Source organism: Neolamprologus multifasciatus, chromosome 14, assembly GCF_963576455.1.
Source record: "Neolamprologus multifasciatus chromosome 14, fNeoMul1.2, whole genome shotgun sequence".
NCBI lineage: Eukaryota > Metazoa > Chordata > Actinopteri > Cichliformes > Cichlidae > Neolamprologus > Neolamprologus multifasciatus.
The window spans coordinates 25,385,428-25,529,606 of record NC_140452.1 but is presented as its reverse complement, the minus strand read 5'-3'; the positions used below and the strand labels follow the sequence as shown (position 1 = coordinate 25,529,606).

At 41.1% G+C, this 144,179-nt stretch overlaps 2 protein-coding genes across 10 annotated transcripts in view; both read right to left on the bottom strand.

The window, feature by feature from the left end:
- Positions 1-2,933, bottom strand: part of gramd1bb (GRAM domain containing 1Bb) — a 122,102-nt gene extending 119,169 nt beyond the window's left edge. For 3 of the 9 annotated variants that reach the window (XM_085130680.1, XM_085130678.1, XM_085130682.1), the window contains exon 1: positions 2,553-2,932. The gene's annotated coding sequence lies outside the window, so the exon portion shown is untranslated. Of the gene's footprint in view, positions 1-2,552 lie in introns of all 9 variants that reach the window. The other 6 variants (XM_085130679.1, XM_085130683.1, XM_085130681.1 and 3 more) reach the window with 4 other exon arrangements.
- Positions 2,934-34,402: 31,469 nt separating this feature from the next.
- clmpb (CXADR like membrane protein b) lies at positions 34,403-117,096 on the bottom strand. Its single transcript, XM_085184342.1, has 7 exons — positions 116,539-117,096; positions 61,384-61,535; positions 54,553-54,757; positions 51,491-51,658; positions 43,738-43,860; positions 42,685-42,826; positions 34,403-40,306 (listed from the first exon to the last, which is right to left on the bottom strand). Exons 1-7 carry the CDS (start codon positions 116,585-116,587, stop codon positions 39,970-39,972), a joined length of 1,176 nt encoding a protein of 391 aa, XP_085040468.1. The 5' UTR covers positions 116,588-117,096; the 3' UTR covers positions 34,403-39,969.
- Between the last annotated feature and the right edge of the window lie 27,083 nt (positions 117,097-144,179).

Here is a 144,179-nt window from a genome sequence, read left to right as displayed (position 1 = left end):
TCGTAGTGCTGCTGTATTATGACAAAGTAAAGTGCAATACAGTAGTTACAGTAATAACTGCAGTTGCTTATAGTTAGCACTGCTGCCTCAAAGCAAGAGGGGTCTTGGGTTCAAACCCAGGTTTGGTCCGTTTGAGTAGCGTCTGCAGGTTTTTCTCCTGCTGGTGGAAAAAGAAGCCCAGGTAATAATACCTTGTCAGCCCTGGACACACAGTGTTTTAGAAAACAAATGACTAAATATAATTAAAATATAACACCTGCTTTGGCACATGTATTATTTTAGCATTATGGGCTCAGCAGGACAGTAGTCTGCATGACAAAAAACACTCAATCCAGAGCAAAAGGTCAAATTCAAAGCGTAACCGTGAACCTCTGCTTTTCATCTGACCACATACTGTGCTTTCATAAAGTAACTGGTTTTCATTGCAGTGACTGCAGTTCCCCTGCTTTGTGATGTTTGTCGGACAGACGGGAAGCCGATGTGTTTTTAATCTAGAGCTAATAGTGTGAGTTTCAGTATGGGCACTAGAGAGCACGAGAGTGACTCTGGGAATCCAATGGGAAGCAGTCCAACATCAATCTTCATTCTGAGTCAGTCAGTGAATGCTAAAAATAAACACATTAAGCTGACATTGACAAAATGCCACAGTTTGAACTATGAACCTGGATGTGCCTCCTATACAAAGAAGAAAGCACATAATGTTGAGACCAAGCAGAGAAATCCGATGGTCAACTGTTTGGGTGACAGAGCGATAATATGCTGTGGCAACTAATAGAGATGAGAGGGAAGGATAAGCAAAATCACAGAAGTTCCAAGTTACAGCTTTGTACAGTCTTACAGGTGAGGTAATTAAATGGAATCGAACATCTGGTTTGCCATGTCTGCTAAATATTTAATTAGCTGAAAGTATAGTATTTCAAGTGGGTAAGCATGCAGAGGGTCTTGGCGCTGTTTGACTTTGCTGGGGCTATTCTTATCTGTGTATGTCAGTGAACACAACTATGATAAAGGCTAGCACCGGGTGCAGTACTTGTTCACAAGTACTGCACCCGGTGCAGTCTATATTGGTGGTAAAATTCTGCTCAATAAAAATGGATGAAAATTGATTAAGTTGATACTTTAATTTGTTTTCAGAATGCAGAATCTGCTTTTGTTTTTATGGTCGAGATTTAATTTTTGTCGAATCAGCTGTGATTACAAATACATAAAATGTGAGTTTCTTTCTCATTTCTAGCTCTTCATATATTTTTGTTGACTGTCTTCACATTCCAGCAAATACTTATGCGGTGTGCAAGTTTATCCTGCTATTAATTACTATCAGCAATTTATCAGCATCTGCTCTGAACACTAACACTGTGATGACATCAGGTACAAGGCAGGAGACAGTCTGGTCTGTGTCTGGTTGTGTTTGTGCATTTGTGACAGCAAGGACAGCTGAAAGTGAATGTGAGTGAGTTATTACACAGACCAAGCTCGCGTATTCAGCCATTGTTTCTGATGCAAACTTCCCCACATTGAAAAATCGCAGATTTTCAATAGATATTACAAGACTGTCATCTATTTTTCTAAGGAAATTAAACAATACATTCCCAACGGTGTTAGCTGCTTGAGAGAAGCTAGCACATTGTGTAGAGAGTATTGGTTTATAAGAAAGGCTGGCAACTGGCCAGCAACTAAGTAAGTGAGTTTGGTGTTAATCCTGAGTCGCAGGGATTTATAATTACAGGAGAAAAATGTGAATAAGATCAAAATGTACAATCTTCAAATGTACTATAGAAACTGCTCTTTGCTGCGTGGCACAGAATGCATATGAACATTTATTGCATGGCTGAATATCTTTTTTTGCAGTGAATAAATTAATACACTCTGTGTTTGTATAGCTTTTGTTGTACTCTACGACACATTTATCAGGTGTGTTTTGTTGTCCCTACAATCAAAAGCACACAGATAACGAAAACTCTTTCAGGTTCGTATCACAGTTAGTGCTAAACCTTGCAAATAATAGTGTCTATAATCTGAAACACAACACCTGCTTCTGTTGCAGTGTGTGCCATCATGATTTATAAGTCTGCACAGAAGAACAGCAGCATCAGTTTAATCTATAAAGGGTAGCTGGTTGAATGGTTGAAAAAGTCCAGGTGGTTGCAGAGTCAGGAAAAAAAGGTGCTGGCACCAGGTCACAGCCCGTCTGCTGTCAACAAACTTGCTCTGGACCTCAGCTTAATCTTAATCTAATATATACAAGTCAGCTAGAGAGAAAGGAGAAACAAAACTAATTAAAAGCTCCACTATTTGAACCTTGTGAAATAACTTCACTCTGATAAGGTGCTGATGTGGTGGTGATTGAGCCACAGTACTTCCTGTCCTCTCATTCCCTTTGGCACTGCCCGTGAACTAACATTTCAGGCACACTTGCATGCACATTGAGCTGTCATTTTCATTTTGCACATTCATTCAAACACATTCAAAGCAAACAGTGCAGCTGAACACAAGTACGAGCATGCAGCTTTAGCAAAAAAAAAAGAAAGAAAGAAAAAAAAGAGCTGACATACGTTGCCTCAGTGAGTGATGTGAGGACTCATTCCTGGGTGAGAGTCAGAGATCAGTCTGCCAGAGCCATCTGTCAAGCAGGCTGGGTACAAAGGAAGTAGGAGCAAGTGTCCCTCTCCCTCCTTCCTGTGCGTCTCTCTTGCTTCACAACAAAGTCCTGTGTTGCGTTGGAGAAGAGAGCTGCACTCCACGAGCCGGGGAATCCTCTGTCAGACTAAAGCCAATTTAAAGCAGTTTAAATCCCAGATGAGAAGATGGAGCGATGCACCTCCCTCTTCTTCAGGAAACACGACTTGCTACTGCACAGCTCAAAACCCCCTCTCTCGGTTTCTTCGGTCTCCTTCTCCGCTCTCTTTCTCTCCCCTTCCTGATCCTGCTCCACTTGTACGTTTGCTCGCTCTCTCTCACTCTGGCATGCATTTTTATCCACTGTGGCTCAAGCCCCCACAGGCACGCACACACACACTGCACTCTCCACACAAACATATGCAAATAACAGAGATAAACAAACACACCAAGAAAAGAAAAAAAAAAAAGAAAAACCCCTGTCAGCTTCTTTAGAGTATTTGTCTTCAATGTAACTGGTTACTTCCTGCTGTTATGCAATCGAACGCGTGCTCCTGTGTTTTATTCGTGCTATCGACATGTTCTGAAACATAGCACAATATGACGATAAACAGGGGCTCCTTGGACTATGAAAAATACAAGGTTGGCGTGTTTGCTGGATTAAATGGGATTATACTCAGGCTTTGATTTGTGGGTGAGAAAAGCTCACATGTTCAACTACGGGCAACGTGTGTGAAGGGATCTAGACTGAACCGAGCATGTTTTTTCCTAATTTAAAAAACTAATATGAAGTGAATGTGGACGAATGAACTTGGAAAAGCTGTTTTCCCACCATCACATAAAAAAGAGCTAAACTGTATGCGTGTCCCTGTTCACATAAACCTATCGTAAGCCTGATCCGATGCTCTCTAGAGATGTTCTATTTTGAGCGTTCAGTCGTAACGCACAACAGAAGAAAGAGGACAGCAAAGCGCTATTATGAGAATCTCCCCTAAAACTACCCTTCCCCCAACACCACCACCACCACTTCTGCCACCACCTCCCCATCTCCCTCCCTCTATGCTGAAAATCTCCATGTTTTAAGGGGATAGCAGCAGGAGGGAAGGAGGAACATAGTTTTCGGAGAGATATAAATAGTGCTGGAGTGACCTGATCCATTAGCGCTTTGGTGGAGAAAGGTCCAGGCGGTTAAACACAGTGGCAGCTTGTAATAACAAGCGGGCTTGGAAACTGATCAGATCAATTTAGAAGGATATTTTAACACATGCTGTAAAAAATGTCTCTGAGTAAACTGATTTATTGTGAGTGAATATACAGACGAGACATAAGAGTGAGCGAAGGCTTGATGAGCACATATTTTGATGGTGTGTCAGTCAAGTCCACGAGCATTTACAGATTATTCTAGTAAATATTGAATTCGAACCTTCCCTAGCACACAAACAGAACGATTTGAATCGAGTCTTTAGATGTTTCTCTGTTTCACCTTTTCTTACTGAGGCTTGAACCCAGTGTTTGTGTTGGCAGATAAGAAAAGAGCAACTGTGTCAACCAGTATGTTAAAGGTGGCCGACAGATATTCCGTTACCTGTTTGATTTTATGAATGTAATGAAGCAAATGTTCTCTCTGTGAAGGGCATGTGTTTTATCTACAAAGAAACACACAACATTTGCATTCGTGTCCACGTTTGCTCGCATACACTGTCTGCAAACGAATACACAAATATCTGCCCTTGACCAGGTGACTCGAGAATATACCGAGGCTATCTTGAAAATAAAATGTAGATTGAGAGAATTCAGCTATTTTAACAAAAAAAGAGAAAACAAACAAACCCCAAAACCCAATAAACCTACTTTATATGGAGATGAGTTTGTTCCAATAGATGAAAAAGCAAAAGGAAAGTAAGCATGACAGCTCTAATCTGTAGATTAACTCAAGGTTTAAAAAGTATGCACAGTGATGGAAATCGCCAGCCTGCGGTCTTTCTGCCAAAAGTGAGTTGGAGCCATGTAAGGATCAAAAGCCAAACTTAACGTTCTTAAGTTTGGAGGATATTTTAACTGCGTTTAACACTATCCCTGAAAAAGGTACATTTTCTTTCCAGTAATTTGTGTTTTCATTTCATGCAATAGTATTAAAAATCTAACTTTAATAGATATATGTAAATATATTCACAGAACAAAAATGTTGTGGGAGGTCTTGAATAATTGGGGATTGATGAGTCACTGCTAAGTTAGAAAAACACTGTTATCTGATCAGAAACCACACAGAAAAGCAGGTTTCAGATCATACTGCAGTACGGTGCATTATCTGAACAACTTACTGGGGATTATATGAATTCTTTGACTCTGTAAGCTAATTTTGCTGGTAAATGTTTGCCATAGTATCCTAATAATCAGTGGATTCATTTTTTAAATGTGTGCTACACTGATCATTACTTAAATACTTGATGCTCTTTGTTTTGGTGTGCAATGTAATTTAAACCACGGATAAAAATGACAATAATAATTTTAGATGTTTCAGTTAAATTCAGTTCAAAGCACCGTACTCATAAATGTGAAACAAATACAGTGATATGTCCATAGTAAAGAAACAAAAAAACCCCAATTTTTCCCAATTTTTCATTCTACTTTTTGGCATACCAGTGAAATGAAAAGCAGTAAAATGTCCTTGCTTTGACGAGTGCAATCACTGAGCGTGCTCAAAAACCTAGAATCAGTATCAGATGTCAGTATAAGATCAGTAACTTTTCTTACACTGACAACTCTAACATTAACATTGAATTGCTACAAATTGCTTCCCCTGCAATGTTAGAATAGATCAATGCAAACTTGTGTTGCATGAAGGTCACACTGACAGGCACAATACCTGTTAATCTTTTTCTTACACAGGAACAACAATCTGCTGCTTTACCCTGATTATACCAATAATCAGGGGTTGCCTAAAACCCTTCTCTAGAGATCTCACATTGGTTTAGAAGTAACTACATCTGACAGCACTGTGCCATTGTGACTATGAAACAAATGTCATTTTGACCTAGAACATTTATGTGATGTGATGATAGACATGCTCTGTGATAGCAAAGGACACCTACATCTTGACTGAAATTTTTCATTTCTGTCAGTTCATTAAAAAAACAAACATTTTTCTCCACTGTGTGATTGGAATAATAGAGCACATTAAAACTTGTTTTCTAATATTTTAAAGATTGGTTTCTACACGACATTTTATTTTTGTTAGTATCACCAACATCCTCAGTTACTGTTGTAATGTCTGTTAATTTCTTGGAGCCCGGTGTTGTTCATTTGCAAATACAAACTTTTTTTTAAAGTTTGTTCACTGCATAACACTGTAAAAGCTGTTTGTTCTCCATGCATTTTAATGTATAATCTCAGCAACTACCATATTCAATTTTTTTTATTTTTAGAAAATGCATAAAAGATCTTTTCATTTTGCAACATGAATTAGATCCAATCCAATGATCCTGTGTGTTTATCTTTTTGTATATTTCTCAGTACAGGATATAGTGCCATTAAAAGGTCCCCATAAACTGAACCCATGTGAACCCATAAACTGTTATTGTGACTTTCCATTAAACTTTCCACAGTTTAATCTCTGTAAAGGAAATTTACAGAAAACAAACAAACAAAAAATCATTCTACATTCTAAAAATGTGGAAAGACTGTAAACATGTAGTGAACTGCTGGACTGTGGCTCAAGATGATCACTACCACCAACATCAGCAAACTCAGCGCTCATTCTAAATTGGGTAGTAAGGTAAACTTTTCACTGGGAAATTTTTTAAGATAAGATAAGATAAGCTTTATTAGTCCCGCGCGTGGGAAATTTGCTACTGTGTTATTTGTTGTTTGTCACTGTGTTATTACCATGAACATGGGCTTCATCCTCTGTTCTGGTTAAAAGTACATGCACACCAACGGCCATGTTGCCTTGTGTGCTTGAACTATGCAGATACCCAGAATTTGGGGCTGTAACTATCTCTGAATTCATAGAAAGTAACTTTGTCCACAGTACCTCTAAAAAACTGTAGTAATATCAAAATGGTCTATTCTAGCAGATGTTTTTATGTTGCATTTGGATGAATTTTCAGTGCTTCTAGCTAGTGTCAATTACGATTGTGCTTTTTTTTTTTGCTTATATTTGTAACTTGCCATACTTAATGATTGTTGTTGTTGTCAACAAAGCAAGGCTTGCATTCAACACCCTGCGACCCATCTGGAACTCCAAAGCCTTATCTCAGCACAGCAAGATCTGCATCTTCAACAGCAATGTGAAAGCAGTCCTTCTGTATGGGTCCGAGACGTGGCGGGTGACCAAGACCACTACCAGCAAGATACAGATTTTCATCAACAAGTGCTTGCGACACATCCTCAACATCAGATGGCCCGAGAAGATCTCAAACACAGGCCTGTGGAAGAGAACCAGCCAGAACCCGGTTGGTCAAGACATCAAGAAGAGAAAATGGGGCTGGATAGGCCACACACTTCGAAAACCACTCGACATCGTCGCAAGGCAAGCACTGGACTGGAACCCACAAGGGAAAAGGAAAGTGGGGAGACCCAAACAGACGTGGAGAAGATCTGTCGAGAGCGAAGTGAAGGCCGCCGGAATGACGTGGACCCAGCTGAAGAGAGCAGCCCAGAACAGAGTCCGTTGGCGTGGTGTTGTTGCGGATCTATGCGCCCCCAGGAGTCAACAGGAAAACTGATTGATACTTAATGATTTTTGCAATCATTATAAAGTAAGATGACTACTTCATAAAACTTATGAACTTATAATATGACTAAATAATTTTATTAATTAATTATTTTTTTTTTTACAATCAATGACCTCGTTAAGTTTTTTTTTTCTGTTCCAGGTGCAGTGCATTATTTTTCTGTCAGCCAAATTTTTTGAAACTTAAAAGAAAATTCTTGTCATAACCAAAAAAAAAAAAAAAAAAGAAGAATCATGGTGGAGTGTCATCCTTAAAAGCACCTATAATAATAATAAGATACTGTAAAAAGCCTTTTTGATCAATTTCTGTGAATAAACCAAATTGCAGTAGCTCACTTCATGCTCTAATTATGAATAATAGGTATAAAATTGTAATCAGCATAATTGTACAAGTCAGAAGCAATCGATTATTCCAAGCCTCATGATGATCCAAAATGAGATGCAACGACAGATACCCTACTGAAGGCTGATTTGTGCATTGGTCTTCAGTGATTGTTGCCTGCTGTTTATAATTGAGGACTGTGCACTAAAAGTAACATTGGTTAATATTTTATACAGTATTTTGAAATCAAATTACAGCTTGTAGTGTGAAGCTAGTTACAAGTACTTGATTGGCTGAAATTGTTACCCAAGCCTTATTAAAGGCTTAGGTAACAATTTTCTCAGCTTCTTTTAGGTCATCGATTTTTTCTTCAAATGCTTGGCACAAAATTAAAAGTCTTGATAAAATGCAGACTTTCTATTCATGTAAATGTGCCAGTGTTTCTCTGGGCTAATTCAGATCTGGCTGACCTCTCTCTCTAGTTTCATTCTCCTCAGTTCAACAACACGGTAATTGAAAGGTTCAAGCACTGGAGAGTGCTCAACATAACCTTTCTCTCTCTCCAGAGCAATGAAAGAGGCAAGCAATAGTCAGAGTATAATTACAGGAAGATTAAACTCATAGCGCAGGGGAATAGTTATTATATGGTTTGCAACTGTCTTTGCTGTTCTCCATCAGTTAAAAAACAGCACTGTACCGTACATTTGGGGAGGATTAGTAAAATTGGTTTTAATGCACACTGTACGTGCACTGAGGATAAAATTATATGTTTAGTTTTGACAAGGCACCTGCACGAAGGTGCTGCACAGTGTTATATGGTATTTGGTGTCAATACAGGTATAATCAGCAGAAAAAATGGTGCCGGTTCTTCTTGGGCAGATGAATAGTGCTTGATTACAAAGGAGATAATATCAGGCTTAAGTATGTGAGCGAAATGCTAGATATTGTTGGAGAAAAAGGAAAGGGGAAGCAGGATGCCTTTAAAGAGAAGATGCGCTTGTATGTGGGAGTCAGTATATATATATATATATATATATAGTAAATTAAATTTGGTGGTCTAAAATAGGTGGTTTATGAAATGCAAACTGTATAGAAGCTAATAGCCTTTACATGCTAATGTAAGGTTGTTATTATTCCGTGGTACCATGGTAAATGCTAAATGGCCTGCATTTGTATAGCGCTTTTCTAGTCCCTAAGGACCCCAAAGCGCTTCACACTACATTCAGTCATTCACCCATTCACACACACATTCACACACTGGCGATGGCAAGCTACATTGTAACCACAGCTGCCCTGGGGTGCACTGAAAGAGGCGAGGCTGCCGGACACTGGCGCCACCGGGCCCTCTGACCACCACCAGTAGGCAAACATGGGGTTAGTATCTTGCCCAAGGATATTTGGCATGCAGCCAGGAGGCAGCCTGGGATCGCCATATCGACCATAACATTGGTCCTTCAGTTATTTGTCAATCTCTCCATCATTTAAGAAAACAGCATGTTCATCTTAAATGCCTTGGAATTGCAGAGCATTAGCTCGAGGGCCGGGTTTTTTGATTAGACTGAGAAATACAAAGACCTGAAAAGAAAATCAATAGTACAACACTATTATACGTCCTTTAAACATTAGGACAAAGCCATCAGCTAGTCTGAGCCAGGAAGTGAACGTTGTTTAGTCATCAAATCCTGTAAAATACAGCTGCTGCCTGATTAAAAGACTTGGCTGTAATATTGCCCAGTATGGAATTTTTTTTTCTCAACAGTAGTGCGCGTGCACACATATTCTGAACCACATGATTAGATTATATCCATAGCAGTATTTTCATTTTTAGTTTTGTGGTATAACAGCCACACTGCTGCAAGGAGAGCGAGACATACGTCAATATTTTATAAGCTTCTGGACTGCGTTGTTATCTTGATTCAGAGGATTGCAATGCGAATAGGACTTCAAACTGCATGAGCGTTCTATTCTCATAAGCCGTTGCTGAAAGCATGGGCTCATTAAATGCACGCTTTCTTTAGCACTGTCTGCTTCACACATAGCATTGATAAATGGTCTGAAGCTTGCAAATACCACTCTGGACATACAGTTAAATATGATGCTCTCTCTTCAAATATGTTTTTTTTTTTTTTTTTTTTTTTTTTTTTAAATCATGATTTTTCATGCTCATTAATAATCCATAAAAAAAGATGGCCTGTCCACGTCTGTCCCCTGAGAGTGCTGGTGAAAAGTAACTTCCATGCTTAATTCACACACTCTATTTAACCTTTGCTGCTCTGTGAAGTAGTCTGTGTGTGTATGTGTATCACCATGGTTGTGCTCCTGATGCACCAGCAGACATGTCAGAGATTTGTTTGGATCCACACAGGGAGTGCAACATTACTCTTTGGCCCGTGGCTGCAGCATCATTTGACTTCTCTGGCAGTTCTGACATAATATATTTTGAGGAAAAATCTCAAGGCTGGTTGGTAAATAATTCAAGCCTTTTCCATTTATGATGAAAATTTGACAGATTTTAACTCTCCGGGGGTGCCCGCCATAAATAATTCCTTAGTATCAGCGAGGAAGAGAAATGCTATTGTGCCACCATGTGGACAGTAATCTACACCACATTTATGTAAGAATGGAAAATGTATGTTTGCTTCACTTCATGTATGAGCGTAAACTGATTTTCCAAACAATTCTTCAGGAATTATTCTACTCTTTAAATTCATTCATTTACATTAATGTGCAACATTCCCACCGAAGTGCAGGCATTTATTCTGTATTTTATTTTTCAGGCTAGATTTTGAAATATGTGTCTAGAATACAAAGTAATAGTATGCTTACCTGAAGTCTTTAAATGACATACAGGGTGCTCAATCTCAAAAAGGAAAAAAAAAAAATGTAAAGTTGTTTGTTAAAGACCAAAAAATTGCTCAATTTCATCAGTAAGCCATCAATATGTAATTTAAGACTAATGACAATAGCTTATAAGTGTGGGAGTACCATGGACATAATTCTGACATGGGGAATTCTCATCTGAGAAAAGAGATAAAGATAAAAAATGTTGTGATTATGTGACAAAGTGGGTGAGAAGACCATTTGTCCATATTCTTAGTTAACATTCTTGTTTTGATTTAACCATATTTCACATGTAATCTGCAATAGGCAAACATCTACTATCCCGGGTTTGTTTATGTTTTGCACTTTTACAGATTATATAATATAACATCTTGGTTTAAATCAATCCCTACAAGTTTGTTAAGTTAACATGTTATTTATTTCAACTGTTAATTTGCATTGTTTAGAACTTACCTTACCTACCTGTCTTCCAGAAACAAAAGGAGGAAATGTAGTTTTACTTCCTGCTTTATAGCTTCTGGGTTCATCTGAGGTCACAGGAAGAGACCAAGTGCAGAATGGGAAGAACTCTTATAATTTAATAAAGTTGATTTTAGAGGGTTTATGAAGAAGTAGATTTATTGTTATAATGTGTATTGATTACACCAGAGTTCATGTTGCCAGTAAAGAGGAGTAGTAGAGACTTGAATATAGTCATGTTCATCGTATCTACCTACTGATTGGAATAGTCCAGAGGAGAAATTGTTTGATTAAGTGGACTATTTAAGCAGAAGAACTCAGGTGTTTCAAAAAAGGTTTCGGGTCAGTGTAGCTGTGTGCAGTTTGACCTTAATTTCTGTTGATTTAAGTTCAGTTATGTTTATTTGAACTGAGTTAATTATAGAGTTGAGTTTCTTATTTGTTTCTTTGTAAATATTGTTTCGGTCACAAAATGGTGAATAAATCACTTGCTACACTGGACAGCATCAGTCTCCTGCACTTCTTTGACCGCATAAGTCGAGTCTTACCACATTTGGTGGCAGCAGCAGTGGGATTCCAGGCCAATTAAGGAGTGGAGAAGATGTCTACCCGAGCAAAGAGGGGACTTGTTCCAGAATGTGAAGCAGATGATTTACAAGATGGCAGTGACCAACAAGGGGCAATAAGTGGCCATATTGCTGGACAAGAGAATGTGGCTGAATTGTCCAAACTTTTGCAAAATCTGATGCAACAGCAGGCTGAACGCGACTCTAAACTGGAGCAAGAGCACAAGCGCCAGGAGGATAGATGGAGGCAAATCCGGCATCAGTTTGCCCAGCTTCAACAGCAGGTGCAGCATGGCAATCTAGAGCATCAGTTACTTGAAGTACAAGCATCAACATCGGCTTCTTCGAGGGCACCTACTCCAGAACCACCTGTCAGCACACAAGAATCAAATAGGCTTGACTTGGAACCGGTACATCAACGCAGTGAGGCACAGCTTTCAACATTGGTGAGACATTCAGGCTGGAAGGGGCCAAAAATGCAACCTTACAATGAAGGTGAGGACATTGAACATTATTTAATCACCTTTGAAAGAATTGCTCATGCTTGCCAGTGGCCGCGAGATGAGTGGGCTCTTCACCTAGCACCACTGCTAGCTGGTAAAGCACGTTCCGCCTATGTAGCCATGGATATTGATGACACTATGGATTATGCAAAAGTAAAGTGTGCTGTCTTGCAGAAGTACGAAATAAGTGTTGACACCTATCGAATGAGGTTTCGTTCTAGTACCTTTGGAGCAGAGGAAACACCAAGGGAGCTGCAGGTTCGCCTAAAGGAGTTGTACATCAAGTGGATGAATCCTGAAACAAAGACAAAGGATCAAATCGGAGATGCCATCATCATGGAACAGTTTCTCAAGGTTCTGAATCCTGATCTTCGGACGTGGGTTAAGGAACGTAACCCAAAGACTTCCAAGGAAGCAGCAGAACTGGTTGAAGCTTTCTTAGCAGCTCGTCGACCATCAAAAGTTTTCACACCAGTTAAGTCAAATTCCAACATGCCATTGAACATGTTAGGTGGTGGCCCTGACTTGAAAGTTAAGCACACAAGACAGAACTGGTATAACTCAGATCCTGCCAGATCTGAGACAAAAAATAGAACCAATAAAGCATGTCATTTGTGTGGTCAAATAGGTCATCTTAAAGCTCAGTGTACAAAGATGTCTGTTAGTAAAAATTACATGTGTTCTGCTAGACAAACTAAAGTCAGTGAGAATCACAAAAATGAAATTGAATGTCAGCAACGTGAGCCATCAATTGGGGTATTTGTTGAAGACAAACCCTGTGTAGCTCTGTTAGATTCAGGAAGTAATCGCTCTCTGGTTAGACAAGACAGTCTTCCTAGGGATGTGATCTTTTCAGGAGCAACAGTGGATGTGTGCTGTATTCATGGTGATAAGGTATCATACCCAGTTGCTGAAGTTGCACTTGAAGTAGAAGGCCAGTGTTACACTCTTTCAGTGGGAGTGCTGCAAACTTTGCCTTACCAAGTGGTGTTGGGCCGTGATCTCCCAATACTCACAGAGCTAATAGCCAAGTATTCCTGTCAGACTGAAACCATTGAAAGTTTGTTAGCAGTCACAAGGTCAAAAGCTAAGGAGCAACAGGTTAATGCTTCGGGTTGGGATGACTTGCCTTTCGCAAATGAGGATGCACCATTGGACGAGTCTAGCACTCGTTCTAAACCAAAAAAGAGCAAGAGACAGAGAAGACATGAAAAGGTGAAGGGAACAAGAGTAGCTGAACACATTTTAGATCCTTTAAAGACTGAGTCTCTCCCCAGCGCTAGTCAGGTTGCTAGGCTTCAGAAAGAGGATCTAACACTTAAACCATTGTTCTCTAAATGTGTTCCAGAGTCAACTACAGTTGAGGGAAGGCAGGAAGTGTTTGTGGTTAAGGGAGATTTGTTGCAACGCCGTAGCAAGATTGGTGACCAGTTGGTGATCCCCCAGAGTTTGAGATCTACCATTTTGAAAATGAGTCATTCCATTCCCTGGGCAGGACATCTGGGGCAATCTAAAACATTTTCTAGAATGATTCCCAGATTTTACTGGCCCCAACAGTTCAGTGATACGGTACAATACTGTAAAGCTTGCCCACAGTGCCAGTTAACAGCTCCAGGCAGGAAAGCAGATAGAGCTCCACTTATCAGTATGCCCATCATTGATACACCCTTTTCACGCATTGCCATGGACATTGTTGGCCCACTAGAACAGAGTAAAGCAGGTCATAAGTACATACTTGTAGTTTGTGACTATGCCACAAAATATCCTGAAGCCTTCCCCCTGAAGAAAATAAAGGCTCGTCAGATTGTTAACTGCCTGATTCAGTTGTTTTCCAGAGTAGGTATCCCAAAAGAAATCATCACAGATCAGGGGACCAATTTCACTTCTAAGATGCTCAAAGAAGTATACAGTTTGTTAGGGATCCAGGGTGTCAAGACCAGTCCCTATCACCCACAGACCGATGGCCTTGTGGAGCGATTTAACAAGACCTTAAAATCAATGCTCAGGAAATTTGTGAATGAAACAGGGTCAGATTGGGACCAATGGCTCCCATTTTTGTTATTTGCCTACCGAGAGGTTCCACAAAGTTCTACTGGGTTTTCACCATTCCAGCTACTTTATGGGCATCCTGTCAGAGGTCCAATGGATGTTCTGAAAGAAGCTTGGGAGGGTTCGATGTCAGAGCAGAGGTTTAGTGAACTCTCATATGTCCTCAAAATGAGGGACAAGCTCGAACATTTCCAAGAGCTTGCTAATAACAATCTGGCCCATGCGCAACAGCAGCAGAAACAAAGATATGATAAAGTGTCAAGAAGAAGAGTCTTCCGTGAGGGACAGAAAGTTCTTCTACTGTTGCCAACTTCTGAGAGCAGTCTTCTTGCAAAGTGGCAGGGGCCATATGAAATCACAAAGAAGACAGGCCCAGTCACATATGAGCTTCATTTACCAGACCGTCGAAAGAATCATCAAGTGTTCCACGTCAATCTTTTGAAAGAGTGGACTGACCAGCCACGGGACTCAACATCCATGTGGGCATGTACAGTTGTGGATGAGGAAGAACCTCAGGAGCAGTACTTCCCTTCTTCAGCTGTCAAAATTGTGTTTCCAGACTTAGACCATTTGCCTTTGGAAAGACGTCAGGAGGTGCAATCACTTATGACTAAAGAACTCTTCAGTCTAAAGCCAGGTCGTACACACCTCAGTGAACACAAAATCACTTTGCATTCTCCAGACCAACGGCCAATTAGAGATACCACTTGCCGTATCCCAGCTAAGCTATTGCCTGAGTTGAAAAGTGAGCTGGAGGAGATGCTGGCTGCAGGAATCATTGAGCCATCACACAGTGAGTGGTGTAGCCCTGTTGTGCTTGTACCAAAGAAAGATGATCCTAAGCTTAGATTCTGTGTAAACTTTTCTAAGTTAAATTCTGTGTCTGCTTTTGATCCTTATCCAATGCCGAGGGTTGATGAACTAATTGATCGTTTGGGAAATGCTAAATTTCTGACTACCCTTGACCTCTGTAAAGGTTACTGGCAGGTTCCCTTGACAGACTCATCTAAGGACTTAACAACATTCAGAGTGCCAAGTGGACTGTTTAGATTCACAGTGATGCCCTTTGGTTTGCATGGAGCACCAGCTACATTCCAAAGGTTGGTGGATCGAGTGTTGAAGGGTGCAGAACAATATGCAGCTGCATACATTGATGACATTGTTGTTTATAGTGGTACATGGGAAGATCATCTGAAACATGTTGCTGATGTGTTTCGACGTATCACAAATGCTGGACTTGTCATAAATGCCAAGAAATGTCACATTGCCAAGCCCGAGGTGCAGTACCTGGGTTATGTAATAGGGGGTGGAGGCATTCGCCCTCAGGTTGGAAAAGTGGATGCAGTTGCTGCAGCACTCTTGCCAAACACAAAGAAAAGGTTGAGATCATTTTTGGGATTAGTGGGTTGGTACCGTCGACTAATTCCAAATTTTTCATCAAGAGCAGCTTTATTGACTGACATGACAAGAAAATCTAGTCCTACAAAGGTCAGGTGGACGAAAGATGCTGAGAATGCATTTAATGATTTGAAAGACTGTTTGTGTCAGAAACCTGTTTTGCAGTGTCCAGATTTTAACCTTCCCTTCACAGTACAAACAGATGCCTCTGAGGTGGGTCTGGGAGCTGTTTTACTGCAAGGAGAGGAAGGGCAGCAGTTGCCTGTTCAGTACATCAGTCGAAAACTTTTTCCAAGGGAAGTGAGGTATTCGACCATTGAAAAGGAGGCATTGGCAATTAAATGGGCTCTAGACACCTTACGATATTATCTCGTTGGGAAAGAGTTTGTTCTTGAGACTGATCATCGTGCTTTGCAATGGATTCATAATATGAAAGACACTAATGCCAGGATAACAAGATGGTATTTATCTCTCCAGCCTTTTCGTTTCCAGGTCCAGTATAGACCCGGACATAAGAATGTCATTGCTGATTTCCTGTCCCATGACTCAGAGGAGTAACGGTCTTAAGGGGGGGGGAGTGTGACAAAGTGGGTGAGAAGACCATTTGTCCATATTCTTAGTTAACATTCTTGTTTTGATTTAACCATATTTCACATGTAATCTGCAATAGGCAAACATCTACTATCCCGGGTTTGTTTATGTTTTGCACTTTTACAGATTATATAATATAACATCTTGGTTTAAATCAATCCCTACAAGTTTGTTAAGTTAACATGTTATTTATTTCAACTGTTAATTTGCATTGTTTAGAACTTACCTTACCTACCTGTCTTCCAGAAACAAAAGGAGGAAATGTAGTTTTACTTCCTGCTTTATAGCTTCTGGGTTCATCTGAGGTCACAGGAAGAGACCAAGTGCAGAATGGGAAGAACTCTTATAATTTAATAAAGTTGATTTTAGAGGGTTTATGAAGAAGTAGATTTATTGTTATAATGTGTATTGATTACACCAGAGTTCATGTTGCCAGTAAAGAGGAGTAGTAGAGACTTGAATATAGTCATGTTCATCGTATCTACCTACTGATTGGAATAGTCCAGAGGAGAAATTGTTTGATTAAGTGGACTATTTAAGCAGAAGAACTCAGGTGTTTCAAAAAAGGTTTCGGGTCAGTGTAGCTGTGTGCAGTTTGACCTTAATTTCTGTTGATTTAAGTTCAGTTATGTTTATTTGAACTGAGTTAATTATAGAGTTGAGTTTCTTATTTGTTTCTTTGTAAATATTGTTTCGGTCACAAAATGGTGAATAAATCACTTGCTACACTGGACAGCATCAGTCTCCTGCACTTCTTTGACCGCATAAGTCGAGTCTTACCACAGATTATTAAAGGCAATCAACCCTCACTAATATATCTCTGAGGTTCTTGGTATGTTTGTTTTCACTGGGAGGATGTTTAAATTTAAAAATGGGATTTCTTGTATAACCAAATTTGTAAAAGCAGGACTGGACATTATATAAGTTCCCTTAAATTCAAAGATATAGAAATGATTCCTCCCTCTAAAAGAGACGGCAATGAGTGTTATTCCACTGCTGTTTAAAATCAATCAATCAATCAATCAATCAATCAATCAATAGGATTTAATACTCATCAGACTGCCAGGTCAGGATGTTATGTCTAGGTGGGACGTTGTGATATGGAGAAATATCAATTCAGTTTTATCCAGAATATTATGATATATATATATATATACACAATAGGGGTGGGTTTTTATAATCGATTTATCGATTAAAATCGATTCTGGCTTGGATAACGTAAAATCGATTCATTAAAATCCTGAATCGATTTTTTTAATAAAAATTTATTTTGCCTGAAATGCCAGAATCTCTGGTGAAGTCTCACAAAATTTCAACAACCACCAAACAGCTAAGACAGTAAATGAGAGCAGGAACACGGATTCTGCACAAAGACTTAAACACACAGCGCGACCCGCGGATCAGAATCAGTTAGATGTCGCCTTTCTCACGGTCGGGGCTGAAAGCCGACAGCTCGCTGATTCTGATCTGTCGGCGGCTCCGCGCTTTGTGTTCACGCCCTTTATGCGCTGATTCTAAAGCTGTTAGTTTGATGTCTCTCCAAACAATATTGACCGAACCAGCAGCAAAAGAAGATCCAAACTACGCTTCACATAAACATCGTCATGTATTCACTCTGACTTTTACTGTGTTGCTTCGACCACGTTGCACATCTCTCTCTCTCTCTCTCTCCCCCTCTCTATCTCTGTACTGTTTTCTGCATTATTCGCTTGCTTGTTACGCACAAGTCTACCTTTGTTTACAGCGCTTTCGGCCGACTTTTTTTTCTTTCCGTTTTATATACTTCCGAAAAGAAAACCTAATTTCTGCCGTTCAATACTGAACAAATTTAAACTTTTTAAAATTATACAAAATGCAAAACGCTTAGCCGTGTCTCTAATAAAACCCCTGCAACTTCAGAGGTAATGTTCATGTGTTGATTAATGGATTTGTTTTGTTTTTGATGTACTGCAGAACATTTTTATAAAATCCGATGCCAGGAAAATCACCTTCATGTTTTTCTATGTTTTAACTTCAGCTACTTTGACACAAAGGCATCTGCTGTGATGCTCACACCTTTGATAAAGTCTTGCGTGTGTCAGCTTCCTTTTTATAGATACAAAAATATGTAAATGTACTGATCTGAATTATAATATTTCTGACTGTCAAAATTTCCCAGATTCAAATCGAAGTGAATCGAATTAAATCGAATTAAATCGAATCGTGGATCGAATCGATTCTGGACCTTGTGAATCGGAATTGAATCGATTCTAGAAATCAGTGACGATACCCAGCCCTAATACACAATATGCTTTAAAACACCTGTAACTTTACTTTGCAGCCTCACAGATTTCCTGCTTCTTGGAAAATCATATCAAATTCCAATTTCATCAAACCTGGATAAATAGTTTAGTATGAGGTATGAATTTCAGCACCTACCCCTGTTTGGGTTATTTTCGCCTAATGTCAGGCGTCAAAATGTATTTAAGTCATTTCATTTAGAGCTGATCTAGCAGCATATCATGGAAACTAGAGTAAACCACTATTTTAAGCATCATTATATGTTCCACTGACCCACTGACCCACTCAGTTTGACTACAATTATTTTTAAAGCATTCTGGCTAAAGTAGTAGATCTGGTTGGAGACATCGAATGTACCATATAACAAGTTTATAAGAGATGCATATATTACAAATCAACTACAACATGTTGGAGCTTTGTCAAAATGTAAGGTTTGGGAATTTAAATGCACTTACAAGCATGTATTTAAGAAACCATGTATATAGGTTGAAAAGAGGTGTTTTTTAGGTCATTTTATTTTACTTATAAAATTTTGACCCCTGAAATATTTTGTTATAGAGAAGATTGTGTTGACACCTTAGTGCTTCTTCAAGAAATAAGACACTTGTAATAAGACACCTGGAGATTAATTATGTGTAAAATAATTACAGTTTACATATCTCTACAACCATTTAGATACTTGCTAACAGTGCAGATTTACATCCTTTCAATACGCTCCCTAATTACACCTGATCAAAGATTTTGCTGGTGCATAATGATTCAGGCTCTTAAGTCAGAGGAAAAGAAATTCGTTTGGAGGTCCTCACTGAGCCATTACCCTGGGGACTCAGCCCGCTTTATGAAAGGCCTGCACAGACTAGAGATAGGAAGGTGGAGACTAAATCATTTTTGCTGCATTGTCTCATTAGCTCGGGCCCTTGGGTAAACTACTCTCTCTAGTGATGCTCTTGAAGTAAGATAGGCACAAAAATATATCCTGTACTGCAATACAAAGTAAAAACATGACATTGCTCATCTACATCTTTTTCATTTATGTACTTATATGAAATATTTCTCAAAAATACATTTCAAAACCACTAGTTTAAGCTTACATCAAATAAGGATCCCAGCACAAAGTGCAGCTGGCTGTTAAAAGCTTTCAAGGTTTTCTTACACTCTAACTTTTGTACTGGAAAACTGAGTCTAAGTTTGACTTATTGCAATAAACACAAAAATGGCAGTAACAGTTTCTGCCGGTTGATTATTGTCGATTGTTCAATTATCACATTAACAGTTTTCCAATGAGGGTAATTTAGCCAGCTGTTAAGGAACCAGGACACATGGATGAGAAGTGGGCTACTGAAACAAGAAGGCACAAGTGGGCAAGAGATGAGAACAAGGGGCTGTTGGAATGCTACTCTGCAAGTAAGCCCGCCCACAGGGGTGAGAGGGGAATTTTTTATATATCCTTAGTTTTCTACATTTAACTAAATAACCACCATTGTAAACTGTTCCAACACTGACATTCCTGGTTCCACTGAACAACATGGAAAAAAGCTAACATAAAGCTTTTAACTGTCGGTCACTTGCTGAATTTGTTGGACTACTGAGACATATATAACACACACCCAAGTGCACAGGAATATATCCCTGTGACAGCAAGGCATTTATCTAGTCGTCACTATGACATATGGCAAAACATTAATGTGGCTAAACTTGAGCCTTGTGAGCCAATAAACAGCTCAGTTTTATAATCTCTCTGGCTGCAGTTTGTTAACAGGTCTGCCAATTCAACACCAAAAGAATGCACTGAATGTGAGCAGGATTATAGCTTTTGTTGTTTGGATTATCTGAATCTAATTACCTTGCAGAGGAGCTTAACTGACTCTGCATCCTCCTGGCCTGATTGCTTTGCTGCATCCGAATGCTGTGGAAATTGATCATTTATGAACAGATAAATTATGAGCAGATCTAGCTAAAATCGATATTATATAATGGAATTTACTTTCTAATATAAAAAAGTAAATCTACATTTGGGTCCACATTATTGTGAAACAACAATAAACAGTTTGTGCAAAAACATAACATAAGAGACAGAAAGTTCAACAAAGCCTTTTCACACTTTCTGCATGCAACACGGAGACACTCTTACTGATTATAAGCTTACAACACTTTTATTTTTAGACTTTCCAGCTGAAAGCACTTTACAGTCTTACAGCAATATCTGAAGACTTACATCTCACCTAAACTCCATTAGAGTCCAACTGATATAAGACTGATATTGATCTGATATTGATTGCCCTCTGGTAGTCAACAATATCAACACTCATAACTCATAACAATGTTTCTTGGTTCTCTTCTTTTACATTTGAAAATGTTTTATTTATTGGTGGTTATAAAAATTATACTGATATGTTGGCCAAGAGCTAATATTGGCTGATATGTGGAGCTCTATTCTCAATAAAAAGATGTCTGTATATAAATATGAAGAATCTGTAGGGAAGAGTTTTGGTTCCATAAGTTTCTGTTTTGTATTCATCTGTTTTATTTCTGTAGATCAATCACAACTGGACATGCTTTATTTGCCCACAGATAATTTTGAAAGAATCAGCTGCTGTCTGCTGACAGTTGAAAATGTGTATGTATTTTCAACATTTACTGTGCAGCCGCGACACATACATCGATTCTTTATATTCTCATTTAATCTTTATGGTCATCAGCAATAGTTCTCGAGGCTTTCAAAGTTTTTCTTTGGCAAGTGGCTGCTTTTTCGCTCATTTTCACACCAATCCTTGTACCTGACCACCTTCAGACATTTCTTTTTGCTGCTTAAACAACTTAACACTGACCTGTCTCCACTGACCAGGCTCCAAACCTGTGTAGGACTAAGCAGCCTGTCACAAAAACACATAATTTGTTCCCATTTTTTTTTAGTTGAATCTATGAAAAATCTCAAAGATGATACAGTTTGACAGGCATAAAATAGTATATTTTTTTTTACACCAAAAAAGGTGAATCACAAAGCGCTAAAAACTTGTGCAAATGTGTGCATGCTTCATGCTGTGCTTAAAAACATCTGAGGAAACTAGACAAGTAGAGGACAAAAGAAGTACCGTGCCTAAAAAAATTATCTGCAGTCAATGAAAAGTATCTGAATGTCATGTCCTTAAGAAAAAATCCAGCAAAGAGCTGACACAGGAGAGATACATCTGCTTCAGTGGAACAGTATAAGTCATGGTGTAGGATTCTTGACAGACAACAGAACAAAAGGGAGACAACATCCAAAAAAGAGCTTTGAATGTCCTTCAATAAGTCAGAGAACTACTTAAAGAACCTACAAGAAAGCTTTCCTAAGAGAATTCAGGCTGTATTGAAGAATGAAGGCAGGTATATCAAACACTGAATTGTACAACCTCTGTTTTTGCCATATACGCTGTATTTCCATGTATATTTGCATGTTTCAATAAATTGCGGCATCTAATTTTTTCTTAGCAAAATATAAAGAAAGTGGCTCAAGAATATCTTGAATATCTTGAAAGAATATCTTGTGGGAAAAAATAAAAAGTAAAAAAACCCAGTCATCTTGGAGGTCTTGGATAGTCTATTTACAATAAACCCCCCAAATATTGGCTTTTGCCTCCAGAGGGGTAAGTCAGCACAATCAGACTGCATCTCATCTATTCAGTGCCTGTGTTTGTGTAGGACACTAAAGACTTAGAGTCTAAAAGCGCATGTTTGGGACAATTAAACATTTTACGAGGTACCTGCCTGGGTAAGCAGATGGCAACCTTTAGGCGATAAACACTATGCGAGCAGATACAAAGATCTGCAGCTAACACACAAAGGATAAAGGTTAGACAGAAAGGCGCTAAAACTTAGTCTAACACTATCACTAGGAATTACACATCTGATCATTAAACGGTTGAAACAAAGGAAAAAGAGGCCTATAGCAGACTGGTTTAATAATATTACTTTTTGCAGAAGACATGGCTCCTGTTGAACATATATTTATACTGCATTACACACATTTTACTCTGGCATTGGAATTTTCTGCACTCCCCCTTAGCTCCTTCATCCATAATGACTCTTACAATACTCTTTCACTGTTAATTCACACTCATAAGCTTTAACACAGGGTTTAGAGAGAAACCTACATCCAACAGCCACATTTTATTTCTTGCATTTCATTTCATGCTCCTGAGAATCCAACATCATAGATTAGCAGTATGAAATACAGCATATGAAGGACCTAATATGTTGCAGGAGTGAGAATTACCAGATGGACTGCCTGCCAGTTTTTAAGTTTATGTTCTTACTGCAAATGAACATCTATCTATCTATGGACCGTGGGATAGTGCTGCTTGTAACCATATTTTTGTCCAAAAAACATTTTTAATGAAAATAATCCAGCAGCGTTACTCTCTTTCCATTGTAAAGAATCAGTCATTTAATAGTGTTGCTTGCTAAAATAGACCAAAATCCGAAACCCAGTTTCTTAACCCCAGATTTAAAATGCACAGTTTTATGACTTTGATGTTAGATGTGTTTGCGGATTATTGGAGGGAGATACTTCATAAAACTTGGCTGGGATAAAAGAAAAGATCAATTGCTTGACCAAAGCTGGGTTCTGCCTCATTTACCAGACACAGCTGTGACTAAATCCACATTATTAACGTTACACATACACCAGCATCCATGTAGGCCAGTGTTGCAGAGAGTGCAATGGGATCAGTCACAGAGCTCAAACACAAGACTTTAAACCCCTCAGTCCCCTGCAACACACAAAGACATTTGTAGACGTAGAGAACATGCATGCATTTAAGAATAGAGCTCACAGTATTTACTTTTCCATATGTACTTAATACTTACATGTATTTACTTGGGCCAGGTTTCTTCAGCACACCAGACAGAACACACTCATTATAATAAGCATAAATAACCTACATTGATCTTGTCTGATGCAACCTGTTCATCACTTCAGCTCATCCTAATCCACTGCCAGAAGCACAAAAATGAAAGCAATAAAAACTCTGAATGAGGTGCAACGTGCTTAATCAAAGAGGTGCTGACATTAATGAAAACACAAGTCAGCTCGACAAATATTCCAGATAAATATGTGGATCTCGGACAGAATTTAATAGTGTATATCCTGAGCTTTGTCTGTGAAGGTTCTCAGTCATCCAGGTCATCATAGTCTAAGGAGCTTGGAAAGAAAAGTTTCTGGACTTCTTTAAGTTGCTTGAAGACGTTTCACCTCTCATCCGAGAAGCTTCTTCAGTTCTAAGGTCAAATGGTAGAGAGTCCCAGATTTAAACTAGAGATGGCACGATACCACTTTTTTATGTCCGATACCGATACCGATATCATAAATTTGGATATCTGCCGATACCGATATGAATCCGATGTAGTGTGTTTTTTAATCAATAAAACGTTTTTTTTAATATCTTGCTGCATTTTGTATAAGTTTATACTCAAGTTTAAATAAATAACAAAACTAAAGCTATTCTGTTATACCTGTATGTAAAAAATACAACAAAATATTTCATAGTTCAGCAATACTGATCAATCTAATAAACTTAAACCTGCTCCATCCTCCCTATTCTGGTATTTTAAAGAGTACTTAGCAGAAATATCAAGCAACCTAACTAATAGGGTTACAAACTCCCAGCAAAAAAAAAAAAATAGGGAACCACCCCCCCCCCCACCCTCCAGCTCATGATGCTTAATCGATGTAATCAAATTTAATTTGATGCAGGGGGAAAAATGCACAGAAAGAAATTATTTTTCAAGAATAATTAAATAGATTCAACATCTTTCTTCAACAGAATTGCAGACTGCACAGATGGTACCTTCCCAAAGGAAAAAGTACTATAGCTTACTAGGGTATATTAGACTTAACAGTTACTATATACAGTAATGGACTTCTATATATTTTACATCAGATTAAAACTTTGGGTGTAAGAGTCAGATAATTATTTATTAAAAGCTAGATATTTTAAATGAGAACAAGAAAGAAAAGTATGTCTTTGTGCCCCCTTTTCCCTGTTCATGCCCTATCGGCCCCCCTGGCTAAACTTTGCTAGATCCGCCCCTGCACAGTCAGCTACGTAGAAAAAGATCCTGGTCTAGAAAGTAATATTAAATAAATTCTAACAACAGCTTATCAAGCTTAATAGTGCTGCAGTTGTTCAGCCGCTGGTTTCCTCTTTCTGGTGAGAAGTGGGCCAAAAACTAAGAAGAGAGACGGACTCTCGACAGAAAAGCCGATCAGCTGATCATTAAGCAGTTTCACGATTGAAGTAGCAGCAGCAGCAGGAGAGAGAGAGAGAGAGAGAGAGAGAGGCAGTCGCTCCATATATCTGTTGTTAAGCTTAAGGTGGGAATGCTTTACAAACATTCAGAGATGAACTTACACACTTGCTTTACTTCTCTCTGGGAAAACTTCCTCGGAGATGAAATGCTGGTTTGCTAGCAAGGCTACAAATACACACAGCGGCTCTATCACGTGACGCATACTGCTGCGACGTGCTACGGTTATGAGCCGAGTTACGCCGTGTAGCAAGCTTTGTGAGGTGCTTTTTTGATATTTAATGGATCGGATTACATTTTTTATTTCTCGCCGATATCCGATCCAGTAATTTGGGTCAGTATCGGACCGATACCGATACGTAATATCGGATCGGTCCATCTCTAATTTAAACCCTGTGGGAGTATCCCCCCAAAGAGGGACAAAAGGACACCCTGATGATCCTCTACCTAATCACATGAGCCAAGGCGTGAAAACGGGTGTGGGTCACAATCAGCCAGGGTTTCGGGTGAGCTCAATGTGAAATCTAGCCCCACCGTATCCCCCTAGCCCTGTTGGAGAGACCAAACAGCCACTTCACAAGCGCATTGCACAACATAGACGAGCCACCTCCATGGGACAAGACTCAGCAGTCCATCTGCATCTAAAGGACAAAGTTCACTCTTTCGGGGATGCCAATGTTCACATCTTGGACAGAGAAGAGAGGTGGTTTGAAAGAGGAGTAAAAGAGGCCATTTATTTCCACTGTGAGCGACCATCTTTGAACAGAGGCGGTGGCTTACGACAGCAACTGTCTGCCATCTATAATCCAGTTTTGAGATCCCTTCCCAGATACCTTAACACCCACTCGCACCCTGGGCCATCTGACCTCAGGAAATCACATGATAGGGTGGGGCTAGATTTCACATTGAGCTCACCCGAAACCCTGGCTGATTGTGACCCACACCTGTTTTCACGCCTTGGTTTATGTGATTAGGTAGAGGATCATCAAGGGGTCCTTTTGTCCCTCTTTGGGGGGATACTCCCACGGAGTTTAAATCTGGGACTCTCCACCATTTGACCCAAGAACTGAAGAAGCTTCTCGGATGAGAGGTGAAACGTCTTCAAGCAAATTAAAGAAGCCCAGACAATTTTCTTTCCAAGCTCCTTAGACTTCCTGAGCTTTCCCTCTCTGCCCTTATTATCTCAAATATGTGTATGATGACATCAGGGTTGGCACCAGTGGCTTTTAATTTTACTCAATAGCACCAATTTGGTGAAGTAAAAGAAGCATCATCATTTAGCTTAGTATCATTTAGCAGTTGCACCAGCCTAGGAGAAGTGTTATGAGACAGTCCTTCTTTAGGAGCAATTTAAGGGGCTAGCAGTAAAGTTTCTGCAGATTGAATCTGTACAGTATGCCCTAAAAGGGTAACAGGGGGCTAAAGGGATTTTTTTTCAATCACACACAAAAAAAGTTGCATTCACAGAAACTTATATAACATGAGTTTTGTCACATTGCCACATTATCAGATGATATGTGAATGCCACAAACTCATTTGCAAGCACTGCAAGAAATAATTCAGTGATGAATGTCACAGATTTATAACTTGCTCATAGCAAAAAACAGCAGCAGTGTAGCTGTAATTGTCTGGACAGCAGTGACATTTTTATAGCGTTATGCTGCCACAGAGACAGCCAGAGGGGCTGGCACCACGATTATATAAAACCTCAAATTACATCCTCCTGAGACAAGCTCGGGCACCTGGCAAGTGACAAGTGTGCACCATTCAGCAGAGCTCACAGTGTCCTTCAGCTCGTAATTTCACAGTAAACTATTTTTACCCATTCTTCTTCTGAAAGGAAGGTTAACCATTATGGTGCAGACAATCGACATATTTGTGTGAAATTTGTAGCAGTGAAATAAACAATTTCCAGCTAATAAAAAGTCTTTTAAGTGTGATCAGCAGTGTCACAGTTAATGGGGCAGTAAGGATGATGATCAGTAATTGTTTTGAGCAGAAAAGACAGTGCTGTAATGCTTCCAGCAATGGTCAAAGTGAGACATAATAAAAGATATATATATCTATATATATATATAGATATATATATCCCCATGGTATCAAGGTCCCTATGTGATAAAAGCAACATCATTAAAGCGGCCCCTTAGGCCAGAAAGTACTTTTGTAAATTTCAACCCACAGTGAGGGTATGTCATAAGAAATTTGGCATATTTCACACTTTTGGTTTAATCTCATCCCTGTGCAGAGCAGCTCTTTCAGACCAGAAGCTAGCGTTAGATGCCACATCATTAGACAGATGCCCTTAGTGCTTCAACACCATCACTGAGCTGTGTAATGTGGCTCTGACATTGTTGGCACACATCACTTCTACCCAGAGATTCACTAGATAGATTTACAACATCGGTGGGGCTGATTACTGTTCAAGAGAGGAAGAGGTGGATGCCTAATCACCCTACCACTGTGGCTGCCAACAGCCAGTTTTCATATTAAACAAAGCCCAAATTAGTTCCTAATTGTCCCAGGTGACTGCTCCCAAAGTGACAGACAGAGATGTCTACAGTTCTGCAGTAATATCTCACACACCCGACTCTGTTGTAACATCTTGAAACAGTCAGGTTTATTAAACTTTAAAGCTCAAGATTCATTAAACTTTCCATCATCTGGATGTAGAATCACACTATGAATACGAAACTCACTGTGAATAAAAAAAAATTGTGTCTCAGCTCCCAAATGTAACTGACTTTTTCAACTCATGTTGGCATGAATAAAATGTGCACACAAGGAATGAAGAACCCAATATAAGATTTTAAGATTCTGCATGGTAAAACACTGCAAAAAACCTCCAGCTTTACTTCACTAACAAGAATAACTCACCAGAGACAGGAGAAGCGACTCGTCAACAAAGGAGTCCTGAACGTAGCTACAGGGAGTGGATATTTCAGCATTTATTTAGGTTTTAGCCTTTTGATTGCCGTACATGCACATGCTCATTGTTTCTCATGCAAAATGAGAAACAGTACATCTGACAAGATACAACAATTTGTATATTTGCTAATTGTACATTTCACATTTGGATGTGCACGTGTGCATTTAAATGTACATCTATACAGCTAAAGGTTAAAGAGGAAAAGGTATTACCTTTATTCAATAAAACAGCGTACTTTAAATGTTAGCAAATTCAGGCACAGAACTCTGAGGCTGCTCATCATTAAAGTAATATCAATTTGCTTATGAATATTCTTCAATTGCATTTACTTACTGAAAATATCCTGAGCTTCCGAGATGCTTATGCTAACTAGCTAGCTGATAGGCTAGCTGTGCTATTTTCTACTCCTCAGGTAACTAAGTTAAGCTAAGTTATCCTGGCTCAACAGTGTGTCACCCATAATCTGTGACATTCAGAAACCAAAACAGTGATTTGCACTCACAACTGTTTCTTCTGACTGAAACATCTTGAATAACTTAATGGTATCCATGCAAGATAGGGCTTTTCAAAAAGCTTCTTCTCTGCTGCCTCTCCTAGTCTTAGCTGTAGGAGAAGATGCCCAATATCCACAGAAAATGTGTGTGCTGTTATTGTTGTTCAAAGAGCAGCTAGACCACAGTTCACTGATAGTGATAAATAGTGTGTACTATCTGAACTGTAGACCAGCCACAGTATCCCACATTAACTTGAAGTAGGAGAAGCCTGCAGAGTCAGGCAAAAATCCCCTAGAGGTCTCTGTTTATGTGGACATTATTTCACACACAGCTTCAATAGTGAGCTGTTATTTTCTCTATAAAATAATCATTCCTTACTGTTTCTCTCTCTATGTACAGTGGGGCAAAAAAGTATTTAGTCAGCCACCGATTGTGCAAGTTCCCCCACTTAAAATGATGACAGAGGTCAGTAATTTGCACCAGAGGTACACTTCAACTGTGAGAGACAGAATGTGAAAAAAAAAAATCCATGAATTCACATGGTAGGATTTGTAAAGAATTTATTCGTAAATCAGGGTGGAAAATAAGTATTTGGTCAATAACAAAAATACAGCTCAATACTTTGTAACATAACCTTTGTTGGCAATAACAGAGGTCAAACGTTTACTATAGGTCTTTACCAGGTTTGCACACACAGTAGCTGGTATTTTGGCCCATTCCTCCATGCAGATCTTCTCAAGAGCAGTGATGTTTTGGGGCTGTCGCCGAGCAACACGGATTTTCAACTCCCGCCACAGATTTTCTATGGGGTTGAGGTCTGGAGACTGGCTAGGCCACTCCAGGACTTTCAAATGCTTCTTACGGAGCCACTCCTTTGTTGCCCGGGCGGTGTGTTTTGGATCATTGTCATGTTGGAAGACCCAGCCTCGTTTCATCTTCAAAGTTCTCACTGATGGAAGGAGGTTTTGGCTCAAAATCTCACGATACTTGGCCCCATTCATTCTGTCCTTAACACGGATCAGTCGTCCTGTCCCCTTGGCAGAAAAACAGCCCCATAGCATGATGTTTCCACCCCCATGCTTCACAGTAGGTATGGTGTTCTTGGGATGCAACTCAGTATTCTTCTTCCTCCAAACACGACGAGTTGAGTTTATACCAAAAAGTTCTACTTTGGTTTCATCTGACCACATGACATTCTCCCAATCCTCTGCTGTATCATCCATGTGCTCTCTGGCAAACTTCAGACGGGCCTGGACATGCACTGGCTTCAGCAGCGGAACACGTCTGGCACTGCGGGATTTGATTCCCTGCCGTTGTAGTGTGTTACTGATGGTGACCTTTGTTACTTTGGTCCCAGCTCTCTGCAGGTCATTCACCAGGTCCCCCCGTGTGGTTCTGGGATCTTTGCTCACCGTTCTCATGATCATTTTGACCCCACGGGATGAGATCTTGCGTGGAGCCCCAGATCGAGGGAGATTATCAGTGGTCTTGTATGTCTTCCATTTTCTGATGATTGCTCCCACAGTTGATTTTTTCACACCAAGCTGCTTGCCTATTGTAGATTCACTCTTCCCAGTCTGGTGCAGGTCTACAATTCTTTTCCTGGTGTCCTTCGAAAGCTCTTTGGTCTTGGCCATGGCGGAGTTTGGAGTCTGACTGGTTGAGGCTGTGGACAGGTGTCTTTTATACAGATGATGAGGTCAAACAGGTGCCATTCATACAGGTAACGAGTGGGGGGCAGAAAAGCTTCTTACAGAAGACGTTACAGGTCTGTGAGAGCCAGGGATTTTCCTTGTTTGAGGTGACCAAATACTTATTTTCCACCCTGATTTACGAATAAATTCTTTACAAATCCTACCATGTGAATTCATGGATTTTTTTTTCACATTCTGTCTCTCACAGTTGAAGTGTACCTCTGGTGCAAATTACTGACCTCTGTCATCATTTTAAGTGGGGGAACTTGCACAATCGGTGGCTGACTAAATACTTTTTTGCCCCACTGTATATTAAAAATGGGATGTGTAAAGACGATATCCAGAAGGACAGTGGAATCCATAATTTAAACACTATTGTTTTTCTATTTATTTAACAGAACTCCATAAAGCATTTAGCATATTAGCTAAATAAAACAAAGGCCTACACCTGTAAGCTAGTCCTAGAGCACACAGTGCACTTTTTGTGTCATTTATTTTTCACTTCTAAATAACCACCTGCATCATTTCCTACAGTTGTAGAGGATTTGGATGAATCTTCTATAATAGCTATGTTTGAGTCATTGTGCTCATTGTGAATTTTGTATATATAAATAAATGTTTCCAGTGCAGTCTGCAACCAAATGCTAGGTTACATCAGATTTAGCAAAACATGTATTTGTTGTTGTTTTTTTTAAAAAAAAAGGATTCTGAAAAAAAAAAAAATAGTCCAAGAGTAGAAGAAAAATGTGTTTACTATCACAGACTGAACTTGATGGTAAAGTCCACAGCTGTGTGGTTGTTTTTGGCAAGAGGACGGGGACAGTTAGATGTGCTAATAGCTATAACAATAAAATTCTAGTTTACTAAATTCATATCGATCCATATTGTTTTGTGTTTTAAGTCTCATGTTTTCATTATTAAATAACTATCAAGTATTTCATATCATATTTGGGCTGTCAGTGTTAGTTTGCTATTGCACAGTTTACCCTCACAAATGCATACTTTTTCCATAATTCTGAGTGTTTTTTAATGTAGAATGATGGCCAGATATAGTAACACTATTAACCTCACTATCTGAACTGATGGCAGCACTATAATTAGTACAGTTGTCAAAGAGTTAAATATAGTTGAGATGTGGGGCACAGTGCAATATTCATTATCCAGAAATGATCTGTGTAAAGACTCCTGCTATGTGATAAGTCCATACAATGTATTGCTATTAGTGTTGTGGTAAAATACTTATAATAATAATATTTCAGGATTAGCAAATACATGGACGCGTCTTAAAAGGGAAGACTTGAGCATATCCCACCTTTTCAAAACAAGAGTCTACACCCCTTCTTATTAATTTCTATATGCCTGTGTGTTTGTCTTTGTACACATGTCAAGTGCCACCAGAGGCTTTAAGAAGAGCCTCATGTATACAATACCTGCATGAGACCCAGTGACATTATTACTTGGATGCTTTCTCCAAGGGCATATTGAACAACAGCACAAGCAGCTATATAATCTGCTAAGTCTGCTTTCTTTTTGACAAACAGGCTTAATGATGTGTGGTGTGTATTCTAGAAGTTACCTGCCGCTCTGCATTTAGTTTTTTAATTTTCATTTGAGATTTCTGATTATCGACTGATGCCTAATAGTGTGCCACTTAGGATTTCAGTCATCTCATTAAGAGCCTCTCTGCTTCACAGATAGTGAGAGCTATCACCAGTCAACACCAGGGGGTGCAATTATATTAGTGTCTTCAGTTCAGGATGCCTCGTGCAGCAGTCTGTGGCTTACTTTGCAGATTACAGAGGGCCACCGAGGGCAAAATATGAATCTTTATTAATTAAACTATAATGCCTGCTCAGAGCCAAAAGATTTCTTATCTGTGTGATGACACATTAGATCATTTTAGTATTTATTTGGGTTAATTAGTGTATCTGTGCTATTTCATTATTGTGACACATCATGTTAATAGATGATCTGAAGAAACCAGTAGTGTGCATCTATCGATCTATCTATAGCCCACTGAAATCTCTTTTTTATGAGGCATGGTTTTTGCAAACACATGCCTCATAATGTGATTAATGTTTTTTATAAGTCACTGTGAGTCTAATCCACTCTTTCAGGCAGTTCATTAACTTAACTCCAGGTTTGCTTTTGTTGTTGTTGTAAAATAATGCCACTTATCATATCACTTATTCTTTCAGCTACCTAATTGTCTATTCATTTAAATTTGCTTGCATACCGAAGTGCTTACCAATACCATGTCTGAAAAGTAAATTAATTTCAGTGCTTCACATCAGCGCCTAACTATTTAATGCTTGCTTGATTAATGCGCACAATTTGTTTTTACTGAATATTAATATTTTTACAATATTAGCCCACCGTACAGCTACTGCCGTTATTTAACAAAAATAGCAGAGACATGCATGCGTGATATGTGAACACATTTGTAATACGCAAATCTGGAAATTTCCCAGTGTGTGCCTAAATGTCACTGATGTTGCGTACGCATACATTGATAAGTTTGTGCATGTGTGTGGGTGGGCATGGCAGTGCGATGGGTTTATGATGGTGTCGTCACACATGGCTAATCATGTGGAACAATGGGCACGGAGGCATGGAACAGGGGGTGGAGAAATGTGATCTGGCCTCGAAAATGTGATCCTGTTTAATATGGATGCTGTGTTTTGAAAAGATGTAAATTTAGCAAGCACTCTGCAGCCAACTACTTAACAAGCAGATGTCAGGGAACACATTGGTAATTGTATTATCCCTCACAGTTTGCTCCTCTGCCTTTATCAGTGTTTTCCTCCACATATGGGACTATGCATTTTTGAAGCAGAGGCAAAGTCACCCCAATCTCCTTAACCAGAGAAGACGCATGCACTCTATCTTGGCAGCTGGACAGATTGTCAACATAAGAAGAACTTTTCAGAGGGAAGAGATGAATGTCAGTCAATAAGTGGCTGACAGGTCGATAGATATATCGCTGACCTTGTTGTCAGTGGCTTGAGTGTCACGTTGAGAGGCAGAAGAACAGCAGACGGTTGAGGAGGAAGCAGAAGAAGGAGCCCTCTAACAAACGCTGCCTCCTAAGCAGACGAGAGGTTCACATTTGGATGGGCTTAGTTAGTACAGAATGTAATGGCTGTTTTTAATATACAGAACTATAACAGTAAATTTATGTTTAAAAAACTGACTATGGTGTTCTGAACTGTAGTGAACCAATAATTCCAGGGCAAGTTGTTCTGCCAGTCCATATACTGTACAGCAATGGTCCCCAACCTTTTTTGCGCCTAGAACCGGTTTATGTTCGACAATATTTTCACAGACCGGCCTTTAAGGTGTTGCAGATAAATACAACAAAATAAAACCAGTACCACTACCAAAAAAAAAAGAAGATTTATTCATAACACACGGGAAAATACCCAGGAAAACTGAATTAACGATAAAAACTGATAAAAACCCTGAAAACCATAAATTTCACACCCAAGCCTCAACTCTCGTGGCCCGGTATCAAATGACTCACGGACCGGTACTGGTCCGTGGCCCAGGGATTGGGGACCACTGCTGTACAGTACACAGGACCTAAGAGTAAAGGTTTAACACAATAACTATTTTACAAAGCTACACTATATGAAGCTTTACAAAATGGTTCACACTCTTCAGCATTTACCTTTTTTTTTTTTTCAAAAACCATGCACTGTTAACATTCATGTTTGCTTTTGTTTTCCCCTTCAGCGTTTTATTATTTCCTGCAAGTAGGTCATGAATGAAATGTTGCTGTCAGCTGTCAAATTCCAGTCCCATCAGCCAAATCATACAAAATGACGATTGTGTGAGTACATATTTACAGTACCTTACTCAGTAAAGAACATCAAGCAAGTTTATATTCCACATTAATTCTTGACATGTCTGAAAAAACAAAATGTGAAAAATATGAGGGCAGAGAGTGAAAAAAATCGTCTAAAGAGCAGTGAAAGGGCTGTGAAAGTATTTACCTTTTTCCTTTCTTTTTCCCCCACACTTACATTTTTCAGATCATTAGCAAATTTGAATATTAGACAAAGATAACTTGGGGAAAAACAAAATGCAGTTTGAAAATTGTTTTATTTGTTAAGAGAAAAAAAAGCTATCCAAACCTACCAGGTTCTATATAAAAATAATATTTGACATTTGAAAGGGTTATAAAGCCATTTCTAGGGCTTTGGCAAATTAAAAATCATTGCAAATTACTGCAAATCCTTGATTGCAGTTCTTGCCACCAATGGTGGCACACCCAGTTATTAGGTTTAGGGGGAAATTACTTTTTCACATAGGGCAAGTCTAGATAGTTTTTGTTTTCTTAACAAATAAAAACATAATTTGAAAACTGCATTTTGTATTTATCCAGGTTATCTTTGTCTAATATTAAGTTAATGATCATTTGTTAATGATCTGAAACATTTAAACTGAATAAATGCACAAAAAAGTAAGAAATTAAGAAGGGGGCAAAAACTTATTCCACAACACCCTGGCACACATATGAACAAGAAGAAGCTATAAACATGTAATTTTGTATGCAAAAAACAAACAAATTAAAAAAAAAATACAGTAAAAAAGTAAAACCTAATTTACGATCCAAATCAAGATGCCAGACGACAATATAAGTTGTCATTGAATATTTTATTTGCAAATGAAAGAGTAATAACTCAGAGATCGTAAAAATATACATTTTTTTGACTCGTGATATTTACATGGATTGTTTTCATCGAACGAAGAAACCAAAAAATCGTATACTGTTTTACAAAACCAAGAAGACGCCACATTAGAAAAACAAATGAGAGTAAAGAAAACAAAGGTGTCTTACATTTCCCTTTAGTAACGCCGTGATGAGCGTGTCTCCCCTTGACACTGAAACAATGGAGCCAAGAGAAACAGCCAACCACTCAGATCCCACACAGGCCGATGATGAGCTTGGCGCACAAAATAGTGTGAAATACAAGGATTTGGAAAAAAAATAAAAATCAAATAAAAAAACAAACTAAGGAAGATAACAAAATAAAGCTTCATAAAATTTTTATGTGGATATATTTACAAGTTTTGATTTGTATTTTTTTTTTTTAAACCGATTACAGTTATGTTACATCAAAGCAAAGCATTCCCAATCATCTGCTCATTTCCTATATAACATGCAGGTATCTTTGCTTTCTTTCCCTCTTGAAGTTGAATTAAGCCCCATCAGTCTCCTTTTGGAAAAAAGTATTAATACATCACATTCCCTTATGCTGACATACAAGGCCAAACCACAAAGTCCGAGCATCACTTTGCCCTGCTCAACAACTTTAATCAGAACACAACTGACATTTAATTCAAACATAAAACAATGTGGCTACATGAGAGTCATACTCCTATCATATAATGCAAGATAACCATTACTGATTTTACTGCACCTTTGAGTGATGATAATAAGACAGTATATAGTACTGATGGATACTGTACTAAGGGATGATAGTGGATGTGCTGCTGACACTGACTTGTTTTAAGACTTTCCTCCTCCTCTCTGCTGAACTGACATTGAAGCGCCTTAAAATTCATTTGTTGGAAAGAGCACAAGTTTGCCGGGCCACTAAGCTGCACACATGAGAGGAGAGATGCAACGCGAGGGCTCATAAACTGGGGAATCTGCCACCTGAGACTTGCAGATGCTGGAAAGCAAATCAAAAAGCTTGGAGGAATTTAACAGCTGGAAGACTCGCATCCCATCCTCCACCTCCACTGCTACTTTCATCAGTGGTGGAGGGAATTTCAATGACAAGAGCCTACATTCCTGGCTCAGTATCAATCCTGTTACACCACTCCTAATTCCCAGGACTACACTCGCAGATTCCTAAAAAAAAGGCATATGCCATCCAGATTGTTAAGATGCATAGCAGTGTCTGTCTTTCTAAGTGCAAGTGTGTGTGTGTTTTGTTACACTAGCTGCTTTTGTATGTGTGCATGTGTGTGTGTGTGTGTAAGACAGCAGATGTCCTCTGGGTGGATGCACTATTGTGTGTCCCTTTCTGTGCTGTATTTAGTATCCTGGTTCCATCAGTCAGCTGTAATACCTTCAGACATTCGATCCATCAAATTGATTCTGAAGGAGCAGAAAAACAAGAAATGTGGTTTGGCTTTTGTTTGCGTACACCGTGTACGTGTTTGTGAGGATGTGTGTGCCAACTGTGAATGTACATGAGGCACACACCTGTGTTTTTGTGTGCACCTGAATACAGTGTATACATGTCTGTATGTGTGTGTATATACAACTTTTACCTGTTTGTGTTAAATGTGCGTATGCGTGCACCTTGAGATGCCATCAGTACACCCAGGGCCAAGTGCATTCTGTGTTAAAAGACAGCAAGAGCAAGGAGGGAGCGCACAAGTGGCCTCCAGAGCTCATGATAGTTATGAATTATGGACGTGCTTTATCTCAGGACGCCACCCCCACGAGCAAAAACAAGACTACCGCCCGCGAAGCCAAGTTCAATAGGCATACAAGTCAGTGAAAACTAAAATAAACACTGCCAGTCTGCAGTCATATCAATTTGGATAGAAGTTGCTTTGCCTGGCTGGATCCTTCTCATTCAGTGAATGGCTAACATGGGAATGTGTGGGTGTGGCCCGAGGGCTTGTACCGAATTTACATGCATACACCCACACACTCACGCACATTCACATGCATGCATGCACGCATGCACCCTCGCACACTCAGACGCACACATACACAGTAGCTTCCCTGCTCAAATATGAATTGCTGTCTGTAGTAAATATAAAAGGCATTGTTTTGTTTCGTGTTTTTCTAAATTTACCTCACACTAAGTCATGTGTGAAATCCCGTGTGTGAAATCAAACCAAGTGTGCTTTTCAGACAGATGCTGGTTTTCTGAACATTTTAGGTTAAAAAACTTCATTGCGCAAGAAAAATTTCACTATAATGTGGAATTCAGATTTAGAAGTTACAGGTATATAAGTATTGATGGAGGAAAGAGCAACTTACTTTAAACAAGTAAAGGGACCTTCAGTTAGCATTTGTCCTGAGAGGCAATGGGGTCATAAAACTAATAAAAAAAACCATTTTTAAAAATATGTCCAAACCAAGATAATTAATTTATTTGCCAAACATTCATCATCAATTAACTATACAGACTGTGCATGGTTTGATTATACTATAAATTTTGCTCATTCTCATTTAGTGGTCTTCAACTTTCATAGCTGAGCTCAGCAATTTAAAAACATAAGGACTGAAAATGCAGAATAGTGAATTTTTCTTTTGGCGAGCTAGAGTTCAGAGTAGTATAAAACCTGCTCTGATTAAGATTTTCATCATAACTAGCAAATGTATCGCTGTGGAGACCTGGTCAAGGATACACAATGATAGCTAGATGGTTAAAATGCTATCTCAGAGTATATGCTAGGTAAGCTGGGATTGCCGCGGTTACTGGTTGAGCACCTTCATCATGTAATGTTCTCTGTTGTCCCCACCTGTTTGTTCATTTAGAACAGGTGTGTGCAACATAACTCTCCAGAAGGCCATGCTGACTTAAATAAAGTAAGCAAAGGTCAACATACTGGATGGCCACTAATTGGTTAACATTATTAATATTTCTAACATAAATGAAAACTCCACCTGATTGCTTTAAAACTATTACATATCTTTACATATTAAGTTAAATATCAGTAAATATCTATTTCATACATTCACCTTGAAATTCCTATCTGAAGGCAACTTCTTATAGATTTTTAGTTCGGGTTAGTTTGTTTTCCTTTGTTGACCATGTTAAGATAGTGCTGGCAGTGGTTTTAGTTTCAGTTTAGCATGATTTTAAACCCAACTAATCCTAAATTAATAACTCTTTTTTTGTCAGTTGTTGGAATGAATTTGGGAAGTTTTTTACATATCAAATGTGTTGATATTAGGTAAAAGGGCAATTTTATCCCAATGGTAGGATAAAATGAGGAAGGTCAAAGGGTCACTAAAACAGAAAGAAAACAATTACTGTCACACCTCTTATGGGAATCTGTCCAGTACGTATGATGGGATCTCGTCTCAGACAAAACAAATTGATTTTAATTGCTTATACCTTGTGTTGCACTGAATTAGTTTTGATGTAAACCTGGTGACACAGGGGCTTCACATGTTCATGCAGCATGTGTATAAAAACACACGGTCTAAATTCACTTTGGGTTTCCCTTTTGACTCATTTGTAAGGGGGGGGGGGGGATCTCCCTTTACATACCCTTGTGGTTTAAATTAAATGACATCATGTGCGTATATCTATCTGTATGTACAATATAAAACAAGACTGATTACAGAATGTACAGTACATAGTCCCGTGGCATGGGATTGCTTTGCTCACCAGGGATAATTCACTCTGCTTGGCGGTCCCTAGGCTGCCTCGCTTATTACTAGGGGCAAGTTTGTTTAGGTGTACCTCTCAGTATTTGCTGCTGTTGACCTTCAAAGCTGGATGTGAGACTTAACCACTGGTGTGCTGAAGATAAGGACAAAGAAAAAAAAACATCAAAGGAAAGAGGGATTGCGAAGGCACACTAGATAGGCTACTTGCCCTTTTTTCAGCTACTTTCAATCAAATTGCACTGGGTATGTCTGAGGACATGACAAAAGCGGGACTGGCTGATAAGCACAGTTTAACCAATGACCAAGCAGGACCTGGTGATTGAGCAAGACAGCAATCAAGTGCCACACCACTTTAATGGATCCAATGAGAGTACTGACAATGATACCACACACACGCTGTACAATAGAAATCTCTAGAATCATACTCCTTGCTCCCTTCATTCAAATTGAACCTCGTGGTCAATTCTTTGTGCCTTGGCTTGAGTATTGATTCAGTATGTTTACAGGAGGATGAAAACAATGGGATCCACCATCTTTGTACAGCACACATTCATGGTGACAAATTTTGGTTTCAGTTCAGAAATGTAGTAGGTAAACAAAAGAGTTAAAAAAGCCATAATAACAATAATAATTGTAATAATAATAACCCATCCTAGGGATTGGTGGCACTTCTTAATATGAATGAATGGACACATGGCTGTCTGTCACTCTTTACAACCTGTTCATAGAGAAGATACACAGAAAAGAAAAACAAGTCCAGCTGGTTCTAATAGAATGCTTATCCCTATATTTAAAGTATCACTACAAGCCTAATAAATACTATTTAATTATTCAGGGAGGATATTTGGTACCAGAAAAAGATGTCCATAGATGCACACAGGATCCGTGAGGGGGAAGAGGGGAGGCTAACGACTGGGGGTAAGACTGATTTGACTTAATATCAGTGCTACATCCTTGTACCTGAAGTATCCCCTGCTGATTGGTAAAGCAGATGAGCTGTTTGTGAGGCAACTGAATCAGTCTCACAACTGTTGTGGTTTCTCATGGGTTCCTCATGAGAGCACGAAAAGACCAAGAGCACCGAGGCAGATGATGCACATGCCACGCGCCGTGCCTGTCCACACGGATGGGCACGATTGGCCCAGCCCATGGGAAGCAAAGGGGGGCTTTTGTGGTTTCGGAGCAGGTGCCGGAAGCAGCAAGTCAGGGCTGCAGGGTGACATGAATCTGAGAATCACCACAAACCCCGTCCTTCGAGAGAGGGAAAAAAAAGTTGCTGTCATACGTTTTTCTGCTTTCGTCCTTATTTTTCTCCATCGTGCTTGCACTCATATCTTACAACTGATGCTCAAAAGCAATGAGACTCCATTGGTTCAGACTTTAGATTTACGCTATTATCCAGACTGTTTCCCCTTTTTCCCCCCCTACTGTATGCCTAACCCTTGGATTTCATGAATAAATAAAAGCTTTACTAGGGGGCTTCTTCCACCTCACTGCACATGGTGCTTCCCTGTGCCTTCTGAAGTCAAGTGAAGGAACTCAAGAAAATAAGTTCTGCCTTTAGCCATGAGACAAACTTAGGTCGCTGCTTTTTCTTTTGTTTTGTTGTTTTATGTAATTCAGTAGGGGGCAAGCATGTCTTATTTTTCCCTTTTTAAATATGCATTCATTAAAAGTACTTTTGGACTTATAGTATTGATTCTTTTAATTACATCCTTTTAACTAGTCGCATTTCTTTGTTTATGGAAGAGTCTTAGTCTTTGGGACGGGGCTGGTGGGCTTGGAAAGGGATGGGAGTCTCGCATGGCTGTAACAAGGGGCTGGCTTTCAGTCCTACACAGTCTGAAAGGCCTTGGTCTGGGCGGGCACCATGAGGGTTGGGGGTGTAGGCGCGGACATGTTCCTGGAGTTGAATTTGGGAGTGGCAGGGGGCTCAGTGGTTTTAGGGGGCACCACTGTAGTGTAGGATGGAGGGGACTGGGGGAAGCCAGGAGGGTGTCCATTTTCCTTGAGAGCTGCTACAGCAGGTGGGCGAGGGCGGTGACCACGCTGGGCAGTGTTGTGCACCATGGACTGGGTGGAGGAGGCACCGGAGCGTGAACTGCCAGAGCGGGATGAGGACAAGGAGTTGGGCTTTACTAGCTTGGCCTTGGGAGCTTCGGCATCCTCCCTGTGGTTAAAAACACACAGAAAAGACAATCGTGACAAAAGTCGATATCATTTTTAATTTAGCTGAATTAACTGTACCTGTACTTGAAATTAGAACCGTACAAACATAGAATAAACTGCAAAAGAGTACACCGAAGTGCCATTCCAATATATTATTCTAAGGTCTAGGACACATGGGAGTAGTATTATGTAGGGGGGGCTCATGTAATTCATGAGATTCCTGCAGCGTCTACCTTTTGTGAAACACATTTGCATGAAATCTGCTGAAATCACTTGTTCCCCAGATACAATTGTTACAAGGGGGGGGATAAAAAGTTTTTGCTGAGAACACAGTGAAAACTTTATAATTCTACTTTTGCCTCAGCTTTTAATAACAGGGTTAAAATATTCCAAGAAATATTCCAATAAACTGCTGGGTAAAAGTAGCCTGAAAGAGTTTGTCCCTGACCCTACCATTAAACAGCAGCTCTGAAGACATTTTTGCTGTCATTGGTGTTTGGATGGTACTTGAATTTGTGAGGATCTGTTCAGAAAGTTAGAAATAGAAACTTCTCAGCTGTGCACTACTGGCAACACTGCAACGTATCACCAGGCACACCACAGGGGGTCCCATAGCCCTTGCATAAAGTGAACAGTTTTTAAACAGTGTTGGGTGGTTCAAAAGCCGTACCCATGAGATCTGCATCGCTCTGGTGGTCTGGTACAGCAACAACAGTGGAAAAGCTCAGACTTAGAATGGTTTTTTTTTTTTTTTTTTTTTTTTGTGTCCCGTTTGGCTCTTTAGCCATCAGAATTGTTGTCTTAAGGCCAAGAAAGATGCCAAGCGGATTTATTTTACCAAGTGGATCATCATGGCCTTGCCATAGAATGTTATGAAAACGGAAAACACTTCATTACACCTACTTTATTTACTCCTAAGCTATGCTGCATTATTCATTGTTACATCGGTAAATATGCACTAAGTCCACTCTGTCACAAAAACGTTGCTCTTACAAGGTCCACAGAGTCCACCTGTGCATTCAGGTCTTAAAGGGATAAATAAAAACTATTGTGAGATCTCAGCTCCATGAGCACACAGGCACACACTGAAATACAAGGGTGGTTTGAAAAGAAAGCTCTTAAAAGATAATCAATGAAAACTACCTTGTAGTTGTTTCCCCTTTTAGACACACAGAAACACAAAAAAAGCACAGGCAGCACGACGGGATGACATCGAGCACATGCAGGCATAAAGGGGCTGTTGCTGTTTCAATTAGAATGTGACTTGCTTAGCTGTAGTTTAAAACCGTTCCAGTGGAATCAGTGCTCACACACAGCAGGTTAACATGCACCAATCAACGTCAGTTCATCCAACCAACCCTGTGTTACACAGCGCTGCAGCTCAACTGTCTTACACTTATCTTATTTCAGAAGCATGTTGCCATATAACAATTTTTACTTGAGGGTGATTTTTTAATATTTCATTATTTTATGTTTTCATTTTTGTCTGCAACAAAAACCTGTCACATGGACACTTAAACATGCATGAGCAATTCACATTGAAATATAAATTATTAACAGAATATTTATGTTTTTCATAATAATTGTAACAGGTAGTCTTTACTGGGCTACAGGTGAGATTTTAGTGAAACTTGCACACAGTGGTCACTTAACAGCTCTTCAGCCAAACTGTGCTCAAGGTCACGTACACGTTTTTCATTCTCAGTGGATTTTAAACAAGAAAACTTCTCACCTTCTTTCTGTACTTCACACTTTTCAGTAACTTGGGAACTGCGAAGGACTGTGAGCCAGGTGAACTACTACATCACTGATGTAGTGAACAAAAGTGATCTGCCGGTGTCATAACCGTTGCAGAGTGCATAATCGTGGCAACCAAGGAAATTTACACAAGCTTGCTGCAAATCAGAGAAGTTCGCATCTTTCTCATTTTGGACAGCAGCGCTAAAAGCAAATACTTTTAGCCTTGCGAAAGTTTTTGAAAATGATACAGACAGAAAATGATACAAAAGGAATGCCCCTTACATTTTAGCACAAATTGAAGGGGTTAGAATATGTTTCATACAGAGTATGCAGAATACAAGTGTATCTGCAAAATCAATGTGCTGGTCGTGAGCTGGTCGTGAGCTGATTTGTGCAACGCAGCAACTAGATTAAGGGTAAAATGCAGAAATACTCAAAAAAGTCATCACCATTGATTACAAGTGATTACAGCCAGGAAACAAATGTTTGAGTTCAACAAAAAATTTAAACTGCAGCTAAGCAGAACGCAACAGCCCCACAGAGCCCCACAAGTAACAAAGACTGACACGCTAACACACATCAAACCTGCAAAATGGTGAAAAAATGAAACAATCACTGGACAAATGATGATTAATAAACCTGATCTCATTTGGGGTCTCCTCTTCCTCGTACTTCTTCTTCTCTTTCTTCCGGAAGACGAGCCAGATGATTAATATCACAATGAGGACACCGAGGGATATTCCCACCACTGCGCCCGCAACCATCCCCACATCCCTCACGTCTGTGAACAAGAAAGGAGGTAGTTGATGAAAGATTGAGTCACTTACGGTCTCTGGTCTCATATTATTCATAGTTTTCCCATGAACTCTTAAATTCACAAATACCTATCCTTCATGCCCATTTGCTGGAAAAACACTCCTTATCTTTTTGCTACAGCACCTGAGTTCTAGTTAAGAATTGAAAACTGTTTATGCTGAACCACTTGATTTGCCTTTTGTCTACACATGACCATAATCGTGCTGGGCCTTTGATGCAATGTACTAGTTTTAGAGTGAAACATGACATGGGGCAGGGGTGGTGACCATGCACGATCTGATATCGTTGTGTTGGTGTTGTTCCCAGATCAACATAGTAAATGTTGTTCCAGGATCAACATTGCAAGTGACCAATCAGAATGTTGTGATGTCATACTTTTGTGACTTTGGGAAAAACCGCCGTAAAACCAAAAACTGTACTTAAGCTGCGAGAAACCGCCTCTGTCCGCCGATCAACGGACCCTGACCCTGACCCTAACCCTTTAATAAACGCTAAGCAGAATTGATATTGTCCTTGCGACATTGGAACTTCATAAATGCACGAATGGCTTGGCGCGCCAAAGAATAATGTCACAAGAATGTGATTGGTCACTTGCAATGTTGATCCTGGAACAACATTTACTATGTTGTTCCAGGAACAACACCAACACGACGATATCAGATCATCCTGGTGACCATAGCCAGCAATTTTGGTTTAGTCCAGTTGAAGCACTGAAGGAGAATAAAGAGGGTGAAAGGAGCTAGATGGAAAGGCAGGGAGGGGAATAAATGTATTTCTAGCTGCTGTTTGAAACAATAACCATCAATCAGAGTGGCAGTTTGGTGCGAGGTGATTGCTGTTAGGTCAACTCCATCGCCCTTTTCTCCCCAAACTCACGTTTTATTGTGACCTCAATGGTGCAATTTTCCTCTCCCACGTCATTGCTTGCAGTGCACCTGTAGACACCTGTGCTGTCCATGGTGAGATTCCTCAGGGTCACAATCTCTGGGTTCTTCAGATCTGAGGAGAACAAGAAAAACAATGTAATATTAATTATATAGGAGAGACAACTGAAATGTCTGTAATGACGGAAGGAAGAACTTAGAGGCAGAGAGACAGACAGACATTGGAGTGTTTATCTTAGAGAGAAGCCCATCATGGGAGCGTGTTTGACAGACCGATGTAGCCCCAAAGACCCATGGGATATTTAGTCATTCACCAATGACAGCCATCCCAGACCAATAAATAATGGCTGTGTATTACTGTCCAGTGAAATGTAATTAGTTTTGAACAGGTGTTGTTTGGTGGATGTAATTAATTTTGAAGCTTTTTAGTTGGACACATGCAATTATGTATGCAAGTTAATGTCTCTGTGTTTAGTCTGTATAGTTTATCTCCCCACTAAAACACATTAACTAATCAAATAAAATAAACCCCCCAAAACATTTAAAGTTTTAAAACTAATTTTCCTGTTCACTTGATGCCAGTTCAGATGGTTCTCTGCATGTCACTCACTCGCTGATACACACACACACACACACACAGAGCAGATATTCTGAAAATATTCTTTTTTTTTATCCATCCATCCATCCCATCCATTCGCTTCCGCTTATCCTTTTCAGGGTCGCGGGGCCCGCTGGAGCCTATCCCAGCTGTCATAGGGCGAGAGGCAGGTTACACCCTGGACAGGCCGCCAGTCTGTCGCAGGGCCAACACAAAGGGACAGACAACCATTTGCACTCACATTCATTCGCACATTCACACCTAGTGACAATTTGGATTATCCAATTAACCTATCCCCACAAGCTGCATGTCTTTGGACGGTGGGAGGAAGCCGGAGTACCCGGAGGGAACCCACGCAAACACGGGGAGAACATGCAAACTCCACACAGAAAGACCCCGGCCTGATGTTGGAATTGAACTCAGGACCTTCTTGCTGTGCGGCAACAGTGCTAACCACCGTGCTGCCTTCTTTTTTTAAAATTTAATTTAATTTTTTTTTTTATTTGAGATTCTTGAGTTTAGACATTTAAAATACAGAATTCCACTCTTCCAGTGATTTAAGGAATATGAGTTTTCAATATTCATTCAGATGTGTTCTAGCTCAAAATTTTCTTTTGCCATTAGACATGTTTTTCTTATGTACATTTTCAGGCTGTTTCCAAGTTCTTCTGTGTGAATTTCAGTTCTGCACTTTGGCTGTCAGGTGAATGATTCGGTGTATTTCAGCCCATTAAACATGTTTTTCATCAAAGATCTAATTAGTTCCCAGATCTAAAAAAACAAAACAAAACTATGCAGACTCGTTGCCTCAAAAAAAATTGAGTACAGCTTACTTAAGATGACTAAGTTAGGGCAACTTATTCATTTTGAGTATACTGTACAACCTCATTAGTTCCCAGAACACAAAATCTATGCAAACTAGTGCCTAAAAAAATGGAGTAAAGCTTATTTAATATACTGAGCAAGTATCGTACAGACCGCCTGGACTTACTTGGTAATTTTGGCTGTAAAAGGGCCAGGAATCATACTATAAGTCAGTGGTTGTCAAACTTTTTTTCCGAAGCCCCCCTTTGTTTTACAAGAAAATTTTGCCCCCTCACCCGGCACAAAGTACATCTTCCACCCACACACACCCATATTTTGTTTTCAAATGCCACTGCAGTTTATTTCACACCTCAAACACTTAGTAAACAATTAAACAAATGAAAGTAAACTGAAATAAATTACAGGTAGCAATAAAATAAACTACTAAGGCTACAACCACATGTACATGGGTATTTTTGAAAATGGAAACTTTCTGTTTTCGTTTAAAAAAAAAAATCCTGTCCACATGTGCAGTTTTGAAAAAAAAGAAAAAAAAGCTCCATCCACATGTAAACGCCAATCAGAAGTCCAGAAGCCTGCGAAGGAAAGACTAAACAGGGTTTTGTACACTCACAAAACCTGAAGTACTTCCTAAAAGTTTGTGTTTTCCTGGAAAGGCAGATAATTTTGTGTTACTTTTCAAGTGCCTTCAAAATTTCAAATATTAATAACTAAAGACAGTATTTTGGTTGGTGTAGACTCACAACTAGGAATGAACAAAATGCATACAGCATATAAAAATTTAATTAAAAAAAATGTATTCAAATGTCCGATGTCCGAACTTCACTCTGATGCCTCTGTCTTTCTAAATGGAGCGACAGTAACTGCGTATGTATATATAAATGTGCGTATATGTATATCTTTACGAGTGGACAAAAGGCCCGAACCATAGAAAAAGCTGCGTTTTCTTTTTTAAAATTTTTTTTTTGCCTGTCCAATTTGGTTCTTTAGCCGTCAGAATTGTTGTCTGAAGACCAACAAGGATACCCAATGAATTTATTTTGCCAAATGGATCATCATGGCATTGCCGTATTGGTCCATTTGATCGACCTTTGTTTTTATTATTTATTTTATTTTATTTTCAGTTGTTACAGATGGGACAGACATGAGTGAGGGATAGGAAAGGGAGAAAGAAAGAGGAAGGAAAAGAAAAACAGAAGGGGAGAGGGACAGTGAGAAAGGGGAAAAAAATATCTCCTGGATCACCTGTTGAGAGAAAAAGAATAGAAAACAAGCAATAAAAACCAAAGCAACATACTAAACACAATCTAGCTAAGTGTAAACAGCAGTAAATAGTAATTATTGAATGTTGTTGTGCAGCACGCAGGACAGACAGCGCACAATGTGCTTTGAAGTAGCAGCCAAGAAAGGTGTGATTTAAGTCTACGAACAGTGAACACCCGTGTGCACACCTGTGTGGATCAGCGCGCTTGTATTCAAATGGTTTCCCCATGTAATGGTCTGCAAGAGGACGTAGAGAGCCATAGCCCTGTCCCCCAGGGCATGAAGCAGGCATGGAGGAGATCCAGGCCCCAGACATCCAGAGGCCCCAGAGTGCAAGAGCCCAAGGAAGACCACCGGAGGGGCATCCGTGCCACCCTCCTGGGAAGGGCTGAGGATCCCCAGACGAGGGGTCACCCAGTAGCCACCGGGCAGAAGCTAGCAGGCACTCCGCTGCAGGCCCCTAAGTCAAACGATCACTGCGGCATCACTGAGAGTTGAAAAACTGTCCAAACTCTTTCATCTGTAATAAAATAATCAGTGTGGCTGCTCTACCAGGTGTAACATCCATGCAGCATCCATGAAAACAGAATTTATTAAATTTAACAGAGTTAGAAGTTAGCAGGGAATTAGCTCGCTAGCTTCCATCTAAATATAATATATGTTGTTCTGACTGAGGGATTTCTGAAACCAATTAAGATGTTGGACAGTAAACTAAACAGCAGTGACGTTTGTAGGGTTACTGAAGTTTGGCTAGCTGGTATATAATGATATGCTACGTGGTGGCTAGCGACACAGAAGGATAAATGCAAACTTTTTTCCACTCGATAAAAGTTAACGTGAGGGTTCCCGATGGTTAGGGACAAATGCAGTTGCATGGCAGGATGCTGTAAACGGACCAAACATCAGTCAGGAGAACAACTGAGATAATCCATCCACAATACAAGGTTAGTCGTTAATATACTGCTGCACTGCCTGGGCTGTAGTTACATCGTAAGGTTTAAAAACGGAGCTTTAAAATGAATAGCGGTAATAAAAACCGAGAGAGACCGACAGTGATCACTGATTGTTTTTAGAGGCTTGTTGAGATTAAATAGAACAAGATACAAAGCATTAAAACATGCTAAAAACACAAAAGCCTTAAAAAAAGCAGAGCAGTTTGGGCCCTAAATCACTTAAAGACCAGATAGTCTGATTTAAGAATGCAAAATTCTAGAACAGTCAATATGGAAACTCTTGATGTGAGTTTCATGTTATTAAATGAAAAGAAATCACGTTATGCATTTTGCACTACATTACACTAAACTATTTATCGTATAAGTAAATAAAGTGTAGGTTAGGTCACTCCTGTGAAAAGATGCATACAAACTGATGAATCACAAAAGATAGAACGTCAACTTACAGTATGCCTTTTCATATTATATGCTTGCTTATCTCCATTTTCTAACAATAGATGGGAACTTATGCAGTAAAGCAATGGCTTACAACACAGTGGACTGTGCAGTGGACTAATGCATACATTTAAAGCCTGACAGCAGCTGGTATATACACAGCTACAACAGTCTACAAAGGTTGTTTTCTGTCCACCAAATTAAATGTGATTGAAGAGATTTTTGTAACTTCACTTCCCCAAAAAGCAAATAAAGAGATTAAACAAGGATTTATTGAACAATGGTTTATGCACTTGAATTAGGAGGGATAAGAAAAGTGACTTTATTGACTGCAATCTGCAATCTACTGACATCTAATGGTGAGATTTTACACACTGTAACTTTAATGATACTTGAAAATAGGCCAGGAACTGCACTCCTTGGTATGACCCTGTTCAGTCAGCACACACAGTGTAATATGTGAATAATAATAAATATGACTTTTCCTCTCTTTTCCATAAAAAGTTCCCAGTAGGGTTTTTGACCTTTGGCACCATGGAGCTGTGGGCTTTAAAAAAAAGTCTTACACACTGTACACTGTAATAACTGTACTTCTAATTTCTGAAAAAATACTCTAAAGCATCTTCTAAAACTTCAAAATCTATTTGGGCGATTTGGAAACAACAATAATTAACTGAAGTATAAAAGTATGCGCTCCAAGGTTCACGTTGGGGACTATGGGGTCAGGAGTAAATTAGATTTAGTTACTTTCTGTGGCAAATTAATTAATTTTATCACCAGAAATAACAAATATTTCCATAATTAACACACTTCATACTGTGTGACGACTACAGTTAGATATCTGCAGGGATGTCTCATGTGCTCAATGCAGTTAAAGTAGTGTTACTAAAAATATTAAGCCACAAATGGCAGTAATACTTTTTAAAAGGCCTAATGACTAAAACCAGGTAACTTAGTTACACCTGCTCAACTGCTCATTAAGACAAATATCTAATCAGCCAGTCACATGGCTGAAAATCGGTGTATTTACAGTAGGCATGCAGACATAGTCATGATGACCCTCCGAAGGTCAAACTTAGCATCAGAATGGGGCGAAGAAAAGGTGATTGAAGTGACTTTGAACGTGGCATGGCTGCAGGTGCGAAATGGTTTGATCTGAGTATTTCAGAAACTGCTGATCTACTGGGTGGGATTTTCCCACACAACCATCTCTGGAGGTGAAGGACAAAAGAAGAAGTAGCAAGCCTGAAAAAACACATCTAAGAGAGTCTTTACTGGACTGTGTGCACATAGATAAAGTAGAGATTTTCAGCCTGGTAACCTCACTTACCTTTTTATGCCTTAACCTGCATAATTTGTGTCAACTGCATTAACCCTTTTATTTTTTTGTGACAACCTCAATCTGGATTTTTTTCTTAGGTATTTTTATTCATCTTTAGGCATGAAAAAAAGATTTTTGAACTTCATTTTTTTTAAACATGCACTTTTCAAAGAGTTTTTTTACATGTCCACTTAGGTGGACAACATACATTTTGAGTGGGTGGCACGGTATGGAGTGACACATAAGTGTCCAATGTAGTGGTTTATGTGCAAGTATACCATCAGCAATGTGTTTTTTTTGTACTATGATAAATTTACCTGTGTACTCTGAATAATGCAACAGAGCACTGATCTTTCCTGTCATTTCACATTGACTGTGTTTGGAGTGCAATATAAGATTTTCCATTTATATTATGTTCCATAGCTTTTTGGAGACTTTTATGTTGTTAGGCAGGATGTTAGGCAGGATCATGGCATAACATTGAATTTTAGGTGTTAAAAATACAAAGTGACTGCTTTTCATTTAATCAAATAAATAAACATTCTGATGAAGAGCCACTAAAGGAAGTTTTTGGGGTAACTCTCAGCAGTAATTTGTACATTAAATAGTTATTAGACATGTTATTGACCCTATGAGGAAATCTTTAATTCTACTGAGGTACAGAGCCATAATTTAGACTACAGGAAACAGTTTTATTCAAATACAGTTTATTGTCAAAATGTTCTGGTGCTGATCAGTGACTGCCTTTGTACAACTTACCCATCATAAAGTGACCACAAATATTGTGGAACCAGTTCATAGTGTTTAATTGCTTGTGTGTTGGAATATATTAAACACGAAAACCAGGAGCTGCAGAAACCCAGTAATGCTGAAGACACATGTAAGGAATTTATCTTGGTTTCATGATTCAAAAAGGGAATTACAGTCACATAAGATCAAAGAATTCAGGCGAAGAAGTAAAACTAGCAACACATTTAGGTAACAACAGCATAACTGTGAAAACCATGTAGACCAATTTCTAATTTCCACAAACAAAGTTCATTCATTCAGACTTGAAAATGTTGAAGTAGCAGCATGATAAACACTTCTCTCCACACTTGTCACCTTGGTAAATCAAGGCAAGCCATGAAAGCCCCTAGAGTCTCATATTTCAGTCCCAACACTCATTTAGCAGAGCACAAAGAGCGTTTCTGGGAAAAGTTATCAGAGGCATAGATCTGTGTGGGCAGTATAGGGGTGTGAGTCTGAAGCTGAATGCGATTAGATTAAATGTTCTTGATGGCTTATGCATGAAGGCATGAAGACAGTTGCTGAATGTTGACCTCTTGTTGGCTCCACAACATCAGTGAGCTGCACAGATTTTACCTACACTACTAAAATTTACTTATTCCAACTGAATCACAAACTTTTTGGATGCCTGTGTCACATTGCAAGCCATTAAAAATGAACCAAAAGACCAATATTGATGGTAACAGAGGAGAGAAAACAGAGATTGGCACTCTGACGTTGTTTCTCCTGGTTTAGAGAACACACAATAGGGGGGAGGTGCCCTGCTATTAGCTTTTCTGTTACAAACCATCCCTGTTCTTATTTAGAGGCAGATATGCCTGGTTATGATTCAAGAGGAATGCCAGAATCCACACCATGTGAGTGAAGTATGCCTCAAGGCTACTGCGGAGCCAGTGCCTCTTTGGTACAGAATATAGTCTGAGCTGCCAATCCAGTTCTGCCTATTACATTTGATTTTCTCCACTTTACACACAAACAGTCACACTGACTTCATGCATGTAGGTATTCACTTGAGCCAGGCTGACATTTCAATGTCACAGAAATATTCATCAGATCACAGCATCAGCTCTTGTGTTTATATAAGTCATCCCAATAGAATACAACTAGAAATCACAAGGCTGTGTTCTGTTTGATTTTCTGGAAAAAAAAAAAAAGAAGTAGTACACATTATGTGGTCCTGGGTTTACTGTTCAAATTTGGAGAGAGGGGCGAACTAAAGATAATAGGGGCATGAAGAATCAGCGGATTAACTGGGACAGCCTGAGCCCATCAAAGTGCCCTTGAGCAAAGTGCTGCAAGTGTTAATTATTCCAGTGAAGCAGCTCAAGGAGCAGCAGTAGACAATATAGCTGGCACTGGCAAATTTAGGTGTCAGTGTTTGCAAATGTATGAATGTGAAAATGGGAAGAGGTGAAGGGAAGATGACGTGCTCAGCAAAACCTGCCTTCCACAAGCAGCCTATGAAAATCACTAATATGAAAATGAATCTTCGTGGCATTCCTCTGCAGAGGGGTCGAATAGTGAATCAGCATGTAAGCGTAGTGCCGATTATTTTTCTTACCTATCAGCGCCAGGTTTGGCAGTTTTCCCAGGCTCTTGCCTTTGTCCAGCACTCGCTCCCACTTGTAGCTAATGGGGTCTGAACCATCGCTGGATTTGCAGCTCAGCTTGACATCACTGCCCTCTTGGAGCTTGCCATCCATCCGGCATCTCGGCTTGGAAGGCTTGACTGCAAGAAAACAAAAGAATCAAAAAATGCTTGAATCAATATTTGCAACAAAACTTATCACAGTTAAACATAAAGTGTATAAAAGACTCCCAGTGTTTAACAAATTTACTAGACCACATGCCATAAAAACAGGAACACACTAAAATTGTCATCTTTCAAAAACTTGTTTAAAGCTAAGACGCATATAACAAACTGAATTCATGTTTTTAAATCCAAATCTCAGCCAGCACACTGGACTTCTCCAAGAAGTTCAGAAATAAATCAATCACTACAATTAATGCTTCTGTTCATGAATGTAAGTAAATGACTGTAAATTAGCATCTCAACCAAAGGAAATAATGTACTTTATTTTATTCTGCTTTTTTATAAGTAAAACAGTGAATCTTAAAAATCATGGATAACAACATAAATTATATTTAGCAATAAAAATGTCAATTAAACAGCTTGCACATGCATACAACCATTACAGGAACATCAATAATTATTTTATAATTTCAATGCTGCTAATTTAGGGCAGTTGTGACATAAACCTTACACTGCATGGTGGTCTAATGAATTTGTTAAGCAGCATATATATTAATACAATAATTAAGCAAAAATAAATGCGTTCACCGAAATGATTAATTTTTAATATGTGCATATAATGTAGTCATCAATTTGCCAGTGACGCATGCATTAAAATATGGTTTCCATTACTACTCTGCAGAAAATCGTGGCCTACGTGTATCATGTGGACTTGCCTCAATATTTCCAATGCCAATTATAGGAACTCTGTATTTCATAAAATGAATCTTTTTTTTTTGAAAGGGAAGGGCTGACATTTTTTATTTTGAATGCTGAATATTGAATATTGAGTTATGTTTGAAATAGACTTCTTTGAACATAACATCTACTGAAGCGGGAGTTATTTTATAATGTGAAACTGTCCACCACCTGTGTTTATCGCCCCAGAATACAGCACTACATTAAAATGAAAAGCAAAGAAATAAAATGTAGATAATAACATAGCTTGTTAGGTTGCATAAAGCTGAAATATTTGACGTACATTGTAAACTTTATTTGATTTGTTCTATCAGTATTTTTTATTGGTGCAACTGTTTATGAGGGATGTTCAATTACCTTGCCATCACAGTCATTTCTGGGAACACAAATTGAAGAAAAAAGCAAAATCCTCCCGTAGAGAATGGATCAATTCAACCCCAAGGCTGGCTGTGAATACTTATGGTAATATGTCCTCATGTCAAAGGTTTTGGTCATAGTCTATTAGCTAAAGGCATAATACAGTATAGCTAGAATCTGCTGAGCCCTGCTCTGTTGGATGCATGCTGAAAGGCACTGCTACACTTTAAAAGCATGAAAATAGCATACTGTTTCCCCCTCCCGAGTGACATATTTTTAAATCAGTGGTGAGCTAAATTTAAATATCTATTTTTTTATTTTCGTCGCGCTGACATATTTCCAATGCTAACTTTTGTGTTTGGCTTAAGATGCTTGTCAGCGAAGTTGCAGCAGTAGTAACTGCGAAATGCTAACATGCATTGAATTAACAGTAGCCAGTGGAGAAAAAAAAATCAGATAGCTTATGTGCATTTCTCCCTTTGTTTGTCTTTCTTTTCTCGACACCCTGCAGGCTGTATTCTGCTCACAGACTTTGTAAAGAATATAATGAGAGAAGCTGATCAGGGAGCATTGATGCATTCGTCTGTGCATCTCTGAGCTCTGTCGGGGTCGGTTAAGCCAAACTGCAGAAGGAGCAGTTGGACTGCGTAACCTCAGCTCATAACCCCAATACTAATAAACGCAACATATACACATTTAAAATCTTCACATGCAAATCCACACGCTCATTCAGGCGTGATTGTGCAAGCTTGCACGGAAACATACCCGACCACTGGAGAAGCGCACAAACTATGGCACACACACACACTGTCTCATGCCAAGCCAGCTACCAGCTCAGCTGCCAAGCCATTATCTTAGCGTAGGGAGCGCGAGAAAAAAATGCAAATGTTCGTCTCTCTCAAAATCGAAAGTGTCACTGGGAAGCTGAGGGCAATTTGTAAAATTCGAGGCACTAACTCACTGAAATGTCTTTATGGAAGAGAGAGGGGAGTGAGAGCGAAAGGATTAACAGACTGTTCCATTAGAAAACCAATAACCACGGGTTGAACTAATCTCCCATGATGTTTTAATAAATCGCATGCTTTTTTGACATTGAGAACGATCTCACTCCTCCCGCCGGACTTTGTGGCCAGCTATTGCAGCTGTCTGTCCTTCATAGTTGTTCAGCTATTTCTGATATGCAGACAGAGAAGCGCATTACCACTGAGGTAGTTGTATTGTTGAGTCATTTATAGCCATCTGCATAATGTGCAAATTAGAAGAACAACATGCTTCTCGTACCAAAACGGGATTTTCTGTATTTGGGTAATTAATATTTCCAAGTAGCTTATCTGTACTTAAACTGATGTAAGTTAACTTTTTAACATGATGAACATCAAACTGGTCTGTTGTCTTGTGCTGTATATGTCATAGAGGACACAAGTACATTAGAATCTAGCTTGAAATTTGCCCATGTAATGCAGTCTCTAACTCAATCAATCATTTCTGTGGCCTGCCAAACCTACTTGTATGTTTCTGGTCTCACCTCATCAACAAACCAATCCAAACGGACCCAAACAGCACGAACAAAATCAAATCACACTGTCTGAATCAAATTGAATCATTAGATCAGTCAGCATGACAGAGGAAATGTGCCAGGCTAATGATCCAGTGATTAGGTCTGTGTGTGTAAGAAGTGTGTGTATGTGTGTTTGTGTATGAGGATTTTCCATGTATAAATGAATTTCTTCATAACCCGATGGTACGTGCACGTGCATTGATGTATCCACACTTACCCAATACAATGAGGTTGACTTGGCTCCAGTGGTACTTTCCCCCACTCTTGACTTTACAGTAGTACTCCCCCGTGTCGCTCAGCAGCAGGTCACTGATGAGTAGGGAGGCGTCTCCACCCAGGTACTCCCCAGCAAAGGACAGATGGTTGGGCTCAGTATCCATGGGGTCACTGATGTACACGTTTCCCCCAAAGAAGGTAATAATCTAGATGTGGAGAAAGAAAAGATAATCAAGGATTTAGTTCAGAGCAGAGACTGTTGTCTGAAATGAAATTCTTGCACAAGTGAAAAAACTTCTTGCACAAGTGAAAAATACAGCGAGGGATTGACTGATTCATAATTGCTATCTTGATTCTATCTTTCTTTTGAAGGAATTCTCCAATTTTTTCCTGGACCTGGTACTAACATTTTAGCAGCTGGTGATGTCACTTCTTAACTGATTTATGCAAGTAATTCCCCAAATAAGATTTTCATCTCTTAACAGCACATTTGGTTCGCTTAATTCCTATGTCCCAACAGTATTACCCTTGATATATTTCACTGGTAGGCTGCCATTTACATTTTAAATAACATGGCTCTAATGGCTGTGTATGCTCAGTTAAGACAGTTCCACGTAGTTCCTCTCTGGAGGCACAGTCTTGAGAAAAACAGAATACCAGCACTCATGGGTAACATTGTTAACAATCACTTTTTAATTAACACTTGGGAAATAATATTTTACAAATGAATGCATTTGCTGGAATGCCAGTATCCTGCCAGTGTTCATTTAGCTGATTATCTGTGAGTGTTGTTATCTCTTTATGGTGTTTCCACAAATAAAGCTGTCAAATGAAAAAGAAAAAAAAGCCCACAACATCCTCCCAAACAATTCTATTTTATTATTCTGGTCCTAAAATAAAAGATTAAAGTGCACACAGTGGCACTAAAAGTGATGTCACCAGAAAACAACTTCAGAAACAGCAAAGTACATAATATCATACAGATGATACAAAATGGCTATAAAATGACACTTTTGTAACTTCCCTTTTCAAAGGATATACAAATAAAACTGAAAAGAAAAATGTAAAAAAAAAAAGAAGGTAAAAATCAGCTTTCAGGCCATTTTAGTCAGATTATGATCAGGCTTGGCTTAAAGCTTCAAACAACATAATTCTTAATGATTAGTCCCTTTTAAATGGACTGGTTCTTATATAGTGCTTTTCTACTCTACTTGAGCACACAAAGCACTTTATACAGCATACCTCATTCAGCCACTCACACCAGCACTTTCTTTTATGCTTTAGTACTTTCATTCACACACATTCACACTCCAATGGGTGCATTGGAGTGTGAATGTGTGGTTAGTATCTTGCCCAAAGATCTTTGGCATGCAGACTGGAGCAGCCAGTTCTCAAATGGCCAACCTTCTGATTAGTAGATGACCTGCTCTACTTCCTGAGCTAAGGTAGAAAGGTAAATGCCCCCAGAAAAAGTGCTTGCAGGTCACACAACTTTACTCACCACCACCACTACCAGTATCAAATAAACCAGTGAGTCTGTATATGCCACTGCCACTGTAATCATAGAAACATTTGGTTATAAGCTCAAGAATATGTGCAGAGCGTGCCCGTGGAGGAAGCCCAGAAGGATATTGGCTATTACAGTTGGCTATCAGAGCTGGAGATAGGCATCATCACAGAGATCAGATATCCATAACAGGATAACAATGTGTTCATAACAGAGCTTCTACAAAGTACCAAACAAAGGCTCATAACACTGGCTATTAGGCTAAAGGGATACACAACCAGAGACAATAAATGGCTTGTTCTCCAAAGACCTATCCAAGGTGTTTTCCCAGCTGCAACCACAACACCTTGGATAGGCAACAATGGGACAAGGACGGATCACACCACAGCTAAGACTGAGTAAGAGCAAGGATGTGGTGTCATAAAGCCTCCAACTCCAAGTGGCTGGTGGACCTAAGAGCAGACCACAGCAACCTCCCAGAACAAAATCAATGACAAAGGCCAACAAAATAGCTGGGCAGTACCAGTACCTCACACGACTCATGCCTGTTAGTTTAAGAAGCGTACAGCACTCCAGAACACGTGGCAGCATAAATAACTGGGGTGCTAACAACAGGTGCTAACATAGGGCAGGACAATCCTGATCACAAAAGTTTTGTGCCACATAAGGGCACAAAGCTGTTGAGCTCCTAGCTGATTACCTGCCTCTCTGCAACATGAAAGCTCAGGTGTCATAGCAACCAAGATTAGTTAGTTAATTCGTTTATTAAGATCCCCATTAGCTCCTGCAATAGCAGTTTTTTATAACAGAAAACCTTTTTCATAAATAAAACATGTGCTACATGAAAGACCATAAGAAGTAGTTACTAGTCATCACATAAGCAAATCTCATAAAGTCATTGGAAACAACCGAACATCAGGACTCCAAGACCAGGCACATCAACCTGAGCACCCGCTGTTCTGACTACAAGAAAGAGTATGAACCGGCACCCCACACTTACACAGTGGAGTGCTGGACTCAACACACTGATAACCTTAATCGGAAATTCCTTGTAGGTACACAAAAAGATGTTGTTGTTAGAGCCTGCGATTGACATAATCTGTTTGATTCTCCCTTTTTCTCCTTATATTTACCACCAAGGTTCATTGATGTTTGCAGACACCGGGTGTTCAAAGGAAAAAAATGAGCTAATTTGAAGTTTGTAGCATCTGTAAACCTGCACCAGAAAGCTTTCATTTTCTCTTCCCTGGCTGTTTACAGTTTGTCTTTGTTTATTTCTAGCCTTTCCTTGTGTGTCTTTTGCTCTCTCACGCTCTTGCTTTATCCACACACACAAACAGAAACAAACACAGCTGTCACAGTGGCCTATTACTCAGGGCAAGTGAGAGCCTGCAGATGGGGACCGCTAAATGCTGGTGCCACAGCGCATCAGTGCCTAAGAAGCAGGGGCACCTGCTGTGATCACAGGTGATGACTGGCCATTTACACACACACGTATATACCCAAACCTACTCACAAACTTGCCGTTTACCAAACATGTGGCACACCATGAATGCAAACAGAAACATATCACTGTGCCACAGCTACACACAGAAAGTAACGAGGCTCTAACACCAAAACAAAAAAGGGCATACCTGTACCTGTCCTGTGGGCATGCATCTGTTGCCTTCATGAAATCAGAACATTAATTACTCACAAACCAAACCACATGTGTATGTGTTTTTGCTTCTGGTAATGTCTGTTAGTGAATTGTTCTATTAAGGGAAGGTGTTTTGTTGATTCAGTAAAATACTGCACACAGATAATTAAGCGTCTCTGCTTTTTCACACAGGTCATGAAATGATGATAATGATGACAAAATGCAACCCCAAACCATGAAAAAGCTTCTTCTGTTTTACAGATGGCTGTAGACACTCACTCTTGTACTGTTCTCCTGACTTTCCCCATGCTTACTGTGGACAGTTTGAAGCAAACATTGACATGCTTCAGTCTTTTCTCCTTGTTTCCCTTCAATTGACTTAATGACAGCCACTCCTCCAGTTTCCTCAAATGTTTTTAAGGCAATTCTGTACACGATGAAGAGATTTGGAAAGCTTTCAGCTAATAAAGCTTTGGGAATCACCCTGTTGGTGCAAAAATACAGTTTGGCAGAATTTCTGCATGTGAATGTCGCGCACTTTTCATAGGTTTAAGTATATAAATGGAAACAAATTATGTGTTTTTAGTTTCTTTGCTAAGTTGTCTGTTATGTGCAGATGCAACATTCTTGAGTCAGGTGCCTCTTTTATGCATAACAAACAAAAAGCATATTTCTGAAAAAGGTAAAAGGACTGGACTGAAAATTACGGAGCCCCGCAGGGGACATGGGAGAAAAAAAAATTAAGACGGACTTTTGCGAGATCTCGCAAAACAAACTCGGGATCTCGCAAAAGTTTTGCGAGATCTCGCAAAAGTTGAATTCCAACAATGGTGGCAGCTACTTAGTTGTAAAATTACTCTTTCTGGGTCACAAAATACACTTTTAAGATATTTTGAGGCATGAATGTAGTTGTGTAAACGTCAGATACCTGCTCGGTTTACAAGACATCACATATTTGCAAAAGTGCTCCGACGTTTTTGGAGATCTGACATCCACTAGCTCGAAGCTAACGGGAGGAACACCGCTTTCCCGGCACATCGTGCCTCGACCTCCCGGTCGGCTTCAAGCTGGCGGCCTCCGAAGAATGTGGCAAAAACTTTTGCGAGATCTCGCAAAAGTCCGTCTTAATTTGATTTTTCTCCCATGTCCCCTGCGGGGCTCCGTAGAAAATGACTGAAACATGTCCAAAGAAAAACTTTGACCTTCAGAAGGCCTGGAGAAAGTCTGGCTCCTTGGAAGCAAACTACAAAGGCATGAGGGGTGGCTCAAAACTTTTGCACAGCACAATATATAATTTATATATCACATCATTTTATCAAAAACATTAACACAGTAGAATTGCTGCTCTAATCAAAGCAGCTTGTTAAAGATTACTGGAAGCAGATTATATGAACAGTGTGGCTAACATTCAAATATTTAAGCTGTTCGGTTTTTAAAGTGTTTTCCATAAATAATTTTATAGTCAATGAAGAATACACAGAGGAAACAAGTATAAAACAATGACTCTGTCATTTTACTCTACTGCTAATATATTTATCACCTCTGTGGACAATAATTGTCCTCACAATAATGCCAGTTCAATATCTTCAGTTTTATATGCTGAAGGGCAGCAATTATGCATAGCAAATAGCAACAACACACAATACACGCTAACTTATGTGGCACTGTGGCAGGAGCAATTTCCCAAGAAAGGATGGAAATGAAATTAATAACTTCATCTTTATTAACCATCGCTGGTCTTTGCTGAAACTACACTATGATAGGCTATAAAATGCCGTCTTTGAGTAACTCTCATCATCTAAGATCTAAGTTTTTTTTTTTTACTCTTCATCTGACTAAATGTAGTTGAATTTTGTGCCCCTCTGTGTCTTAAACACATGTAGCCTGTACATTTGCTAACAGAGGCTAAATGTTGACAAGATGCTCTTTCCATCTCAACACGGTCTTCAAGCAGAACAAAAGAATGATTTATTCATTCGGCTACAGGCGTAGTCTCTTTCCTAATCAAATTTTCAAACGTTTGATTTTAATTAATGGTGCCTTCAATGTTATCCTCCCGTTAAATATTCATCGCAATGTGGCAGCCCCAGTCTGAATAATCAAAGTGTAAGGCACCAGTTTTCCCTTTCTTTCATTCCTAGCCCCGCCGCTTCCCTTCCACACTTTGCTATTCATTCCTTTCTCTGTGCCAACGCAAGAGCGCATGAAGAAATGGGTTCAGAAGAAAATGGAAGTCAATTCCTTCCAACAGAACGCTGTTGAGATGTTTTTCTCTCTCGCGCTCTCTTATCAGATTCTAAGCTCAATTTGGGTGAAAAAAATGGCAGTTTTTCAAACACCAGCGAAATTATACCAGAATGTTATCAAAGGCTTTAAAAAACAAAACCAAATTAGCCGTTTAAAGATTTCAGTTATCCTCCTGGTTCAGGCTGATAGACTTTATGAAGCCAGAATTAGAATATATTATTGTGCCAACTAAAACTTTAAAATACAAACAAGGGGGACATTTTTTTTTATAAATGCTGTAATTCCTTTACAGTTAATGCAATACTTTTTGTAAAGCTGAAACTGCACTTAAAGCACACCTTGACTGCTTGATTTAAAATTCAGTGTGACTGCACACAAAGGGGGAAAAAAACTTAAACCTTTAAAAACTTTAAAATGAAGACATTTTCTTTATTTCGTTTAACAGATGTTTTCCATTTTTAAAGCATTGAATTTTACTATTTCCAGAAAAAGCCTATACACTTCTGCAAAAACAAAATAAAACAAGAAAAGAAACAAAAAACTAACAAAGTACTTTATGTCCTTGCCCCAAAACATTTGGACATATTTGCCAGAATGTCTTTATACCCACAGCGTACAATTATTGCCTTTACCTGACTGCTGATTTTGACTACTTTTCAGAGAGTTCTCATGTATGATCTGTTTTGAGACCGTTTCTTGTCACCCTTGCTAATTCTGCTTGCGTCCCTGAATGCCTGATTGCACGTGAGCCCTTGTATGTTTATTAAATAGTAGATTTTGAACCTGATTCTGTTGTTTGGTCTAATTTCTGATTTCAATTCCTTTTGGGGTGGAAGGTTGCTGCAGCTGTAATCTTCAATTGCCTCTATAATTACATATTTTTACAAAACTAAGATGAATTTGTCAGCTTGATAGTAATGAAAAGGTCATTAGGTCTGTTTTTCATTTCCACTTGTTATAGTGTTTATCTCCCACCAGTTAAAACAGTTAAAAGTAAAAGTGCCAAGGTTAGAAATATATAATGTGTTGGTGAACACAATTGCTCCTTTGTGAATGCCACTGAAAGTTGAAGTGCCTTAGTAATTTTGGGATTGTGTTAATGTGCAACTATTATAGGTCCTGCTGGAAATCAGCAAGCGTAACCCAAATGGAGAAAAGCGAAAATGTTTTTTTGTGTGTGAAAAAGGGAAGTGGAAAGAGAGGGAGAAAAGAAAAACTATCCAAGGTATATACAGTCTATAGATACACCTCACATGTTGTTCTTCTGGTTTTTAGCCTAAATGTCACTGTCATTGCCATTTCATCCCAGTAAAGGTCAGTCTTGGTGTTGCAATAACTTTGCAGCAAGTCATGGCAGAGTAAGACGGCAGGGAACCTTTAACAATTCAGATGCTTCTAAACTGTATTAAATGCAGGGAAAAAAAGGAATACAATCTTACCACTTTCTGTGGGGAGTTTGGTTTCTGCAGTAGCCACTCAATGTCAAGAGGGACGGATGATGAGAACTGGTGGTGGCATGGCAAGGTGGCATTGTCCCCAACGACCTTTTTCATCTCTGTCTGGGCCCCCACTGACAGAAGGCTAACTAGAACTGAGGGAGAACAAGAGAAAGAGAGAGAGAGAGAAAAAAACTTGAGACAGAGGTATAGACATGTCAGACGGGGTCACTAGCTCGATCTAAGCTCGAGGCAAGAGACAGATGCTGTGGACAGGAAGCGAAACCACAATGATAGAGGAAACTGGGTGCGAGGATACATCCAAATATTGAAGGGAGACAGAACAGATGGATTCTGTTCAGAGGGAATAAAGTTTGATTGAGGAGTTGAAGAAAAGTACTAAGAAAAGCTATTCACAGCTGCAGTTTGGGGGAATTATGGACGGGTACTGTGCCGACACATCTGACACATGGACAATTCTGCCAGAAAACCCCGAAAAGATACAATTAATGAGTCACTTCCATTGCAAAAAAGTCCAAAAGCTATCCCAGGCCACCTTCCCATTAACAGTGAATGTCAGTATGGAAACTATTTTAAGTCCCAACCGCACAGAAAACGCACATACCAAAAACTCCCACTGTCGACTCAGTTAAGACGGACAGTCGCAGTAAAAGGTAGCAGTAATTGCGAGCGTGTGCACAAGTGAGTGACTCTGGGCACTGGCCAGACTAGTGTGGCCTGCGTATCAGTGGAGGAGCAGCAGGGCTAATTTATTGGAGCTTGCTGGACAGCCTAGAGGGCTTGAATGGAATTAGCCAGGGGATGCTGGGAAAGTGAAAACTGTGGATAGTGTTTGTGCGTGCTCGCGTTCGTGCATGTGCTGGACTGTGTGTGTCAAGAAGCAGTGGTGCAGTGGTGAGATATGTTTAGAAAGACTGCAGAGCTTGACTGTGCTTACGCACTCACGTGTGACGTACAGTTTTGGCCCTGCTATATTCATCTTAACTACCTGCCTTTAATTTAAGTGTGCTGTGCTGAATAATCCGATAGCTCCAGGGGAATTTGACTGCTTGGAATTAAAGTTATCCCGCCTAACAGATGCTCATTTGAAGTGACATGTTCAGACTGTGTAAATATTGTTGCTCCTATTCATTATCATGCCACCTTACTAGACACTCAACATGGCCTGCTGTTTGAACAGAATAAATAAACGTAGTGTGGGACACACATCTGAATGAAAGCTGTGCACTTTGTTTTGTCTGTTATACTGATACTGACTGACAGAATAGTTTTGTGTTTAGAATATAACCTCATATACGTTCCACGGGAAGCCATGTGAATGCATCAGCGCTTACTGGGCGCCTCTCCACTTGTGAACCGGTTCACCCTCATAGGAGCTAACGCCCTATCCCATAAGTGATCTCAGGGCCAATGAAAATGTCAGCTCAGTGCTGTGAAATGGGTGACTCAGTGCTGATACAGCACACAAAGAGATGAAGAGTAACCTCGCAGAAACTAATTCTCCTTAAAGAGCTTCATCCTTACTGAGATGACGTCATCTGCTTGAGTTCAGTTGCTCTTCAAGTTTTGATTAAAGGTTGTGCGCATTGGTGGCGGTGTTAAGAACCCCCCCGATGGGGAAGTGATTAACACTAAACATCTTGGGAGGATGCAGTGCTTTCCTAACGAAACCATGGGTTCAGGCGTTCACAGAGGCAGCACAAAGAGAGACAACACAGTTTTAAGCTAGAGGCTTCTATGCTGTGGTTTGTGTACAGATTATTCCTAATTATTTTGATAATTAAAATGATTTTTTTTTTTGAGACTTGTGCCACAATTCCTAGGTGTGTATTGTAGCTTCTCTGTTCCATGTTTTAATGGCCAGAGAGACATGTATATTAACGGATCTAGGACCTTTCTGTGTTTATAAAAAGACTAGAAAGTACTTGCTCCTCTTTCCTCCAATAAACCAAAGACATGCTTATTTGGTTAACTGGTGATTTTACATTTTGGTAGTCTCAGTTTGGTAGCCCGTCACTTTTTCACCCCTTTAGCTGACATCAGCCAGGTTATGCTTCACTCCTGACCACCCTAAGTAGGGAAAGAAGTTAAGAAAAAGATGGATGAGAGGCTGGATATAAAGTAACCTCCAAAGCCACGTTATATGCAAACCTAAGCGTTTAGCAGAAGTTAGTCTTTCCACTCTTTCTCCAGTGAAAAACCACAAAGAGAGGTACAAGACCACATATGACACAACTTTTTCCTAAGATAGATTCATGCCTGTTGCTAAAGGGCTTCACTGGGGTTTTTGGTTAGGTTTGTTTTGCTCTGAGAAGCTGATGCTCTAGTGTGCCATCAAGTGGCAATAAAAGCTTGTGCACAGTGTGACTCCTCAACATTATGTCTTGATTTTCCGAGTCCCACATTCTAAACTTGAGATTTGGGCTACTCGTTGCCAGTTAAATGTAAAGTTTCCAATTGGAATTTGCCATTTGGAGGAACAAAGAGAGGGAATTGAAAGTACTGTGTGGCTGGCTGAGAGCTTCTGTGTCCCTTTGGCACCTGAGGAGCAACAGGACAAATTGCTGAGGTCCTTCTGCTCTGCTTGCCCACCTGCCCAGTTCAAATCATTAGTCAGCAGAAAAGGATGGGCCACCCCTCCTCACAGAGAAGCTTCTGCACCCTAAGGGTATCCCCTTTCATGACTTTTTAATGCAGCATTTGCAGGGGTTATTCATCTTGTTAGCCTCCCTGCTGATATTGCTTTGAATGTCAGAAAAGAGAGTGAGGGCTTTGCAGCATTAGAAAATATTCAAGAGGAAGAAAGTTCAGGCCATGTGTGAATGCACAGCTGGTTGAGCTTAATGGTTCAAGTTAATGCTTGATGGTGGTACAGGGTCTGCTGGGAGACCTGTGCCCACTCCGCTCCTCAGGCTAGCCTCTGTAATCGGTGCTCCTACAGTCATCAGCAGCTTGGGGCTGAACCCGGCACTGTGTTGCTGGCCTGATAAGAGCTTTGTGCTTCCCTCCTCGCCTCCCACCTCATCCTTAACTGCCCACCGCTTCAGCTGTAGGCTTTGTAAATGGAAGAGTTCCCCTGAAAGATAGATAGGGCCAATGTGTCTGAAGAATGAGGGGAATTGCCATCTTTTCCCACACAAAGTACTTTACTTTTCATTAACTGTCTATAAACTGACCTTCAAAAAAGCGACCTGTGTCAGTTCACTAACTTTGACTTGTGGGTGTTAAATATTCTCTTTATCATCAAACAGTAAAGTTTTCAGTTCCAGGTATTTAATTTATTCCTTAGAAATAAAAAAAAAGCAAATGCCTAATATTTTTTTCCATCTGTGACAGAAAATATTTTTCATTTTTAACAGAAAGAATTGGCAGACAAATCAGACGGGGGTTTTTTGGTCGATATGCAGTCCGTGCTACCCACTTTCCCATTTATTTATGGTCTTGCAGAGGGGCTTTTGTGCTGTGGAATGGATGACACAGTGCTCCCAAAATAAGCTTGCCTTGATGTGAGTTTGAGCTTGCATTTGGTTTGGCCTCATTCACCGTGTGCACAGCTGGGGTGGCTGGACTGCAAGACCCCATCATTTGTGTCAACATCAACACATCAGCTATGAGACACATCAGAATTAATCTCTGTGGCAGATTTGCAAACACTATGGAAATTCTGTTTGGCTTTGGTATGGGCTCGTGACCTTGGGCTTCAATTTGCAGCTAAGGTGACCCAGAAAGAATAATAAAAGAAAAGTGAGCCATATAACCTTCAGCTTCAGTAACATCCCTGATCACAGCAGCGTGCATGCTTTCACGTGACCTTATAAGATTCCATAGGGGCATGGAAAAGACCATCTAAATAAACACTGTCTTCTTGAGGGGGAGATAAATGTGGTACGGGCTTGCGATATGTTGGCTTGTGCCATATCCCAAAGCATATCCTCTATCCCGCTTTCTCTCTCTCTCTCTCTCTCTCTCATTATGCCTTCTTGTTACAGCTCTGCTTGGTTCAGTTTCGTGCCTCCATTTGTGACTGCGTTCGGTCTTCACCCACAGAAAGAAAGGAAGGAAAGAAGACGATCATAATTAACAAAAGTGGGAGCTAAAAGAGAGGGAGGTTTAGGGAGAGAGAGTGTGAGTGCGGGACACATTTGACAAAGAGAGCGAGAGTGAGAGGCTTGGGTGAAATATGGAGGAACCAATTTCTATGAAAAGACCCTAGGGGGAGTTGTGCTCCAGTAAATCCGCCTTACAGAGCCCTGCAATCTCATTATAGTGTAGCCAGTGAGACGGACAGACAGACAAACAAGACAGGCCCGGATCTTTCGCACTGCCCAAAGTCAAGCCCCATATCCCCTCAGTCAGCACATCAGCCTGGCTGGGGCCTTTGCCACGTCCGACGCTTATGACCTCTGGTACTCAAACATAGCACATCAGAAAGTGGGGGGAGGCGGGGTGGAGGGGTGTGGGACAGCGACAGGGCGGGGAGAAATAGGTTGAGGGAGGGGTGGAGGAATGGTGCAATGCCTTGATTTGACCACTTATGCTGGCTCAATCACTGGTGTGGATGAAGGATTATACCATCACAAAGGTGGTTTTAGACACAGGTTAGCATATGCACACACCCCCCGCCCCGAAAGACCGGAGGGGCGGCTGGTTTATCTTTTTTGACAATTTCTGACAATTTTCTGCTGTGTGCATTCATGCTGATTTTCGTCATGTGCAAACATCTATATTTCATGTAAATTCCCAGCTGCCGGTGTATATGATTTATGCTGTATGTGGGTAGATACTCTGTCACAAAGACACCTCCACTCCAGATGCAAGGGACTATCTCGTGCTGACAGCAAATCAGCGCCTCAACATCAGGACCTATGATTTGGAATATGGCTACTTTGCACATACAGACACAAGTCGCATTTGAGTTACATTTACAGCCTTACAGCAGCAGGGAAAAGCAACAATCATCTCCCAGTCCTGCCAATCTTTCCCACAACTGTTTATCTTCTGTCAACTGAGACTCTGTTAAATACAGGGCGAGGAGGAGGAGGAGAATCTGGATTAGGAACTTCATCAAACGTTTATCCATTTAACTAGCAAAATCTCACAGAGGAAATACAAATCTCATTTATCCATCCATGCTGCTGACATAGAGCTAGTGTTTTTTAGCAGACTTGGAGAAGAGCACAGGGCATGAGACCACGGCAACATACTCACAGGTCAGCATGTTTTATAGGCTGTAGCTTCCCTCCACTCACAGCTCTCCTATGTGACTGAACGGGCCATTCAAATGCCAAACATATACAGCATGGTGTATGAGTGTGGTACATCTCTAAATATAGGTCACATCTTGTCCCTTTTTATTTTCTTTCCTGATATTTCAGAAAAATTGAGGAATGTGCAAAACATGTTTCAGCAGACGAGAGGCTGTCTTCAGTTGTTAGAACAAATGCAACGGTTACAAAAAGAGCCACCATGCATGCTCTGTGAGAGAGTCCTTTACTCATCCAAACACAGCCCCCTCTTTTAGTCATATCTTTTTAAGTGGTAAGTCTCTTTAAATGTTCCAAGTTATCACATCACATTAAAACACATGTTTTGCATATGGCGCACTATAGTGGTCTCCTTGTAGTTTCAAGGTCCAACTCATGAATATATACTGTGCCTGTGGAAATCAAACGGGCTGTTTGGTTTTCCCTGACTGGAAGCTGCTCTTTGAAGGGATAAAATCCCATAATCCTTTTTGCCTCACACCCAGCGACCATTGCAACCCTCTGCTGACATTGAATTTTTTGTCAGTAGCATTTTACAATAAGGTACATAGACTCGTTATTGAGTAATGTGTAAGGAGCAAATAAGACCAAAGCGCTAATTAGTAACTGCTAACCAGAATAACTCTTTACTTAAATATCACTACTAGAAATATGTCAGTAATTTATGATTACTACACTATTATCATTTTGTGTCCATATAAGGAAAACATCGCATCCCTAACCCTAACCACTGACAAGCAGTCACTACAAATGCAGTACCAACCTTGGCTTAGTCCTTGGTATTGTAATTTGGTATTTGGGTTTATGGTAACACTGATTTAAGACTCATATTGAACATCTGGTTCAAATTAAATGACTTATGAACCAGATGTTCAGTGCTGCAACAAGGCTTTTTTTTTTTAGAGTTGAAGAATGCAGGTGATGCCTTTTTTCCACCCTTTAAATTATTATACAATATTTATGTCTGTTCTTCAATATGAAGGTATTCTGTACCGTCCTGCTGCTCACACAATACTTCACCAGCTAAAACCTCTTAAAAAAGGTGCATTATGTACTATTGTATATGGAAAATGTAATAATTAACTGGAAGAAACCAGAATAACGTGTCATCTCAAAGCTCTCCTCTGATTTAAATCTTGTAACTTTAAATCAGGATCCAGTAAGTATCTAGCACTCAATATTAAATACTTTACTACTACTACTATATATATATAATATTGTGTACCACTTATCAGGTATTGTGCACTGATTAAATGTGAAGTACTTCAAACTGATGGCTTCTTGCACTGCTGTTACCATTTGCATCCTGTGCTGTTATGTTTGTGTCATGTTCTCAGATGTCTTTGGTGAAACAGAGTTTAATCCCAACAAGCCTGGCCGTTAATAATCACAACATCACGAGCTCGTACAGCCAATCTGAATATTTAAACATCTTTAATTTCTAGCACCATTAAATATGAGGGCCACTAGATCAATGAGAAAACTGAAGCTTTACACGAAAAGTTGTAAAAGTGAAGGCCATCCGGTTCCTGTTCATCTTCGATGAGGAGTTTCTAAGAAATCTGGCTCGAGCAGTAATGGGTGGGTTTAGGAGGAAATGAACAGAATAATTTCCACAATAATCCCTCGAAGCTGCAGAGGGAGGGCAGATGGGAAAAGAGAAGGAACACCAATTGGAAAAGAGAAAGGAGATAAAATACCACCGACGTCTGAATGATGTGGCAAATGCTCACCTTGTGATGCTGTTATTACTTTCATTAGCATACCTTTCATGGCCTTGTCATTGCTGTCATGTCAAGAGATGGCATCAGCATCCCGCTGATAGATCCCCAAAATAGATCCGAAATTAGTTTCACAACAGGCACTTTTAATTCCCCCAAAGTATTCTGCATTTTCCCTTAGCAAAATAAGAATGAAGAAACGAAAATGGGAAAAAGATAATTACATCATTCCCCAGGGGTCTGAGCGAGTCAGTGAAACCTGCTTACACTGCTATACACACTGCTGCATCTGGTGGCACAACCTACACTCTTGGGTGTAGCTGCTCAACTGCAAAGTCTTCTACTTTTCTCTTAAAACAATCCAAAAAGTAAAGGCTTCTCAAAGCCTTTGTAGCATTTTCTTCAGCCTGGAGGCTGCTTTTACCATTCAGTCAATTTTGGTTTTGTCTTTTTTCCAAGAGAAGATAAACACATATTTTACATATACTGTATAATCAAAGTTAAAGGGAATACTGAAACACGACACACTACTGCAAGAAGTCTGAGTAATTCTTTCCACCTTTATGTGGCTTTTGTATGAAAAAAAAAAGACCAAGTGGAAAGATGGACAAACTCCAGTCTCTTGAACAACAAAACTCTGTCTTTGGCAAAAAGTTCTTCTTTCATCTTCATCTTCATTTTTTTTTTTGGAAAACCAATTCATCATTTTATAAAGGACTCTCCACATTTAAAATGTTAATTACAGCAATGCATCTTGGAGACTGACTTGTAGAATAATCTCCAAAAGTCTGCGTGGAGTAAAACCGTTTACAGGGTTATATTCAGGTTAAAGGAACTAAACTAACAAGCAAACACACACAAAAAACAACATTTAAGACACTGCCCCCCTCCCCCCCATCAAAGTCTTTACACTGAACAAGGTCCAAATGTCAAATGGTCTGTTTTGTGCCAGATAACACGCTTCAGTCAAATGGGGCTTGGACAGTGACCTCTTTGTGCAACATCAGACCCTCCCAACATCTGGCAGTGACTAAACAAACCAGCATGTGTGGATAGTCACTTTATTCTGCGTGAGAGTCTGCATATCTGAGGAAAGCATTGCAGCAAAGAAGAGAGAGAGGAAGTTAACGTCTTACAGAAACATATCACCAAGGTGACTGAAGCTGTGTGTGGGTACGTGTGAATGTGTGTAAAGGGCACATCTTCCCTGCAGCACATGCACGCAGCCTTGAATAAACCTGCTGCACCCCCCACTGAGGAAACACGTTTTAATGGAGGAGTAGAGGACAGTCAGTCATTATATATAAGAAGTCACAAAAAAGCACTCTGAAATTAAACTCTCTGCTGTTGCCGAGGATTTCTTTGCTGGGACTCATTCTCTCTCGTGTGGGTCTTCGACTGAACAGAAAACAATTGCTCGTTTTCAAAGTGGTAAGTCAGCAATTTGGGATATCAAACGAAAACAACTGCAAATCCAGTTACAGAAATTATATTTGCTTTGGCAGAAATCAGATTTGCCTTTCCCCCACGCAAACAAAACTATCTTTCCATTCCTGTGCAGACAATTTTTCTTATTTTTCTCTATTCAACAAACTTTGATCCCAGGGCTCAACCATCCCTTGATCTCAGCAGCATTAAGGAGTTTTGTTGGTAGGAGTTTGAGAATAAGAGTGAAAAATATACATCGCAGAGATCCCTAGCGTATTTACAATCACAGCCGAATAGATAACTCAGTCGGAGGCTGTTCTTTGCTGACTTCAAGCTCTGTTCGACCCCGTATGCCTGACAGATGGTGCAGTCAGAAACAAGATGAGCTGTATTCATTAAAAGACTGTAGAAGACAGGTTCTCCTGCTGCTGATCAACTTAAAGCTTTCCTGTTGAGCTTTCAAATGGTATGATATCATCAGCTAAGCACTGCTGGAGTTAGGACAGATGGACTAGTTATGCTACAGCCATAAAGCCCACAGCGCACATATAAACAGCTCCTACAGCTTTTGCTGGCACATCAGGTGACTGCAGGAGCTGTTCTCTGTTCACAAAATGTTCCTCAATTTCCTCAGTTATTTATGTGGTCTAATCTCAATTTGTGGCTGGCAAGCATGTGAATGAACTGCTCTCACATTGTTGGAGTGGCTGGACATGGGGACTGACCTCAGTGGATCAATACTTAATAAGCTTTTGTGCTGCCAAGTCCATTTTGCTGCAATCTGCAATTTTTTTTTTATGTCCATTAGGTTGAAAATAGAGCTGACTAGGTGCATGGCCACAAGAAGCGGGGTGCATCGTGGTCGCCCAAATGATGGATGCTTCACGATAGTCTGCGACCGATGAAAACTTCAAATACTATCTGCCTCGTGCGCTATAAACTACAGCACCCCTGGCTTTTATTAAACGCAATTCAATGCCCCAGCTGTGTTTCAAAGACACGTTTAACAACCTGTGGGAAGATAATAAAAGCCACAGTGGGCTATATGGTTAGGTTTGCAGGCACGTGACGAACAAGGGGAATAGGAAGAAAACAAGTCTGCAGCTAGTGCTATATTTGTAGCAGCACTAAAGTTTAGCTTTAGAGGCAATATAAGATCCGATCTGGACATGTAAACACTGCATTTGGGGAGCTCATAGTCATGAGTGTGTGGGGATTCTGGATGCTTCCCTTCTTCTTCTCCACCTCTGCTTCCATTCTTGCACATGAAGATTTGCTTCCATTATTTAGGTCATTGTGTTTATTTGTCAATGTCTAAAGTCCAAGTTCACCTGGGGTTCGACGGCAAAGCTTCTCTCAGCTAATTTACTTCGCCGGATCCACGAGAGAATAGGAACTGAGCACAGCAGAGCAGCTCCCCTGTTGTACATTTCATCGGCTAATTGAAAACAGACGGGGCGCTAACTCCCCCTCTTCATCCGCCCAGCGCTGGCTGCGTCACTGACATATTAGGGCTGTCGCCGGTCTTATGGTATGCATCTGACATGCCATTCTTACTTGATTGGTTACGCGGAAAATAATAAAGCAGGGGACAGCTCATACACAAATGAAAGGATGATACTGTTACTGCCGTTCGTGCCGTCGCTGCTCCTGTAGAGGACAAAGAGGTAAGTTATCCGTTCAAGCCACTGACGTGGAAGGACACGTCAATGGCTGCAATTTCCCCAGAGGTGAGCAGATGCTACGTCTGTTTTGGCAGCTGTATGCTGAAAGGTGTTGACTGGTGGGGTAGCTGACAGAGCCAGAGTGGTGGCTGTATGATGGCCAGGGAGGTCAACAGGAGCTGTGAGGTTTCCAGGAAAGGCCTCACTTAGGCTCATTTAGGAGAACTAATGGACCAACCTACCATCTGTCCTTATGATTAGCTAAGGCCATTCGTGCAGGACACTAAACTTATTCACCTGCTACACAGACACACACAAAACACACTTACACTGTATATGTGTGTGCAGCTGAACTAACACATGGCACACATATCCAATCTGTTATTTGATTATATTTAAAGGGGTGTGGAATGCATCTGTGTGCAAGAGCAATAGTCCTCAGTGGCATTTTTGAGAAAAGAAAGTTTGTGTAAGTCTCAGTCTGGTTCTGTGATACAGAAACACACACACACACACACACACACACACACACACACACACACACACACACACACACACACACACACACACACACACACACACACACACAAACTCTCCTCCAAATAAATATGCTTGCCCTTTGTGCTGCTCAGCACTACTCCCCACCATGTCTCGAAAAGGAATGCCCACGCGGCCACATACGAGGGCGGAGAGAAGATTGAAACCAGATGAATTGAGCTTGGGTACAGCCTGCTCAACAGAGTCATATTTCACTCCCCAAAGCCTGATTAAAACGAGGTGCAGCTCTAGCTGGGCCAGTGCAGCTTTTCTCTTGCTAGGAGAAGGACATTTGGTTGCAGAAACTCTGGGCTAGAAGGAAACGGGGCGAAGGTCACACCTAAGGTTTTGGAAATTTGCACATAATCTCTCAGTAGACAGTTGAAAAAGCACAGACAGTTCCTAAATTTCAAAAAAAAAAAAATCACAGAAATTCCAGAGTCTTTCTCTAAAGATGCATTTGACATGCCCTAAAGGTATGCATGCATTGTTGGCTTTTAAATTTGATATTCAAACTAGGCCACTTATGTGTAATAACAGATGTGCCAAAGGAAATGAGAGCCTGAATTGTAGAGCAAGGGTCATTAACATACAAACGTTGCTGTAGATGAAGAATCTGATATGGGGAAAAGCAAATAAAGCCATCAGACTTAATAAACTAGGGTTTTGTGATATGATTCCAAAATATGAATTCTTATTAGAATTTTAGAAACAACAACAACATACCTCGTATTAATGTACTAATAGTAGGGCCTTTTCAGATCCTAGATTTAAAGATTCTCCCCTGAGAATTTAACTTTGTTCCTCTGAAGTATCATTTGAAGCATAAAGGAACAATAAACCTTAAAGAGTGCAGTGTGCCTGTTAACAAAAACTCCTGAACACTTACAAGATATGACTGCATTTCCAAGATCTCTGAGGCATAATGTTCATGTTTGTGTCCACAGACATTAGAGTCAGTGTTGTGCAATGTTGCATTCTCTGGACAAGAATTCACTTGGAAAGAGGAAAAACAGCCAAACATGCCACATGTTGTTTCCTACTGCCTTTACCAGTTAGCCTGCACACCCAGTGAGCGCGCCTTGACAGTCGTGGAGGTCATGTTTTTGCACACATGTGTGTGGCTGGAGAAAGAGGGTGTCCTTTGCATTCTTTCTGGGTGAATGTGAAGAGCGAGACAGCGGGAGAATGTGACAGCGAAGAAGCCTGGGTTCTGTAGATGCACTCACATGTAAGTTCCACGCACAGAACCGACCGATTACCGACCCGTTTTTGTCGGCCGTCTGTAGTCGTCTCTCCTTAGGTAGTGAATTAGAGGCGGGAGACTTTTGTACTCTTTCCAGCGCAGGCTGCGTTCTCTTTCCTTCTCATGCAGCTGGTCGGCCACACTCACGACTCAATGCCAAACACACTCCCCTCTATCCCCCTGACATTTCAGCTATGTTACCGCTGAGAGAGTTGTGGCTCGCCTGCCTGCCGCCTGCCTGCACACATGAGTAAATAAAGCCCAGCTCATTTCATTTAGCCATAACGTTTAATCTACATTTGCTTGGTCAGTGAGAGGTTAATCTCATTACCTTGTGCTAAATGGCATGCTCGAGCATCCTTAGACAAAACGAAGGTTAGACACAAGTTAATTAAAAGAGTAATTAAAAGAAGACAGTGAGTCCCAATATGTTAGTTTCTGTGACACCGGTGCTCTGACATTATGAAAAGAGACTATTCTAATGTTGTCTGTCACCAATAACAAATCACTTTGTTACTAACAAATGAGACTAGTAATACTGCAAAAATATATAAAAAAAGGAAAGGTTGAACATGTGCTTCAAACTAACTTTTAGTGCTGGCTGTGGTTTACTCACGGTGAGTGGGTTTATTAAATGTAAGCCTCACCGCAGCACCCACACACCTATTAAAAATGTTAATCAACTCCAACAGGTTCCTAAAAACTTGACATGCAATTAGTTGGGCTGAATTGCAGAAGGTTTAAATGCCTGTAATTTATTGGGATAATACACTCCAGGAGCACCCTACTGCAATCTGCTTGAGGTGCTTTCAAAATAAAAGATAAAAACAAAAATAAGAGCGGGTAAAGAAAAGTTGAGATGATCATTAGATCATGAGACAAAAAAAAGTAAAAATAGGGTATATTTTCCCCTAAAGTCATATAAATAAACTTTCACTTTTTCTTCTGTCTTGTTTATCATATTGTGGCGTGACATTATTAATCCCGTCTAATGGGATCATAAACAATTAATTTACATAAGTCTATAAATACAACACCGACCACGACACAGGATTTACATCATGGACATTTACGTCATACGAAATGTCTAATCTTACTTTAATAATGTTCCTTCCGCATCATCTCTGTGATTTCCATTAGATGCTTTTCAGTGCTCCTGTCCTGTTAGCATAACTTAGGGAGCTTGGGATATAGTCTGCTACTTGCCTGCCCTGCGGGTACTGCTACCGGCTCCAGCCTTCCTCCAGATGAATCATAAACAAGTCCCTTGGCCTCCGTGACTTAATCCCCTGTGACATCGCCACAGGGAAATGGAAAAATAGGGAGCGTAGGGAAAGGAAAACACGCCGCGTGCACAAATTTCGAGTGAATTAAACATTAGGATGAATGTGTATGAGGTGTATCTGAGGATATGTCATCGAATCGAGGTGGTAGTTTAACAGATGATAGAATCAGGATCTGGAGGTGATGTAAGTGGTGGTGAGGGGGAAAGGACACTACTTAATTTGTGCTTTATAGAAGCTATAGAAGTCATCTCAGGCTTTACCTTCGATCCCCTCTCCCCTTTTTTTTGTATGTTTGTATTATGCAAATTCATGTCCCACAGTCTCTCATTTGGCCACACAGCTTAAGCTCGGGTAGTCTACAGAGTGTGGCAGCTAAAGCTATAATCAACATCATGCTCCTTTTAGGCATGAGAAAGCATACCCAGGAGGAAGCAATAAATGGATTTATTTTAGGAGCCAGAATGTAAAATCTTAGATCGGGCAAGACATGCTAAGTGCTTTGTCCCTCATGCATCAGCCCTTGGGCAGTATTTCCTGCCTAATTAAAAAAAGAACAAGGTGCAGGAGGAAAACGATGTAGGCAGCGTGCTTGAACAAAATTGGGAGGGAGCAGCCCTGGTCTGCTCGCGTATTTTTCTTCTCTTAAAGTTTGGGATATGATTCTCACTTTGCTGGCACTCTGCGGGTTTTGCTGATGTAAGGGGCTTTTGTCTCGAGATTAATGAAAGACGTTTGGCTCTTTGACATTTTGGATCCCACACAAAGGTTAAAAACAGCCTCTGACCAGCGAAAGGTTTATGCGCCACCGAGGATGCTCTCCTCACTCAGGGAAGCAATTTTTTCTTCTATATTTTTTCTCCCATTTTCACCAACACACAAAAAAAAAAAATAAAGTAAAGCTCAGCTGTATTTCAAACAAACTACATTACGCCCGCATCTCTCTTGTACTGACAAATTATGCATTTTATCTACCAAGTGTGTGCAAGTATGTGTCCATGTGTTGCATATTACAGTAAGCTGAGAACAAACTGTTTAACCTACAGTACGTCCACTAACGGCACCTCACTATTATTATCTATTCACACTCTGGTGGAAATTACAGTGCCCGTCTGTCTGTCTGGTCAGGTGACTTGCGGTGCATCCTCTCCTCCCTGAAACTTAAAGCCACAGGTTTTAACTTTTGACCATCCCGGAAGAGTCTGGATGGCTCCATGAAATCTAAATTGTTGGAGGAACTGTTGAGATAAAATCGTATCCTTATTATTGTGGTGGAACTGCTCAAATGTCATATTCCTGAGTTTAAATGGAAATTTATGATTAAACGATCAAAGTATACTTTTATTGTTGCGATTAGCATAGAAACTTTATGCATGATTCAATTTAAAAAAAGGAAGAGGATAGCCAGGTTAAAAAAAATAAAAATAAATCACTGTACAGTATGTGATTTTCACTTCACCAGATGAAATGTTTCACTTGCTATAGGTTATATTGCAGAGACATCTGAAAAAACCATCTCTGTGCATCTGCCTTCACATGGGAAATGGTTATGGATAGCACCAACACCACCGCCCCATCCCCATCATCCGTCCTATCTCTCAGCATATATATCAGATCTCATGATGAACACATGCACACAGTCAGTTATTGCCAAAGAAGCACACTTTTTGCCCTGCGTGACGCCTGCTCAGTGGAGAGTACATAATGCCTGAGCCATGCATGGATGCCAATGCCAGGATGATGAAAATGTTCTTCCTTGAGTCCACAACAAGAAACTGTCCAGACATCTTAGCTTTTCTCTTATGCCACATGCTGGCAAGGTACATCCCTAACTACTAATTCCATCAGAGGAGTTAGCAGGGCCTGTGTAAACTCAGCACAGCTTAGACCAACATAATGCCTGTTTCCAAAATAAATCACTAAGTAACAGAAGAAGAACCAAATAAGAGCCTGAGCTCCAACACCGAGCTCCTAACAGACTCTAGCTTAAAGAAAGAGACGCAATGAGTAGAATTTGTTGTATTATGAGAAAAGGAAACTTAATTAGCAACCTGAACTAAAACATTTGTTTCAGGAAAGCTCCTGTACTGCGTTGGAAAGCAATTGTGAATTCAATTATCCAAAAGAAAGTGCAATTTTAAGGCTAAATATCAGGGAAAAAAATGGCTTCTGCAGCGAAGATCCATTTGGAGCAGGCATGTGTTTATTTATCGCAATGTAGCCAATCAGGGACTTTTTATCTCGCCTTATCCTTGGTGGATTACGTACTAATCTGTTTGCTGAAGGGAAAAAAAAAAGAACGAGAGGCAGTGAAAATGGCTTTTCTCTATCATCCTTCCCTCTATTAATATTTCTATTAGGGGTGCCTCGCAATGATGTGATGTGACACTTGTGGCTCTGCATGAGAAGCAAGGCTAATGGGGGACAGAGACAGCAAGAGAAAGAGATGATTTTATTCCACCTGAGATGTGGCACCACTGTTAGTTTGCATGCACGCTGTACATCTATGCATAATGTCTTCCTTAAAAGCATTTGTAAGGTGCATGTACTATGAGTGCATTTGAATGAGATATGCTGAAATTATTAGTGCAGACATTCATTTGGTGTTCATTTAAGATCCGCGCAGAGCAGTACACCGATTTAGCCTCACTGTGAGTGATGGGATGACAAGAAGACTCCTGGAAGGTTTAATGAACACAACAGTGTAGCCTAGGGTTAGGTGTTCAGGCACAAATACAATGTCCTCTTCTGGACAATGCAAATTTGATTATGCATTTGAGAAAGCAAACACAAAAGCATGTTATGACACTCATGTACATACTACTTAGATTGTTCAGACCTGGCAGTTCATAGTCACATTAGTAGCTAGCACTCTAATGTGAGAGAGCAATGCTGCCCACAGCAATCTGCTACTGATTCTATGGTTTGACCTTCAAGCCGTAGTGTCCTTCATCCCTGGATGCTTTCCTCCTCACTAATGCAAGTAAGGAGGAGTGGGAATAACATCTGCATAAGCCATCAGAGGAACATGGCCAGGAACTCCCTTTCTTTAGTTGGTCCAATCTAAATAGCTAATGTATTCTTGTCAATACAGTAACAGTACGCTGCTCGTACATGTAAATACACTAACGTGTGGAAACACATGCTGCACAAATGCACATAAAATGGTAAAGCGCTCTTTGAAAAGGCAGTTTAGATGCTGATCATGACTAGAAGGAGGCCATGTCCCTTCCTTCCAATCCTCAAGCTACCCTGTACAGTGTACGTGTCAGGCGTTGTGTGGAGGCGAGGAAGAACGAACCCAAACGCAGGACTCACAGGTAGGTGAAGACTGGTGGATGTTTATTATAAGGAGTGGAGAAACAGAGGGTGAACGGACACTGACTGGCTGGAACACTGAATGGCTGACTGACTGAGAGAACACGGGGAGGACGACATCACACGAACATCATCAATGACACGACAAAGAACGAATAGAAACAGAAGACTTAAATACACAGACTGATGAGGATGATAATGAGAGACCGGTGAGTACACAGCTGAACATAATCTGGCTAACGGCACGAGACGAGCTAACACAGGAACAAACAGGAAGTGACGAAATAAACTGAACGTGAACAAAACGGAAAGCACTGGGTCACCGACCCAGGAACCCTGACAGTACCCCCCCCTCCAAAGGCCGGCACCCGACGGCCAAAAGAAAGAAAAACCAGAACAGGGCGGGCGGAGGGGGCCCAGGACGGAGGGACGGAGTCCACAGAGAGACAAACAGGTCAGGCGGGCGGCCGCGTGGCCGGCGGCCGAGACGACACAGTTCAGGCGGGCGGCCGCGTGGCCGGCGGCCGAGACGAGACAGTTCAGGCGGGCGGCCGCGAGGCCGGCGGCCGAGACGAGACAGTTCAGGCGGGCGGCCGCGAGGCCGGCGGCGGAGACGAGACAGTTCAGGCGGGCGGCCGCGAGGAAGACGGCGGCGGCCACTGAGCTGGTCCGGTGGGCGGCCGCGAGGAAGACGGCGGCGGCCACTGAGCTGGTCCGGTGGGCGGCCGCGAGGAAGACGGCGGCGGCCACTGAGCTGGTCCGGTGGGCGGCCGCGAGGAAGACGGCGGCGGCCACTGAGCTGGTCCGGTGGGCGGCCGCGAGGAAGACGGCGGCGGCCACTGAGCTGGTCCGGTGGGCGGCCGCGGGGAAGGCGGCGGCGGCCGCGAGGAAGGCGGCAGCGGCCGCTGAGCAGGTCCGGTGGGCGACCGCGGGGAAGGCGGCGGCCGCGGCGGCGATGACGCCCAGAACGTGGCTGGGGCGACGGTGCGGCAGCCGCAGGACCAGGCGAAGCAGAGGCTGGCGACGAGGCTGAGGCCGGACCAGGCGAAGCTGAAGCTGAAGCTGAGTCCGGACCAGGCGAAGCAGAAGCTGGCGATGAGGCCGAGGCCGGACCAGGCGAAGCAGAATCTGGCGATGAGGCCGAGGCCGGACCCGGCGAAGCAGAAGCTGGCGATGAAGCAGAGTCCGGACCAGGCGAAGCTGAAGCTGAATCTGCGTCCGGACCAGGCGAAGCCGAAGCTGAATCTGCGTCCGGACCAGGCGAAGCCGAAGCAGAAGCTGAAGCTGCGTCCGGACCAGGCGAAGCCGAAGCAGAAGCTGAAGCTGCGTCCGGACCAGGCGAAGCCGAAGCTGAAGCTGAAGCTGCGTCCGGACCAGGCGAAGCCGAAGCTGAATCTGCGTCCGGACCAGGCGAAGCCGAAGCAGAAGCTGAATCTGCGTCCGGACCAGGCGAAGCCGAAGCAGAAGCTGAAGCTGCGTCCGGACCAGGCGAAGCCGAAGCAGAAGCTGAAGCTGCGTCCGGACCAGGCGAAGCAGAAGCAGAAGCTGAATCTGCGTCCGGACCAGGCGAAGCAGAAGCTGAAGCTGCGTCCGGACCAGGCGAAGCCGAAGCAGAAGCTGAAGCTGCGTCCGGCCCAGGCGAAGCAGAAGCAGAAGCTGAAGCTGCGTCCGGCCCAGGCGAAGCAGACGCTGAAGCTGAAGCTGCGTCCGGCCCAGGCGAAGCAGACGCTGAAGCTGACTCCGAGGCTGGCCCAGGCGAAGCAGACGCTGAAGCTGAGTCTGAGGCTGGCCCAGGCGACGGCACGGGAGCCGGGGGTGACGGAGCCACAGCTTTAGGGCCAGCGGGCGCGGAAGCCCCTGGCTGGAGACAGGCAGGGCCAGCGGGCGCGGAGGCCCCTGGCTGGAGACAGGCAAGGCCAGCGGGCGCGGAGGCCCCTGGCTGGAGACAGGCAAGGCCAGCGGGCGCGGAGGCCCCTGGCTGGAGACAGGCAAGGCCAGCGGGCGCGGAGGCCCCTGGCTGGAGACAGGCAGGGCCAGCGGGCGCGGAGGCCCCTGGCTGGAGACAGGCAGGGCCAGCGGGCGCGGAAGCCCCTGGCTGGAGACAGGCAGGGCCAGCGGGCGCGGAAGCCCCTGGCTGGAGACAGGCAGGGCCAGCGGGCGCGGAGGCCCCTGGCGGGAGAGCGGCCGGGCCAGCGGGCGCGGAGGCCCCTGGCGGGAGAGCGGCCGGGCCAGCGGGCGCGGAGGCCCCTGGCTGGCAAGCAGGAGGGCCAGCGGGCGCGGAGGCCCCTGGCTGGCAAGCAGGAGGGCCAGCGGGCGCGGAGGCCCCTGGCTGGCAAGCAGGAGGGCCAGCGGGCGCGGAGGCCCCTGGCTGGCAAGCAGGAGGGCCAGCGGGCGCGGAGGCCCCTGGCGGGAGAGCGGCCGGGCCAGCGGGCGCGGAGGCCCCTGGCGGGAGAGCGGCCGGGCCAGCGGGCGCGGAGGCCCCTGGCGGGAGAGCGGCCGGGCCAGCGGGCGCGGAGGCCCCTGGCTGGCAAGCAGGAGGGCTCACAGCTGGCTCTGGGTGCTGTGGCTGCAGGTCCGGGAACTGGACTGACTGGACGGGAGGCGACTGGACTACAGACTGGACGGGCTGGAGGACGGGAGGCGACTGGACTACAGACTGGACGGGCTGGAGGACGGGAGGCGACTGGACTACAGACTGGACAGACTGGAGGACGGGAGGCGACTGGACTACAGACTGGACAGACTGGAGGACGGGAGGCGACTGGACTACAGGGGACTGGAGGACGGGAGGAGACTGGACTACAGGGGACTGGAGGACGGGAGGAGACTGGACTACAGGGGACTGGAGGACGGGAGGAGACTGGAGTGAAGGCTGAAGAGCAGGTGAGTGAACTGACTGGAGTGGAAGCTGAACAGCAGGTGAGTGAACTGACTGGAGTGGAAGCTGAACAGCAGGTGAGTGAACTGACTGGAGTGGGGAAGCTAAGGGATGAACAGAGGTTGGCGATGCTAATGGCTGAGCTAATGACAGAGTTACCGAGGGGGATAAGATTGCGGCCTGGGCTAATAAGGCTGGTGCCTGAGCAGGGGACACTTCAGCTAGCCTAACCAGGGACAGTGCGAGGGCGTGAAAGGTTGGATCGGGAGGTGGATGAAGAGGTGAAGTAGTAGGTGGGCCGGTTAGCTCTTCCAAGCCTCCAGGGAGGTCAGGCTGGGTTGAGGCTGCCCTCAGCCTGGGCGCTGGGACAGGCACGGGAGGTGGCTGGACACCAGTCACCCCCACCCGGGAAACAAGAGTGGATGTGGAGGTAGACTGCGTCGCAGCTGCCTTCCTCCTGGGAGCTGGCACCGGTGTGGGTGTAGGCCGGGCCCTAGACATCTGAGGGGGTGAAATGGCTGAAGAAGAAGGCCAAATCTGGGCTGCCGTGCTGGTGGGGAATGGCTGAGTGACGGGTGTGGAAATGGTGACCGGGTGTGTGCTACTGGCAGGTTTATCAGAGTTCGGTCTGTTTTTTCTGCCACCACGATTTACAGTCTTTGCGGGAGCACAGCAGAAAAACTCTTCCCAGTCTACATCATCCAGGAGGGAATCCCCCCATGGATCGGTGGTGGATCTGTTATGTGTTTTATGTGAATAATCAGATGACGGATGTGGAAAACAGTTAGTGGAACTCACCACCGGGAGTGGTTGAAAATAGTCCATATTATGGCGGCGTGTGCGCCGCTTTCTTCGGGAAGAGGAAGCGGCCGGGGTAAACAGCTGAGCCTCTGGCGCGGTAGCCTCCATTGAGTCGAGGTGGGAGGCGTAGCCGCGGTGCCGTGGCGAAGGTGGAGGTCCGGCGAATGAGGCGGCGGGTGTGCGAACGAGGAGCGGAGCGGCGAGAGAGGGAGCGGCCGAAACGCGGCACGAAACGTCCGCTCTCCGCGGCAAATGCTCCGCGGCAGGTGTGGCAGCAGGTGGGGGAACGCGGCGTCTCCGAGGCCCGCCCAGAGCCAGGCGAGTCCCCTCGAAGACGTGCTCTCGCTCCGCGAAGAGCCGCTGTTTTCCCCTGACCAACTCTGCCCAACGGTGAAGCGCTGCCACCTGCCGCTCGTTGAGGTCCGAGTCCGCTGGGTCCCAATCGTGTCTTCGTGGCACGGGTCGTGTCATTCTGTCAGGCGTTGTGTGGAGGCGAGGAAGAACGAACCCAAACGCAGGACTCACAGGTAGGTGAAGACTGGTGGATGTTTATTATAAGGAGTGGAGAAACAGAGGGTGAACGGACACTGACTGGCTGGAACACTGAATGGCTGACTGACTGAGAGAACACGGGGAGGACGACATCACACGAACATCATCAATGACACGACAAAGAACGAATAGAAACAGAAGACTTAAATACACAGACTGATGAGGATGATAATGAGAGACCGGTGAGTACACAGCTGAACATAATCTGGCTAACGGCACGAGACGAGCTAACACAGGAACAAACAGGAAGTGACGAAATAAACTGAACGTGAACAAAACGGAAAGCACTGGGTCACCGACCCAGGAACCCTGACAGTACGTTGGCCATTTTAACTGCTAAATGCAGAGAAAAAGATGCCCAATGACATTTGAAAGGCTGCCCATTGCTATTGAGTTCCCACTGGCAATTTCCCTGCATACTGCTACACTTTTCGCTAAAGAACGCAATAGATTAAGAATGAGAGTGAATGCCTGCTCTCTAGTTGTCTGTTTCCTAATGTCACTGGGTTTTAGCAGGAATTAACTTTAATGCCACTCTGTTTCCCACACCTGAATGTCACCGATTTTTAATTGGCCTGCTTGTGAAATGGTAGTGTTATTTATGTCCAGAAGCCACTGATGGATCATAAGTGACTATGGTTTCATTGCATTCTGACAAATTCAGCATACCCTGTGCCACATGGTTGCCTGAACATGTACCATTGCAAAAAAGCTGAGGACCATTTTCAATGAACGCTGAAGTTGTTTCCTAACATTCCTACTCAACTTAAGTGGTGCAATACAAATGACAATATACTGGGGAAAATAGATTATAAATTAAGCAGTAGACATAATGCACTTCATTTTAATGCAGAAAAAAATATCAGTCTGTAGGAGCAAATGCAGTACCCTGGGATTTACCCCGAGAGTAAAATATTCAAAGGTCAAAGGTCAAACCAGTCACAGCTGCTCTAAAGTCCTATGCCGATGGGCTCCTGGAACACATGGAGACTAATCAGTTACACATATTCACTCTCTGGCTGTCTACTGCTCTCTTGCACAAACACACACACACACACACACACACACACACACACACACACACACACACACACACACACACACACACAGGCATCAGTGACTTTACACTGCAGAATTATTTCATGAAACAAACAGTATTGAGTATCACAACATAACCTAAAGCCACTTTTCCATTAGTACATACTCGGATCGACTTGGCACGGTCCGCCACGGTTTTAGTTTTTTCCATTAGGTCATAGTACCTGGATTTCAAGCGATCCGAGCAGGTACTAAAATGTGATGTTGTCAGACTTCATGAGAGCATCACATTCACGGAAATCAAAACTGCCATTTTTGAAACCCTGCAACGAGAGTAATGGCTACAAAAAACAACGCCCTCATACCTGAGTCTGACAAAAAGCCTCAGACCAAGCAGCATGCATTTTCTTGCCTCGATGTCCACATTTGTTGTTGCGTCCGTGTCGCATATTAATTACACTGCTATGACAACGACCACACACATTAAGAGGTACTAAATTGTAATGAAAAAACAGTCAATCTGAGTCAAGTTGTGGCAAACCGTGGCAAGTCGATCCAAGTACATACTAACGGAAAAGGGGCTTAAAAGCTCTGCCATGCCTTTTCTTCTATTTGACAATTGTGACAGTCGTATGTGATAGGTGTCACTTGTGCCACGCTGATGGCTTCACAATAGCCCCTTGAGCACAGTAAAACTTGAAGCATACAGCACGTAAATGAGCTCCCAGAGTATCATTATTCAAGGTAAGCAGCAGGAAGAGATCTGTCTTGTGTGTTTTGAGGGAACGGGTCAGGCTTTTCTAAACAAAAAGTCAATTTTTATGATTGCACCGACACGATTGTTAATGTGTTTGAGACTGGGGCACAGTGTGCTCTTTCCGTTTCTTTTATCTCTGCAAAAGGCTGGCTGTGAATGTAAACCTCTGTGAACTCGCTGTGCCCCCCCCCCCCCCCCCCCCCCCCCTTAGCTGTCTGGAAAACCCATGACATGCAATAAGGCCCGTCACTGACAAGTACCTAATGATCCTTCTGGCTCAGGCAAACAGTCAAGTTTCCAAATCCCATCTGTATTTCACCAGTCACCCCAAGGAAAACACAGTTCCACTGTCAGTGGTTAGAATTTTGAAATGCAACAGGAATCTAAGGAAAGAGCCAAATGCGAATGACTCGTGCAAAAGTGAAAAAAAAGAAAAGAAAAAAGAACCCAAAACCTTGAGGTTTCCGCTTTCAGGAAACAAAATCAGTCGTTTCTGTATACAGAACAAAGTGCCTCACAGGAAGCACTTAGGATCAGATAAACACGTGAAGAAGATTGATAAACATAAAGAAAACTACAAAATACTGAAAGAAATAAAAGCTGTTGCTATGGTGCCTGTTTTTGTAACTCGGTGTGCGTTTCTGTGGAAGTGCTGCCTTTAATTCTAGCAGACACTGAATTCCTGCCAGCAGAGGTTATTTTACTGTATCCTTTTTCTGTGACTTTACATGGTAATCAGGTAAGTCTGGGGATAAGAATAGCTGCCCCTCCATAACACAGTGCACATTAAGAATTACTGAGCCACAGACACACACTCACATAGTGTGCACAGATGAACCAATCTAGCAAAAACCTAGGAAAAAATACAAATCTGTTTCCCTTCTTCTCTCACATGCAAACGCACACTCATGCTGGTTGACCCTTTGCGTCTACGACCAACAGTGCAGACATTCCTCATTCTGGCTCAGCCTACGCTTTGTTTGGATTAGCTGAGAGGGAGCAGAACCCTTCTGGTCTCTGTGGCTGCCCGGCACACGTCAGCCTGCTGCTGGGTTTGCACTCACACCAAAATACACACATACACATGACAAGACATGTACTCAAGTAGCTGCATGCACATGTTCACATGTATCTTCAAATCTAGAAACACCTCCGCATGCGCATTAGCTGACAGCGATAAGCAAATTTAACTAAAAAACACACAGATATAGACACACACTTGCACACGCTCACACTGATGCACACGACAATGGCCAGTCATCTGGCCTTATACAGGCATCGTGGCGACCCATTGCCTTTCATGGGAACTGACTTCCTGACATCCTGTCCTCAGGCTCTGTGTTCTCTGCAGCCCGACTAGTTCGCAGCAGGAGAGGAGGGGTGTGATGGAGGGATGAGAGAAAACAGAGAGAAAGATGGAGGAAGAAAAATGCAGATGAGTAGCAGGGTAGGCTGAAAATGGATGAGATGGAGGCAAAAGAATAGGTACATGGAAAGCAGTGAGAGTAGGAATGTGTCATAGACAGAAGCAGGGGAAAACACATTTTAAACAAAGAACACACAACAGGAGACAGAGGGTGAAGTGTGCTCTCACAGTGTTTAGGTTATAGGCGTTTGGCAGCAGTCTATTCTCCTCGCAAAGCCTCTGTTCCCAGACTCCAAAACACCTGAGAGACTCCAGCGAGATCCAAGCTGAGTCGAGGCGGCTGGTCTGTCAGCGCAGTCAGTAGAAGAGTTCTCTTTGTGTCATCAGCTTCTCAGCAGCTAAAGTTAATTTCACACTAAGTCCTGTCTTCATTATAAATGGAGTCATCCTTGCACAGAAGAGTACCACCGGCTGACATATAACATAAGATATCTTGGCACTTTTTGCATACCAAGCTAATGCAATGTAAGAAAATTGAATTTTACACATGTTCGTTGCGGGGAAAGGATGAAAAGTAGTGATGCAATAGAGCAAAATGTCAAGACTGCTTAGAGTAGTGGTGACACAGAACATGACGGAGCTTACCTGAGGAGGAAAATGGCAAAAATATGCTGGCTCAAACTAATTTTAACGAATGATAATGGTATTTAAACAGATGGCGAATAATGCTGTTGCTAGTTATTAAAACGTTTGAACTATTAATAAACCAGAAAAAAAACTACTTTCTCACCTATGCAGTGTATGAATCACAAGGCCAGTGTGGCCAAAACATTAAATTATAAGAAGGCTATAAGGAAGATTATGACTATTCTTCCTGATAAGTCTGCTGGAAAATAATAAAGCTGCAACCAAATAATGTATAATGGGGCACCAGTTTAGGCAACTCATATGCGGTAAGGCTAATGCATGCTAGGCTAAATAGCTAAAAAATAGATAAAGAATTAATTGAAAACAATTATGTATAAATCAAAGAAGCAATGAAATCTTTTTGTAGGAACTGGCCTCAAATGTTGTTTAACCTGATACTAATTGTTCAGGACTGATTACCTTTTCACTGTCTGGACCATGCAGAGGACTTTGTTTCAACACTGACAGACCATACCTAGCTTTATCACTTTATGGCTATTATATTATAGTTTCCCTTCACGTGTTAGCAGTGTCTTTGGCCTGCCAAGGTGTACCATTGTTTTTTTCCTTTCTCATATCAGTATGAGGCCAAAATATGATGGCAACTCACAGATCAAACAAGCAATGTTGATCACTGTGCTGGCATTTGTAGGAACCTACCCACTGTTGTAGGTAAAGTAGGGATGAACCATGAACCAGTGTTAAGATGCTGAAACAAATCTAATCTCCAATTTGCTACTTAAGAACTTAAAGGATTTGCTGCTTAAATCCTGTCGCCTGATACCACAGGTCTTAAAATTACAATGACCTGTTTTTGTTTGTATTGGTTTTTTCTTGGAAGTTTCAATTAAAAGAAGGTGACAGAAGCTTTCAAATTTATTGACTTTTAAACAAAATTTTCCCAATAATGACTCGTTTTTAACTTTCCTCCAAATGTAGATCTTATAGTCCAAAAGCACATTTTTATCAATCAAAGTCTACGTTCTTGGTAATTTTTGTTTTTCCATGATTTCCTGCACAACTTGACAGTAGAATTTCAGATATATCATGACAATAACTTTCCTCTGGGGTTGACACAACAATAGAAATTCAAACTCAGGACCAATACCCAGGAAAATACATAATACCAGTTTTGTTACAAAAGATATCAAAAAAGAAGCATAATAAAAAAGGATTACAATAATACAAATAATAATTTCAATGGCAACACTATTTTTAAGCTTTTTGATTTACTACAACAAAAACAAAAAACAAACAAAAAATGCATAATGGTAAGGGCTTTAAAGATTCTCTTGGGTAGCTAAAAATAAAAAAAATTGCTTGTCAGAGGTACTACTGTGCTTCTGGTGATGTGTTGTTTTTGCTGATAAAATAAAATTGGTTGGGTAGGCTGCTACTGTTTTGATTTTGTTACTGGCAGACTTTAATCAAGCTTCGATCTGTTAAAAAAAACACGTTTTTCAACGTAAATGATGATCATGTTAACACATTACAAACAGGCAGAACTACCCACACCCACTGTGGTCACTAAAAACATTAATAAAAACAACGCTAACGTGGCTATTTTTTAATTGCTAATAGTCATCTAACATAAACATGCGTATCAGTCAGGGAAGAATTCATGATAACTGTTTATTACTGAAAATGTAACTGTTGTTGAAACAGGAGCCTTATTGAATGCTAGAATTAGCTCATAAAGTGTTGTTCAGTATTGTAAGCATTAACCCCAGCTGATATGTTAAGCTGCTAGCATAGATGGTATAAAGCACAGACCTTCAGATTCAGAAAAAGAAGTAAACCTACATTCTGTCTTAAGACTACTGATGGCTGAAGACTTCCACTGCTATAGAAGGAGTAGGGTCAGACTGAACAAAAAACTAAATAGAAGATAATTTGTCGTATGAAACTGGACGCTCATTGGTAGTGTTGGTCAAGTTACTTGAAAAAAGTAATCAGTAACTAATTACTGATTACTTCCCCCAAAAAGTAATCCCGCTACTTTACTGATTACCTATTTTCAAAAGTAATTAGTTACTTAATTACTTTTTAAAAACACGATTTACAACCTGAATAGGTAATAAAGCGATAGATCTTTCAGCCCAATTTTACTTTTTCTGCATAATCCATCATACAAAATGTAATCAAATGGAAAAGTCTCTTTTTAAAACTTGTTTTATTAGTTTTAATCTTTTAACTTTATGTATCAAGCAAAAATGTAATTATATGCAACATTCTCTGACTGGAAGAAATTTGTTTAATATTTAAACCTATTTTTTGCACATTCCAGCACATAAAATGAAATATTTTTTTGTGTTTACACTCAGTCTTTCAAATAGATGCAAGTAAAACACAGCAGAAAATAAATAAAATCAAAGACTAGCGGTCCTGTTGCTCTATTTCAGGGGTAGGCAATGCCAGGCCTCGAGTGCCGGTGTCCTGCAGGTTTTAGATCTCACCCTGGGTCAACACACCTGAATCAAATGATTAGTTCATTACCAGCCCCCTGGAGAACTTCAAGACATGTTGAGGAGGTAATTTAGCCATTTGAATCAGCTGTGTTGGATCAAGGACACATCTAAAACCTGCAGGACACCGGCACTCGAGGCCTGGCGTTGCCTACCCCTGCTCTATTTTCACCTGTGAAGTAGGAGCGGGGCAGGTGGAGGTTTGCCCTGGTGCAGGTGTGCCGCAGCGGTCAGTGGAAGAATCCGTGAGTTTCTCTGTGAATTTCCCATTACGTCGTAGCGCACTCGGTGCTTGCTTGGAAGTTTAGGGGTTTTTTTCACTGTAAAAAGAAGTTTTCTTCCCACGCACAATGGACACTAATGTTTTTGTCACTTTTTATGGAATCACACTCAAAGTAAGGTCAGTACTTCCACGCTTTAAACGCTGCATGCTCATACTCTCTCCCGCACTTGATATATGATCCATTGTTGATCTGCACACAGCTGTTGTCACGAACGTCACACTCGCTTACATCACTGTCATGAGACACTCTCGCATAAAAATCACGGTTTTAGTAATGCAGTAACGCAGCGTGCTTACGGGAAAGTAACGGTAATCTAATTACCGTTTTTGCAATAGTAATCCCTTACTTTACTTGTTACTTGAAAAAGTAATCGGATTACAGTAACGCGTTACTGCCCATCTCTGCTCATTGGCTAATCAAGTCATTAGCCAGTGAGCGTCCAGTTTTAGAGTCAGATCCATCCCACCTCACCAGCGGAAAGGCTCATCTCAAGGCTTCAAAACAGGACTTCAGAAAACAGTGGGTGATGCAACAGTTTTATTTTAGGGCTGCTAGTAATGGGAGAGGTTGTGTACCTGCCTACCAGTATAGATACTGTTGTAAATGAGTAACCAGCATTGTAGATAATAGTACTTGGATTTGGATCCGAGTATCAATTTTTTTGACAACCTTACTCTTTTCATTTCCTGTGGAAGCACAGTTGCTAATTTCCCTTTATTCTATCCTTAACAGGCCTATTCATGAAAAACGAGTTATTTCACACAAATACGCAATGGTAAGTTTTTTATAATTGAATAGGTTAAGAAAATGGTTTCATATATTGAGTTCTGTCATATATGTTCATGCAAATGGTATGTAAATGGTTTTTATGAGGTTTCTGTAAAAAAAAAAGAAAGCTAGAGCTTTGCCTGTCCTGCTTTTCTGCTCTGTAATGATACATCTACAATTATAGTCTTAAAAAGAACTATAATTCTGTTTCCATTTATGCACTAGATACAAATATTGCAGCAGCACTTCTTTGCTGTTCTGTTACAAACACTATATGGTTCCACATCCCTACCTTCCTGCTCCAACAGCAGGTTTGGGCTGACTGAACCATAAGACTTTAGTCTCCAGCACAACTCTTGGGAGTCATAACTGACTCCTTATAAATGAATGAGACAGGCCAAGGTAACAGTACATGGAAGCATTTTTTTTGTGAAGTTACAGGAACTTCACAGTCAAGAATATTGATTTTGGGTTAAACCACAGGGATGTGATTAAAAGCACTACACGAACAGCTGGGTGGTTATTTATGCCGTTTTGGAAAGACTCCACTTTATGTGCTCACCCTGAGGGAGGAAAAGCAAAACAGGGAAGATGGTGGCCAAAGTGATGCACGTATACAGTGTACTACAGGGTGGCAACTGGTTTTGGGATGACATCCCATGGTGGCGGTGAGTCAGCAACCAAGTCTCACACAAACAGGCTTTTAAAGACAGCTAATCATACGTAAGTTCTGCAGTGTAACCTGAACATCTGCCAATATCCTCTTCTGTCAGTTCCATTAGCTAATACATTCGGGTTGGCATAACAGGTCATGATTCAGAGCAACAGGATGACCATTTAAAAAGCACTCTTTTCTTCATGCTTCGGGCCATTTTAACACGTGCTGGTATTTTGGTGCATGCTGAACGAGCCTTCAAGGAAAATAATGCATGTTCCCATCAGTCATGCTACACTGCAGTGCACCACAACCCCCTGCGTTTCCATGCACCCTCGACCCAATCCATCATTCCTGACTTAGGTGGCCTCAAGGCACTGTCTAGGATGCCTCTCTAAAGGAATGGGGGAAAACAAACGGGGAAAAGTCAGAAAGGGAGCAATACAGAAAGACAGTGAGTTACAGACAGAAAGACAAGAGCACAGATAGAAATTAAAAAGAGACAGAGCCAGATAGTTTCACTAAGGGTGTGGTGTATGGCAGACTGCAGGAGGCCGTTCCCTAACTGCTTCTCTTTGCAGCTGCTGCTGTGAAACTGCATTTTATGGTTTCCCTGAGATGGAACTAAAGCAGACTTTTCCTTTAATTTTCTTCAAGCTTTTCCTTTCTTTAGTCCCTCCTTGTCCCCATTTTGTGCTTTTTTTTTCTAAAAGAGCTAAACTCACAACTTGCTGTGATGTCTCCTTTTTTGCTGTTGTAGTGCACTGTTTGCTCTTTTGTCCCCCCCACCTTCTGTGCCTATTCTCATGTTTTCTTACGTTTCGGCCACTGAAACAAAACAGAAAGTCTCTTTTTTTCCTTCTCTTTCAGTTTCATTATTAAATCCCTATCTCCTGCTCTCTTTTTCTCTCTTTCAACTTTTTTTTTGATCTATCTCCTGTTTCCCCTGCACTCTTCTACTGTCTCATTAGCTGACAGCTACAGCGGTACTCCAGTGAGAGGGCCAGATGAAACCCTGAGAGTACTGTGACCTTTGTTTCACATTGGGGCCACTATCAGTGACAACCCATCAGCTGCAATGCCTTCTAAGGTGTACACTCACATGCACGTGCATGCACGTACCAACACATGTGCTATGTCCTAACAGGCTGCACAAAACACACAAATCTTGAGTACCCAGATAAAGTACACTCATCGAGCACATTCTGGTGTGTCATGGTCTGAGTGTCTCTCAGCAGGCTTCAGCCTTCAGCTAGCTGTTCACCAAGGCTAAAGAGGTGACACATCCAGCAGAAGGAAATGGCAGCTCCTCCCATTTCTTATTTCCTTACATGATCCATGGCATGGCTGGGAATGGGGGAGGTTATGAGGCTAGGATCCTCCTGGGACTAGAGTCCTTGAGACATATGCACACGTAAAGAGAAAACACAACACACACACACATGGGCCATGCTGTAAATAATCCCCATCACCCTGTGTTTTAATCAGCTTCAGGGACACATGGGTGCTCCATCAATGTAGTGGTGAGGTGAAGCATGTCTGCTGACCTGTAAGGTCAGTGAGCAAGCACTCTGGTTGACCCCTTAGACATGGTGACAAGTTAGTAAAATGCTGCACCATAAACTCAGAATGAGTCCTGGGCCAGAAAGACTAAGAGCCTTGAGATGTTATAAAGACAATCAAAGCACTTTTGGCTAAATCTTACACCTGTTAAGCAGTTGATTCTGCACACAAAGATGAAAGAAACAATCATTATTAGGTAGGAACCTCAGCTGAGGTGATTGCCGGATGTCAGAACGAGAAGAGCTGCTGTCAAGACACCGGCTGCTGATTGCCTTGATTAGCTTCTCTTTACACACCTTGAATATAAATAGGCTTTATTATTTTATAAAGGCAATATCATCAGTATGTGTTTCTGTATTGTTTCTTTATGGCGCCAAAGCTGTTACAACAAATACTTCACATCATTTTGAATCAGAAAAACACAACAAAGTTTAGAGTGCTAAGAAATGGAAAAGGAAAAAGAAGCGGAACAGTTTAGCACATGACATCATGTGAAAGCCTCGAGTCTTTTGATTGAGAGTGGCGATGACGCAGGGCAGAAAGAGGGTTGGGACTAAGCAGTTTGCCCATAAACATACTGTGCCAAGGAGAAAGGTCTTTTACTGTGCCAAGTTTTTTCATATTTTTCTGGATGCTGCAAGGACCATCTGCGCCATATTATTTGTATGTCCACAAACATCTGGAACTCAACCCAACCAATTGATCCTGGCCCATCAGTGACTGACTCGCTGAATTTTTCCAGACCACTAGCCTCTCATTTGATAAATCTAAGAAGCTTTTGCTTGTTTCTCTGTGGTTACACACTGACTGGCTTTTTCCTCTTTGGTCCATTTTAACATACCAGCTGAGTGAGTAAACCTTGTAGCGTCACATAACTTGAAATATATTTTCTCACGAAATGAACTGCCTAAAGTATCATAACCTATTCCAGAATTGTTTTAGCCTGAACCTTCAAGTACTATGTTGGGGCTTACCATTTCAACTTTTGACTAAACAGATTGCCTTTGTAAAGCAGAATAAATCAAAGCAAGAATGAGTGATTAATAGCTCTGGGAAAATGATACTCAAGAAGACATGCTGGCTGGTTGCATGCCTGTGGATTTACACTATCGCGAAAAGATTCCCATTTCATATTTGACTATTAGCAGCTTTATTGTGATTTGCAAGTTAGCAACTATGCAGAAGAAGCCGAGCCAAGAATGCAAAGCCTGAACTGGTTCATCTCCAGAACCTTGTAGCGTCGTTTCTGCTCCAAGCTGAGGCGAAAGACACAAAGACCCAAGACTCAAAAATAAAAAAAGTTTAGTTTTTGATGAACATACAGATCCAAAAAGGCCACACTAACCTTCAACCTCTAATGTTTCCGATTAGTAGCTCTCTGCAAGACAAAACAACCTTTCTCTCAATAAATCTTCATACATTGACCAACCACAACAATAAAACCACTGACACTTACCTTACATTGTTCAGCATACAGTGTTGCAGACCACGCACCAAGCACTCTGCTGCAAGGTTTCCTCTGCACTGCCAGCAGCCTCCATGAATTGGAAAAAACTCCATTTTGTGCAGCATAAAAAAAACCCTACTTCTCCTGAAATATGATGAATAGCCAACGTGTTGATCTATCCTCAAAACTGCACAGAACCCAGAAGACAGCGTCCTAGTCCACAACCATCAGGAACCAAAAGATTTGCTACTGTTTTGAACCTACAAATTGTGACGCTGGTTTAAAGTTGTGGGGGATCAGTGTAAATAAGCCACGTCTGAGTCTTTTCTGGGGATTTTCTTCCACTTGATAAGATGCGAGACATGCCAGTTATGCAATGGCTTTTGGAATCTGTGCTTTTTTAAATGGAATCTTCTCTGACAAGGCTGCACGTGCAACCACTCGAATGCAACAGATTCATCCATTCAAGGACACTTAATAGACACAAACACCTTTACCTCAAACACAAACAAATTCTAGTCAGCTGTGTCAATGACCAGCATGGCAGTGTTAGGGGTCCCAAGCTGAATTTCAGAGTAATGGGGGAGGTGTCTCTCTTGCTCAAATGGATCATTGCACTCCACCTCACAGGGTGAGGCAAGGGAGAATTTACAGGGACAGGCAGAGCTTCAAAGTAGACAGTGATATAGTTGTTTAGTCACTGACCTGGACAGATGCACTTTAACTCGCGCGATGGGAAAGAGTTAATAAAATCGGTCATAACCTCACCAAATGGAAAGAAATTTGAAGGGTCTACTGTATCAGCTAATGGCACTCTTTAAAAAGCCAAACTCTTACTCATCACTGATTAAAGTACCTGCGATCATTAACAGGCAGCAGGATTCAAGAAAGTACATATTAGACCAAGAGAGGTCAGCCGGGCTGTTAAACAAGCTAATTAACATAAACTCTTAACAGCTCATAAGGATGTGTGGTAAGACAAGCTTTAACGCTTTAACCATTAAGGCCTTCTATCATTAGTGTGTCGGACTTCAAAATCGACACCAAGAGCTGCATCTGGCAAGAGCTATGAGAACAAGAGTGATAAGAATCGGCTCCCACACTGGCCACTACCGACACTGCTCCATCGTTACAAACAATAAAGTAGGTAAGTGGGCTGAGATCCAACTGCCTCCAGTATGTTTTTTTTTATCTCTAATGAAATGCTCTGTAATTATTAATTTAAGTGTTAATCATAGTCAATACAGTCATGAGATTTTATTTTTGTGAAGTCACTGAGGTAATCTCATCTTTCCTGCCTCACGCTCAGCTATCATCCAGAGTCAAAGGTGATTAAATATTTAGATTGGTGCAACTTTGACGTTTTAGAGTTGATTATTCCCTCTGCTCCCCAGTCTAAATGAGACCAAATCAGACAGTTCAAAGGGTTTGTTTAAGCAAGATTGCCATGCGAAATGTAGCAGATACACAACAACCCTGGGTGGCGAGCTGCAGAGAAGGGAAAATAGAAGTGGAATATGTTGGAGCTGTTTTTATTTTGGTCTACCTCTAGAGAAAAGCTACACTACATTAACAATCAGGGACCGCATAGCAAGAACAAACATCCACATCATATGAACCGGAGAAAAACAAAGAAGATAAAAGTGTCTTTCGTATGTGAGCTTTTACAGATTTCACTCTGAGCTTCTGGCCTTCCCCCACAATGAGTCCAAGTTAAACACACCTCATGCATCCTGCTGCTCACACTCACAGTCTGACGCCAAAGGAAAGAAATTTAAATACATGGGAACAACTACAGTATCTGCTTGTTCCACCAAAGTCCTTCTATTAAAAGCTAGTTTTTTTTTTCATTGTTTTATGAATTTAAAAGAGAGTAACACTATTTGTGCGATCAAATCAACAATCAAAGCAGCAAAAAGACTACTACTACTTGGGTGACCCTGATATGCACCAATTTATCCTCAAGGAAATCTGTCTTACTCAGTTCTTCACGTAAAAGCAATAAAGCGTTTTTGTTATGTAAACATAATTGTTCAGTGTAGAAGTGAGACATTTATGTGAAAGGACTAGGACGTTGTGATTCAGATCTTTGGAGGGGGAAATGTGGGTGTTTTTGAATGGAAGGTTCTTAGGATCCACAGCCTATCAAAGCACCAGTGTTACTTCAAATGCAGCACACCCGTCACACAAAAATAATAGGGTCTGTGTTTGAAATGTCTATTATGGTGTTTGTTCTGGCTACGGAGAGATCTCATTTTGGCTCGGTCACACCTTAATTTGCAAAGCTGTGGGGGTGATAGACTGAAGGGTTGACGAAGAACACACGCACACAAAGGAATGATTGTAAGGTTGACTCTGGAAGTGACGGGCGGGCTCCAGGTGGTTTTAATTGTGCATTAGGTCTGCTTATTAGGACTGACTGAGAGCTTCACAATAGGATGAGCTAAATACTCTTAAACACCTTGTTTTTTTAACTTGCTGTCTATTGTTCTTCTTCACATTCAGTCTCTTTTTTTTCCTTTCATTCTTCCTTTCCGTCTGTTTTTCTTTCTCCTTTCTTTGTCTTTTTCTCGCCCCTCATGCTTGTGCAGACTGTGCAACAGAAATCTGAAACCCATCTCAAACTCCCAGCAGGCTTAACAGTCAGACTTTTAGCTTATTTTACTGTGAATACTGCAGTTCAGGTTGGGTTTGGACATTAAATGTTAGAGTCACTGTTAGCAATGCGTCTTTAAAACGGCGTCATTCAACTCATCACACACAAGTTACCCATTTTATTGCAGAAGGAATCAGATTTACTGCAAGTTTGTTTGATGTTTTTTTGCACACAGAACTGTGCAAAATGCTTGATCCCTCAAATCTACATTTGCCTTCCATGGAACCAAATGTGTATTTCTTTTTAAAGCGGTCTTGAACAAGAGTTATTCAAGCTTTTGCTTTGGATACTGGATGCTTTTTCACTCATTTTCATTCCAGTCTTTGCACCAGTTTCATAATTATATTAACCCTAGAATCGCTGAGTGATTTTCACCCAAGCCAATACATTTACATGATTTCTCTCTGCTGCAGCTGTTAGCATGTTGAGGAGACTGTGCCTTCACCAGGGAAGTCTCAAATGTCCCAGGAATGGGTGGATCAAAGACCAGCTTTCCAGTGTCATTATTATTTTATTATTTTAGGAATTTTTTTGTTCTTGAATTCCAGATTTTTCTGTAATTTTGGAGCATTATTTTAGGGTCCCCGCATGACACTTTTTTCATTTTGTTAGATGTGGCACAGTTGAAAGTAAAAGCAGACCACTCTGATTTGTCATGTGTTGTCATATTTTGATATATTTTGATGACAAGTACTTTTTGTTGATCATATTATATCGGGTAAAAATCACCCGGCATTAGTGATTGTGCTACTATTTATAGCGATAGTGTTCTAGGGTTAAGTATGAATATATAATTATCTTTGGTTCAAATCATGGCCAGGATGTACCGAGGGAGAGATAAAAGCGAGTATCTACAGCCTCGTGTAAAAGTCGATGGAGACTATGTCATGGTTTGAGGTATTTTAGCCAGTGGTGTGGAAGAAAATTATGAATCCAGAAAGTGCCATCAGATTTTAAACCACAATGCAATACCATCTAGAACAATATTGTGCAGAAAAGGGTTTGTGTGTGTGTGTGTGTTCTAAAGAAGAGTTTCAAGAAGACTGGAGAACTATTCCTGAAAACTACAATAAATATAAAGAAAGCTCGCCCAAGAGATTTCAGGCTGTGTTGTTAGTTATACCTAATACTGACTTTCAAGCTCATTACACTTCTAGAAACTATACATTTGCCTTATTTACTATATTTTATATACTATTTCCACATTAAAAAAAAATACACCTAGCAAAATATAAAGAAATGCCTGACTTTTACACAGTATTGTAAATTGGCCAGTATCTCATTTAATGTCATCTCCTGGGGGGCCAGACACTGCTCTCTTCATGTTCTGGTTTCTGTGTCAAACTGACCCAACCTCTATGCCAAAGCCATTACTGGTGACTAGGACTGATCTCCAGAGGCCAGACAATGTTCAGTAGAAAAACCCATGATGTCAAAGCCTGAAGAAGCAAAAGGCAGGAGTCTCCCCCCCCCCCCCCCCCCCCCCCCCCCAGTTCACTATATTTACACCCTTAAATTTCATCCTCTTCTCCAAAATGATGGGCTGGTGTTTTGACATATTGGCACAATTGCAATTATATTTCTAGGAATGGTAAAAGTGGTGCTTTACTACACAAGCAGATGACCTTGAAGGTCAAGCACTTGACTATTATGGTATTTTCTCTGATACAGTATGGTCTTTACAAAATAAAGAGAAGTGACATTGATAAAACTGGATAGGAAGAAACTAATGGTGATATTAACGTACTAAAAGCCACACACACTAGTAAGCAATCTGCCCTCCCCTCCAACTGGTCACACCAGATGGCTTTCCCTCCCTAAGCCCAGTTCTGTTTGAGTTTTCTTCCTGTTAAACGGGTGTTTTTCCTTCCCACTGTCTCAGGGAGTCGTATGTTTTCTCTGTATTATCATAGTGTCAAAGTTCTCTGAGGTGGTTATTGTTGTGATTTGGCATAACAATAATATAGATAAAATTGAATTGAACTGAATCTATATTAAATATTCATAGATGCAGACTTGCATGATATACAGAGAAAAGCACATAATACATAACACGTTCACAGTGAGGTGCAGATGCTAAAATCAGGGACGTTTGCTGGTCTGTACTGTATGTGAGCTCATAGGCAGAGTTGCCGTTTAAAACAATAATCCACACGTATTCCCTCACTGACACGGGGATGCATTTTAATCACCTTATTTGCATTCTCTGAAGTCAAATATACTTTTGCTGAGGATTTATTACAGGTTCACTGCTGACTGCAAGGGATACAAAGAGCTTTGGCCCTAAAACACACACACTTTTACTCAATAATGCAAACCTATTTGTTCTTGCGCAAATCTCTATAGTATAATATCTGTGGAGCATCTGGCCCTGCACGGTGCAGTAGTAAATAACCCATCCCCTTGAAGGGAGGGACCTGCTAATGAAGTCAACTGTATGCCACTGCACTGCGTAACTCAGAGGCTTGCTGGCTGCATGGCGGGACTCCCACACACCAGGGCACTGTGCTTTGCTTCACTAGTGTCTCATACCGCAGCGACATAGATTGATTCAGGAATATGAGCGATCATGCTGCTTTTAACTTGTCTGCTCTCCTCTCGCTTTTGCTCTGGCTCTCCATATGGCAGAAATAGCTTTGAATGCTGTGATTAGAAATCAGCTGATAGAACTGGGAATCAGAATGGGATGCAGATGATGAAGACAGATAAAAGAATTCTCTCCAGTGTAGGGGCCCTCCTCCTTAATGCGTGCCACACTATCATCTTGATGTCTTTGTGCGGGAACATTGTTCCCTAGTTTGGAAAATGAGGTAAATCGGATTCAGAAAACAAGTGGATTAACTTAATCACCCCTCGGCTTTGACAATGACCTTCGCTTCTCTGGCATAATAAGGATTAGTTAGAAGTGGAAGGACATATGCCATGCAAAAGAAAAAGATTATAGTTCTCCCATGACAGGATGATTGAAACGTGCTATTCCTTCATGGTGAGAGACCGTGATAAGAGGCCATGGAGCCGTGCATCATAAGACTGGGATATGTGATATTCAAAAGAAAACTGCGAGTGATATTTGCAACCCAGCACTGTGAAATGCGTTCAGTGTGGCTTTCTCAGACAGAAATCAGCTTTTAGTGTATTGAAATGTACATAAACACATTGAAGCAAGACAATAGAAAGGTTTACGTTTATATTTAGGCTATTGATTTCATGCAGGCTAGCATACATTCTCCATGACTCCGGACATTATTGGGCGGGAAATGGCATAATATTTCTCATAAACCAAGCTACATTATTGATTCCCGCCCAGGAAGGAAGTTATTCTCAGGACTGTATGAAAGACAATACAGGCACAGGGCATTATAGTCGACGAGGTCATACAACTTCATAATAGGTGTTGACCTGTGGCCTGACTTTTAGGAAAGGTGGGGTCATTCGGGAATAAAAAGTCCCCAGGAAAGCTGCTACAGGCAACTAGAGGAAACAAGATCTTCAGTGGAGGAGGACGGATGGCAATTGATCTCCAGCAACAGAACAGGGTGATCAATCATCACCATCACAGCATGTCCTACCAGAATACTTCAGCTCTGGAAACTGATCCTTTTAAAAGTTACAAAAAAAAAAAAAAAACAGGTTTGGAGGACAGACAGAGAGGGGACAATGTGCTGACGTGAGTTCAGTGAAGGACGAGGCTGTCCTCCGCTGCTGTTGTTGTTGTTGGGATCAGGATTTATGCTATTGTTGCTATTGTCAGCCGGAGAGGGGTTATCTATGAAAGGAGGCTTATTGAGGAAAAGCTGCGTGTGTGTGAGTGTTTGTGTGCATCTCTTTTGATGTATCAGTAAATCTGCGAAACTACGGTGAATGCGCTTGTGCGTGTGAAGTGTCAGGACGAAGGAGGATGGCGGGGGAGGTGGGGCGCAAACATTTTTTTTCCTCTCTTCTTCCAGTCTTCCTCTGTTCTTTCCCTTCTTGCCTCTCTCGCTTTATTTATTTATTTTATCTCTGTGTGTCTCACATCCCCCTCCTCCTCCAGCAACAAGGAATGACATTAAAATGTGGCGAACACGGTTACATAATGGGAGCTGGTAGGTGAGCTACGTCTGCATGCATTTATCTGCTTATCACTGTCTGCGCTAACAGTCTGTGCTATTTGTCGAGTAGTGACATCTCTCTGTGTGTGAGTGTGTGTCTAAGTGGGAATTGTTGCTATTTGTTTTTATCACCCGTGTGCAATTTGTTCACAGGTTATCCTAATGCCCTTGGAAAGACTCTATCCTGAAATAGAAAGCATGCACTGTAAACCGAAGACATAAACACACACTCTGCCTTCCTAAATCTAGATGAAAAAGCAGGACTCCATCGCCCATCTATTGCAGCAACATGCACCAATTTAGGGCTGAGAAAGATTGCCAGCACATAATTTTATCTTTTTCTACCATGCTTTCTTTCTGTTCCCCATTTTCCAACCTCTTGCTTGACTGTGCGTTTATTTCCCAGCATTGCTCAGAGTGGCAGGTGTCACTCTGAGCAATGCCAGAAAGTTTGGCTAGTGTGTGCTACTGCTGTCCGACATGAGGAAATCTGTGAAGTGAAGTGGTGAGACCACTTGCACACAGCAGCACTGGCAATGGCATTGTCTCTTTAGAGGCAAGCGTAAACAAATTGATTGGGCCGCTATACTGCAGTTGCTCATGCTGACTCACCCTGTCCATTACCAGCAAGAGAGAAACGCTGGGCACAGGGAACCCAGGACACTCATAAAGTGGTCTCATCTTTCCCTTTCTCTACCCCATTTGCTACCCCTCCTCCACCCTTGCCAAGGTTATCCAGCGGGAGGTGAGAGTGGAAAAGGTAGCAGTGGTCGGGGTAGGGAGAGGAAGAAAAGATGACAGGCCACCTAAAGCAGCTTCACCAAGCAGCCGTGGACATCGCAAGGCCCTTCAACAGAGCACTTCCTCTGATTAGTAATCTGTCCCTGTGGATATGGCGTGTAAACCTGACAGCGAGGGAGCGTGTCTGAGACCGTTAGAGGGATTGTTACTGCACCATCTTAAGCTGGCTGTTTGGCTGGAGGGGGGTAACGACATGCGGCAATGACGCTGGGGGCGGATGCACCATTTTTCTATTCCAAAATGAGCCCAATGTCACCGTAACAGTGCAGCGCTCCTCCGAGGGCATCGCAGGCCAGGGGGGAAAATGATGGATGAGTCGCCAAGCAGCCTCTCCTGCCTCACCACTGTGTACACACACACACACACACACACACCCTCGCACATAAACTCAAACATGCATTCAAAGTCAGGGAAATGCACTGACAGTATACTCACACGAAGACAATGCGTACCGTGCAAGATGTTCACAAAAAGGCTTCTGCAGATATACACGGTTTCATGCACACCTGCACAGGTACAATACACACACACACACAAACACACACACACCAATATGCTCACGCCAGGCCATCTGGTGATACACACACTCACACACACATACTGACACACACACAAGCACACACTCTGAGTGATTTATTTGTGTCCACATGACTAATAATTAATCACCAGGATGTAAACACTCCAGATGTGGATATTTACAGGAGTTATCAGTAACACAAACACACACATGCTTTCCTAGAGCCCACAGCACTAGCTTCATTAGGACTGCAGCCTCGGCTAATACCATAGGATCATTGATAGATGTTCTCTCTCCCTTTCTTCTCTTTCCTCCCACCTCTTTTATGTCTCTGACCCAAAAGCAGCAGTGCGCTGCCATGCAGAGAATCCTGCAGCATGTGTTCCTTCTGTGACCGAGCAGTGGCCTCCAATAAGGCCCTCAGGTCATCCCATAGCTATTACCTCTCCGACACATCGCACCAAACACACACAGCCCACTATTCAATGGATTACCACTTATGAGGGCTAGGAGTATTACATTTAAAGGCAATTACCAAAAGAGCTGATTACCTGCAGAAAATTGTAGCCGCTAATATGGCAAGGGTAGTTAATTTATGTCAGACTCCTGAGTTTAAAGTTAAATAAGGATGATTTAAATCTACTATTTCACAATACACAAGGAAATACAACAATTTAGATGCCACAGTTGTACTGAGCAATGTAATAACTCTGTGATCTTATTACTGCATATTTACAGTAACTGCAACAGATTACAGATGTCATCTTTTTGGAATCAGATTACTTTAATTCCATTACATCTAATCAAATACTCTGCCTCAGCCCTGCTGAGCTCACAGAAAACAGCATCTTTGACAGTCTTCATGCAGATGCAGGCCTACGCGGGCAGTGAAGGAGAAATATGGTCGGCCTCTGGTGAGTAAGGCACGTATAGCTGAGTGGCCATCCATCACGGCCCTGCAGCGGGGAGCTATGCAGGCGCTGTCTGCTCAGACCCCCTCGTCTCATAAGAGGAAGTGGGGACTAGGAAGAGACAGGACAGTAAGAGAAAGGGCTCATAAACATATTCCGCCTGGAAGGGGGAGGGTGCCATGTGAAATCCTCTGACATCGGGGTTGGAGGAAAAATGTCTGGCCTCTTAGATTGATGGACTAAGCTTCTGAGCGTGTAGTATTTTTCCTGCAGCCCAATACACAAGGGTGTACGCCTATGATTACACGTAGTCAAGCCACGGCTGGGAGTGGATGGTGGCTACAGTCCAAATATTAGGATTAATGACCATGCTGGTAAGTCTAGTGAAATATCAGTCATGCTTCTATTGCGTTCCAGTGCCATGCAGGCAAACACTGGCAATGTAGGAGAACATTTGGAGTCTACCAAAAACAGAAAGAAAGAAAGGCATCTATTTGTTTTTCTGCTCTTCACTCAAATATGCTTTAGCTGTAGCAGGAGTGATAAATAAACAATAAGTAGGATTACTTGAGCTCAACTACAGGTATGTTGAACAAAAATCAATACATAAAATAATGAAGGCTTTCAAAACCTACATTCTGCTGCTCATGCTAATTAATTCAGATAATAACATGTGCAGTAATACATCGAAATGTCCACCCACAAGACAGGGCGGATTAAATACCCTTCTCTAACCCCTACAGCATAACCTCTATTCTCCCTTCCACTGAATCTGAATTTCGATTATATGTGCTGAAACAGGAGTGGAATATGGAAATGAAGGCGATGCTAGAGTGGGTGGTGCTCTAACCATGTCGCGAGGAATGTTCAATGCAATAACTTTTGGTAATAATCAAAAATAAGCCGATGCAGTTGCATTGTGATTTCCCCAAAGACATCTGGTAACTGTAGTACAGTTACCAGATGACAATCAAGCGCTAACTTGCATGTCAATGGAAAAGGTCTCCCGATCGGGCGCCACAGGGGCGAGTGACAGAGCTATTGATGTTACCTCAGAAAAACTGTGCCCTGGTCTATCTATCTTAGCACAGGACCGCCCGCTTTAGATAAATGACAGCGCAGGTATATGCATGGAGCCAAAGGTTAGTCGTATCATTTGCCTCAATCTTGTTGTAACAAGACTGCTTTAAATTGTCCCTCTAACCCGTTGCTCTACATACTAAATACCACCAAAGCATAAAGTAAACTTTCAATGGCTTGTGCTGCAAGCATGTATTTCTCCAGCGAGACAAAAAAGAAAGCTTCATGTGCTTTCGGGGTAAATTAGTATATTTTGCTGAAAAGGCATGTAACCTGTCATGCTTGGTGCTTTCAGCATGCAGCGAACACATGTGGCCAGCTGCCAATGCAGATTGTTGCTTACTGTGCTCTTTTTGTGGTGCCCTTGCCACTATGCATCTTTAGTGTCCTGTAATTGAAAACAGTCACCTCTGTGACGGTCCTGCAACTTCGGGGGCACCCGTGTCTCACGCCATGCATGGCTAATCTCTCCGTATTGATCAGGTCACGTGATGACAGGCAGTATGTTATAGCCAACAGCAAAACCTGCACAAGAAGGCTGAAATCTGATGCTAAAAGGAGCCTTAGTGGTCCTTCTGCTGTAACATGGAAAAATGTACAAATGCCTGTGTGGCTTATGCACACACTTTTGCATGCCGACATAAGTTCTTTGGAAATCTTGCCTGATATCTTGTGGCAGCCCCATACTGTAGATGAAGCTTCAGAAGACAAGCATTGATTTCAAACAAATCTACTCAGACATCTCCTCTTTCTGGTTCGGTACACCTTTCCGCTGCTAATGAGCAGCCATCTTTATTCCCTACCGAGTAAGATGTTCTTTTTTTCATGCCTTGTGTCAGGGAATACTGGCGATTCATTACCAGGGAGGAGAGATGGAGGAGGGAAAAAAAGGAATATGATGGTTAAGCCTGAGCTTTAAGACAGACAACGACGTCCCTTAATCCCCTCTGAGCAGCCGTAAGCCTTCGGTTATCGCTCGTTAGAATTGTGCATCCCTTAAACACATTAACTTAGGCCCTAACGCTGGCCCCTTTTGTATGACACAGCAGTTGCTCATAGCAGACAGTCAGTAGGCTAAGAGGGCGGAAACATGCTAATTGCTGTCAAACACATTTAAATGGGTAGCAAGGATGTTTTTAATGCATGCAGCACATTTCACAGCAATCAACATTATCCTAGACAGTGCTCAAGGAAGCCACAATTCCACACTGCCACTCAGATGTGTCAAGAACGGGAATCAGGTATGAGCCTCACACACTGACAGCTTCTCTATCAATGATGTATGCACGTGGTTGTATAATATGTCTTTGTGTCATACATGCATCTGGATTGCTCTGATTATCAGCATACAGGTTCAAAGGACAGATAGAACCTTTGAGTCTATGATCAGTTCCTCACTCTACTCCATTATGTACTAAAATTAAACTCAACGACATACACCACCCCTGACAACAGGATGCAGTCTATTAGAGGTGTTAGAGTCATTCAGTCTTTCTTTTTTCTCCACAAATAAGCCATACTATAAAAGAAACATGGCAAATAGAGTTAGGTATTTGAACAAATATACCAACTACATATCATTTGTTGAGTCATTGCATTTTTACCGGTCTTTTCCTAGGCGAGTAAGTTGTACGTTAGCTTAGTTTTGCTAATGTAGTAGCATACCAACTACAAGGTAGTCCTTCCATTTCTCTTTGATCGCTTAGGTTTGAGAGTAGTGCAAAGGCGCCTACGGAGAGTCTTATTAGAATAATTGTATAGATATGTAAATTCTTTTATTAATTTGGCAGGTTAGAACATTTTAATATGTTGACCAACCTTGTATCAAGGTTTGATCACTGTGTTTCCAAAACAGGCAACTTGCCCCACAGCAAGAGGGTCCTGAGTTCAATTCCACCATTAGGTTAGGGTCTTTCTATTCACTCTATATGTTTGCATGAGTTCTCTCCAGGTACTCTGGTTTCCTCCCACAGTCCAAAGATTAGCAGTTAGTGCGGTTAGGTTAACTGGAAACTCTAAATTGCCCATAGGTGTAAATGTGAGTGCGAATGTTTGTGTCTCTCTATATGTTAGCCCTGAGACAGACCAGCAACCTGTCCAGGGTGTACCCTACCTCTCGCTCTATGATAGCTGGGATAGGCTCCAGCCCCCCCCCCCCCCCCCCCCCCCGATTCCTAAATAGTGCCCACTGTGTTTTCTACATTATTTTAACAAATGACCAAATTTATCCTACCCAATTTCCACCACAGCTTCACAACAGCTTCCGAGTATAGCTCAAACATTATTTTAACCTAGTGTTTTTCTTCAATTTCCATTTGCCACCATTCAGTGCACTTAGATAAACAGAGCCTGATGGTGCTTGTGATCTCCAGCTGTGCTGTGGGTCACACTGACAAGGGAGAACCACAAGGAATGGAAGACCATTACAACAAAGGAGAGCTTGTTATATATTCTGACTGCGGCATGGCTAAGATGCTTGTTGTTTGCTGAGACAGCAGATGACTTGGCTTGCTCTCTCGGCCCCTTGCTCAACCAACACAGGATAGACTTAATTGCCTCATTAGCAAAAGGGCCAGCGACGAGTCGGCCGCTTCCACATTGTTCAATGTCAAGAGTGCAACCGAGAGGAAAGGTTAATAGAGTAAACAACATCTCCCTCTTCTAAATAGAAAAAAAATGTTTATTTTTCTACTATGATGGGTCAGTGGCCAAAAGCTTTATTTCATTCCACACTGACAGATTTTTAATGTAATCTTATCTGCATATTGCATATAGCATCCTTCATTATTCCTAATTTCTGAGTACAACACAGCTCGCTGTAGCTGTGTGGTAACTCCCAGTGCTGCCTTTTTTTAAAGCTTGGTCCCGTCTAGAAAGCAGAGTCATCACGCCAACTTTAATTATTTTAAGAGCTTGAATTTGCAAACTCTGCTATTTCCTCCTCCTCAGCTTCTTTGGATCCCAGACAGCAAATCAAGCCAAATGCTATAGCACTCTTGATTTCCCTATTGAAGAAAGACATAGCATTAAAAAAAAATAGGGTTGATGCTGGGAGAAAAACGGAAAGTCCAAAATAGAAAAAAGCTACATGCTTAAGAATTTTAAGAGAGACATCAAACTCGAAGTAAAGTGCAGTTTTCGCTTGCTACTACAACAGTTTTAGACACTTAAACACTTCCTCTTACTCATCCAGCAACTACAATAAGACAAGTTTCATACAAAATGTGACAGTTTGGACAACATTGCCAAACCATAACAGGCATCTTGAATGCAGTCCTAAGCCCCTGTCTGTTTCTTAGCAAGAGATGTGGTACTCTGTAAGTTGAGCCTGACAAACTCCATGACAGACCAGGCTAAAGAGGGCCGCACTCGGGGAAACTGTAGAAAATGTCACAAACAGAATGGCAAAAACGTAATTTTTGTTGAATGAGCTCTGCATTGGCTAATTGGAGGATTGTTGTGCTGCAGAGCACTCGGGTATATATGTGGCTATGCAGCAGTAGCAAACATAAAAACCTTCCACACTGTTCTCTTTATATCTATACAAAGCCATATAGTTGCTTTCCTGGTCCTGGAAAAAATATAGAGGCTGTTAAGATGTAAATGTAACATTTATACTTTAGATACCTTTAGGCTGTGGACTCTCCCTCCTTTGCTGCAGGGCAGTTTATAGGAGAGTGTACACACACACACACATACATGCACACACAGAAATATGTACAGCTAAACATCTGCATGGGCAGTATAGCGTAAAGGCTCCATTTCATCAACAAGTCAAGTCTAACGAGTTGGAAAAAAAGGTGGTGGTGCCATCTGTTCTGAACCACTTTGCCGGGAAGGGGGGAAAAGAGACGGGAGGGCAAGAGGGGAAAAAAGCTTTTTCAGCACTGACATCATGCTGTACCCTGACCACAGCCTGAGTGCCTGCATAAGTTACTTTATCAAAAGTGAAAACAACAAAACTTCTCAACCTTTTCACCCGGTAAAAGGCTCTGGGTGCTTATACCTGAAAATACTGACTGCAATGCAATCGGTGGTATTATATACTTAATTTGTGGACAATGGAGCAACTGATCAATGATATTCGGTTTACAATGTTTTTGCTGTGGTATGAAAGACCAAGTGGCCGGCATTGTGGTTGGATAATGAAATCATCCATCACGCAACATCCACTGCAGAAGAACAGGACTGCCAACCCACGCCTGGACCTAAATTATGGAATTTTACAGTTTCTACTAAAGCGCATTTACACAAGTTGAGGTTCTGATGACAAGGGATTTTATTCCTATGAAGAATTAATCAGCAGAATTGCATATTATAAAGAGCTTTAAAAGGTCATTTCCAAACTTTTGTTACAGTCCATAAAGAGATTAAGGCCACTGTTTAAACTTACTAAAGTTACAACTTTCTTGCCTCCCTGCTGATATAAAACTGTCCTAGATCTCAGCTGGACAGTGGGCAGAGATCTGACTTCATGCTATCATCCACTAAGGGAGGAAGGGATCCTCCAGATGCTGCTCAGGTCTCGTGCAGGTAACCACTTTTTTCTTATGCCTCTCTAATCAATGACCATCGAATTCTCGCTGTCTCCAACAGCATCCATCTTTGGGTCTTTCCTGGTTGTGCTGTGACGACCAAGCGCAGGTGAAGATAAATGTCTGAAGGGCAGAAGGGCCTCTGCTGATTAAAGCAACGAAGGCTTTAGGGAAGACTGGCAGGCAAAAGAGGAAATGGAGTGAGACAAAGGAGCGTGCGCATTCAAAACACCTAATGGAGTGTCCTGCTTGCTGGGCTACTCGACTGCTTCAAATTTAAAGGAACGGCAGGCGTCTAACTAGAGCGACGTGGAACATTTCCTCCTGTTCAGTCAGTCAGAAAAGTGTGAGAAGAGGGTGGAAAGAAAAACTCACTTAGGATCTCATTGTTTGGCTTAGTGCAAGTTGCTTTCATTCATTTGCAGTCAATTTGTGGAATTGAATTACAGCCGAACTCCACGCAGACAGAAAGGCAAATCAATATTTTGTGCATTGGTGACACGCTGGAATTAATTCATATACATTTCAGAATTGAAAAAACAAACCTCTCTGATTTATGGAGATGATTCCCTGTGGTCATAGTCCGGCTGTGCTTTCTTGCTGATTCCCATCTAAGCAGCATGATGCCATTTAAACTTACAAGTTGGAATCTGGACATAATAATCAATAATCACAGTGTGACATGAGGCACCACACACACTGGGTTCTGACAGGTGCACCCCATGACCAATTAAAGTACGACTGGTAGGAAATGATCAATTATTGGCAGACAGTACACTGGAAATGGAACCATGCGAGAGACTTGTCCAAAAATGAAAACTTCGGAGCGTTTGGTCGAGGTCCAGTCTTTTGAGTAAACAATTTATATGAAACCAGTAAATTCACATGTTGTTATTTTCAATCATCCTAACAAGCTTCCAGGTGACTTTGGTGAGGCATGGATGCTTGACTGTGTGCTAATAATTGCTTATAAATGTTTCATCAGTAGTGTAACTTTATTTTCTTTGAGTAATGGGTGTAAGCCCTGTCCCAACCTGCTTGAAAATGAAAGACAGCTGAGCAATAGGCTTTTTTAGCAGTTTATTTTTCTGCACAGTTGGATTGCACAGCTGCATAGAAAACAAGAGATATACCTGGTTTCAGAGATGGAGAACATAGATCAAAAGCATGTTCTGCTTAGAGAAGACAAGTATGCCAGCTTTATTCCGCGCTGCCAGTTTTCACTAAGGCAGAAAGCACTTGAAAGCACCACAACAGTGCTGGGAGCTCAGAGATGATAGCATCTCAACCCCCACCACTGATAAACAAATCATTTTAAATGGTGTTTTTGCAAGGTGTGTGGATTTTGATTGCAGCTGAAGAACGCTTGATTGGCGATAGGCCGCATCCCGCTTCTAGTACTGTCAATAGCCGCAAAGAAATTAATATCAAGACAGACCTTCAGTGTGGTGAATCAATGGGAGACACTTCTTTGCTCCACCTCACCAATCGCATCAGTGTTTATCTCAGCTTTGTTCACTCTTTGATCTGCCCGCTGCTTACATAACACAATCATAGACCTTGATTAAAACATTTATGCTCACAAGAAGCAAATCACTTCAGATTTTCCAAGAAATTATAAAGCTAGTAACCGAGTTAGCTTCATTTACTTTCACAGTGTATCACTTCTGAAAATGAGGCAAGAATCCTCCCTTTGGAGCAAATGGCCACGGTAGAATAGATCACAGATTGCTGAGAACAACACAATGTTTCCAACCACTCATTCACTTTCCTACACATTTTCTCCCTATCAGAATTATAGTTTATTCAAATTTTAAACAGCTTGCTTTATTTTTGTACAATCTGATCCTAATGTGGCAAATCTGCAACCCGTTTTTACAACCTGTTCTCACTTTAAAGACATTTCATACTGACACTTGGTCAGAACCTGTAATGCTTTTGATAAATCTTCACCATAATTTTCTACAAGTTAGTCCGACAGAAATGGTCACTGTCTTTGGATGTGTAACTTTGGTAACCAAGGATGTGCTCGAGATCATGGATGGAGGCCATCCATCACTATTGCTTGTTAAGCAGATTAAAAGGATGAGAACAACGTTTTCTAACAAAGTGGCAGTATTTACTAAAAGTGCTGTACTCTCATTTCTTTATTTTTTGGTAAATAATTGGGAAGTAGGTGTAATAATTTACTGAGACATGTGCAAACATAAATGCAAATACAGTATATGAGGCAAAACAATATATTTAGAATTCTAAGGAGCCTTTGGTATGAACACCTTTAAGCAGGAATAGCTCTCCAGGCTTCTTGAAGGACATTCAAAGCTTTCCTTTGGATGTTGGCTGCCTTTCTGTTCTCTGTCAAGATGATCCCACACTGCTTCGGTGATATTGAGGTCTGGGCTCTGTGGAAGCAAATCCATGACTGATAGTGATCCAATGTGTGTTTTTCTGTCCAGGTATGCATTTACTGCACTGGCAGAGTGTTTGGGATCACTGTCGTGCTGAAAAATGAAGCCTTTGCCAATCAGATGCTTTCCAGATAGAATTGCATGGTGAATTAAAAGCGGACTGTATTTTTCTGTGGTCATAATTCCATGGATTTTAACAAAGATCTATAATATCATGCAGTTCCAGACGATGAAAGAGCCTCCACTGTGTTTTACAGATGGCTGTAGCTACTCTCTCCTGACTACCTTTGTACTGATGACAGTTTGAACCAGAAATTTTAAATTGTGATTCAGAACTGTTGCAGCTGATTAGCAGTCCAGTTCTTGTATCATTTGACATACCTCAACAAACCTCGACACACTGTGACAAGCATTATTTTTGCTATGTTTTCATAGATTCAGCCAATTCGGCTAATGTTTTTGCACAAGTCTGCTTGTAACCATACACCTACAGAAACAATTCATTATTTGAAATGTTTTTGCTCTAACTTGTCTGTTATGCGAGGACACAGTATTTACTGTATGCTGATTCATGAGTCAGTGTTAAGCAGTTTAACAAGCAAACAGACAAATAAAAACTGAGTCTAAAAATGGTCAAGAACAAGGAATGGAGTGAAAAAGCAAACCTTTAGAAAGCCTGGAGAAACATCTGGCTCCTTGGAAGCCAAATATAAAGAAATGAGGGGTGGCTCAAGACTTTTGCACAGTATTCTAAAAGGATGTTCAAAAGTGCAAATCAGTTTATCAGCAGATAAGTCAGCAGAATATGGTGTGGTGCAGAGGAAACAAAAAAGGGTCATGCTAATTGGTTGTGGGAGCAAGCTAGGCTGTAGCTACTTTAATTCACTGCTAACATGATCATATGAAATATGCATGCTTAGCACTGAAATATTGTATTGTTCACGATGGCTGCAGGTTAAGTAAAAAGCATGGTTAACTAAATCTATATACTTAGGTCAGCTGGTGAGAGAGCTATGTGAAGTGGGGTCAAGTGATGAGGTGAAGGGTTATTTTGTAAGGTGAACGCTGCCTTGAGCTCATCTAATAAGACACTTGATCAAAATGATAAAATGAGCTATTGATTTTTTGATTTATCAATTCAGATGCACCCCTTCCCCAAGGTGACATCTGGTCCAGCCTGTTGTGAAACAGCCAAAACAAAAAATCAGTGGAGGTGTTCCTGGTTTCAGTACTGCTTTCAACAAATGATGAGTATACAGAACTAATCTGGATTGCACAACACACTTTAGGCAAACATATTCTTGCTGCGTGCTTGATTCCAACATGTTCTTGAGATTTGTTTGCCTCATGGAGTTCACTGGTAAATGGTCGGGGTGAATACTAGCTATTCAGAGGGCAAGTTCTGAATCCCGAAGTTTTAGTTTAAACATTAAATACTCTAAACAATGCTGTGCTAAATACTGCAATCAAGTTGTGTCTCATTCTTATAGCCACTGTTGACTTTTTCAGTAAATAACAAAGACCACAATCTTTCCCTATCCCTATGTGGTGGGAGTTCCTTTAACATAACCATAAATAAGATTTAAGCTGGTTTAATTGTCATGAATGGATATTGTAAAAGAAGATCAAATGGTTGCAGTAAACAAGTAAAGAACATGGCTAGAGCACATTTTCTTGCCAGATGCAAACGTTAAAAATAAAAGCACATGCAGGTGGAACGGTTATGTTTCCCGTAAAGTGTATGTGCTTTTGCTGTTTTATTTTACAGTTAGTCTCCTTTTTTTCCCCCCTAATTGCGATGGTTCATTTTCTTCCAATTTGTTAATCAACTGATCAAAAAAATGTTTAAGCACTAAAAGCCCATTTGCAAAATATTAGCGACTTAATAGAAGAAAATATTTCCTCCACTCAGTAACCAGATTCACTTTCCTTTAAAATGTGTCACAGCTCAATCTGATCATCCTGACTATCAGTGGAGTCTTGACGTTCATTAATACTGCTGTTCAGCCCAGCATAGACTGCACATGTGTCTCTGGTTAACGTGAACGTGAGCTTCTCCAGAACATCTGTCAAAGATTAGCAGTAAAGTGAAATAGGCAGTTCCTGTTCATACGTTCCAAAATAATCTGGGAGTAATTTTCCCAGTGACGGTTGAAAGGGGCCGGGTTTGTGTAGGTCAGAAACACTACACAAACCCCCCTCTGTCTATGCATATGTATTTCATTTCTCAGGACGCGAGCGACAAACGGCTCGTGCAGAATAACGACCGGGTGGCTCGGAAATTGCGGGTGCGGTGAAACGAAGATGAAGGAACTGCCAAACAAAGAAATATTGTGGAAAACTGCAGACGATTCCAGCGGTACGATCTTTGTATATTTTTCCTTCGGATGTCTTCGGTTTCAGTGAAAACACAAACCTGCCTCGATCCTCCAGGAATAAAAGCACTTACTGTACAAAGCAGTTAGACTTTCACCTACAAACGCTCTCATTCAAAGCGTGGCATTCGGTTTGCTGCGACAGAATAGAAAGACCTTCCAACTAAAAGCACCACAATCAATGAAACATGAAGAATCCCCCCAGGTACAAAAAGAGGATGGCTTGTTATTCAGGGAACCATGCTGTCATTTAAAGGCCATACACATCAGAAGGAAAGTGCTTGGAAGGCAAATCAGTGTTTGCTAATGATATGGTTCAATTGTTTTGAGGACAGCAGGACCTCTGCACTCATCTGTAGGCCTCTTCAGTCACCATTGTTGCAGGTTTTGTATTCCAGAGGGCTCTGCCCTTGATGAGCCAGTCAGATTCTGCATTTTTGTTTTGAGTAATACAATCCTCTCTGGATGGAAGTGTTTTTACACTTCGTTCTGCATGTAAAATAACTGACATTGTAGGTGCAAGGGAAGTCATTCAACAAAAAGCATTGGTACAAAATTTCCTTCAACAGCTGCAGCTACACTTTACTGTAAGTCCTGCATTCGCGCTAAATGATAGGGATTTTTACACACACTAGTCCCAATGTGTGAAACGACTAATAAAATTAACTGAACTTGGTAATTCAAGTAAAATTGAAAATAACTAAATGGTTTATACTTTAAAAACACAAGATTACTCTTCATGCAAGTAAGAAGTCAAACATCACACAAGTTTAAGTCCTGCAAAGCAGAGCTTCCAGAATCACCACATATTTCCCCCCCCCCAAAACAAAATACCTTCAAAGCTGAGAATATAGAACGGGGATGCCAAATGATAACACTGACGCACGACATGAGTCAAAAGAAGATCAAAACTAAGCCTTAATGTATGGTAACTAGACGTCAAATATCGGAACGTCTTTGGGTGTGCAGGAATGTCAGAAGTCTTTGGCAGGGTGTGTGTGTGTGTGTGGGAGTGTGATTCAGGCACAAACACATCAAGATGTCACTTCATAACCTCTGGCTCAGGAGGCTCCTGTCATCTTCACATTTCAGAGATCCTCTGCCTACCCCGGCAGACATGCTAAATATAGAATGGGGACAGAATTTCTGTTTGGAGCCACTGCTCTCTTTATCTACATCACACACTAGCATACTTGCATATGCACTGCCATCTTCTCAGTATTATACTGTACGAATGTATGAATGTGGACATCAGCACACATCTTAATGCTAAGATCCTGCTGTACTGCAGTGATCACGTTGCAGTTTTCTCAGACACTGAGGCCCAAAAGGCCATGCAGGAAAAAGAAAAAGAAGCAAAGGTGCTAAGGTTTGGCTCTCATATAAAAGCTAATCATACTTTTAAATTAGATTTCCGTCAAGTGACTTAGATTGTGTTATTACTTTTTGGACAGTCATTTCACTTTCAAATTCCCCCCATTCAGAATCATTTAATCCTGGCACTGGGACAGACACGCAATCAATCACTGGTCTCCATTACCTGGCCAAATTGCCACGTGCCCTGCGCTCTTACTGAGTTACTTGATTTGTTCAGTTTTGTATGACCTTGTTCTGATTCTTACTTCACATCAGCAGAGTTACCGAAGGGAGCTATTGAACTCTCTGTGGCAATTAATTGTGCTACTTATCTGTAATGTGACCAGTGGATATTACATTTCCAACAGATATTAATTTAAGGATGTCTCAGGACTTGCGAAGCCAAATCCAAATTAAAAGAAAAGGAGCCCCTATTAATGACTATTGATCCTCTTTTAGAATAAAACAGCCACCTCCTCCCTCTGCTTGGCCTTTTAGTTGATCTTGAATTAATGCAGGCTATAAATTCAGAGGAAAAAAGTCCTTCGGTATGGTACAGCCAAGCAGCCAAGCTTGAAAAGCTGCATATCCCCTCGGTTGGGGGGTGGGTGAACACTCTTTTGGATGACTGATAGATGTTTTGTTCTTGGACGAGAGACGTGTGACCCCGGTTCCAACTGTATTGAACATGCCATCCAGTCACATCGCTGCACAAACTGTTTAATATAGTTTTCTTTCCGTTGTCTTAAACATGACAAAGGAGGGAAAAAATACCTCACCATGGCAACAAGTCATTTAATACTCAAGGCGCAGTCATATGGTTATTTTAAGAAAAGCAAACAACTGCTATTATTTAGGGATAATGTGTAATGTTTTCGCCTTCTCCTGAATGAGCCCGTTGCGTTATTTAAGATCGTCATTACCGGAAAAGCACTGCTGGTGTTATGATAATCTGCATGCTTAGCTTAAAATAGCCTACATCATTGCCCAGTGTTACAGAGTGCTTTTTGACCTAAACCTAAGATTTACTTGTATGCAGTGTTCTCTGCAGAGTCAGCTCCTTTAGTTTAACAGAGGATCAGTATGCATTACAGCGTACCACACTCTTTGGACTTGCTGGTCTACCAATGTAAGCCATGAGAGCTTAGCTTATCCATACATATCTCCATCCTTCAACTATCTATTTATTTTATACCAAGTCCAGAGGGACGAGGATCTCTCCACTGAACGCATTAGGCATTGGACAGGGTATTCCACAGACATATCACCACAATATGTCAGTGACTGAATAATGGGAGACGAAGATAACAAACTCTCCAAGCATTTACAAGCCTGCAGCACAAACCACATCAAGCATAAGCAAATAACATCAGTTGTATGTCTAAACTAATGGAATAGAAAATTAAAAACAAATGCCGAGGTCTTTTGATTTGTCTCCAGACTGCAATATGCAACAAGCAGCAAACCACACAGAAACTACCAGAGCACGACCTCGGGACTCAGACCAGAGCGCACGAGCCGTGTGGATTTCTCCTCATATGGCTACATTCAACCAATCTAACTCTCAACCAGGGTGGGGGTTCAAAGTTTTTCTAGCACCCAGTCAAAGATAATTTTCAAACTTTAAAATCTTTTGTTAGTTTGTCTTTTCAAATCTGTGGCTTTCAAAACTAGTTTCCCCTCAGTTACACCACAGGTGATGAGACAGCAGTGGGGTGAATAACACCTCGTACTGGCTGTCATTTTTAACACACCGTCCCGCAGTGCTAACTGTAACTTCCAGTCAGAGAGGTCACAGTGGAATTAAACATTCCTCATTGAGCTTCGGACCTGGAAACAGTTCCAGGCCCCCCTCTACATTACAATCCCATAATATTAGTAACAGTAATAATAGAAGCAGGATTACTGTTAACACAGCAAATAGCAGTAGTGATAAAATCAAGCCTTGGAGACAAATGAAGCTTCTGTTTCTATAAAATAAAAGAGGTCCATCTATGGTTTATGATATAATAAAATAAGAGTAACAATTAAAAAAAAAGACTTTTTAGAGATCCTTTCAAAAAAACCAACCTAACAATTATCCTAACATATCTAATCACTGTCATCCAGAAGAGCTAGAATAAAGATCTTTTTCTAGCCTAGTGTTTTCTCGGTGGTTACTGAAATTAATGAATTATTTCCCTTTGTTTAAATATGACAAAGGAGGTTTTTGTGCATCTGCTGCGGGCCTGCCTTTGAAGAAAATGCCAATACAAGAACGCGCAGGGTCAATAAATCTTTAAAGCAGATATGAAGGGAGGGGTCAGGTGAACTTTTATCCCCTTCACGTTGCTTTAATTTGTCCCATTTTCGAGAGCTCCCAGCTTGAGAGAAAGCGCACGGTTGGCTACAGCGCGTTTGCGTTTTTGAAGATGAATCTAAATGTAAATGTAGTCATTTCTCACCCAAATCTTAAAGTGTCATAAGGGGGAAGAGAAAATAGACAACAGATATATTCTGACATCATTCTGAACCGAAGCTGTCAGATGTGGTGTTAACGACACGTGAAACAACGAAAGAGAATTATATTCAAATATATACGAAAAATGAACCTCGGTGTTCACATCCTCAATTTTCAGAGCAACACACCTGCGCTGCTTTTACATAAATAAATCCGGTCTTTTAAAGAAATGGAAAGTGACTTACCCAGAAACAAAGAGCGAGAGATTGCAGACATCACGGCTCGAAATCCCATATGTAACGGAGCTGGAAACAATGCGCTCAGACTGCCTTCAAATTCATTCGGCTGACCTAAGCGCAAGCACAACGAAGCGGCACCATCAGCGAATTAAGGACCGAAATCAGAGATAAATAAATCTTCATTGAGCTTATGAGTCCAACGACATCATATGTTGCACACGCCCGACATATCTAAGCCTCCCGAGAAGAAAAAGGAGAAGAGGAGGAGGAAGAAACGAGGCTCTTTCTTTTCATTGTAATTTTGATCGCAGGCTACTTGGCGTCAAATCAAAGTTCCCTGGCTGTCTGGCTCTGGCGTGGGACGTGTTGTCTCAGAGTCCCCTCTGTCTCCTCCTCAGCAGTCACTCCTCCTATCCTCCTCCGCTGCACAAAATGCCAGAGAGGAGAAGGAGGAGGAGGAGGGAGAATAGGTGGATGATGATGAGGGGATGCTGAAGGATGGAGACCTCTAGAGTCTGAAGTTCTCTTACACATGCTTGAGCATCCGGCAACACACGCTCTGCTTGTTGGGTGGCTGGGAGTCGATAGTTAGGTGCAGCAGACAGGAGTGAATCACTGAAGGAAAATCATGCAAGCTGATAAATAGCTACACACAGTCCCATTAAACAAAACTGCATGTGAAGTTGAGACATGGAATTATATTTTTGTATCTTTGATCTGTATATTAATGCAATATACAGTAAATGAACAATGCTCTTTGTAAGGCAGAATTCACCAGCTGAGAACCAGAGTTTTGATAGTTTTTCCTTCTTATTATTTTTTTTAACATAAGCCATTAACACTTAAAATTACAGCATTCTGCTCTGTACCAATAAAACACTGATTGGTTGGCGCTGGTGTTTATTCCACTGAAGACAAAAAAAGGGACCAACAGAAAAAAGGGGCGTGATTAGGGTTCATGACTGTGTGACCAAACATTTAAAGGTTTACAACCAGTTATTAGAGACCAAAATATTTTAGAACTGGTATAACATGTCTTACTGTGTAGTTACCAGAAGTTAAATAACAGCTAGAGGTTTTGCATCAAACTTAAAAAAGATTACCTATGATCCACCCTCATCTTTGTTATTATATTTCTCTGTGATGTTAATATTTTTCCACTTTAGATAACACCGAATGTCTTGAAAAGCTTCACCTTTATATTTGTGTCCCTTCTTGCTATGAGCTGCTGCAGAAAATGTCATGCATGTGTCTTTATGAGAAATAATAAGGCTTGCGTGTAAAATGAATGGCCTTCTCAATATAGTAATTATTTTTTATTTTTATTTTTTTAAATCAGTGAAGCCAACATATACTTTAAGAGACTATAATATGCAGGCTATAATATTTGTCACATTTTCCCTAAAGCTTATTTTTCCTTCTATTCCTCATAACTACAGTGTTTCAAAAAACCACACAACGTTGTTTTTTTAAAAAAAAAATCTGCTATACATATTTTACTTTTTTACAAATGTTCATATATTTGTGGGAAAGTTCTTTGTCTTTTGGTGATACTACAGCTACTATACTACATCAGTATTTCAAATAATGCTGTCTTAAACTGTTTTTTGAGGATTTGGTGTGACTTTACAATAGGAACAGGGAAATCCAGAAGTCCACATGTTAAAGCCCCCAAAAGGTATGCATTTTGTAACTATATTATTCAGGCTATGATGATGTATACTTATGATTAAAGGAATTAAATTTAAAGATTTGTCTGGAATCATAGGGCATATTTGTTCTCGTTTACCATGTTATATTTTGACCATGAGCTGATTATTCTGTGCATCTTTACAAAACTGTCATCCCACACCCTGTACTGGCACCAGTTATATAAACAAACAAAAAGAAAAAAAAAGGGGAAAAGCTGCTGTCTGTTGATGGTTGTTGTCAGACCTTGAGACAAATTAATCCCCCTCTTCTGTGTCTCAACAATCAGCCGAAACAACAAAAAAGGATTTTCACTCGCCTGTGGCCTGTGGCCCCTCTCTTCTCTCTCTTCCCCCCTCAAGAGGCCTGCTCTTCAGCACCAGCCTTCCGCCATTCCTTTCCGTTCCAATAACTAGATAGCTTGAAACAATGTTTCACACGCACAAGTAGACACACACACACACACACACACCTACACACACACACACACACACACACACACACACACACACACACACTTTTAAAAAGAAGAACAGAAAAGAAGATATGTGCACAGAAAGCAGAGGATGAGACTCAACAACATAATTCCAGATGTTGTGAGAAATAGCGGTAGTGGTAAAACTGAGGTCTTTAGTGTCACGTGTCCCTTTTGTCTCTCTTCCCTGTTTGCATTCTCTTTCTTCTGCTTTTCCATAAAAAGAAAAAAAACATCCCAGTTTCATCACAGCTCTTTTCTGCAGAGGTCAGTATTTACAGAAAGTGAGCAGCATGCACTGTAGTGAAATACAAAAGCAAAGAATCCTCGGAACTGATGCAATATTAGCAGTGTAACTATGATGGATCGCCAGGTTCAAAAGACATGTTTCACCTGCAGTGACAACAGTCCTCCTGTATCCTTAGTCCAGATAAACACACTTGAATGAAAATGCACCTGACAGCCAACATATATCATTTTTCCCCTTTTAAAATGAGTCTTTCTGCACAAAAATGAGATCTGGAAGCAGAGGAGAGTATGTGGCTGTAGAATACATTAAACAACAGTGACACTATCATTTCAAATGAGGAGCTTTGTTTTGTATAAGCTGATGACAGCGCAACATGAGGTATGAGGGCATATCCTTTGTTGACTGTAGCGATTGTGCAATAGGTTACTTTGTCTTGCATGCAGTGTAAATTGTGCCACGGAAGGCAACCTGCCTGTGTTTGGTAGTTTGGCCTTGGTGCATGATATAGCACCCCAATGCAGATGGCCTCACAGATGGTTGATATTTATACCACAGGGCCTTGAAAAGTCACCAGTGTGGAAACCACTCTTTCTCCCTGATTAGTTTCACATCACCAAGAGCACGACAATATCTCACCGCACGGAAAGCATATGACTGGTTGTGAGATTCATTACGAGGCTTTAGCTAAGGGCATGATAAGCATTGTTTTAAAATAAACATCATTTGCTGTGAGGGGTGCCCCCTTTTTCAGGTGATGATGATGCTGCGTTGGGACTCTCCTTCGTTCTTTTCCTTTCAGCACATGAAGATGTAATCCTCCCAAGTGCAATGTCCATGATTTTTTAAATATCTTCCCAGGCCCAACACGGCTTGCATTTTAGCTGGGAGCACTCCTGACTTATGTACTTTAAGTGGATTTGAAATTTAAATTGGAGCAACAAGATGCACCTCGGACCTCCTGTCAGAGACGGAGCACTTCACCAACTGTGTTCCCGTCCGCCAGAACAGCTGTATCTCCCTCATCATGACATCACAGGGACGTGTTACTGTTTTGTTGACGCAAGGACGATACCGAGCAAACACACGCGAGGCACTGCAGGGATGTCGGGCTTTGGCCATGTCTCTCTGCTTGACTTAAGGCAAGGATAGAAGTGGATGGTTAAAAGGATTCTTGAGTAACAATATGAATGAGGATAAAAAAAAAAAGAAAAGAAACTCTTTTGTCTAGGGCTTCCTATTTTTAGCAACCAATGTGATGCTTTGCCGTTAGTGTTTCACGGCTCATGGATCCTTTATAATTTAATGAGGGAGAGGGCGGCCCTCTGAGATTCACAGCGAACATCTCAAGGCGACATTGGCCACACGGCTTATTGATCCAAATTGGATGTTTGTTTATGGTTCAGTAAAGCTCTTTCCCTCCTGCACTTTGCAACCACGCCACAGAAGCAAATTGTCTTCTTTAGCCAATAAAATGAATATAGTCTTCATCTGTTATTGTAGTCGTCTCCTTAAGCACATAAGCATGACATCCAGCGGTGATGTGTTAAGGAGCAGTGGATGGTGTATACACAACAACCACAAATATGGAGCAACCTGAGATTATTTTTAATTTGCATCTTTTGTAGCATATATGGCAGAAAGTTCATCGATTTACAGGATCATGATTATCTGATTATGCAGTGTTTGTGTGGGGATATTTTAAAGGATATCATTCAGTTAGCTGGACTCTTTAGTGTCATTACTGCAGATCGCTTATACAGTGTGATAAAGAAGAAGCAGCTATTTCCAGTTTTAGACCACTTCCCGTTCCACATTTCTGCGAGTGCAATGCCTGTCTCCGTGTACTGTAAAGCCCAGTGAGTTCAGAAGTGGTGGTCCGCCTCAATTTATTTATGAGCCTTTCTCGGGAAACACGAGGCAGTGAAGGATGGAGTTTAAAAACATGTTATCATGCTCTAATTAAAGGCGAGGCCGAACAGAATGGCATCAAAGAAGCTAACAGCGTGCCCAGCTTTATTATACTATGGCACATCTTTCAGTCTGCAGTGAGCAGGTAAATGAATGAACTGAATGGGCAAATGAACGATGTGGATGAAATCATCAAGCAAAACGAGAGAAAATGACTAAATAAACCGAGCACACATGATGGGGTCATTTGGAAGAATGAAAGAGCCATGATTGTTTTATTGAAAATGCATGACTGAGATAAAGAAAATAAATAAATTAAAAAATAGTTGGCCGCTCCAGTCCAGAATAAACAGATCAATCATATTTGGATATAATTTTCACAGCACTGGAAGCTGCTTTAGAATTTATTTCCCCCAAGACTAACAGTCTCCATGCCAGCAGCTACAGGAAAATGCTTTCTTCTGCTTGTCTCTAGAAATCACCCAAAAGGAGAAAATCAAATAAATGTTTAATTAGAGAAGGCTGTATAAGCTATTTAGACATGGATTTTAAACTTTGAATGAACACCACACTACCACCACCAAGGTGCCATGTGCTACCCGAGAGCCTTGCACCTTAATCACTCAAATATACAGTCCATGCTGGAAAAAAATGCATATTTTTAGTCAAATACGGCTGACAAGTAAACTTAATTTTAGCAAAACAATCACTTATAAACTCATTTCGGCATAATTGCCATGATCTGCTCATCTGCAAAAATTCCTCTACAGGGTATATTAGCTCTTCTGTGTCTCACTTGCTCGCTAAAATGGGCTTCTCTGTGTTTTGCATGAGATTAGCTTTTTTTTGTGGCTAATCTCATACAAATGAAAATGTGTATCCAAACTTTTCTATTTACAGTTTTACTTCTGTGAAATGATACAACAGTCTTAATGCTCATTACCAGAACATTCAAGGAGCCCTTGTCACAAGCTAGCAAATTAGCTGATTAGCCTCAGGTTTAAGCATAAATTGAATACCTTCTTTGTCATTGATCGCTTTGCCTCTTCAGCTTTATTGACACAGGACAGAGTGCTCACAATCCCATCTTCGTTTAGCAAATAAACAAGGCTTGATTGAGGTATAAGCAAAGGCGGAGGGAAGTGAGTGAAGTGCTGTTTGTTTGATTTGTCTGATTTAGAAGTTCCTCTGTCCTTTCCCACCCTTGTTAAATACCCAACACAACTATTACCCTCTCTGCCCTCTCTTTGATGAAGAGGTCTTCAGCCCGGTCACTGGGGAGTGAGTGATGTGAGCCGTATGGTCGGGAAGAGCCAGCATAAATCAGCAGATGCTTTGCATCATACTGTGTGTCAGGTGTGAGCTGAGGAATCCATCTTCAACATGTCTCCATTTACCAGTATAGAAAATGACCAAAGTGTAGATAATCACTTGGTAACACCACACTTTTGAATTACCTTTGGTCTTAGTATGTCCACACCACTGTAGGTGAATTATTTATGCACTAGGATTAAAATCTACAATCAAAAGAAATTCAAACATTTTTCTTTGCAAAAAACAAACAGACAAAAAAAAAAAAACCTTATCTAGATATTGTCTTATCTTCTAGTACCAAAGTGCTAGTGATGGGTCGGTCGCGAATGAAATGGCTCTTAGAGCCGGGCCTTTGACATGAACAACTCGAGCCGGCTCCTTATCCCAAGCCATGGGTTTTTTTTTTCTTTCTCTCACCCTCTCTCTCGCCCTTTTTTTCAGCTTCACTCCGCATGCAAGCCTTGTGCTTTATGCTGGGAAGAGGGGGGAGGGGCGGTAGTTACACTCAGTAGCACAGGAACAGAGCAGGAGGGAGAAAGAGAGAAAGAGAGCCAGGGACAACAATGTCACATTAGAAAGGTATAGTAATCATCCACAACTATTTTCAGTTGCAGATGATAAAGGATTCAGAAAGTTTTTTCATGCAGGTCCATACGACAGAGAATATGCATCTTCTTTTTGTTTTCATATTTTAGTTTATATTTAATTGTGTTGTGGTTTGCAGTGTTTTGTGTTGTTTCACTTTAAATTTGTAAAAGGAAAAAGCTGAAAATTTAAATAGTTAAAAGTTGAAATGTGAATAGTTGATTTTTGTATTATATGATTTATTTATTACATTTTATGTGGAGTGAATAAATAAAAGTATATTTATGGTGGCCCCTACAGACAAAGCACATACAAACTTCAAATCACGTACAAACCCTGAAGCACGTACAAACTCCAAAACACGTAAAAACTCAAAACACGTACAAAACACAACAGAAGTGTTCCAGGATGCTAGGGGCAGTGTTGAGCTTTTGTTACCTAGTGGCTACACAAGCCAGCAAGTACCAACGACCAGATTTGGTGTGTGGTAATAACACGTAAATTAACTTTTTTTTTTTTTTAAATTATTTGACTATATATGAATGCTTGTGTATAAATACACAAACAATACACATATGCTTTCATGCTTTCAATTCTGTAATTTAAGTGACCTAGGTAGCTCTGTTTTGGAAGTTCAGTTCATGCTAGAAATGTGTTTTGGAGTTTGTACGTGTTTTGTCTCTAGGGGACACCGCATATATTTATATATAAACATATATAAATAAAACCACTTTTTTTTACATTAGTAATTCCTTTTTTGCATAATTTTATATTATTGTTAATAATAAATTAATTAATGCAACAAAACAACCTGAAGAGCCGGTTCGGAGCCGAAAGAGCCGGCTCTTTTTAGTGAGCCGAACCGAAAGAGCCGGTTCTCTAAAAAGAGCCGGAAATCCCATCACTACAAAGTGCAACCAGGGAAACTGACACAACTATGTGTCTATTAAAATATGAAAGTTTGTGCTGTGATGTTAAAGGCCTTTTCAACAAATATGCTCTATTTATCTGCTGACTGACTAACAGGTGCGTCTCTATCAACTTGCATTCTTCCAGATCCTGCAATGTCAGATGCGTGGTTGGAGTTTTGAAGCCATTTGTGTCAAAAATGTTTGTCACTAAGGACCAAAAGTAGTTTTGCTACTACTATGAATTTTAAGCCTAACAACCAAGATATGGCTGAAGTGCAGACTTTGATTCAAGGGATTTGACAAAGTGTTTGTAAAGACCAACCCGACACAGTGTTATCTTGATCACTTTTAGGAGTGTTTATTGACGTTTCACACATACAGTTTTGTTTGGTTCGGCACCCGGTTCACCAACTTTCCAGCTGGTCTCCAGCTTCACTATAAAAAGGAGACTCTTTGTTAGGAAAATCATCACCACCTGTCCCACCAGCCTCCCTGGCACCACTCCCTTGAGCTCACTGCGCCACCCCAGCTGAGCCAGGGACCACACCTCCACCACAGTATTGTATTAGCTCAGGGGTAGGCAACACCAGGCCTCAAGTGCCAGTGTCCTGCAGGTTTTAGATCTCACCCTGGGCCAACACACCTGAATCAAATGATTAATTCATTACCAGGCCTCTGGGGAACTTCAAGACATGTTGAGGAGGTAATTTAGCCATTTGAATCAGCTGTGATGGATCAAGGACACATCTAAAATCTGCAGGACACTGGCCCTTGAGGCCTGGAGTTGCCTAACCCTGTATTAGCTAGTTAGGAATTCATCACTTTTTATACATAGAATCACATTTTCAGAGGTTCAGATTTCACATCAAACTTATTGGTAATGTCACAAGAAAAACAATGGTGTGCTTGGTTTCAACGTAACTTTATTCTTTCATGAGTTATTTACAAGTTTCTGACCACTTATAAAATGTGTTCAATGTGCTGCCCATTGTGTTGGATTGTCAATGCAACCCTCTTCTCCCACTCTTCACACACTGATAGCAACACCGCAGGAGAAATGCCAGCACAGGCATCCAGTATCTGTAGTTTCAGGTGCTGCACATCTCGTATCTTAACATTATAGACAAGTGCCTTCAGATGACCCCAAAGATAAAAGTCTAAGGGGGTCAGATCGGGAGACCTTGGGGGCCATTCAACTGGCCCACGACGACCAATCCACTTTCCAGGAAACTGTTCATCTAGGAATGCTCGGACCTGGCACCCATAATGTGGTGGTGCACCATCTTGCTGGAAAAACTCAGGGAACGTGCCAGCTTCAGTGCATAAAGAGGGAAACACATCATCATGTAGCAATTTCAAATATCCAGTGGCCTTGAGGTTTCCATTGATGAAGAATGGACCCACTATTGTTGTACCCCATATACCACACCAAACCATCACTTTTGTTGTTCCAACAGTCTTGGAGGGAGCCATCCAATGTGGGTTAGTGTCAAACCAATAGCCGTGGTTTTGTTTGTTAACTTCACCATTCACATAAAAGTTCACTCACATTCACAAAATCTTCTGCGTGAACTGAGGGTCCTGTTCCAATTTTTGTTTTGCCCATTCTGCAAATTCTGTGCGCCGATCTGGGTCATCCTCGTTGAGATGCTGCAGTAGCTGGAGTTTGTAAGGGTGCCATTTGTGAGTAGCTAATATCCGCCGAAGGGATGTTCGACTAATGCCACTCTCCAGTGACATGCAGCGAGTGCTACGCTGTGGGCTCTTGCTGAATGAAGCTAGGACAGCCCCTGATGTTTTTTAAGTAGTGGCAGTTTTCTTGCGTACACATTTTGGCAAATCCAACACTGAACCAGTTTCACGAAACTTAGCAAGTAGTTTGCTAACTGTAGCATGGGAGATGGGTGGTCTCGTAGGGTGTCTTGCATTGAAATCTGCTGCAATGACCCGGTTACTGCGTTCACCAGATATCAACACGATTTCGATCCGCTCCTCATGTGTTAACCTCTTCGACATGTCAATGGCTGTGAACAAAGAGAAACTTGTAAATAACTCATGAAAGAATAATGTTACGTTGAAACCAAGCACACCATTGTTTTTCTTGTGACATTACCAATAAGTTTGATGTGTCACATGGCCCTCTTCCTATTGAACAAACAAAAGTTGTATCCAAGATGGCCGACTTCTAAATGGCCACCATGGTCACCACCCATCTTGAGGAGTTTGCCCCCTCACATATACTAATGTGCCACAAACAGGACTTTAATATCACCAACCATTCCCATTTTATTACGGTGTATCCATATAAATGGCCCACCCTGTAGTTTGTTTTACATCACATATATATATTTTGCTTTGATTGAACTTTGGTGCCTAATAAACATAGTTAAATATTTATTTGCTAAACAACAAATTCTTTTCCTCAAGAGCAAAGGAGAGTAGAATACATATATAACTACAATTAAAATTCATTATTTCAGATGTCCCAAAGAAGGCAGAAGGGATTAGCAGTTCATGCAAACAACAAGTGAAAACTGAAATTATTTGCAAGCAAGAGAATAAATAGTTTGCATGTTCTGGGTCAGTAAAGGTAAAAATCTGAATTCCATGAAATATTCTACTATATTTACTTTTATTTTAATCAAATCAGACATTGGCCAGTAATCAAGGATGGCTTCTGACTTTTGTGCCAGAGCAACTTGATAGCTTTTTTGTGGTGTTTTGTGCTTGAAGCTACTTATTTTTACAACATGAAGATAAGGAAACTGTTGTTCCAGAGCCAGTCAAACAAATAAATAAAAAAGGGACACATAGAGCCGAAGGATAAAATGAGCTGTGTGTGATTTTTTTGAACTAGACATAAAAAGATGATGTAGGATTATGTGGTGAGTGTGTGCTTTGGGGGCTGCCTGAATAACCCCTGAATTTAACAGAGAAAAAAAATCATTTTCTGAAGAAGAAAAAAAAGGTTGCAAACAATCCCATGCCCCAAGCTGATAACTATTCTAACTATTCTCTTCCAGGCAATTTTCCAGAGCAACTACAGACTGAGGCGTGACTGATGCAGTGACCAGTGAAGCGAGATCATTTCTTTGACAAGCACCGCTAAGAAAAGAAGACAAGAAATGAAAAATTCAACACAAAGCAACAATATCCTTATCGACCACTGTGGATGTGTGTGCTGTATTGGCTACTTAGCATTCACAGTACGAAGCGGTAATCATGAAGAGGGGATTTAGGAGCATTTGCAAGAGAGGATTTACACACTAATCAATCAATTGATCTATCCATTCACTTGCTGTCCAAACTGGTGTTTGATTCTGGTTGATTTTTTGACTCCAGCTCTCACAAGCAGCGCTTGAGCAAGTTTACCCTTTAGCACACAAGTGTACTTATGTTAAATATGTGCTGTTGTCTGTCGAGGAGAATTATAGCAACACAAAAAATAAGGAATGAAAATGGAAGCTAAAATACGTGTTACCGAAAAGCCTAATTTTCAGTTCTTACTTTTTATGATGGTGTCTGCAAACAGTTTGAATGATTAACATTATCCGACAACTCACATCAAACGTGTTTGTCACAACAGTGCATTTTCAAAAATGGAGCAGACACCATGAGGATAAAAAAGTTAATTTCCAGTTATCACTGTTATGACTGATCTATTTTCTGGCTGAGCGCACAAGTCTCCATCTCTGTCTTGACCTTTTCAGCTGGGCACAGTTTTCATTTGCCATCAAAGTTTGAAGAAAGAAGAGATATAGATCAGCACATCTTCTCTGTGATGAAAGCATAGCTGTTAGATTCCATATTTTATCCTGGGCAACTATTTGGAAAAAATCAAATAACAGCAGTTTAAGGCTTCACAGGTGCCACGCTAATGCCCATCTCGATTTTCCACCTTCTTCCTCTGAGAAGTTTATTTGTGACCTTCCTAATTTGTCCTGATGGACTCATTCCCATGCGCACACCTAGTCACAGCTTCAATAGGACAAATCATGATGGGAGTCATTCCATATAAGACTAACAATAGCTGGAGAAAGAGGCAGGTGCAGCCACCACTCTCCTGGGAAGGGCTGCTTGCATATGAGGGGGAAAGTTCAGAGCTGCATGTGCAGGTTCCAATAACACAGGTAATGAATATGGTAATAGAGGCTCGCCTGGCCTCATATGTCAGTCGTGTTTGAATCAGGTAAAGTGGGACACACTGTGGAAACTATAATGCTTGAGAGACGCAGACAGAAGAAACACAATCAAATGCAGTTCCAAGTATGAGAGTCCTCTGGGAGGCCCTGTGGCTAACTCTGTATAGAAATAGAGAAATTGCTTCAGCCTCTTGCAACAACAGTATGTTTTCGTTTCATATAATCAAATGCATCAAAATAACACACACTATATATATATATATATATATATATATATATATATATATATATATACACAGTGGGGCAAAAAAGTATTTAGTCAGCCACCGATTGTGCAAGTTCCCCCACTTAAAATGATGACAGAGGTCAGTAATTTGCACCAGAGGTACACTTCAACTGTGAGAGACAGAATGTGAAAAAAAAATCCATGAATTCACATGGTAGGATTTGTAAAGAATTTATTCGTAGGGTGGAAAATAAGTATTTGGTCACCTCAAACAAGGAAAATCCCTGGCTCTCACAGACCTGTAACGTCTTCTGTAAGAAGCTTTTCTGTCCCCCACTCGTTACCTGTATGAATGGCACCTGTTTGACCTCATCATCTGTATAAAAGACACCTGTCCACAGCCTCAACCAGTCAGACTCCAAACTCCGCCATGGCCAAGACCAAAGAGCTTTCGAAGGACACCAGGAAAAGAATTGTAGACCTGCACCAGACTGGGAAGAGTGAATCTACAATAGGCAAGTAGCTTGGTGTGAAAAAATCAACTGTGGGAGCAATCATCAGAAAATGGAAGACATACAAGACCACTGATAATCTCCCTCGATCTGGGGCTCCACGCAAGATCTCATCCCGTGGGGTCAAAATGATCATGAGAACGGTGAGCAAAGATCCCAGAACCACACGGGGGGACCTGGTGAATGACCTGCAGAGAGCTGGGACCAAAGTAACAAAGGTCACCATCAGTAACACACTACAACGGCAGGGAATCAAATCCTGCAGTGCCAGACGTGTTCCACTGCTGAAGCCAGTGCATGTCCAGGCCCGTCTGAAGTTTGCCAGAGAGCACATGGATGATACAGCAGAGGACTGGGAGAATGTCATGTGGTCAGATGAAACCAAAGTAGAACTTTTTGGTATAAACTCAACTCGTCATGTTTGGAGGAAGAAGAATACTGAGTTGCATCCCAAGAACACCATACCTACTGTGAAGCATGGGGGTGGAAACATCATGCTATGGGGCTGTTTTTCTGCCAAGGGGACAGGACGACTGATCCGTGTTAAGGACAGAATGAATGGGGCCAAGTATCGTGAGATTTTGAGCCAAAACCTCCTTCCATCAGTGAGAACTTTGAAGATGAAACGAGGCTGGGTCTTCCAACATGACAATGATCCAAAACACACCGCCCGGGCAACAAAGGAGTGGCTCCGTAAGAAGCATTTGAAAGTCCTGGAGTGGCCTAGCCAGTCTCCAGACCTCAACCCCATAGAAAATCTGTGGCGGGAGTTGAAAGTCCGTGTTGCTCGGCGACAGCCCCAAAACATCACTGCTCTTGAGAAGATCTGCATGGAGGAATGGGCCAAAATACCAGCTACTGTGTGTGCAAACCTGGTAAAGACCTATAGTAAACATTTGACCTCTGTTATTGCCAACAAAGGTTATGTTACAAAGTATTGAGTTGTATTTTTGTTATTGACCAAATACTTATTTTCCACCCTGATTTACGAATAAATTCTTTACAAATCCTACCATGTGAATTCATGGATTTTTTTTTCACATTCTGTCTCTCACAGTTGAAGTGTACCTCTGGTGCAAATTACTGACCTCTGTCATCATTTTAAGTGGGGGAACTTGCACAATCGGTGGCTGACTAAATACTTTTTTGCCCCACTGTATATATATATATATAGTTGGTGCAAGATGAGCTGGTCTGAGTATTTCAGAAACTGCTGAGCTATTGTGATTTTCCCACATAACCATCTCTAGGGTTTACAGAGAATTGTCCCAAAAAGACAAATATCCATTGAGCAGCAGTTCTCAGAGTGAAAATGCTGTTGATGTCTGAGGAAAAAGTAGTATGGTCTGTGTGCTTTTAGCAGACAGGAAGCAGTAACTCTAATAACCAGTCGTTACAACCAAGTTATGCAGAAGAGCTCTGAATGCACAACATGTTAAACCTCAAAGCAGATGGGCTACAGGAGCTGAAGACCACACTGGGTGCCACCCATGTCAGTCAGGAAACTGAGGCTACAATTTGCACAGGCTCACCAAAGGTGGCCAGTAAAACATTGGAGTAACGTTGCCTGATTGAATGAGTCTTAATTTCTGCTGCCACACTCAGATAATACATATTCAGATGGTTCCTTCCAGGAAGATAACAGAACGTCATCCTAAAGTGTTTTTTTGAACATGCCAATGAGGTAACTCAGATGGCCTCCACAATTACCAGATCTCAATCCAATAGAGCATCTTTGGTATGTGGTGAAACACATACATAGGTGATGGATGTGAAGTCCAACTCAGTGTTAGCAAGATGTATTAAACATATTATCAGTGAGTGTGTAAATATATAAATGTATGCAAATATATACTTACACTGTACCACCCTTTGTGAGCAACAACGACAACAAAAAAACTAGAAGAAGTTGCATTTCCCGCGAAAATGCTGTGCGAATGCCTTGTAGCGGAATCTTCTGAAAACAGCTGAAGAAGTAAAACTATGTGCTGAAAGGAGGTGAAGAAACTGAAATTTCTGCTGCATCAGTATATTTTCTGCTAAAAAGAGGTAAAGAAGCAGAACGTTGCGCTGAAAAGAGGTGAATCAGCAGAATTTCTGCTGAAAAGAGGTAACGAAGCTGAAGTTTCTGCTAAAAAAAACCTGACAAATCTGGAATTTTTGCTTAAAAGGAGTGAAAAAAATAAAAATTCTGCTGAAAAGGAAGAAGAAGCTGAAATTTGTGTTGAAACGAGCTAAAAAAGTTGAACTGTTAATTGAAAAACATGTTGCCATAAGCCGGATTCAAACCCGCACCTCCTGCTCTGAGGACGACCGCTCATCTCACTGAGCTAAAACACAGCTCACCCCAGCAAGCAAAATCAGTGACCAGATAATGTGGTCCATTCATTTCAATGGGACAAAGCAATTGCATAAAAAATGTAATATCTCAAAAGTTATGAGCACCAAAAGTGCTCATAGGAAGTGCAGGAAAGAGCAGAAATAGTAGAATATTATCAAATTTGAACGGTGAAAATAGCACCAAATTGAGGAAGTAGTTAAGTGCCAAAAAATGTACAGAAGCAACTAGAATATAGTGGAATAATAATAAAGAGAAACAGAAACTCAAATCATAGATAAAAAAAAACAACAACCCTATTCTACAGTGTAGCTGAGATACGGCATGATGTTGTCTTGCATCAGCCCTTGAGACTGAAGATGCAGTGTGCTTGAAACTGCTGTTTACTTACCACTGAAATACTCCTTGCAACATGTTCTCACATGTAATGAGCTCAGACACTGAACTGGGGTTTTATAAGAAACAAATTACAACCTAGCATGCAGCTGTCACTTTGCTTTAGTCAGAAGGGCCACCCACTAAATATCACCTAGCTCATTACTGTACCAAGCTTTACAGCTGCTGAAAAAGGCAATCTATATAGAGATTTCTCTAATAAGGACACCCTGCAATGTACAAAAAGGAAACATTCTGGCATATGTTCACTCTGGTTGCACTCTGATGTGGGTACTAACAGCCCAAATATGCTGATTTGCAATTAACAAACTATTAAAGATTTCAGGATTTCAAGTCAGTGTTACTGCATATACACTAACAAGGTAAGGTTAAACTAGGTATTTTTTGTACACAACATGCCCTGCAGGGATAGTTGCCATTTATGCATGACTGAACTGGTCTGCACCATGCAGGGTCAGCTGCTGCACTGTAGGTGGAGAGTACAGCTGTATTTAATGCTTCTAACAAAAGTGTTCATTAAATAAGCTAAAGAAGGAACTTAAGTAAATTAAAGGCGAAATGCTTTCCAGGTCCACTTCAGTGGATGCGTTAGCTTGCACTGCAATCCACTTTGATCGTGCTCCAATACTGCCAGCACTTGCTGTTTTTCCACTGCAAACACAAGTTGTGAATCTTGACTCACATAACACTGACTGATTTGTGGCCTCAGAAAATGAATTTGCTGGGCTGATGCCAGCTGCGCAGCCTCTCTGTCTTCTCATTCGGTTGCTTCCTGTCTCATTTTCCATCTACAGAGTTTCATAATCATAATTTTCCCTTTCTCTGCTCTGTCTCCCTTGGTGAGGGCTTTCACTGCTATTGTAATACCCGAGGATGGCTTTACAGCTCTTTGTTTGCAGACACAGGCATCGTGATATGTATTTTGACTTCAGACTTCTGTCTGATTCTTAAATCTGACAGCAGCTACAAGTTCCTCTTCATAACGAGTCACATTAAGTTCGGAACACAGCAAATGGGGCCGTGTGCACAGTCCAGCTTGTGGTCAAGGTTTCAAAAACAGAACAAGAAAATAGCGTGTTCTGCATGGGCTCATATGCTGCGTGTGGTAAATTCAACATAAAACTCAGACATGCCATGGGAATACAAATAAGAAAAGACCATATGGCTTCTGTAATTCTACCTGTCACATTCAGCACCAAAAATAACTCCCTGAACAGTTAAATCATGTTTTTTCCCCCACAGATGAATGGGTAGAATGATTATCTCCTAGTCTAGAGTGACAGCTCACAAATTGGATATTTTTTGGAGGATGATATAATCATAGTGTCATATCACTTTCATTTCTTTGTCTCTTTTAAAAAGTGCCCCCGAAACAGTATGATCAAAGCAATCAGGAGATTATCTTCCCTGATGATATTTAAAGTGGTTGATAACATTGTGCTCCGTGTCTCCCAGGAAAAGCATTTGAGAGGCGGAAGGGGATGATTTTTTTTTTCTTTTTTCACCCCATCATCTGCGTTCTCATTTGGCAGGAGACAAAGGGATAGTTAGAGGTCAAAGAAAAAGCTGAAGCTAAAAGAAAACGTTTTGTAGCTTTAGGATGGAGGGAAGGAAATGATAGTCAAACAAAACTGAGGAGACAAGTGTTTGAGCAGGGTGTCAGAGAGAGAGAGCAAGCACATGTATGAGAGAAGGACAGAGAGGAGAGCTGCTTCTGTTGTTGCTCTCAGCTTGTGGTGCTTGCATAGTAGAAGAGGAGGAGTTCTCCTACCTGCATTAGCACTGCAATGTCAGCGAGGACTAGTGGCTATCAGTGAACGTATGAATGGGTTTTTGCAAAGCTTGAGCAAAAAACTATTTATGGAGTTCATTAATTTGCTTCGGGCAGAGTAGTAATTCCAAGACATTTTCTAAAAATAGCACGCATAAGTCTCTGATACCCTTTCTCTTCCTTTCTCTCTCTGTTTTGCTTCTGAGTGAATTTGCTCGTTTTTAGGGAAGGGTGTGACACTTTGTGATTTATTTGCTATGGAGGTGAAGGAGGGAGCAATACACTGATGTCCAGCCAGCACACAAAGAAGAGGGAGAGAAAAGAAGGATCAACACTAAGCACAGGCTGTTAAAAATAGCTGCCCTCCATGACATTTTTCTATACCTTGCAGCGGTTCATCTCCTAATAATAGCAAATACACACACATAGCTCTGGGCAACTGCAGACAGAGATGGGAGAGGCAGACCAGCATGCCCGGAGGCGTGATGCGTTATGTTAAAGTAATCCTGAGAACTCACCGCTTACTTCACCCAGTCCCTTAGCTTTGTTTAATGAGCTCATGGATGGAGATTGAAAGACAAAGATGGCATTTTGTTGTTGTTGCTGTTTTTTGTTTTTTTTTTAAGCTAAAAGGAATAATTTTCAGTCTTGACTGGAATATCAAGGCCTGGGAAACACCGTGAAGCCTTTAGAAGAAAGTCTCAGATCCCCAGGTTATTCAGTTGTCATACAGCGATTCTAATTACATTCTTTTCAAAGCACCAGTCCAGAAACATCATGGTCAAGTACACAAGGCCATGTGGGAATAGTCCAACAAATGATTGATGCTTCCCTCCACAATAGCATAATACTAAATAGGACTTTGAAATTCATTAAATACTTCCCTTACTTTAGATAATCCCATGCAATACAGAACCAATTAACTTGCAGATCACTCTTGCACTGCGCTCAATATAATCCATTTCCAGACATTTTACATATTTGGCCACTGTGGTGGAATATCCTCTGTCGCTTGCTGTTTGTGATCGGTGAGTACACAATCTGTCCTTTCCACTCACGAGTCACGCAAGTGGGGAAAATAATAGAATATTACATGGACGTGGAGCGTTACTTAAAGAAACTCTTTTTAAAAAAATATATTATTCTCATTATGTTTTTACTCTGGCTGATCCTGACGTGTGCTCGTTGAAGTGAGAGAGGCTTTTGGTGTGATTCAGCAAACAGATTACTCAAAATGTGACAGAAAAAAACCCCAACGAGACCTCCTGTGTCATAAAGTATGGAGGAGCTCAGGCTTCCTCACCGCACAAAGGGTGGGGGCATCATTCAGAGGAAATTCAGAAGGAAATTGAAAACAGTCTTCTGCAATATGAATTCTAATTTGCTCTTTGCCTTGGCAATGTAAAAGCAATACTGTTTCAGAGTGAAACATTTGCAGGCACAAATTGTATGCGCAGTGCAACATGGATCCTGTCGTTAACAACACGTGGGTCACACTTTTCCCTCTGAAAGCAAGATGGTACATTTAACGGAACAGTGTTTATGTTACAACGAGCTGCTATGAGCCCAATTACATAATTAAATGTTCCACATAAGGAATTTTCTCAGTGAGCTTTTGTGTTTTGAGGGCAGATCACTAGACTAATAAAAATAAATAGGAATCTATTGTGGAGTTTTTAGAGTATTGTAAAAGCCAGGCTACTTATGTTATTAGAGTGATTTTTGATGATATCCTCTTTATCCTTCAGTCATTTAAGCTCAGGTCCTCTACCAGAGGCCTGGGAGCTTGAAGGTCCTCTGCAGTATCTTAGCTGTTCCTAGGACTGCGCTCTTTTGGACAGAGATCTCCGATGTTGTTCCTGGGATCTGCTAGAACCACTTGCCTAGCTTGGGAGTCACTGCACCTAGCGCTCTGATTACCACTGGGACCACTGTTACCTTCACCCTCCACATCTTCTTGAGCTCTTCTCTGAGCCCTTGGTACTTCTCCAGCTCCTTGTGTTCTTTCTTCCTGAAGTTGCCTTTATTCGCTATAGCTACATCTACCACTACAGCCACCTTCCTCTGCTTGTCCGCCACTACTATGTCCGGTAGGTTAGCCATCACTAGTTTGTCCATCTGTATCTGGAAGTCCCACAGGATCTTCTCCATCACCCTAGGGCGCGTCTCCCATTTTGACATCTGGACTTTCAGGCCATACTTGGCACAGATGTTTCTGTACACTATGCCGAACACTTGGTTATGGTTCCATGTATGCCCTGCCAGCTAGCATCTTGTACCCTGCTGTTATGTGCTGGATTGTCTCAGGGGCATCTTTTTGCAGACTGCAAAAAGATGTGGTAGACCCCTCCTTTCATGGATCTTGTACTTAGGGCTTGTTTCTGTGCTGTCATGACTAGTGTCTCTGTACTGCCTTTTAGTCAAGCTTTGTCCACCAACTGGAATTCTGGATTTGAGCCACTTCTTCTTTCTACCGGTGCTAAATACCATGCAGGGGCTTGTCCTTCCATGATTGCTCTTTTCCTTGCTGCTCTAAGCACATGGTAGGTTGTAACCATCTTCCCTGTACTCGTGGATGTTTGTTGTCTCTGGATAGTGGTTCTGACACACACCAGTCCTTGGCCTCCATCCCTTTGCTTAGCCTACACTCTCAGGATGCTGGATTTGGGGTGAAACCCTCCATGCATGGTCAGGAGCTTCCTCGTCTTCATGTCAGTGGCTTCTGTCTTCTCTTTTGGCCAGTCCATTACAGATTAGTAATCGTACCAGTGGTGTTTATGGTGACTGCGGTTCCAGCTGCCTTCAGATTTTCTAACAAGCTGCTCTCTTGTAGTTTTGGGCTCATCCGCCACTTTGTAATAATCATCCTAATTCTACGAGATCAGATTTTGCATGGAGCTCCAGACTGTAATTGATCAATTGATTGTAATCTGTGTGCAACATCAGGGAATTGTGGCTGGACTTTAGGGAATGAAATGCTTATTTCACTCAATGACATTCAAATAAATTTATAACTTTTATGTAACGTGTTCTTTTTCTGGATCTTTGGTTGATCCAGAAACTACCTTAAAAATTTGAGACTGTTCCTTTCTTTGTAAGTGAGCGAACGTACAAGTTCAGCACGACGTCAAATACTTATTTTCTCCCACTGTAATAGGCCAAAGTTGCTTATTTAATAAATGTAAAATTTGCATAAAAACATAATATGTGCAAGACCTGTCATCCCAACAAAGATTTTTTTTATTGGTACCCTTTTGCGCATAAACAGAGCTGCAATTAAATTTTCCCCGTCTCAAACATCTATGATGATTCCTTTACAAAGACTAAATAGAGGCTTTTTAAATCCCAAATGGTTATGTCATAATCCAGTAAATTCGGGAGTCTAATTGGATTTTTGAAAGGCCCAGAATAGTGCCAGAATATTAAATACTAGCTCTGTCAAATTCTGTAATGGAAAAGGGGTCAAGTGGAAAAGCCATCAGCGACACCCACGCCCACTGCAGCCTTGAAGTAATTTAACCCAATGCCAAAATGCGGTCAGTCACCAGAGCCGAACTCTAATGGCTAAAAGTTAAACTGCGGAACAAATATGAGAAGTGAGCCTTTCAACATCCAAATATAGACACTGAAGATTGTAACACAGAACTAAGGAACTAATTAAAGCCAGTCTGTGTGACGCACAGTGCTATGCAAGCATACAAGTCAGCCGAATGCTCTTCAGTATTCTGAGAATGACGGCGTCGAGACGCAGCATCTTCAAACATGTCTCATTCCACATCACAACAGACCCACCAAAAGCAAGACATCACGCTTCTGTCCACGTTCTTGAAATAGCTTGCATCTAAGGAGGAGGAAAAGAGAAAAGACAGCAACAGGACTAACAAAGTACACCAGTTCTCCAAGCTGTCCTTTTAAAAAATGCAAATCAAGCCTGGCTGAATTTATTGTAGCTCAGACACTGGCTAAAGGGGCTGATGTTTAAAAATAACACCTTGTGAGTCGTGACCCAAATTTGCCTCAAAAATAACTCCCTGGAAGACCAGAAGTGAACGGTGGAACATGGGAGACAGAAACCAAATCTCATTTGCATTTCACTCACCGCCCGGATGCTGCCAGCATTATTTATTGATAACGTTTTGAAACAAGAAAAATGCACGAGTTGGGAAGAATTGAGATATCAGATGTTTGGTAATTGGCTCATTGCGCACTCTAATTTATAACGCTGTTATTAAAGAGATCAGATGAGATGAAAACCTTTCTTATATTTTTAAAGCACAATCACAGATTTTTTAATTTTTTTTTGCAATGATTTCTAAATGGAAAACTTGCCTTAGGATTGATAGTCTTAGATAACTTATACACATGTTGTCCAGTGTTAGGTTTGGAACTTGACCTTTCCTCCCCTCGGGCTTTATCATCAAGCTGTTTCCATGACATCTGAGTTACTTGGAGCATTTTCATTTAATTAGAGCCTGAACCCGGTCCAGAGCCTTTTTCTCCCTATGAATATTTCAGACACATCAGTGGAGGTGATAGCTCTGGGTACCAAGCGATTACCTCTCTGTCATTTCTTTTAATTGCTTCTAATGCCACTTAAACTGCTAATGGTTGTCATACTTGGAGAGAGCTCAAAATTCAAAGGTGTTTATGGTAGAGAACATTAATTTTCCACTTGATAAAAACTTCCCTGCAAGAGAATCCTGACAGGTGAGGAATTGGAAGTCTATGTGCCATAATCACTCCTCCTTGTGCACACTAATGAATGCAGGGCTTGATCCATTTCCCAATCTGCCTTCTGTAATGAAAAGAAGAGGAGGCCTTCCCCTGAAGCACCTCCTTGTAAGCCAGGTTAACACTCACACACACACACATGCCACCCCTGTGACTTACAGATTGGATTTGCTGTTAAATTATTCACTGCTCTCTATCTACACAACTGCCCCCTGAACAGGCTCCCGTATTGTTTGGTCTGATATGTTATTTGCATCTAAAGTGCTGGCAGTACTTCAAGAGGCAGGTGGTTGAAGGTGGGTCAGACAAAGGTTTGTGCAGCATACAGGTGGTTCACAAGCAAAACAAAAAGCTTAAATGTGGGTTAAGACTTTGACATTTGTATTTGTTTTTTGTATTGTTAGATGATTAAAAATGAGAATCTACACAGAGGATGATAAAAACTTCTCCTTGTAGGCTACTGAACATCAAATTGTTTTTTGTTGTTGTTAAATTCTCAGTTTAATAAACATTAAACATTTTCAGGATGCAACTCATTCTTTTTGTGAAAAAAGCAGTGCTGCGCTATCTTGGATGACAAATAGATGCCGTACAAACAGTTTGAGCACATATTGTATTTTCCACTTTGTAGCTGAACGCTTACATTGTGGCTCGGAGTGGATGTCTTTTCACACACTATTACACCAATGCTCAAAACAACATAACTAACAATAAAGCAAAGGAAAAGCCCGCCTTGCCAAACTCTGCAGGCACAATATCTGCAGCCTGTCATAAGACGAGCAATGAATTCACTGGTTTCTGGTACCTGAACAAATCGCTGAAAAGAGGCTATCACTGAGATGAGCGCTATCTCCCGTGTGCAGTACCACCAGTCACACACTGAGCCAAGTCTGAGATTTCAGCATACAAGTCACGCACGGTTTCTGAGCGCTGTCAGCAAAGCATACTTGAGTGTGTACAAAAGCTTTGGGAAACAGAGAGGTCAAAGGTAACTATCGAGACTCTTATTAAAAAATATATATTATTATTACCTAACAAAATATGTCTATTTTATCAAGGAATTTATATATATATATATATATATATAAATTCCCGATAAAATATATATATATATATATATATATATACACATACAATAAAAACAAATCTACATCAGCAAAAGTACATACAACATATAAGTGAAGATAAACACTGACAATAAATGTATATATGTATATGTATATATCTCATTGGCACATACTGTAAAAGAGAGTTTTAATCTGAAAGGAAAATAGCCTCATTTGGGGGGAAATCTAAGATCATTTGAAAGCTTGTTCCAGTTGAATTCAGTGGAATGGCTAAATAGCTAAATGGTGCATTTCTGATTTGGACTCTTGCCTCTACTAGCTGGCCTGAGTCCATGCATGGATTTAAGATCCAAAACTGTTTTCAATTTTCTGAGGTGTATCATGACTTGTCAAAATTTCATTCATTTAATAATAGCTGTACATTAAAATATATTTGTAACTCACTGAAAACCACCATAAAATGGTTAAAACATGCGGAGCAACAGTTCAGCAACGGATCATAGTAGAGGGCAGAAGCTAGTAGAGGCCAGTGTCCAAATCAGAAATGCACCATTTAGCTATTTAGCCATTCCACTCAATTCAACTAGAACAAGCTTTCGGATAATCTTCGATTTCCCCTCAGACATAATGTGAGCTTTTTTCCTCCCACAAAGTCCAAGCAAGAGATGATTACAGCGATCCACCTGGAAGATAAAGCATAAATAAGCTTATGTTGGTCCTAAAGCAGCAGGCTTTAGCACCGACACATGACAAGTGAAGACATATACAGAGAAACAAAGGAGGACTCCAGTGTGAGTTTCAGAGTTTCAGAGTTTAAACAACTCCAGTTATTTATCTTGATGCATGCTCAATCATCCATGTAAGTAAATCCCAAAAGGTTTCCCCAACTTTAGAAACCTTATAAACAGCACATTTGCACAATAACTGAAACCAGTCCACTGAATGAACAACCTGCAGTCAGCTGAGACTCAAGAAGACACTTGGATGAGTGACGAAACGTTTGTCCCACTGAGAACGCTACGTCCAGATGAACAGAATCAACCTTTTGGGAACTCCAGTTATTAAAAACAGCAACAACAGCAAAAAAACAGGGGTTATTTCAACAATTAAATACTTTACTTAAAGCCAAGCATTTTAAATCTATAGGAATAAGCAGCCATGAAAGTCTGTGATCTCTGACCACTAAAGAGTTGTGGTCATCTAAAGCGTCACAGGCAAAGGTGAGAGGCAAACCTTCAGCGCTCTGGTTTGTTCTGTGGGCCACTCACAAGTGGTGATCTGAGCACCATTAGTCATCCTTTACCTTTTCCCAACAGTAGGTAAGCTTATTTGAACACCCAGAGTAATCAGGAAATCTGAGAAGATAACCAGGTCACCAGTCAACAACGTGTCAGAAGCTTCAAAAGTGCAAAAGATAATATTATGACTATAAGTTAAATATAAGTATGAGAGGAATCTTACTCGGGTTATTTAGGAATTATTTAGGAAGCTAAATCTCGCTGTTTTTGTTGTAGGTGTTACTGTTTTTTAGTGATACAAACAATAGTTTTTGATATTAAAATATGTCCAAATAGCTTGACTGTCATGACTTTGTCTGGGGTTATGAGCCAGTGTTAATATGGTGTATGCATACTTGCACTTCTTATTTTTGTACTTTATGGGATGGTTCTTGAAATCCTATAAGCTAATCCTGTGACTGCTCATCACAGGAACTTCCTGACCTGAGTTCTGTGCTCTGGGATCTCTGTCACTGCTCCACTGTCTATTTCTTTTCTCTCTTCAACTCGCATTTCATGCCCCAACAGTGTTCAACCTATCAAACTGTACCAACCTCTACATGCTCAGTTTACACTCCACTGAGCCGATGTCATCATTCCTACATATCTTGCCAGGTAGAACTGGCCTCCTTTTCTCCTTCCTGTTGTTCAACTGCTAAAAATAAAGCTCCCTTTTGCGAAGCTGCCATGAGGCTCCAGTCTGGTCCTCCACAGGGCTTAAAACTTCACTTCCTGACACAGTGACTCCACTTTCAAGACTCACAGGCAAACCTGGGTGCTGCATATAGCTGGAGAATTAGATCAAGATGGTGTCTTATCAAAGGAACAAAAACAATTCTTAAAGTCAAAGAATAGTATGTATATTGTATCAGATATACTCTGCTAATTTGTAAAATGAATAAAATCACTCATCAACCTGATTTTTGCACTTTTGCACTGAATCAAAATAATGATTTTTCTACTGATGCCTCTGAGAACCAACACATTTACCAAGAGTGAAATCAAATCAAGTGCATGGGCTTCTTCAGTCTGTACATAAGTCTATGCCTTAATATGTGGCCAGCATAAAAGTGACTGGCATAAAACAACTCAAATGTTTCTTAACAGCAGGCAAATCCAGCGTTAAAGATGCTGAGCTGAAGTCCCGTCCCAATCTCCAATTAACAAAAATACCATGTTAGAAAAATAAGAAAAATTAAATTACCCAGTTGTCTCAACAATGTTGAGATTAGTTTTGAAAAACAAAAGTAAAAAGAAAAAAAAAGATCTTTGAAAGTGCTGAAAAACCATGCTGAAATTGCACTTTGTGTTCAGTGGTCACAGTCCAGAGACAATAGGGCCACTGCAGCCCGTATCCTCTTTCTATGCAGATCTAGCCAAAACTTTCATGTAAAAATCTAGGATAACGTGTTTCAAGACCTAAGAGAAACTGCCCCTTAGGGACTGTTTCTCTTAGGTCTCATGGAAACTAGTTCATAAAATACATAGGATAGTTGCTGTGAGTGAAAACTCTGCAGACCGTGCTTCAGCGTCCTCTTTAACCCAAAGTGCACGCACTGTAAATGAGTCACACATTTTTACACTGTGGCAGCAACTTTGTAGAACTTCTTAAGACTTCCTCTGTCTAACAGGCACAATTACAGCTCAAAGTGTGCTGAGTGGAATAGAACTGACAACAAAGGAGCATAGGATCTGTCCACACTTGAAGGCTTAAAAGCTAAAAACAGTAAAAAGCCCAAATAGGAATATATTTCCTTGGAATTTATAAAGTAATTCACATGGACACGAGTGCATCTTGTTCTTTGATGTCAGGATCCGAAGCACTTTAGCCACTGAATTTTTTTTAAGAAGAGATGTCTAGATTGCCTCAAACATCAAGACAAATGTGAATGGCTCTGTGTTGATTGTTTAATAGGACATGAGGCAGGAACTTACGAGAGAAATGCTGTGTTTGAGATGTTTTTAATAATAATATCGATGCACTGCTGACGGCCAGATGGCTTTCTCTTTTTGCTGTGTCTTTCTGAATAGAACAAAATGAGGAATGATACAGCAGCCGAATTAGTTGAATTTTAAAAATAAAAGGTCACAATGCTTAGTCAGTGGAATTATGACTTTAGGAGGAATATTTCAGTAACTGTCCCGCTGTTGACATGCTGCTGATATTAGAGAAAAAAAGCCCAGCAGCACTTTTTCAGCACGTTCCCTATACAGATAGCCCATGTAACGCCCAGTTGTTTTCCTGTTTTATAAGGTGATCCAATAGAATCAATCTGAGTATGAATATTAAAAATAATAAGCATTAGTATGTGTCTTCAGGAAGCCGATTTTCCTATCTGTGGCAAGGTTTCTTCAGAAATGAAGCCTCAAAGAGGCAAAAATCAACAAACTATTGATTAATGTCAGTAATGTGTGGCGAGCCTGTTTTTCAGTAGGTAATGGGTGAGAATGACATAGGTTAGCACTACCAGCAGTGTACAGCAGCCATTTCCTTATTAAAACAATGCATTTGAAAGTCTCTTTCAAGAGTAGCAGTCGTTGTGTGCCAGTCGCTGCTCACCTTGAATACCGGACACGTTCACCTGTGAGCAAGCAGAGAGCAAATCTCTGTTTCTACACAGATGGGACAGGACAGATGGAGATTTTAACAGGGCAGCAAATGTCCTTGGGCACTAAAGAATTTAAATCTTGTAGGTAACTGCCCAACATTAGCCGAATGAAAACTTGTGACATACCGAACCAATGATTTCCTTCCACAAGGATTAGTCAGTGTCTATACTTTCAAATGAAAGTGTTAAAGCTGAAAGCCATTGGCACCATCAGTGCAACTTGCTAGGCACATGTGACAGCCTTATTTAAAAAAAAATGCATGTAACAAAAAAGTGTTCCCTTATGGAAAAGCAGATATGTGCTTTTTATTATTATTAGAATTAAAACAGTTTTTTAGTAAATTATTGTTAACTTGCCTCACGTCCTTTGCATGCTGCCAGATGGTCAGCTTTGCATGGTGTTGGAACATCACACTAAAGAACTGCAGCTGAAAATAAGCCAGCTGGCTAACACTGGCATATAGAAGAGTAACTCCTTTTAAATAAATAAAATGAATAAATAATAAATGCAGTGTTTAGATGTGAATTGATGCAGCACAAATTAGCATTCTTCTATGTGAAGATTGAGTGCCTATAATGCAGTAAAATTCATGTATCTATAATACCAGTGTAAAAATCCCTCACAAGCTCTCAAATTAACCTAATTTTCTATATATGTATATGTATATATATATATATATATATATATATATATATATATATATATACTGAAAGAGAGCACAGAGGCATTAATCATGGCAGCACAAGATCCATAGAGGCTGGGGTCTATCACACCAGGCAAGACCCCAGGTGCTGGCTGTGTAAAGATGCCCCTGAGACAATCCAGCACATAACAGCAGGGTGCAAGATGCTAGCTGGCAGGGCATACATGAAATGTCATTACCAAGTGGCCGGCATAGTGTACAGAAACATCTGTGTATAACCTGGAAGTCCTGAGGTCAAAATGGGAGACGCCCCCTGGGGTGGTCGAGAATGACCAAGCTAAGATCCTGTGGGACTTCCAGATATAGACGGGCAAATTGGTGGTGGCTAACCAACCGGACATAGTGGTGGTGGACAAGCAGAAGAAGACGGCCGTAGTGATCGATGTAGTGACACCGAATGACAGCAACATCAGGAAGAAGGAACACGAGAATCTGGAGAAGTACCAAGGGCTCAGAGAAGAGCTCGAGAAGATGTGGAGGGTGAAGGTAACAGTGGTAACAGTGGTAATCAGAGCACTCGGTGCAGTGACTTCCAAGCTAGGCGAGTGGCTCCAACAGATCCCAGGAACAACATCCGAGATCATTGTCCAGAAGAGCGCAGTCCTAGGAACAACTAAGATACTGCGCAGGACCCTAAAGCTCCCTCTGGTAAAGGACCTGAGCTATACTCAACTATATATATATATATATATATATATATATATATATATAGTTGAGTATAACAAACCAACCACAGTACTAT

Excerpts from the sequence above, each read along its gene's own strand:
- clmpb (XM_085184342.1), bottom strand. The coding sequence starts at position 116,587 with ATGGGATTTCGAGCCGTGATGTCTGCAATCTCTCGCTCTTTGTTTCTG. Across the intron at positions 42,827-43,737 it reads CATTGAGGTCACAATAAAAC|ACGTGAGGGATGTGGGGATG; the intron begins GTGAGTTTGGGG and ends TCTTGTTCACAG. Across the intron at positions 40,307-42,684 it reads GAGACCCCAAATGAGATCAG|GGAGGATGCCGAAGCTCCCA; the intron begins GTTTATTAATCA and ends TTTTAACCACAG.